Source organism: Strigops habroptila, chromosome 5 (assembly GCF_004027225.2).
Source record: "Strigops habroptila isolate Jane chromosome 5, bStrHab1.2.pri, whole genome shotgun sequence".
Lineage (NCBI taxonomy): Eukaryota > Metazoa > Chordata > Aves > Psittaciformes > Psittacidae > Strigops > Strigops habroptila.
The window spans coordinates 29,504,725-29,648,903 of NC_044281.2; the positions used below are offsets into that span (position 1 = coordinate 29,504,725).

Consider the following 144,179-nt stretch of genomic DNA (forward strand, 5'->3'; position numbering starts at 1 on the left):
ATAAGCATTACTTAGCAACAACTAAAACGTTGGTATGTTATCAGCATTGTTCTTGGACTAAAGCTGAAACACAGCACTGCACCAGCTACTAGGAAGAAAATGAATGCTATCCCAGCTGAAACCAGGGCACTCACTAAAAGCTTCTTAAGGCTTTATTGAAGTGTTTTGATTTATGAAGCTAAATCCTTGAACTTTAGCCAGTCTCTTCAGGTGCAGTCTCTTTTGGTTTTGCATGTAACAGACATTCTGATGCTAGGATGACACTGAGGCAGAATGAGCAAAGCTTCTGCATTGATCTTTGACATTTCTTGTCTTGCCAGTTGTGAGTTTTCATTTCTTCAAGATATGTATCAGGTATCTAGATATTTTTAGTGGGTTCTTGTTGGTGCTTATTACATCACTGCTTAGAGCAGACATCGTCTATGGTATTTGGTTGTCATTTTTTAAGAGAAAACAATGTTTGCTTTCCTGTTATGCGCCATGGAGTACATGAGTTGGCATCTGCTATCTTATGGATCCACCAAAATAGAGTGAAATGCTACTTCCTTTGTTTGTTGTCTCCCTATTAAGCTTCAAAATCTTGCTCAGGCCAGGATTTCTTATGTTCTTGTGGCTGATTTCCACGGAAGGGATTGCTGGTTCCATTGGGGTCCCATGGCAAACTCAGAACCCAGAGTTTAAGCTAAGTACTAGTATCCTAGTCCTTAAACCACGACACCTGTCTCTCCTTGTTCCCCTAAGCTGGAAAGAGACTTACCATTTTCTGCAAGTGCTTGCAGGACCTCAAAGATAATTTCCAACCTCTCATGGTTCTCTGCTCTTCTCAGTTGTTTCACCAGCTGTTCAGCAACCTTTGTCCTGGTTAGAGCTTCCTTGGCTGTATCTGTGTATATGATAAAGTCAGGATTTTGAATGCTGCTTTATCTGATGAAATGTTAAAAGCATATCTCCCTATAATCTGCCAATTTACCACATGAAGTTATGCCATCTATACTTTTTTCTGGGTCAAAAGCTGTCCATTAATTCTGAATTGTTTTTAATGTATAATATCAGCAATTGCTGGTACTCCAGGAAGAGTAGTTAATTCTGCAATACAGATACTGTAGCCAGTCCCTGATTAGGTATCAGTAGTATTTAAAAAACCAAAATCCCAAACAAACGAAAACCGCAAACCACCACTCCAGTCCCAGATACCCCCCAAAACCCAACAAACCCAAACAAAAACCCAAAACAAACCAAATAAAAATACCCCACAAAATCCCCCAGAACAACTCCCAAACCTGTGGGCATTCTGCATTTACATGGAAAGACGGTGGCAATATGAAGGTTATATTTTGCTCCAAGATAAAAATACATTTACTTACCAAGGTCTGCAAGATTGCATAAGGCCAGTAGATCAACATGGACAAGTGGTTCGCTCTCTGCGTAATCGGTTAATACTCGGACTAGTGGTGTGATTACTCCTACCTTCACCAGCTCTTCCTGAAGTTCCCCTGGTAATAAGAATAGAAGTTATAGGTGATTAAATAGGGACCAATTAAATCAGTAAAAAGGGACCAAGTGAGATGCTTTGCAGCAAGATATTCTGGTTCTTTCTCACACTGTCAGAATTTGTGCAGCTTTTGTACTGGGGGTTCAGGCTAATGCATGTGTATGGGAAATGCAGGTTCAGGACAGAGTTTTGCTGGAGCTCGTGGTGCTACTTTGACTAGAGGAATTAAGCCACTGTAAAAGATATATAAAGACAGTTGCATGAGCATCTCTACTACTAGTGCAGCTTCTAAAGCAAGTTTTGATGGACTGTATCTCTTGGTACATGTCTGAAAATTAAGTAGGGCACAGACAGTTGGCTTATTTCTCTCAAAGGATGGGAATCTCAGCTTTATTATCCTATAGCTTCTTTTGTTCTGAAGGTTAGGGAGATGGAAGGGACTGGAAACCCAAGATAAAGCATAGCCTAATGACAAGTCTCTTTTCAGGGATCAACAGTGTTCTGACTCATATAGCAAACGTCTACATTTTCATGTTAGAATAGTGGGTTTGGTTTTTGGTTTTTTTATTTCTTAAAAAAATATTTTTGTAAAACAGGACACTTTACCAATACTTGGGCTGTTATACTACTGAAAGACAGACTGCTTTAAAGTTGATCTTAGGGAATCATCCTCTTCCAGTTTTTTGAATGCTGGTTTCCCAGCTTGCAGGGAATCTTGGGAGTGCTGGAATTCAAGTTATCTTTGGATTTTTCTGTAGGCCGAGTAAGTTTCTCAAGCAGTTGTAAATTTGTGTTACTGAGGGAAATACTGATAACTGTTTTCTTTCTTTTTGTACCTTGTCTTGTAATGAACGATTGTTTAATATCTAAAATAATTTGAGAATGCTAAGAACTATGAAATACAATGTTGGACAGTGATGGTTGCTTAATGATGCTGTACAGTACAATGATGCTGCTTTGCAGCAGTGTCTTGCTGAGAGCTAGATTGCAACTTGGATGATAGCATATGTAACAGATACCAGAAAGTGTCTGGGTGCTATTGTGGTATATACGCTTGTAATTCAATCAGGGAATCACTGAAGTTAATTTTTCTGTGGATGTATTTATTGCTGTGTTAGGAATAGAAATTATTAAAGCATGTATCTTAGAGTCATCTTGTCAAATCTGTTCTGGGCCTGTGTTCTGGCAGAAGTAAAGCACATTAATAGTATGGCCATGTGCTACAGTAGTGCTGGTGTACAGTAGTTGCATGAGCCTTACATGTAATCATATGGGGAGGATTTTTATTGTCATTCCTTGGCAAATACATGTTAATTTGCAGGGGGCTAATAGAATCTATGCCAGGTACCTATCATGCTTGGATTTCCTAGAAACAGTGCAGGAAAGCAAACCCATACCTTTCTGGATAAAGCTATGCAGGTCCACACTAGAAAGATAAGAGAAGGTATGTTGAAGGCAGAGGGAAATGGATAGAAGGTGCTGGGGTGAAAAGTTCCGTATTACCTCCAGTATATAATAAATACTTCTGGTCATTCTGGGAATTAAAAGTGAAAAAAAATCTTAAGCTGTTTGGGCTAGTAAATGAAAAGGGTTTAATTCATGAGACCAGCAGGCAAGCTAGCGTACTGGCTTTATGGAAAAATCTGGAGCACAGATATCTTGGAGAATACCATTCCTTGCATAGATAAATATAGATAAATATCTCTGTATTTTTTTTATGATTATTTTGTAGAGTGTGTTTTTTCTGACACATTTTTTAACCAAATGCTTTGCTTTATAGATGCTGTTATTACTTTGGAAGAAGGCAAAGCCATTCAGGATTTGGGCCCAAGGCAGTTCTGCAAAATTAAGATACGTATGAGTCTCTGCTACTCTTGTGGTTGCAGAGCAGTTCTGACAAAGAATGCGTCACCTTGAAGTCAAAAATATAGGGGAAACCCAGAGTTCTGGAGGTGTTTGAGATGCATTCAGCCTGGTGTCTGTGAGCTGTGTGAATTGTATACCTAAATGGAGGCTCAAGTACCTCATGTGCTCAGGTCTCAAAATTATTATGAACTGCAGGTTACAATGCCTGATAAAATAGTGCCTTACCGCAAGGGAAAATGGGATTCTCTCAAGTCAGTACTTACTATTATCATAACAAATGTGGCCAATAGCCCTCCCAGCATGAAGCAACATTTCTTGGTCTGTGCTTTCCAGCAAAGGTATCAAAGTTGGAACCAAATCTGCTTCAATACATGGTTTCTTCATTTCCTCTGTATAGGTAAAGGAGAGGGACTCGTGGTTTTTTGCCATGTTGAAATAAAATAATTGTAATTGCAAGACCTAATTGTAATTGCAAAAGACCTTTTGTAATTGCAAAAGCTAATAGCTATGTAACAAAACTCAAGAGGGGAAACGTACAGCTAATGTGCTGTAATACACCTTGTAGTAAGACTTGAGTACAACATACCATTCTTGGCTATTTCTGAAAGCACCTGGGCTGCTTTCACTGCACATCGTGGATTGCCCTTCAGGATTTTTGCCAAACTTACAAAGATCCCACTCTCTCTGAGTAGGCTGAAGGATCTCTGCTCTGTAATGATAAGAGTGTTAACAATACCTGCAGTAGGTTTGTAACTGGTTTATTTACATGTTGCTTTGTTTTGTAGAGTTCTTAGTGGACATCTGTGGGATACAAGGTTCTGATTTAGCAAGGTACTTAAAGGCTGTCTCAGTCTAAATGTATGGGATCAGTCATCTGCTTGAATTGCAGCAAGTGTAGTTCCAGCTGATAATTCTGCTTCACGCAGAATTGAAGCACAGGAGGCAAAGTAAAGAGGAAAGCAGTTTCATCATCTTTGACTATAAAAGGATGCTTGCATAATGCATGGGAGGTCAGGGATTAAGATTCTATTCCTGAGGTATGGCTTAGAAATTAAGTTTGTAGGTAGGCACAACATCTTTTATTAGACTAGTAATTAGAACAGTCGATTCCCTTAGGTTTTTTTCATCAAAGCTATGGGTACTTGTTCTTAAGGTAGTAAATTGTCATCTGCCAGGAGTTTCAGATAATTGCAGGCCTGTGTTATTTCAGGAGAATGGGCAGAGACCTTAAAGACTTTCTTAGAAGGGGTCTAGGAGCTACTTTTGAAATTCCTGATCTGATAGGGTCACCCCAGTTTAATCCTAGGAGTTTGTAATAAATAGAATATTAAATTTAGAATTTGTCTGCAGCTTCAGGTGTTTTAGTGACCAGTAGCTTTTCTGGTCACAGGTAGATTTGCAAGTATGCAAAGAGAAAGGAAAACAACAAAATAGGCTGAGGACAGCTGTAATTCTAGCAGCAATCAGTTCTTGCAATACACGTTATCACAATAGATGAAAACCTTCAGTGAATGCTTTTGGATTGTGCAAATGGTTAAATAGCAATCTGGAGTGATACTTAGCTATCTTCAGTAAGAGCCAGGAGAATCCCATTCAGACTTTCAAGGATCTGATCTTCAGCTTCTGTGTCATCTCCACAGAGCTCAAGGTACTCCAGGTGTTGACTCAGGGTTTCTAAACAGAATGGGATAGAAAACTGTGGTGAGCCAGTATGGAAAATATTTTGAGCTCTTTCTGGTGTTTCTTTTTAGTGACAATGGCTGCCCATAAGATCATCTTCTGAAGGGTCCAGATCTAAATATGCTCATTAAATAACTAATTTTATCCAAGAGCATGAGGGCAAAGGCTTGGTCCACTTCTCAGACAGCACATAGCTCTTGTGCAGGCATAAACATGCAGAGATAAATTCTACCTGGAATAAATGGCAGTCAATACTGGCAGTATTAACACAATACAGTAACTGGCAGTTTGAGGTGACAAGGGAAGAGGAATAATTGGAAAACCCAAATCAAGCCTGCCATTTCTAAATACCCCTTTATCATAAAGATAGTGTTTGCAGTTCAACTAGCTGTATATCTACTCTGATGGTGACAAGCAGCAGGCACTGAAAGAGTGCAAGAGTGAAACAGATACAGTAACATACTTCTCCCTTAGTTTCTGGCAACATTGGCCTTTAGAAACATACCTAGTATTTATATCAATATATTTAATACATTTTGATGGACTTTTATTCCATAAATATAATTATCTATTTAAGATAATTCATACTTTTTATCTCCACAGCACACTGTGACATTAAGTTCCACAGTTTCACTGTTTTAAGATTTTAAAGCTAAGTAAGATACTTAGCTTTAAAATAACTGGCAAAAAGCTCAAAACTAATTGCCTTTGAGTTTCTGTAGCAAGCGAAAGGAATGATTCTATACAATTTGTCCTTCCCATGCTTGTCATGATTAGGTGGATTTTTATCATATCTCTCCTTTATAATTCTTCTGCCAATTCATTTAATATTTTCTTTACAGAAGCTTTCATAACTTTGCTTCAAACTTTTTCCAGGTAAGGATCTAGAATTTAGAAGTCTCTTCAAGCTACAAGTAGGCTGGGGTTAAGACAGAGATTGGACTGTTTTGTTTTCTACTCTTTTAATCCTTTGTGGATTAATCCTTTGTCTATTTGAGAATGTGTTTCATGTAGCTATTCAAAATTACTCAATCTTTTCTGGGCAGGTGGAATTCATTTAGATCCTACCAGTATTCATAAGTAGGCCATCATCTCCCCATATATGTTCTGCATTTACAGACACTGAACGTGATGTGTCTCTTTATCCCAAGTTGTACGTGCTGATAAGATTTTTCTGCAAATCTCTTCAGTCAGTTTTAATTTTGAGTACTTCAAAGAATCAAAAAACCTCTTTACCATTCTTCTATTTCTAGATAATTTATGAATATATTAAATGCACAGGCTCTGGCAAAGGTAACCTCTAATAATTATGCCTCTTTATTGTAAAAGCAGTCTTTATTCTGCCCTTCAGACTTTATCAGATAACCTTCTCTCATATCACAAGATACCTTAGGTGACAAACCTTGTCGAAAGGTTTGTGGAAATGAAAATGCATTGTTAACAGTATCTTCTTTATTCACTACCTTGCCAGCTCCTTAAAAATATGGTTAAAGAGAGGGGTTGGGCATTACTTGGCTCCACAGAAGTCACATAGACTCTCTTCTCTTTTATTGCTTTTATGTTTAGTAATTCTGTGCTTTATTATAATCTTACAATTGCCCTCTGCAGAGATCAGATTTCCATATGTCAGTTTCCTGCATTCTTTGCAACTGCTTTTGTAAACTCATGCCACTCTTACTGCTTTCGACCCTATTAATCCTGCCTTTGATTCAAATGGCATTCTGCATGTCACAGTTAATGTGATTTGATGATTCATTTTTTTAATTCCTTATAAACTCTGGGGAGTAACATCCAGTCCTGACAATTGGTTGCTGTTTATTTTATTGATTTGTTCTAAATCTGTTGGCCTTTCAATCTGAAAGTTCCTCCATCTGCTTCCTGAAAACAAAAAAAGCTGAAGTGATTGAAATGAATATGAGAAATAATGATAGAAAACTGATGGCTGAAGTAAACTTATAGTAGAATATAATGATAGGTGTTACAAAAACTGTAGTAAAATAGCACTTCTATTTCACAAACTATTTTGTTGAAAAAGATGAGTTATGAGTCCTGGCTTAGAAATTCTTCAGCAAAGGACTAATAAGTCATTTATTTTTGTTTGATGGATTCACTATTTTCTCTTTCTTTAATGTGTCCATTAGTTAATGTTTCATTCTGTGGGGGGGTTATTTATTTTTTAAAATTTGAATCCATGAGTTTGTGCATATAGGAATTTACTTCAGAGGAACCTGAAGTGTCTTGAAATGTTTTGAAGAGAGGATGATTTAAAGGTTGGGGAAGTAGGACAGTTAACAGCCTTTAATTATGTTCTTCGAGAAGAAAAATTCTTTGGCTTAGAAAATTAAAAGCAGTTAAGAGCAGTGACTTGGTTTTGTGCTTTAAATGAAATGCCATCTATAGAAAAATGGCTAGATTCATCAGGTTAAAAATCTATATGGAGAAACTTCAATATGTTTTATTCTGAGTAAGAGACTGAGGCTTGTATGTATTGATGCCTCCTGGAAAGGCTTTGCAGTTGAAAGTAGCTATGTGTCTTTTTGTGGCCTCAAAATCGTGCTAAAGGCAGCAGAGGCGTAAAATTCAACATTTGGTTGTTTTTTAATAGATTGCTTTGGATTTGTTGCCTTTTTTTATTAAACAGAGATAGATATACAGCAAGGATGATTTCCTTTGATCCAATTAGAAACATTAACATTAATCACCAGTTTCCATTTCTGTCTAGTTTTCCTGTCACAACTTGGTGTATGAATGTTTTCATATGAATGAAGTACATGTAGAATGCAATTCTCTTACCCATAAAAATAAAAAAATCACCTGAACAACCTGACAGTTGAATCAGCTTTGATCTTGAACTAGATCTGGAGGGAGTGGGCAGAAGGCTACAACTGCTAATAGAGCAACATGAAATAAATTAGAAGCTTGTGAGCATGAATTATCTACTAAACTCTGACTTCATCCTTATCAAGACCGCAAATGTGTTGGCATGAAGTGATGCATTTAACTGCTTTTACTTTATATCCTCTCATTAGAGCAATAGCAATATTTGCATATACATTTCTGATAGGATATATGGAAAGGTGAAAAGGTGACCAGACCTCTGAAGTTGGAGGAGGTTGCTTTACAAATAGCAGGGAAGTGTCTGTATTACTGGTTGCTCATTAGATGGGTATAGTGGTAATTAGAAATCCAGATGTTTCATTGTTTCTCCAAGGAATAGATCAGTAGAATAACACCATATGCATGATGACAAAGTCCTTGTTAAATATCCCTCTGGTTACAGTCTGTAGCGTTGTGAAATGAGTACTATAAGCAGCAGAATTGACCAAGTATATGACTGAAGAGCTGTTTAAGTCTTGCAGAAGAGGGGGTATTTAGCAGTCTTAAAATACTGAACCTTTTTATTCAGATACTCAGAATTCTATCATGTTATATGTGATTTATAAAAACCTGATTAATTTAACCACATGGGACTGATTCCTCAATACTCATTGTGTTTAAGTCCATGCTTCTGAAGTGGAATTGAAGCAGACGCTGTAAGACAGTTATTTTTCATGGAGAGGCAGTAACGCACATACAGATTGAGAGGCATACGTAGTTCCAACAGTTTGGAAGTAAAATTGGCCAGAAAAGGGTATATCTGTTTTGTCGAAAATTCTAGGTGGTTGCCATTTTGTTACCTCCCATGCTGGAACAGAATGTTGACATGGTGGAACTTCAGGCAAAACAGAACAATTTGTTTCACTCCTTTTGCAAATGTTCTTTTCCCCTGGCGGGCCCTGCCTGGCGTGCTGCCTGGCTGGCTGGTAGGTGAGCTGGGAAGGAGCCAGCCAGGCCAGCCAGCTGGTCAGGCAGTGGGAAGTGCCTGCCCGCCTGGCTTCTGAGCGATGGTTTTAGCAGAATAAACATGTTCTCGAGGAACACTTTTTTGTTCTCTTGAATCAGCATTTTCATCAGAATATTGTTTATCAGCTTTAGTATTTCAGTGTAGAAGCAGGGAAAATGTACTCAGGCGCTGGGCTGGAAAGCTTTGATTTTACTTTCTCACTGATTACCTGAAGGGTCTGAATTTAGAAATCTCTGGAGATTGAAGTACAAAAAGCTTCTTTCCTGAGCTGAAGGGCTAGGTTATTAATTTGCACATAAATCTGTGTATAAGCTATTCAGAGGAATAGGAACCGGACTTTTGCTGTAGGAGCTGGGTTTTGATCTTCCTAATGAAAGCAGAAAAAATAACGCAGAAAATATGTCACACCCATGGAGACTTCATCTGGCTTTTGCAGTGAGGAAAGAGCCATGAGGTGTGAGCTTTTTGGATCCCCGGGACCATTTCTGTGTCAATTCCTAGTGCAAGTTTTGACCTATAAAGTCCTCAGGGAGTGAGAAAGAAGGAATTCTACACATCTCTGTTTTTCAGTAGCTGCTTATGCCCCACCGAAACCAGCAATTCCTTAACTGTTGTTTGTGGGGTTTTGGTGTTGGGTTTTTTATTTTGTTTGGGGTTGGGGTTTTTTTTTGTTTGTTTGTTTTATTGGTTTGGTTTTTTTTTTTTTTTTTGTTTGGTTTTGTGGGGTTTTTTGTTGGTTTTTTGGTTTTTTTGGGGCGAGGGGGTGTCACCCCTCATTTTGTACCCTTTCACATGTGTTTTTTCTCTGGAGCAAATGAAGACCCTATCTTGCAAATGCTACATTTTGGAACCTGAGCAGTTTGAACTCAGTATGGCTCAACTTGTTTGCAGGATTGAAACAACTTAGTCCAGTTGAATGCCTAGTGTTGCATGCCTACTGCTACTTCATCCTTCAGTAATTTCACATACTAAATTTATTCTTCTGCCGTTTACCTTTAGTATACTTTAGAAGATGTATAAGAAGGACTTTTTATTAAAGCTGGAAAATAAGTTAATATGTTTTTCCAGAGCATAAAAATATGGTTATTGTTTACAATAGAAGGTCCATTTAGCTTAGTGTCATGTCTCTGGTAATAGATGACTAAAGAATAGCAAAAGAAGACAGTACATATCCTCACCCTGGAATACTTTCTCAACTTTCAGTAATCAGCTCCTTAGGGATTTTCTTTGCTGGAATTTTCATTTTCTTCAACTGCACTTAAAGTCATGAAAATATGTATTTTGAACTTGTTTGTAGTTTAGCTTTTAGAAGATAAAGTGGTGATGAGTTCTACAAACTAATTTTGGATTGAGAGAGAAAGCTCATTCTTATTTTCTTTTGTTGAAGTCATTAGATAATGACTATTATATAATGGTTAGATAAAGGCTTTCTCTTGGCTCTGATTTTCTGAAAAGGGAATACAAGGCTCAGTTAAGTGGCTGCCTGCAAAATCATGTAGCTGTAAACCTCTGTTACTGGCAGGTTTTTTTTTTTTTTTAATGCACTTCCATGAAATAAAAATCACTTCCTGGTCCACGGCACCTCCCGTGTAAACCTATGGTAACAAATGTGCATGCATGCAGAGTAGAAGAATTAGTACAGCAGTAGAAGCAAAGCTCCAGGTCTCCTCATCTAGGAATGTGATATTATATTTACTTCATAGTGAAACATGAAGGTGTCAATTGTACATGGAGAAATCTAGAAAGGCTGGTAAGTGTATATGTGGTAAGAGCAAATAAAGGTCAAATACTTATGTTCCTGCTGACTGTGAATGGTGTAGCTATGTGATTATAGCAATTTTGGTGTAACCATGGAAGCAAAAGCTGCTTCTTTTGACTTTGGTGGCCCTACAAGGGAAGGGAGGAGAAAGGTGCAATTCAATTTGAGGATTTTTTTAATTTCTCCGGCAGTGAATTACTGTATTTCATCTTTAGAAACTGTTTTGGGACTGGGCTGACTTATATTCTTTCTGATAGAACTATCTTATCTTGGTGCATGAAGTAAAGCATTGCAGGAATAGATCCTCCATCTCTTCAACCTTTCAAACCCATGGCAAGAAAATAGTCCTATAAATCAGATAAGCTATTATCTATGTCTCCATGAAAAGCCACGACCATGTTGAAAAATATGTTTTGTGTCTTTGTCTCTGCACTCAAGGGTGATGAGATGTAGGAGAAAAATCATTAGATAAAAAGGAGCTGGACAAAGAATTTAAAACCCATATCCTAAGGGTGACAGAGATATAATTATGAACAACTCCTCAGCTGATTTTTTTTTTTTTTTTTTTTTTAAACTCTAGAAAATGTTTTAGATTACTCATTGTTCAGAGCAGCCCCACAGAGAAGGACTTGGGGGTGCTGGTTGATGAGAAGCTTAGCATGAGCTGGCTTCCGTGTGCGCTTGCAGCCCAGAAGGCCAACCGTATCCTGGGCTGCATCAAAAGAAGCGTGACCAGCAGGTCAAAGGAGGTGATCCTGCCCCTCTACTCTGCTCTTGTGAGACCTCACTTGGAGTATTGTGTACAGTTCTGGTGTCCTCAACATAAAAAGGACATGGAGCTGCTGGAGTGAGTCCAGAGGAGGGCCACAAGGATAAGAGGGCTGGAGCACCTCCCGTATGAAGACAGGCTGAGAAAGTTGGGGCTGTTCAACCTGGAGAAGAGAAGGCTGCGTGGAGACCTCATAGCAGCCTTCCAGTATCTGAAGGGGGCCTATAAGGATGCTGGGGAGGGACTCTTCCTTAGGGACTGTAGTGGTAGGACAAGGGGTAATGGCTTCACACTTAAACGGGGGAAGTTTAGATTAGATATAAGGAAGAAGTTCTTTGCAGTGAGGATGGTGAAGCACTGGAATGGGTTGCCCAGGGAGGTTGTGGATGCTCCGTCCCTGGCGGTGTTCAAGGCCAGGTTGGACAGAGCCTTGGGCCACATGGTTTAGGGCGAGGTGTCCCTGCCCATGGCAGGGGGGTTGGAACTAGATTCTATGTAAAGAATTCACAGTGAAAGTAAATCTTAAGGATTATTCTGAGGGTTTGTTTTGTTTTGTTTTTTTAGGTTTTTTTTTTTTTATTTGGTTTTTTTTTTGGTTTTTTTTTTTTTTTTTTTTTTTTTTTTTTTTTAACTTTTTCTACATGGAGGTTGCTTCAACCTGGGAAGTCCTGCAGTTAACGATCATGTTGGCATGTATAGCCTTTATATCTTTCTTGCCCCTGCATCCCTTGGCAACTCTCTTCAAGGGGGTAAGGAGTAGGAATGGATGTCTAGCATAGGTTATCCTAGGAGGCTGGACCCATGTCATTCTCAAGGAATTGAAATCTCTCCTGCCCACTCGCAATGTAGAAATATTTTCCCCAGTATTCTCTTCTCCTGGTCTAGACTATTTGTAAATACTTTCAATGTTAATGGCCAAATATGTACAGTTTCTAGGCATGTTTTAAAAACACCTGTTGCCAAGAACTGAAAAATAGAAGAAAGCTTGCTGTGGTGTTCACAAAAACTAGCCTTTGCCCATTGCTTTTGCAGCTTTTCTGCTTTGCATTGGCCCATCCTGAACTCTTTAGAGCATTTTTAGTGCATGTGATACTCTAGGATGCACTTTTGAACATTTTACTATTCAAAGAACATGACAGTGGGTTTCGAATGAGGTTTTTACTGTTTAGCCTGAGCTGCAGGTTGAAAGGGTGATGAAAGCAAGAATTTAAGCCTGACTGGCTAGTATTTACATTAATGTTCTCTATTAATCACAAGGATTTGAGAAAACTTTCTATAATCAATGTCTAAAATTATCTTAATTGTCATAGATCAGCCAGGACAGCCACAAATGTTCTTTCTTCGATGTGACGTGTGGCATTCATTCCCCCTCTCCTTTGAGAAACCTGTGCATAGTTTTAACGTGAGCAAAACATAAGTGGGTGGAGAACTTGAAAATGTAAGCAGTTAAAAGAGATTTATAAATGTTACATTATTTGGTGGGAATTACACTGTTGAAGCTTAAGAGTTTCTCAGTGCAGTGACTGAAGTACAAAGCTGTAAGTGCATGAACAAAGGCTTTTTTCTTTCTTAACAGTAAGAGACTTGGCTATGCTTCACATGATTAAAAGATGATACTTTGCAGAAAACTAGTAAATTCAGGCTCAGAGGAAGAGGCCCTTGTAAAAGGTGATAGTGGTATTTCTTGTAACACAAATTGATGTGTTATCACTGGTGAGAAAAATGGCAATTGAGTGTGAAATGAAGATTGGGAGGAGAAAAAGAACTTTTATTTTCTGGCAAATTTATTCTTGGATAATTTAATTCCACCAAGGAGGGAATACAAGAAAGAGTGTGCGTAGGGAAAGGTAGGGTTAGAAAGCAGATCCTACTGGCTTGTGGCTGATGCTGTGCCCTGTAGAGTCAAGAAGAAAAATGGCTGTAGAACCCTGACTGAAAACAGATAAGAGGAAAAATATGATTATCCTAGGGTAACTTGAAACAGGTCATTGAGATAAGTCAGAAGAAAGCCAGCTGAGTTCAGTCAGGGAGAGCGTATGTGCTGAAGAGATGACCCATAGCATGGAAAGCTGCTTAATCGTATTCTGCTAAACTTACTAATTTTTTGAGGGCTGGACAATATGAATAAAACTCACTTTATTGTAAAGGAATCAATGTTACAAACTTGTGTACAAGTATGCATGTTTTTACGTGCCTGGTAATTCCTGTTACACTTAGTGCTTACGGAATAGGTCTGTTTGACACTCACCAGCTTTGTAGGCTAATGCTAAGGTTGAGCTCCCAGGTGCTCTAATTCTTTATGCAAGGTAAGGGGAACACCAGCTTTCAGGTTTAGAAGTCAGACTTGGGGCAATAACAACAAATGTACTACACTCAAAAGCAGTGAGTAATGCATGTAAAAATTACTTTCTTTCTCCATGAGAAGCAATTTGTGTTTAGGTCATATTCAGGTTTTTCTTTGTAGACAAGAGGTCAGAAAACTTGCTGGTTTAAATAAAAGTTCAGCTTCCATAGTTGTTTACTTCTAGGAGGTGTTGATTTCACCAAGTATTGTGAAACAGAAGTAAATCATCTGAGCTGGCAAAGCTACATGCTGACTACAACAATGTGAGCAGATAAGTAATCAGACAAATTGTGACAGCTGGGTATAAATTGACTGACTTCATTTATGGAAATGAATGAAATCCCTCTGTCTTGCTCACTGGAGATCTAGTTGTCTGAATTTGTTATGAGTGATGTTGGTCTCTAAAGGTACCTTTGATCACAAAGTTAATATACATCTTCAGTAGGTTATCTTTTATATGATGGGCTTACTATTTGCTTGCATTCTGTAGTTTTGCAGCACAAAGTGAATTAAGGGAACCCTTCCCTTTGGTCATTATGCGTGTATGGGAAGTAAGCCGTAGTCTCAGCCAAATAGTATTCAGTATTCATTTCCCTGGCTCCCTAAATTTAGCTTGAAGAGCTGTCAGTGGAGGAAAAACCAATTGGACTCCATAGCAGAGAAAACACTAATTTCCTTTGGCTGACAACTCCTGCAAGGGGTTTTTCAGCCAAGTAGGAGAACAGATGTAGAAAAATAAGCGTTTGTGCTGATATCAAAGCATCAGCCCAGTCCTCAACTATCCCTGCTGAACAGTCTGTTGGGAGTGTAGATGGAGTTAAAGACTATAAAGAGTGGCAATAAAGCTGGTGATGTCCAGACCCCAGCATGTAGTGTCATCAGAAAAGCTGTTGACAGGTGTTGGAGGTAGAGCACAGAATGGTGGGCTGGATAGCTAGGAAGATGTGCTAGCCTTGCCCTCAGCTGTCTGCTGCCTCTGCATTGAAGCAGAAAAGTCTCATTCCTGGCCATGGCAGTGCATGTTATCTGGTTCTCCGCAGGGGCTTGTTGCAAAGCCATCTGGTTGGCTGTAGATGTTTTGGTTGGTGTATATGTATGGAGCATGATGATGCACAACTGAAGCCAGAATGTGTGTCTGCAGTGAAGAGAGCATCATCATGTAGAATTTAGAGAACGGGATCAGCTGCACTGGGAAACCCAGTTGTGTTGTGTGGCGTGGCTGATGGAGCAAGGAGGTCTAACCAGGGAACCCAGTATCATGGAAGCTATGTGGACAGATGACAGGTAATTAAGCAGACACAACTATTGGGCTTTTGTGCCTGGACTCCACCTACATAGGCACAACACAAAGGTCCCACAGTCCAGACTAAAACTCCTGAACTTCAAGGGTTTAATTAATGATTGTTGTCTGTGCAAAGAAACTCATAGCCCTGAGCACTTGTCTGTTCCAGTTGTGTGTGATAAATACTGCGAGGTAGGTGTATTATGTAGATTTCGGGGGCTATAGTACAAAGCTATGTTACCAGATTTGAAAGGACATTCCTTCCTCCTTTGCTTCTCTGGTATAATGCTAAAAAAAGGAGAAAAAATGTATTTCTGTAATTCTTGAAAGGACAGAGCTTTTGTCTAAACTCATCCTGCACCTATCTTGACCTTGCTAAGTGCTTGTATGACTCCACCCAAGATCTGGAAAAAGCTGTTGAGAGAGGAGGCTCTTGTCTCTGCGCTATTGAGGAAGATGATGATGTCATATGATCAGTGCAGTTACTGAGGTTCCTTATTAATCTCAGAAGTTTCTGGAATAAAACAGACTGTAGTGGGAACTTGTGTAGATTCTGGCAATTATCTTCTGTGGGCACTGTGTGAAGGTTTTGTAGTGCTCAGTATTATAGTGTCAATCCAGCTTGAACCTGTTTTGTAACTTCATAGGGATGAGAAGATTCTTGGAAGATAGTCTCAAAATTGACTGCGTCATGGACATAGTAGGAATATGTTTTTTCTAATTAGTGTGGGGGGTGTTTGCTTATTTTTATGCGATATAAGATACCTCATACTGAAAAATGGATCATTTTGAGGTCTGTCACACATTTTAAAAATTGTGGCCATAGAAGATGTTTGTGCTTAATAAAGTAACGTGTTGCTGTAATGTATGACCTATATTTAGAACTCTGCTCCAAAACTTGGGTTGCTCAGCAGAATCTGCTTACTAGTACATCAATTTATCAATACCTACAAAGTGTTACTTTTGTGTTTGTTCCCAGTGGAATAAGAAGGATCAGATTTTAAAGGTATGTTGATAGGCACAGGTGTCAGTTTGAACAGTTGTGAAAAATCAAGTTGACTATGTTTGTTTGTTTTAACTTAATTATGTTAACCTTGCATTGCCTGTGCTGTATGGATAGGTTTGAGCTCTGCTGCACAAGTGGTTTGGTGTTGCCTGGGTATTGAAGAAGAGATGGTCAGGGAGGACTGGAGTGCAGCCTGGGTTTTGCAGAGGACTTGCTTCTGAGATTTCCCAATAGCTGTTCTCTGCTGCCAACGTGATTATATCAAACAGTATTTTTTGATATAGTCACCCTCTGTTTGAAAGGGAGCAGGCTTATACAGATTGACATCTTGAGAAAACCCTGGTTATATTAATGAAACTAATTCAAGAAAGCAATTAGCACGCATTCAGTTGTAAAGCATTTTAGACACAGTTAATGTTTAAAATAGCTCCAGAAGAATCATAGAATCATAGAATGTTTGGGTTGGAAGGAACCTTAAAGATCATCTAGTTCCAACCCCTTGCCATGGGCAGGGACACGTTCCACTAGACCAGGTTGTTCAAAGTCCCATCCAACCTGGCCTTGGACACTGCCAGGGATGGGGCAGCCACAACTTCTCTATTCCAGTGTCTCACCATCCTCACAATAAAGAATTTCTTCCCTATATCTGTAGGTAACATATCTGATCTAAATCTACCTTTTAAAGCCATTCCCCCTTGTCCTATCCCTACATGCCCTTGTAAACTCTTCTTCTCCAGCTTTCTTGTAGGCCCCATTTAGGCACTGGAAGCTGCTCTAAGGTCTTCCTGGAGCTTTTTCTTCTCCATGCTGAACAAGCCCAATTCTCTCAGCCTGTCTCCACAGGAGAGGTGCTCCAGCCCTCTGAGCATCTTCATGGCCCTCTGGACTCACTCCAACAGGTCCACATCCTTCTTATGTTGGGAGCCCCAGAGCTGAGTGCAGTACTCCAAGTGGGGTCTCATGAAAGCAGAGTAGAGAGGGAGAATCACCTCCCTTCTGCTTCTTTTGATGCAGCCCAGTTGGCTTTCTGGGCTGCAAGCATACATTGCTGGGTCATGTTGAGCTTCTTGTCAGCCAGCACCCCCAAGTCCTCCTCCTCAAAGCTGCTCTCAATCCAGTCTCCACCCAGCCTGTACTTGTGCTTGGGATTGCCCTGACCCAGGTGCAGGACCTTGCGCTTGACCTTCTTGAACTTCATGAGTTTCACACTGGCCCACCTCTCAAGTGTGTCAAGGTCCCTGTGGATGTCCCTTATGTCCTTCCCTCCAGCATGTCAACCACAGCACACAGCTCAGTGTCATCGACAAACTTGCTGAAGGCTCAGTCCCACTGTCCTTGTTGCCAACAAAGATGTTAAACAGCACTGGTCATAGTACCAGCCTATGAGGAACACCACTCATCACTGGTCTCCACTTAGACATCAAGGCAGTTGACCACAACTCTTTGAGTGTGACCATCCAACCATCTAGATAACATGAATAACTTAAATCTTGAATATCTTTTCCTGGGCTGAGTACTGTAATAAGGTTTTCATGCACAAACTTATGTTTACATAATGCTATACAAGCTTTCTTGAGAGTGCCTAGAACTATCAGGTTCAAAAGTCTTTGCAGGTTCTCTCACTTTTATTTATCTGGAAGAAATGCTTATGATCATTAAGAATTACCTGTCAGTTTTTTAATATAAAAATGCATATCAAAGTATATAGAAGTGGATTTGGAGAAAGGAAAAAAGGAAACATTTAATAAAAGGGAGAAAGAAGTATCTGTGAACAAGTCATACGATTATTTTGCTTTGGTGAGCTTGTGCATTTTGGTCTAAGTACTTTGTAACTAGTTTTCTTCTATTGTTGTACAGATAAGTTAAAGAATGATAAAATGGTTTTGATTAAATAGTTTTGGGGTGCTAGATGTTTCAACAAATGGGTTGAACAGTGCTGTTTCCAAATACTTACTTCTGGTATTTTTTACTGTCTTAGTAAATTATTCTCTAATTTGTAGCATGGGGTAATTTCTCTTAAATAGGTATTTACTTTTTCTTTCTGGAATTGGTGTCTTTGAAGATGAGGTCTTTCACTAAAGCTGAGCAGCATCTATCCCCCAATATTTTTAGACTAAACAGGACAGTAATTTAACACTCCAGTCTACAAAGGACCCTAGCAGAGTCCCCATGCCAGACTATAAACAGAAATATACTATATACTGTCACTCCACATTTTCTGGTCTGAGTCCTGAATGAAGTAGTTCTTCAGTACAGATTTTTTCTTTTAAATTGGCTCTTCATTAGGGGAAAAGCTCTCCCCAGAATTGGATTTTGGTATTAGGATAGTGAAAGGATAAGTCAGCTTTTTCTAAGTGGCATTGTATTTAATTTACTTAATTTAGTTGGTGGGGGGTGTGTGGGTTTTTTGTGTGCGTGTGTTGTTGGTTGGTTGGTTGGTTGTTGGGTTTTGTTTGTTTTGGTTTTGGAGGTTTTTTTGGTGGTGGGGTTTTTTTTTTTGTTTTGGGTGGTGTGGGGGTTTTGGGGTTTTTTTTAGCTTGTTGGTGACCTTGTGATGCAAACAAGTGTTTAGAAATAAGGAAAGATGGAAACACAGATAGTGAAGTGCTACTGGGCATGGGCCTTCAGCAGCTGTCCTTCCTCAAGTGTAAAGCACTTCTAGCTGAAATGAGGCTGAGAGACTTTGAGGAGGTTGCTCAAAAACATGCTACCTGGGTCTTTGTCTCCCCTTCTTCAGCCCATACAGGTTAGGATAGCTTTATTGACTTTGGTGCAAGAATCTAGACTTTGGTCTAGATTCTAATTCTACAGAACAAGAGTGACGGGATTTCCATTAGGTACTGGAAAGCAACAAGCTTTGTTGACTCCAATTTATGTAAGTACATCTGACGCAATGCTTTAAAAATCTATAAGAAAAAAAAAAGCTTGAATCAAAAGCAGCAGCTGTGGGATTTCCCTATGGTATTGATGTATTAAGGGTATGAGGCTGTCAAAGCAAATGGCAAGATGCTGGGGAATGCTGAGAACCGCACACACAAGGAATTTGTAATATTGTCCAGGCTGGCTTTTAATATTTGTAGTCGTAAGGAAGGTAACACAGCTTACATCTAAACATTGCCTGAATTCTTACATGATTTTGCATGAATAAGTGTTTCTTTTGAAAAGGAAAGTTTAAAAAAATCTGTACTTTAGAAGTGTATGGGTTTTTTTCTGTCACTTATTCTTCTCTTGTCAAGTTTCATACTTGGGGAGCAGAAACAGTGCTGTGTGAATAAATGCATGCTTTAAAAAGCACTAGGAAAAGTGGAAATTGAAACCTTGGAGCAACAGTCAGCAAATGCTGCAAAAGAGTAAGATTTCTGAACAGGAAAGTAGGACAGGTACACATAAACGATGTAGGATTAGGAGAAGCAGTCCGCCACATTCAGTTATTTCCATCTGAATCTCAATAGGAAGTCAGGCCTACAGAAATAATTCTGTACAGATAGAGATGGTTTAGCCAGAAGCGATACCTGTGTAGTACTGGTTTAGTCCACCTACGTTTTTGTGTCTGTCTCTCTCACTGTTTAAAGTACTTTTAAATTAAATTTTGACCTGCTTTGTTACCAGTGTCCCAAAACTACTGAGATGTTTAAATTCACTTGAGTAATTATTTAATTGACTAAGAAGATAATTAAATTAGAATTGTCATACTCCAGTTGTCATACTCCACTTAGAGACAGACTGTTTCACCTTTAAACACATTGAGTAATACTAAGATTAGTTCCACTGATGTCATGAGGTCTAATTGTGGAATGAATTACCGTCATGTGAATGAAGGTGGAGGGCTGAACTGTTTGATCCAGTTACCTGATACCTTTGAATGATGCGGAGAATAATAGAAATTGAATTCTCAAAGGTGTGTTTTAAAACCAGTATGAATGTTATTCTTTTCATAAGGACCGAGTGCTAAGCTAACGGAAGCTAAGGGCCTATGCCCCAGCTTTACCTAGGAGAAGAATTGAGTCAGACACGCATTCAAAGGCCAGATCACTTAAATGCAGCTCTAGTCTTTTCAGTAGCACTTGACAAAGTGAAATAAGTATGCAGAGGCATGTGTGAGCAGGTTTGCTTTGATGCATGTTGTACTGTCAATAGAGAATGATGAATTTTAGTTCCCTTCAAAATACTGAAATTCATAAGAATTTATAGTTTTCCAATGTTTTAAGTTCACTTTTCATTGCTATTCTTAATTTGCTAATGTTCTTTAAACAAACCTTAATTTTCATGTGACTTTAAGTGTTAAGTATTGTTTGAAATAGGACACACAAGAATTTCAGGTCACCTATAGTACTGCATTTATCATAGAACTACACTTCTATATTTAAATGATACTAAATTAGTTTTCTATTTCTATCACAGACATTTTCAATTCCTATTTGAGAGAAAATTAATCGCATATTAGAGATCATATCTATAGTTAACAAGAGCTTTACTTACCCATAAAAGCTGTAGCTCTCCAGAATGGGGACAATAAAGAATAGCTGATCTGTACTGTGTGCCTTTGTCCTTTCCAGCTAGCTAGCTGTGAATAAGGGGGGATATTTTATAGCTTTCAAGCTGATGAGCAACCCCCAGCACGCTCACTCTCTTTTCACCTTTTTCTGTGACCCTGCTTTTCAAATGCATCTAATACTCTATAATTACTTAATCCTCTGCTGCTGCTTGTGTTTCCAGTTCTTAGATGTCATTAACAGAAATGGAAACACAGTAATTATCACGCTGGGAGAGAACCTTTCAAATCTTCAGAATAATTTATGTTGCATTTTCCTCTACTGTCATTCAGAAGCATGATTATTGAATCTAATAAGGGACAGATTTCCAAGAGAGGCCAAATCCCTCACTGGCATCTAGGTACACCAGCCAGGTTTAGAAAGTGTTTGGCTCCTAGAATTTACTTCTCGCCAAACTATATCAATGCCTGAATCTTACCTGGTGGGTGCTAAGCGCTTGAGAAAGCCTGATCCAAACTCGTCTCATCCTGCTTCACAGTCACCTTTCAAGTTTGTGTGGATGAAACATACGGGAGTATTCTCTTATTTTCTGTAAAGATAACATTAGAGCCTCAAGCTGCCATCCCTGGCTTACAATTTCTGATCAAGTAGAATGTTACTTAAAATACTACTTTTTTTTTTTTTTGGGGAATTGTTGTAAAAAAAAAAAAAAAAAAAAAAAAAAAAATCTTCCAAGCAGCAGTTTTACAATGTACTTCTGTTGTTGTTGCCTTTTTCAGCCCCCTTTATTGCAGAGTTGAGCCTCTGACAAATAAGAGCCAGTCACAGGATGGCTTATGAACTATGTGCTATTCAGGATGCATTACAACCCCCTAGTGTTGCTGCATTATGAGTTAGAGGAAATGCGGTCTACCAATTAATACTATTTAAGGATTGTTCCCGTAAGCAGATTGAGCTTCCCAGTGTGGTGCTGCCTGATGATGGTTGTGTATGGTGATATTTATGGTGGTAGCAGTGGGCTCCAAGTGTAGCATTCTAAAACCTTGCCACACTGTGGATCTATAATAGCTGTGGTGGTTATAACACTGGAGGGAGTTTAAATCACTGACTCAAAGATAAAAATGATCTGATAATGAGTTTGGAGCCTGAGGATCAAATCTTAAGGAGGGTGGGACATTTTACTGACTCTCTTGCTAGATAAATTAAAAGCTCATCTATTTTGCTGGACTTATGGAGAGGGAAGGTGAACTGAATGCTTTATGGATTTTTTCCTTTCAATCATAATGACACATTTTGCCAAGTTTCAAATGAATTGGAAAATAAAAGTTGTAAAGATTGTTGCATCTTGTAATGGGAAAAATTGCTTATGTTCTACAGAAAATGGAAAAATATAACATGTATGTTTGGCTGCTTAAAAGAGGCCATGATCAGTCGTGGATTAAGCTGCATGTCACAAAATGGTGACACCTGCCTGCCACTTCAGGGATTGACAAGATTAATTGGTTCTTGACCACTTTTGGGAATCAAAGGTGCTGCTGTGTTCATTGAGGTTAGAGTGCAAACTGAGTCTTAAACCGGATTGCCACATGCTGTCAGCATGAGCAAAGGTTGTGGCATTTCTGAAATGCAAGTAAGAGGGTAGCACTTTATGAGCAGACGTGGTAAACTGTGGAGCCCCAAAAGAGACAAAATACAAAGTACACAGGGGATAAGTAGGTGGTGTGCAGTGCAGTAGTAGGTATGCCAGAAGCATTCAACCTCCATAGGGGCCAGTTCCAGTGTCTTTTGAAGTCAATGGGGTATTTTTCAAAGGAATACTAGATCAGGTTCATGGATATGTAGAAAATGGTAATCATGAAAAGAAAACAACAAACCCAGCTTTCCTTTTGTAAAAGACTGAAGACAACGAAGGAAATGAAATGAAGTATATAGTAAATGGATGAAAACAATAAAAAATCACATCAGATAAACTCATCTTCAGTGTCGTTCATCATGTTGGTGCAGTGAATAGTAATGGAAAAACAGAGGTTCATAATATTGCACAAAGCACTGACAAGCAGCTAGGTATGGAAATACTGTGCCAAATGAACTGTGATTTTATATGCAAACTGATCAGTTACAAAGATTATGGCAAAATAAGGCAGTATGGGAATCCAAATTTATGGAACAGCACTGTCAAGCTAAAATGGTCTTTCTGTTTGCATATAATCCTGCAAACCAGTTGTAAGAGGCACTGCAGAAGGCTTTTACCAACATCAGGTGCTGATGGTGCTAGGTGCTGTTCAAATGCACAGTGAGCAATTTTTTGTGCTGGAAAAGCTTACAACCAAACTGCAAAATCAGAAAATACCTTGTCAGTAACCTGTTGGAGGGCCAGCGGCAGAGGCGGTGAGGGGACCCCATAGTGTTCCTCGAGTGAGGGAGACCCAAGCTCTGCTTTGGTGAAGCATTAGCAGGTCAGCACTGCTGAGAGGGGCAATGTGCTTGGGTTGGAGACTGACCGTGGGCCTGTACGGCTTCTGAAATAAAGCTTGGTCATGAGGGGCTTTGCCTATGGGACCTGAGGTATGTTTCTGCCTCCTCTTCTAGGCATGTCCCAGGACAGACAGACATGGAGAAACTATTTTCGCAGCATATGTCAATGAGAAAGCTTCCTTTCAGCAAAATAAATTATCTAGAATAAATGGAGGAACGTTTCCTTCTTTCTTAGTTGATGGATTGCTTTAAGTTCAATTAATCTGATATTCTGTATTGTGATATATCTCTCATCTGAAGATTAATCTACTGCTTAAATTTTTTACAAGGTGGAACATGATTTATTTGATTGTGGCTTCAAGTAAACTGGCCTCTCTTCAGAAAAAATAAGTGGACAGTGCATACTTGTGGTGTTCTGAGCACTAAAATACAAGAAAAATACTTATTGGAAAGGACTCTTTACACTGTGGAATAGACAGTGCTCCTATATATGGTATTGTTTTTCTTTACTGCCTTTGAATGCTAGTGAAAAGATATTTTAGTCTGGTTTGCAGGTCTAGTAGATACATTTATTTTTGGAAAATCGTAAGATTTTTAGAGAAGGAGCTATCATCAGCTTACTCGCTGAGCATGAAACTTCTCTAACTGTGATGAAAATAAACCTAGCACAACAGAAGGGAAAGTGGAGGAGTTAAGAGCAGAGGGTGAGCAGAGCAGAGTATTGCTGGGGCCTGTGCTCGTGCTTCAGCAAACTTTTTTTGGAAAGAATTGGAAATAAGCTGGTCTACAACATCCTGTTAAGATCCACAGCGAGTCCCATTTTTTTCATGGTGCTGTATCCTCACACAAGGAGTAGTGCACAACACCACAGTGCTTTGAGAGATGTGGCTGCAGTTCTCCCAGCATGCTGCAGTGCTGCTTTAGCTATGTAGAGAATATTAAAGATTTATTACTCTCTGCAATTCAGATTACCCTGAAGTACTTTGATGGGGAATCCATACTAGCAAATACCATCACTGGGCTTAGAGGTACACTTTTGATTTATTATGAAAATAATATTATATTTTTATCTCTAAAAACAAAAAATAACTACAGTTACCAAAGTTCTATCCATGATTTCCTGAAAAGAAGCACACACGTCTGCTGTGCTCTGGATTTACTATACATGCTCCTATACGCGTCAGTGACCTGAACATGCTGTTTTTCTTGGATTTCTTGATGTTTTAAAATTGTCTTGTAACTTCATCCCTGAGTGGGCTTCAGATATCCCCAAATCCAGGACAAATTGTTATTATGTATCTCAAGCAATCTGGTCCTATTGCATGTGCCGGAGACCCAATTTGTGCATATTTAGGGGCCATGTTTGGAGTTCTGGCAAATTTGGTTGGGGTCGTTTATGGATGTACCTAATGGTCATGTTCTGAAATTAAGTACAATATTTCCTGGTGGCAAGAACGCATTTATCAATGAGAGAGTACACGAATTGCTGCTGTCACTGCTACCTCTTTTCAAGCAGTAATATACCCTCAATATTATGAGAGGAATTTGGACACTAACAGCTTGCCTACCCATTAAAAAGTCATGGCTTTATGGCATTGATGCAGTGGGCCATCTGAATACTCATTTCATTTTCAGACTGACTTAGATTGGTAATCCTAGTTAATTAAAAGCAGCAACTCTTTTAGCTAATAATGTGTTAAGTGTGAAAATCTGGATTTACTGCTCAAGTCAGTCTTTGTTTCCTGTCCCATCTTTACTATTTGAATAGTAGTAGTACTAGTTCAGGGACAGCAGGGTTGCCCTTATTGCTGCATTCATTAAATACCTAGATCCTTCAAGCCTATTCATTTGGCAGTAGTTTTGCCTTTGCTCTCCCTTGCTGAAATTTTTACGTATGCCTTTTTGTTTTCTGTTTTGTGTGTTGCTGATATGATAAACACATACACCCACAAAGTTTTATGCTTTTTAGTACATAAAAAGCATTTTTAGAGTAAAAATATCAAATGAAAATGGAAAAGCAGTAGATACCTGTCAGCCTGAAGATCTTCAACTGAGGAAAAAACTACCACAATTATCCTGCCTTTCCCTTAACTCGCATTTCAAAGAAACTTATCTGGAGTTTTTCTGTGATGAACAGACACCTAAAGGAATTGGAGTCTGTGATTCTTGGCGATCAGAAAGAAACTCCCCGTTTTAAGAAAAGGCAGATTAAAAATACCAGTTGTTTCAGTCCTCATTTTTAAGAGATGCTTCTGGAAGGGAAAGGCATTACTAACAATGATAGTTTATGGTCCTGGCTGAATTTAACTTCAGTCAGGAAGCTTGCATATGAAGATTCAAGTTGGTGGTAACAATGCAATGCTCTGGTTTCTTATGTGAGTCACTCTTACTAGGCCCACGTACTAACATTTCTCAGGGTTGTCAAAACACTGTTCCTAGCCTTGTTTGGTGCTGTAGCATGAAAGAAATTCATGATTAGCTCTAACTCGTAAGCACCATTAGTCTCAAGATGATGGCCAAATTACTGTATGCTGAAGAGTAGCTCTATTCCATGCATACTAGATTAGGATTTACTGCCCTTCACTCTCATAACATTTTAAGGAGTGGTGTTGGTACAAAACTGTGGTTTCAGTTCAGAAGGTCATTCATACTCTTGAGTTTCACTTCTAATTTGTTAGTCTTGTACTTTACTGTGATACTATTTGTTGCTATTATATATGTTTAGTCTGGTGGCTTAGTACCAGGTCTGCTAGTGGAAGTCCTTAGACTGCTTGAAAGGCCATTGCATGGTCTCCCCACGTACAGAGCTGCTTCTGACCTGCTGTGTGTCAAGATTGATTTCTTTGCAGCTTTCATTTAAAGGGGTTAAAATGGGGTTAATACTTTCCTGATCTCCCTGGAACATTGAGGCCTTACTAATTAGGCAAAGAATAAACTGACTTGTAGTGAATTAGAAACCTATGTATTGCATTAAGGTAGTGAAACCTACACTATATTAATGTGCATGCTACTGAGCTCTGCTCAGTGGGGCAAGAGCTGTGGACTTGTGCGACCAAAGGACAAGTATAAATACTAACCAGTACAACTTTCTTTTACCTAGGAATCCTTTATTATCATGAATACAGGTCAGATTTCTATTCCTTGATTCAATGGCTGCAACATATAGCAAAAGTGAAATCCTAGGTTGTTGTTGGTTCACTGTGAGAGTTTATTCATATGAAAAAGAAAGGGGAAGAAAGTAGAGAGAAGGGATGTTAACTTTTCTACAGGTTACCTAGCTTTGTTGAGCCTGGGAGATGTCACGTCCTTCCACATAACTCACTTTTAAATCCTTTTTCCCTCAGGACATTGGTCAAGAAACTTTCTGAGAGAAAATTAATGAACTTTCTAATTCCTTCTCACAGACTAAGGAATGGCTAAAGGAATATCAGTGATGATCTGGAGGGTAACGGAGTAAATCCCTTGTTTAGGAGAACTGTTCTGTCACTATGCATTTGCAAAATGTCCTAGGTGTTGTGTGTACCAGGCAGATTTTAAATTAGCTATAGATTTTTCATTCTTTCCATCTGGTTCAGTAAAAAGATAATTTGCCTCCTAACATGTTACAATAGCAGCTGGCTAAACAACACCAACTTCGTTTCAGAAAAGTTTTTTGAGGTTTTGACATTTCGTGTTCTTCTACATTGGGAAGATTTTGGCTTCACTTTTATGATTTCCACCACCAGAGCTGTACTGGGGTGTCATCTCAGGAATTGAAACCTTGGGATTTCAATTAGAAGACTGTGCATACATATCCAGCTAGGCTGCTAAAGCTGGTTTGGGGATGGGCACTATGCGTCTCTGTTCTGCCTGCTATCTGCTGGGAGCAGATTTTCAATCAGAATTCATCCAGGTACATCAGAGAATTCAATATTAGGGCCAGTGCAATGAGAATGTCTCACTTTCATACTTAGACGTAGCCCCAACCACCCTTTCTTAGTGAAATGCTTATCGATAAGTCTCTGAAATATTTAGACTTTCACAGAACATACTTTAGTCAAAACCATTCTGGTAATCTCTAATTATTTCTATCCATGCATGACAGCATGCATAGCTGTACAAAGGGAAAGCTTCCTACAATTAGTACATTTATTGCTCAAGGAAAATGTTTAAAAGCAGGCATTAGATAGTTGTTTGTGCTTTATCTGTTAGGCTCAGAAAACATATATTTGACTCCAGAATTCAAACACCACTGTAATAAGTAACATCAGTGAAACATTCAGTATTTTCTATGCCACTTTTAATTACCTATTGTTACATAAATCCTGCTGTTCTTTTTCATTTTATAATGGAGATCAGAGGAACTTCTTCACTGCTGAGATTAATTTTTGGTGTCAATTCTTTTCTTAGGCCCTCTGAGTATTCGAGGGTTAGCTTCCTATAATTTTCATTAATACCAGGGTTTTGTTTTTTTACTGTTTCTCCTTCAGTTGTACATGCTGAGGCTCAAAAGACAGATTCAAAGCCTACTGAAAAAAATTTCTGTTCCCAGCTCTGCCTTGTGAGGCAGTGAATCTTGCAACATCAAGGGAATGGAGCAGACAGGTCCTACAGCTCAGCTGTATGAAAAGTGACCAGAGTCCTTTCTTAGATATTGGATGATCATTCCAGCTGACCTTTGGAGGAATTCTAGGAGATACAGAGAACCCATTCTTGTGGTATCTTCCGGACATGAGATAGTGAATTATTTGAGAGAAAATTGCCTATGCTTGCATAGATATCTGAAGAGCAATAAAGCAATTTAGTAGCTGCTTTGTTCAGGGAAAAGGGCTGGTGCATTATGCTTATGTTATTATAAAATTGCTTGGAAATGTAAAAAATTGCATTGTATTCATACAATTTTTTTTAGAAGAAAACAGGAAATAGTTGAAACTACCTGAACCTCAGACTTCGTAGGTCATAGAAGAGCCTGTAAAATGCATTGTAAATCCACAGAAAAGGTGGGGTGTTTTTTGCTGGTACAAATGAACTCAAAAAGAGAGAGGCAAAGGAAGGATATATGCAAGTATTTATGATCCTCAGAACTTCAGAGACTGTTGTTGGTTTTCTTCATCTCATTCCTGTTCAGTAATGACAACATATTATTAGACGTAAAGCTGTGAGATAAGGGTTTTTTTCTTTTACAGGGCAGTTGCATTTATAATTTTTTACAATACTTGTATGATAAAGGAGTGTATAAACACAAAATCTTATCTTTATATATGATTTTGGTTATTGAACATTTAGCAAAGACCACAAAATATCTTTGCTTACAGGAAGATCAGGTATAATTGATGGTACAAGCTATTTTGTTGAAATATAACAGTTGCAAAATACAATGATATATCAGTAACAGAGAACTGCCTTTGTATTCAACCTGCTGTGGAATTACAAAAAGAGAACTTGTTCATAGTGGAGAATAGGCCATATGTCTAGAAATTTATGAGTTTCTGGGAGGTAAACATCATCAAAGTCTGGATATTGGTTGCAATTTCAGAATTTCCACCTGTCCAGCACCTGTAGTCCTTAAGCCACAAAGGAATCCTTCCAGAAGAAGAGTTTTTGATTGCAGATCCAGATTACAGTATTAGTATTGTGGTTAAAATCTGGGACCTTGCTTTATTAAACCAGAGTGTAGTCTGCTTATTGTATTTTTAGTTTATAACACTGTTGGCTCTTCTTTTCTCCCTTTTTTTTTATTTTTTAAATGCAGCTCTGATTTAAAATGACTTCCTGTATCAGCCACCTCCATCTTCGTGCAGCTTGGTTTTTTTCTAAATAGGCTATTTAGTCCTTGTTCTACATACTGCATGTCTGTAGTATCACTCCTAGAGAATGCAAATATTGCCCGTCTTTCTCTACAATGGATTTTATTTGTTTTAATGCAGTATTTTTGTAATGGAACAGCAACAGCTAAAAACAATATGGTCTCTGACTACTGCTGTAGAATCGTGTGAAAAAAGGCTGAAGTAGAAAGGAAGAAAATGCAATAAATTACAGTCTGAAGCACACGGTCTTCAGTTTAGCTGAGCCAAACTCTTTGCATAGCCTTGGAGTCTGTGGGAAAGGCTGGGAGTGGACTTGGGCAGCTCAAATTCCTGTGTAGTCTAGAGAAGCCTCAAGCTTGTTATAGTGCTCTGCCTGCTTTTTCTTGACCGAAGGGACCTTGATATGTGCATCTTTTCTCTAAATAAGCCACCTGTCCTACAGCATCCTGCTGATGCCTTGTAGCTTGCCCTTCAGCTGAGATGTTTGCTTGGTTTCATCAGCTGCTGTACAGGTTGTATGGAGCAACACAACCTATGGAATGTCGAGTCCTTTGGAACCTAGCTAAGATGGCTGTATGGCCCCTATGGCTTCCAAAGAGCTATACTGGGGAGAAGAATTTGACCTGTATTTCCCTGTTCCCCTACATATCGCATAATAGTCCCTTGTACTTACTGGTCTTTTTTTCATTGGAGATGCGCTGTCTGATCCTATTTCTTCAGTTTCTTACAAAGCTTTTTAATATTACACACTCTAGCAAATCCCACCGATTTTACTGGAGTTGACTATAAACAGTAACAGTGTAACGGTATGAAGTTAAGTGCTTCCTCTGTCTATATTTTCATTAACAACTGGGCCAACAAAGGAAGGAGACTCTGCTAGTGACAAATTTGCAAGAAAATCCAATAAATTTTAGAGAGGGATAGAAAGCTTCTTGGTTTTCATTTTTATAATAGTTATGGTTATAAGGATTATTAATTTATATGATCAAAGTAAAGACTAAATGAAATTATCAGCACAAATACTGCATTACTCCAGTGCCTTCTGGCAGTTACCATGTTTTAGTGCTAGCTTGTTTGTGCTGTTTGGTGACAACTCCACTTGGGAGCAGTCTGTCTCATTCTTGGGTGAGTTTATAGATTCAGAGTAAATAAGCCAGAAAGGACTATTAGATCATCTTAATCATAACAGGCCACTGAAACTTCATTTGTTCATTTGAAACTAGCATTTGTTCTAAAGGCTGGATATAACAGATTTATGGCCTTTTTGAATTCCATAGGAGAAAATGGAGTGGCTTCATGATTGCTGGAGCACTCTAGCACTCAGAAGTGATGGTTTAGTTTACAAAGAACTGTTTGTGGTGCCAGGAGAGAAAAATTGAAAGCTTCATGCTAACCTTGGCCTTCATCTTCATACTAGTGTATGACTAGTTTCACTGTGAGACTAATAATTATCAGTATAATTTAATTAAAGAAGCTGTTTGTATCCATAAAATGTAACCCAGTGGATGACTCAGTTGAAACTCCCAATGGTATTAACATAAAAATTCTCTCCTCCAGTAGATAAATCATATTTCACCAGTCAAATCAGAGGGACCAGGTCTGCCTGCAGAGTTCAGACCCTGAGCCAGGTTGCAGTTTGTTATGCTAACTGTGAGAATTTAGAAATTATTAAATTCCCTGATGCCTCACTTTTCTTCCATGAACTGATCTGATCTATTTGCTTGCTTTCATGAGGAGTACATGATCTTTTCTACCTGGCAGGTTTGACTGGGAGATAGCAACACAGTCAAGGGCAATATAAGCCCAGCTTCAGTGGAAGGGCCAGCCTTGCAGCTAGTATAGGGAGCAGAATAGCTGATTAAAACTTCTGGAGCTCATGGCAGTGTGGATGGAGGAGACTTCTGAGCTACTTGGTTGTGCAGTTAGGGCAAGTGGTCTGTGAAAGAGAAGACAGGATCTATTAGCATGGCAACTACTTGTGTGGAATGTAATAAGTAAGCGTCGGTATGAAACACCAGATTCCTGAAAATATCACAGGAGCTGAACCAGTGATGTGCTAGCAAACTTCAAGGAGCTCTAGTTATTCTGCCTGTAATGGAAATAGATCTATAGGCAGCTGTGAGTAACTTTGAACTGGAGACTCTAACCATTACAGGCATGACTATACCCATGACTGGAGCACATTCGGTAACTGAAGGGCAGCAGTTAACTGAGCTCCACTCGGTTTCTGAGAACAGCTGACAGCAGTTTCTGTCATTCAATACTTTGCAGAGAATGGAAGAGATCTGAACTGATGATGATCCATACAGGTAGGAGTGAGAGAGTAGAAAAATGTGCAACAGTAGTAGTATACTGTCTCCTGCCTAGACAGCACACTTGGTTCCTGATGGTAAGATAAAGAGGCACTTGAAGAATTCTAAAATGAGCACATGAAAATAATCTTGTTTGGAAATTGGAGGTAATCTTATGTTTTGAAATCTCAGAATATCCCCTTGAGGGCATGTAGCTGACTTAAAATGACTTAGTAAAGGAAAGAAAGACCTGGAACAATAGCCACAACCTGCTTGAATTGATCATTACTCAAGAATGGCTAGAAAAGTTGGCCAACACGTGGTAGGTGTCTCTTTGCAGGAACTAGTTTATATAGTACAGTGGCAGTTTTCCCAACTCAAGAGGTTCTGTAGGAAGAAATCCCTCAGTCACCTGAGTACTTTAGTCATTTTGTGGCCACATTGTATAATGTATTTAATATAAAAAACTGTATTAGCTTTGCATATTTGGGTCATGGGAGATGTAGGGGGGCTCTTCTTCCTGTTGAGAGAGAGGAAAGTTGGGATAGCGCAGGCACAGTACAGTCCTCTGCAGTGAGAGGAGCAGGGACGAATTTACTTGAGCTGGTCCTCTTTCTCAGGAGGTACTGGCAGTGGATATAGGCTTAGTGCAGGAAGCAGCAGTAGAAATCTAAAATGCAGAAACTCAGAAGGAGAAAAAGAAGAAAAGCGTGAGGAACTGCACTGTGTGGGACCGTTGGAAAAGAATGAGGAGGCAACTACCATCACTGAGGATATGAGAAGAGAGAATGAGGAGAAATAACGCTGCTCTTACTTCTACTTCCTGAATCTGCCATAAGGGATTGATGGGGGCACATCCTTATTGTGAAACTTGGATCTTGTCATGATTTCGTAAATAGCTTTGAAGAATGTGTTTTCTCTCAGGTGAACAGAGCACAGACATGAATGCCAAAGCTGCTAAGGCTTGTATTTTGAAATGAGGCAATAGCTTTAATCCAGGTTTTGTGGTTTGAAACTGTGAAGATTATTAGAGTTTAAAAAAAAAAAAAAAATCAAGTAAGTTTTTCAGCAATGTCCTGAGTCGTTCTTTGTCCCACAGTATGTGACAGGAGTGGAGAAGGCCTTAAGAAGGCTATGAAGTAAAAGGGAGGGATTTTCAGGATACTTCAGTTACTGCTTTTTAAATCTTTTGAACAGCACCTCAGTGTCAAGACATGGAAAGAGCTGAGTATGATCTGTGGCAGAAAATTAGGGCTCTTTGGCCGCAGAGGCTTTGCCACTTCAGGAGGTGGGCAGCAAGTGAGGCTGAAAATGAAAGGGCTTTAAAGAACAATATGATGCCAAAAGTGTTTCTGGATTTTTTTTTACCTGACCCTTGGCGGGGGGGGCGGGGGGGGGAAGTCTGGCTTCTTACGGTGAGCGAAACAAAAAAAAAACCAAACACAAAACCAAACCAACAAATGAAACCAAACTCACAAAAAAACCCAAACAACCAGAAACAAACCCCATAACAGAAATCTTCAATTTTGAAGTTGTAATTCAGAATGGCAGCTAACTTTGTTTAGCTGGATTGTTGATCAGGTCTTGCAAACAAGAGTCCAGTAGTTGAAAGAAAATCAGTATAGTCTTCATGCAGATTGTGCACTGCCTGTGTAAATCTGTAGGATATTATTGCGAACAAAGATGATGAGAGTAAGAAATGGCTTAAATGGGCAAAATGCTATGCCCTGGAAGTCAATCACTTGCATGATGCCACTAAAGCAAGGCAGTTTGTGTATAAAGCTGATGAGTCATTTAAATGATTAAAAATTTTCCTATTGGTGGCCTTCAATTGCAAGTAATCAATTTAGCTGCCATAATATAGTGTCTAATATGATGTGAAGTTGATATGATATGACTGCTGCATTAAACATAACGCAGCTAAATTGTACCAGGGAGTATATTAAAGAAAATTAGCTCTCACATGATACATTTTGATGCACTTACAGTTAGATGGAAAAAGGTGAACTTACTGAGCATCTTCATAAGTTAATACATATCTGAGAGAAGAAAATCATGTAATTCAGAGCATGATATCTCTTGGGTAGCTTATTGTAATGAATTTCATTGAAAATGTACCAAACACTGGAATAATTTCATGTAGCAATTAGGTCATGGAATCCAAAGCTCTCTTGTGCTTTGCAGATACACAAAGTGAATAATTTATGTAAAGAAGAGTATTGAATTCCTGCTTGAAGATATATATCCTGTCATTTTGCAGGCAGCTGAGTCTTGGAAAAGGTGTATGCTGAGGGGCAGGGGAAGAGAAGACTATACCAGTATTCTTTAGGTAGCTGTCTGTATACTTGGAGTTTTGTCCTAGGTTAACAGTTCATTATAAAGATCAAGTAGAGGTAAATCAATAAAAAGGAAAGGTTTGTAGAGTCTTAAGAAAAGTCGATCACTATGGAGTTGAAAGGCAATCAGTTGTGCTTTGAAGAGCCATGGATGGCCTCCCTCAGCTACGGAGACTTCTGCTGAGAAACAGATGGACTGATGTATTTCGTACTTACACAGCACAAAGCTGAACTGCAGTGTGCAGTGTGAGCACATGCTGCGTTTAATACACTAAGGTAAAACATCAGGATCTGGCATGAGCAAGGAAATGTAAATAGGAGAGCGAGGGGCAGTGCATTTTGTGTATCTTTTTGAACTTGAAAAATATTCATTGGAGACTGTTGCCAGTGGGCCTTTTAATCTATGTTAAGGCTAGATCCCTACAGACACTTAGTGAGCTGTAATTGCTTAAGTAGAGCCTGCTGCCTGCCAACCAAGTACATCCCGTTCATGGCTGAGGATCTGACTTGAAGAGCTTGGCTACTGTTTTGTAAATAAGGTATACACCAATTGAATTAGACAGCACAACCCAAGTGAGTGGGTGGTGGAGTAGCAAGACCTCTGTTTTAGTTAACTGCAGTGTGAGTGTTTTGCCTTCTTTTTCTGCCCCTCCTCTGCGAAGTATCTTTTTACAGTGTTTGGCTTATGGGACACTAGTTGTTGCTTGCAAGCCTATATACCGTGTTTTCTCAGATGAACTTTCTCAAGGAAGCTTGACTTTTTTTCTCTTTGATTTATGTTACTAGCTTTCACTCTGAATTATTTTAATGGTGGATGTTTAATCCTCCATTTGAAAAATTATGATGGGACTTGCCAGCTCTTTGATGTATCTTGCTATTGTGAGTGTATTAATAGCAATAAACATCAAATACGTAATGTTCTAGTTTGGGTTGCATCCATGTTTGTTACTATGGAGGTATTAAAACAAGTCTAAACTTAAATTTGACAAACTCGCATTAATCTCAGATCTTTGTAAGGAGGGTCAGAATTTCAAATATCTGCTATCAACTTGAGGAAAAAATTGGAGTGCTACCCTTTCTACCCAGCTCCCCAAGTCTCTGATAAATGGTGCTGAACCATGAAGGCATTACAGCCTCCAGTGTAACAGTGTGTACAGCTGTAGCACAGAACACAAAAGGGCAGACATAAAGTAATCTTTCTGGGTAGGATTGCCATGCTGCCAAGCAAAAATGATCACTGATGTAACGTCTTCTGAAGGGCAAGTAGTGTTGCAGAGTACAGAATTAACCTTGGGAGAGTGAAGTAATGACAGATTGCTGTATTGTCTGCAGCCCTGGACTTCAAACACTACTTTCTCTGGGTTAGTTCTGTCCCTTTTCTTTCCCTACTGTCTGTGCTACCTGTATTTCGGATTGTCTAATTTCTTTGAGGGGCTGAGAAGTAACAGATTTGAATTTTGAAACCAAACCAAACCAAACCCAATCCAGCTATCTGATGAGATTCCTACCACTGTAAATGATGGTTGTACCATTAAAATCCCAAGTTAGCATCACTTCGCTTACAGCTATGTGACTGACAGTATGATAAGACATCTTTTCTCATTAATTGGTTTGTAGCTTTTCTGCTGCATTTCATTGCTTTAAGGTGAGGTTTAAATCTATTTAATTCCTATTTTGCTATACAGACCCCAAGTTTGGGGTTTTTTGTTTGTTTGCTTGTTTGTTGATGGGTTGTTTTGGGTTGGTTTTTTTGGGGTTTTTTTTTGGTTGGTTGTTTTTTGTGGGTTTTTTTGTTATGGCAGTACCTTGTAGAAATATCAGTATTGAACCAGTACAGAGATGATGACAAATATGCAAAGCCAGTCCAGGATCCAAAACGCTTCATAGTCTGATTTACTGATACTAGCCCTATATGAAAAACGAAGATCTGGAAAAACATACCCTTATTCTTGCTCTATGATGCATTGTAGTGGAACAGCAGCTTCAGGAAAATGATCATTCTGATCCAGTTGCAGATTGTGCTGTGGAGGAGCTCATTTTAGCCCTTAGAGGGAGCCACAGACTTGACTATGGAAATGGAGGGAAACCAGGCAGGTTTTAGTCTGTGATAGAGGAGGTGGGGAGGGGATGCTTCTCAATTATTTCTGGTTTTTTTCCTAGTTTTTAATTGACAGCAATATGCAAATTAAACACAAGGCTGGTTTGTTGTGGTGAGTTCCCTAATGTATTTGCTTTTCTACTGACAGATCTGTAGGTTTTAGAAGGCCTCAAACAAATGTTAATTTTACCTTTCCCTTTTCACACGGTCAGCTCCCTTCCGCACCATTCAGTTTCTACTGTTCTTCTTTTGATGCTGACACAGCAGGATTTCAAACATTCAGATATTGTACACTGCTTCTTAAACAATTAAAAATATAAAAAAGACACAAACTACAAAAGGATTGATTAAGGCTAGAGAGTTCACAGTCTGGAAAACTCCGGGAACTGAGGTCGTTTAGCCTGGAGAAAAGGAGGCCTGGGGAGACCTTATTGCTCTATGACTACCTGAAAAGAGGTTGTAGCGAGGTGGGTGTTGGTCTCTTCTACAAAGTAACAAGCTATAGGATGAGAGGAAATGGGCCTCAAATTGTGCCAGGGGAGGCATTACCCCCCTTTCTTTCCCTATAATCTGTGGTTTGTAGCAGAATATTTTAATGTAAGTGCCATAGCTAAAGCAGATTATATGGCTGTGTTGTAAAATCCAAATGAAAATGCTGTTCTGCTGGCTCAGCATTCATCGGCATTGCCACTGAGCTATTCAGTTCAAAGAATAAAGGATGTACATGCTTGGAGGAAAATGGATGAGGAGGTTTGCAGGCCTTGGCCAATTAAGCACTTCTCCATTTCTTAAAAATGAAATTAAAATGTTTCTCTTTTCTTCACCCTCCCTCCCCTTTCTCCAGCAGATGAATTCTAGTGGCAGTGCTAAGGACTGCTTAGCCAGGAAGATGCTATAACACAGAATGGGATAGTGTGTCTAGTCCCAGAAGATAATGTTAAAGATTAAAGGAAACTCCAAACTTATATTTTGAAACAGCTCTGAGCTCCTTTCAGAGACTGCTACTAATTAGAGCATCAAGTTGTGTGGCAGTTATCATGAGGTAATGACTGCCACCACAGAACTGCATTAATAGAAATCTTTTATTTTGTATATAGGCTGTTGAGATGTAATGCCTTTCTGTAATGATTTTAGCTTTGTTTTGACTGTTGATCTAGGGGTAGGCAAGACGGAAGAGAAATTAAGAGGTCATCATCCTTCTAAACTATTCACAATACTTCCCAGAAAAGCTGGGAAGATGCTGAATGGCCACAGTCAGGAAGCAGACATCCTTACTTCAAATTTCCCTGCTCTTCTGAGTAACCAGTTCATCCATACCTTAGGTTTGGTATTTCTTCAAGGTTGCCTTTTGAGTTTTGGACCTCATAGATTTTTCCAATTTTTCTGAGAAATCAGGAGAGTTCATGATAATTCAGACTATTAATTTGGAATATTTACAGAAAGGTGAAGTATAATGAGGATCGTTGTCTACTAGGATAAAAATCCTGTCTTGGATTTGCATAGGATACCGCTGGAAACATTTCATAACCAGACAACAGGTTCACTGAGATAGCCAAGAGAGAAGCAGCCCTTTTATCTTTCTAACAGGACCATGTCTTCAATGAAAACTTGTTTTCTTGTAGACAGACACTTGCTCCCCCTCTGATGGGGGTAGGTTTAGAATTGGATATTGTATTCTTGGTTATGCAAAGACCTCTTATTTTTTGTTTTTAAGTATGGTGAGTGTTTTCTTTGAATTTTTGATTGTCAGACATCTGTTGTATCAGGAATCTGTTAATTGTTACCTGAAGTTATTCTAGAGGTTGACATTCATAGGGGAATTGAGTGTCTAACTTCTTCTTGGTGAAGAGGGTGAGCAGGAAGCAAAGCTGCACAGATGCCTGTCTCTTGCTGGTCATCCTGACACCCATGTGTTATGGGAGTGGGCTGTGAAAACAGTCTACATTTAAAGATCACCAAAGGCCAGATGTGAGGAGAGTTTTAACTTCTAAAATGATGCCTCCCACAGGAATACAAGCAGTGTAGAAAGAGAATGTTTTTACACAAATATTCTTTCATTCTGAATAAAGGGTCACAGCTAGTTAGGAAGGCTCTTACATTTGGACCACCAGCTGAAGAAACTGGCTTCTCAAGGAGCTTTATCACAGTGGGTAGGAAAGCAAATGGAAAGGCTTGGAAATAAGCTGGGATGGAAAAAGAATGAGTGGGGGAATTTTTCTGCAGTCTGTCTTTCCCATGATGGTTATTACAAGGGGGCAGATGACTACATTTTGTGTAATCAGTTTTTTTATTCCTTGCAGTGCATGTTTGTGGTCATTCTGTCTGTATCAGAGAGGTCATTTAATTGTTTTCTAATAGTTCTTCAACAGTATTTCTTCAGAGAGGAGAAATGTGATTCTGAAAGGATTTGTGTCAGATGCAGAAGACAATTGAGGTACTAGAATGGTGGTCATTGTCTGAGTTACTTATTGCTCCTTAGCACTTCTAGTCTGGTAAGAGTATATGGAAGGTAGACATGCTATCAGGTTCTTTCATATCCTTGCAAGGTGCTCAGCTGGATGGGTTGGGTGTTGTGAGCTCCTGATGAAGCCAACAGGCTAGGCCTGGTTTGGGCCAAATATCCTGTTGGCCCAAAATATTCAAAGCTTGTATTTCTGGGAACACCGTCCTCTCTTAGTCTTTTCTGGTAAGTGGAACATTGGATGGTTTCTCAAGCATGCCTAGTATTTACTTACATAACTGAGGTTCTCTATACCTTTGGGAATCTGCAACTAAGTAATGTCTCTCCTTCATTCACTCCATTCCTGAACTGTTGTCAAATCAAATGTTAATTAGTAAGGAAAAGGAAGGGACTGGTTAAAACACTTAATTCTTCCCATTGTTCCTCTTGGATTTTCTGCCTCATAAAGAATCACAGTATCCTAGAATGGTTAGGGTTAGAAAGGACCTTGAGAAAGAAGCATAAGTCTTAAACAAAACTTAGCTATGTGTGAAAGCAAGGAGAGAGAATTGATGAAAAACTGCTACCCATGTGAGAGTTTGAGGACCAGATGTTTTGAGGCAGAGTATCTTGGTCAAGAAACTAACGGCAGACTTTATCATGTATCTTTCTACTTCTGTTTTATGTTGGCTTATGTCAGACAGAGTATTTCTTTATCTTCCTTATTTCTCCTTTGCATTTCCACAATGTTTTATTTTGGTGTTGCTGTGATCCAAAGAAGAAAAGCTACAACAGAGGAAGTTGGTCGGATTCATCACTGTGATTAGATGATAATGCTTTCACATGTGCCTTTAAAGAAAAAAAAATAAAAATATCCCACACAGATTAATTCCACTTGATCATTTGGTTACCATTCTCAAATATTTTTGGTGAATAATCTTCAGGCAGTGGGTGGTTTGTGAAGTATTCATTTCATCTGCTTGCTCTTGCTGTTTTTGTTGCATGATCGCTCATTGAACACTACCAGTAGTTGCCTGAAAATTCGTTTGTATGCTGTCTTGTATCTTGTATCTCCATCCTGATCTACTTCTGCAGCTAAATGCGGTTCAGAAATGGTTCTTCTTACTATGCTTAAATGCACATAATCCTTGATGAAGAGTTTGTTCTTTGCACTGTGATAGTTTCTGATTGGGATTTGATTTCTGTTCTGTGGAGTCAAGTAAAATAAAATAAGAAAGATGAAAAATGGGTAGAACAGCAAAACTGCTTGCCCTGAAGCCTTTGCAAAGGCAAGTCTTTTTCAATTAGTGCCAAAATGCGGAGCCACAGCTCTAATATAATTGAATAAAAGCAGAGAAAGAAAGGCCAGCCCCCCCAGGCTCTCCCCTTTCTATATCTGTCCAAGTGAAATAAAAGAAAGAAGCAGTAACAAAGTCTTTCTTACCCGAGGTTTTTTCTTGCCAAACTGTATTTCTTAAAGAATAAAAATAATAAATCATTTTATTTTAGGAGACAAAATCTGTACATGAGAGAGATCCTGAATTGCAGAGTAGCATGCATGTGAACTGAACTCTGTAAAGCCCAAACATAAGGGGTTCTGAAATTCTATTTCAGCTGAAGGCATCACTCAAGTATAATCTTTGGATTCATGCTTCTAGGTGATACAGTGTCTTCTTTTGAATTTTAGATCTGATGTAGTTTCTGCCTATATTAAGATGATATTCTTTTGCATACCTCAAAAGAATGTTACATGAATAGATGCATTAACAGTTTAATTTTTTTGAATATGAGGATCATGGAAGTCATAAAAGAGTTCAACAGATACCTATCTATAAAGCAGGTTTATTGGGAGTGCAGATCTGCTTCAGCTCTATATTCTTGCATAACATCAAGCAGTGGGATGCAAATGTAAATGTGATCTGTGTTTTGTTACAACTTTGGTTTTTGGTGTGTTGTGTTTTTGGTTTGGGGTTTTCTGGCTTTGTGGTTTGCTTTTGTTTTTTTGTGGGTTTGTTTCTTTTAGGTTTGTTTTTGTTTGTTTGTTTTGCTTGTGGGGTTTGTTTTTTTGTGTGTGTGTATTTTTTGTTTTTTTCATAATGAAGTGGCTGTTCTCTGTGGTGTCAAAATAATATTATTTTACTTCTAGAATTTGCTTGAAGAGCAACATTATAACTTTCTCCAGTCACACAGTTGAAAATAAATTAACAGCAGGACTGTCATAGTCTGCATGAACTGCTGAGAACTTACTCTTGTTTAATTAATATTAATTTACTATTTATAAAGTGATAACAAGATTCTTGTGGCTTTTGATACATCTACTTTTAATTTTAGAGACATTTTAATTAGTTTGCATGACAGTATTTGTCAACACCAGGTAAATAGGACCTCTAATATGACCTACTCTGTTGAGACTAGTTACCAGGCTAGGCTGGGAAATAATATGCAAACCTGTTTCTCCTCTCTTATCAGAAGAGATCAGTTCCCAAGGTGACATAGATATTGTTGGTGCAGGTGATACCTTTAACCATGACATCACTTTAAACCCCTGGGCAACACTTACACCCTTGGGAGTGAATTGCTGCTGAAGGGAAGCACTTGAGCTGAAAGTCTGAGGCTTTCTTTACATTGAATTTGCTTCTGCTCAAGGGAGCGCAGCTGATGGGTTCAGTCAAGAATCCCTTATTTTCACCAGCCTGCAGTCAGGAGCACTGAAGTGACTTTTTTTTTTTTTTCCTCTCTCCTGTCCTTTTAATTTTTTTTCCTTATCTTTGTCTGTTCCTCCCCCTTCCATTCACTTGACACCTGTCTCTACCTTTGGAGGATGTGGTAAGCAGAGAACTCTGTCCCTGTAAGAGACGAGGAGCAGAATATGCCTGCGCAAAGAGGGCAAGAATCAAACCTCTCCTGGGCGGGCAGGTGTGGGAGAGCTCCTTTGCTGCAGGCTGCTTTCTGGAGTGCCATCAGTGGAGGCTTGTCATTCTAGTGAGTGTAATTGGAAGCAGGTTTATCTTTTTTCTTTTTTTTTTTTTTTTTTGAGTCATCATGCTGCAGCAAATTTTGCGTGATATGTATATTGACCCTGAGCTCCTGGCAGAGCTGAATGAAGAGCAAAAGCAGATCTTGTTCTACAAAATGAGAGAAGAGCAGCTGAGGCGCTGGAAGGAGAGGGAAGAAAAAGCACGAATGGAGGAGGCCATGTTGAGAAAGACAGCAAGGCGCAACCAGAGTAAGATTTGTGACCTCCTTCTATACTTAAGAGCTGGGGATGGTGGGCATGCAACTGGCTATGGTGCAGCATGCTTCTGGAAGAAATTACGAGGAAGAGTAGCAGCTGTCCCCACAGGCAAAAAGACTGCCTGAGGCAGCAAAAACAGCATGTTCCTGCTCCTTGTTTCTCAAGGCTGGTTCTTTCTCCAGGGGAGTAGTTTAGTGTGGGAGTAAGTGAAATCGTCCTGAAGTGCTTCTTTCAGTCAGGAGTCACTATTCCTATTGTCTTAGTGGTAACAGGTGTACTATGACCATGTTTCTCCTCTAGTCCTAAGGCACTTTGCTTCAGCTACCATCCCCACCTCTCACCCTCAGCCAGGCAAAAGGCAGTCTTATCTGTGCCGTTGAGGTTTCTTGACTTGCCATTAAATGTAGCCAGGTGGCTGGAGTAGGAGATAAAATCACAAATTTGAGTTTGTTATTAAGGATTGTTTGTGAATAAGATGTGACATCAGAACATCCGTACCATATAAGACTAAATTTCCAACTGTACTAGTAAACAATCTCCAACAGATTATGTCTAGGGAAAGGATAATAGTAGGGCAAGCATGTAAAAACAAACAAACATGCAAACAAAAACAACAACCAAAAGCAAAAAAATCCACAAACAAACGAACAAAAAAACCCGAACAAAAAATAAAGATCTGTTTTCATGTAATATGTAGTTAAACTATGGAGCTCCTTCCATAGGCTGCTGTGGACACTAAATGTGTGTGACTTAAAGGAAGTAAGCAAAATCATGGAAGAAAACACCAAAAAAGAACTCCTCCAGGTGTCATTTCCAAGTGTCTGGTCTTGGATCCAAATTGTTTGGGATCAATGGAAATACTATCTCCTTGCTCTTTTCTCTGAACAAGTGGCTTCCAGCTCTTTGCTCATTCAGAGGATTGTTAGGCTGACGCAAGACAGAGAACATTTTCATCTTGGAAATGTTGTTATAGTAATTCCTTACCCAACGAGGAAATGTCACAGAGATATGTCAAACACTCCTTTCCCTGTGAAATGCCAAAGATCTTATCCTGTCCTTAAATATATTAAAACTTGAATATTCAAAATTTCTAATAATTTTGGGCAGCTGATTTTAAGAAAGCATTGTAGTAGCTCTGCAGTCAGTCTTTGAAGCGTTGCTCATCTTAACACACCCATGGTAGAAAGCTTGGAGAACCTCAGGGCAAATAGATTATTGGATTCAATTGTCAGACTTCTTCAAATGTTTAGAGCCCCTGAACCTTACAAAGTGCCCATGAGATAGTTATTAATTCAAAGGCTATTATTAAACATGTTTCAAAGCAAAACTAGTTTCCAAGACTCCCTTGAAGCATTTTGATCTTTATGAAATGACTCTAGAATAAGATACAATGGTAGCCTTAAAATAAAGGGGGAATGTTCAGAACACCCTAATCAACCCTAATAGGAGTTTGAAATATCCTCTCATAGATGGCAAGGTGTACATTGGAAAACCTTGTTCTGTTTAATTTCTTTTTTTCAATGTCAGTGTTCATACTGTGAATGGTGCTCTCCTAAGAGGGATAGTGTCAAAATAGCCTCTCTCCTCCAGCACAAAAACTTTGTTCATTTGATTGATTTGTAGCTGAGAAGAAATTAAAAATGCAGTTCAGCTCCACATACCAAAAGAACATTATATCTTTGAGATAATCTGTATTATGCTCATTCTTTGAGGAACGCAGATGCAGAAAAATCTAACTGGAAAAATATTTGTGATGATTTTTCACAGTGTCCACACCTAAATTTCCATATATAAATTATACATTAAACCTGTTCAGCTTCCTACTACAGGAGACCATTTTCTGGGTAATTAATTTTCTGATTTATAAAGAACAAGAGAAAGGAGAGCAGCAGACTAACCTATAGATTATATTTGCTCTGACAAAAGTATTCACAAATACACCTGGAGTTAAATTTCACAATAGACCATTTCCATTTTACCTTCTTAAATTGCCAATTTAAAGTATTGCTTAGTTTTGACTTTTGCCCACTGTTAGAAACTTTCTACTTCCTTCATAACTGTACTAAAGAACTGATTTTACCGATTTCTTGTAGAGAGAACGATTTGAATCAGATTTGCAATTTAGAAATTTGGTTCTGCTGAAAATGTATTTTGACTTCCATGAACTGATGTGGGCCAGTTACAAAAGAAAACTTCCATCTTTTAGGCATACTGGTCGTTAACTATACAGATTACAGATTTCTGCTGTACAGTTCCATAATATGCTGATAAATGGTCTCATAATGGATCTAGTTTCTTGTTAAAAAGATAAGATTTTCTGTGCAATATTCTTGCCTATATGACTCAAAGGGTAAGAGTAGATGACTGTAGTAATCCTTTCTTTTCTTAAATGTGATTCTTTCTTTTTTTTTTTTTTTTTTTTTTTTCCTTTCCTTAAAAGACTTTTGGCATCAACATTTTTTGGACCTTCAAGCTGCTTAGTTTTCAGTTTCCATAGATGTATAAGTGAATTTCCATTCTCCCTCTGCTACACAGCATAGAATATAGAGTATTTTTATTCCTGTTTAAAATTAATGGCTAACAGGAAAATTCAGGCTACTGCAATTACATGTTCTTTATTCCTTTGAAACTGAGAGATTTGAGCAGTTTCATCCACAAGGTTTTGGTTTTGACCCTCTACTGCATGGCACAGGTTTTATGTTCGGGCTATTTTGCTGAAGCCAAGTGTTACTCTTGCTTTATAGAGGTCTTTGTAGCCTGTCATATAGTAGAAAACAGAGGTGAAACTTTAATATCTCTAATATTGTGCCCAGTTTCTGAAATTTTCTATTTGACAGAAAATATACAAATATACAGTTGTATATATTTGTGAATACAACATAACATTTGTATAAAGTATTTTTTTTACTAATTGAATCAGAATTATCTTTATAGGACTACCTTTCAAGTCCTTCTGGTTTTGTCATAGTTTGAATAGCTACATATTAAAACTTTGCCCCACTTCTTTGGGATGGGATAGGATGAGATAGAACAAAAGGAATTAATGACAATGGGCACTTGATCTGGAGTCCTATTCTGCAATGGTTACAATTCTCCATCAGTTCAAGAGCTGACCTGCAATGGTACATGTGAACCTAGCAGCACAGCAAAAAGGGTGGATTTTTCAAAACAGCAACGATTGTGAATCAAATTCTGATTTTCTACATTGACTTGAGGATGAGGGGTTCTTGTGCAAGGTTTAGATGTGTCGTCTTACAGAAACCACAATTGCAGAATTGGGGAGGAAAAAACTATTAGAATTAGAATTTGAGCATTATTTAGGTCTTCTGAAAACTGCAGTGCTTAGTGTTTATTCAAGATTAAAAAAGTGTTTCGTAGCTTTAATTAAATCATGACTGCTGGCTTGTACTGAAATAGCTTGACAAGTGAATTGAATTCTTGGAGGTCTATCTCCATTTCACTTACAAATTACTCCTGGGCAGATCTTTCAGGAACATACTTTCATTGTAATAAAACAGGTTGCCTTTCCTTATTGTGCTAAAATCACTAAGGGAAGTCTCCTCAAAATTTCAGAATCCTTTTGGGATTTGCTGAAAGTTGACTGACGGGCAGCTTTGCAATTTACAAAGAAACATATCTATTTGATCAGGCAGGAGCCCTTTAACCTCTAGAGTTGAGTCGGGAGTAAGCGAAGGACCCTGCCAATTTGGATTTTGACTTGGATGCGGTATCCAGAGCTGTCAGCATACCCAAAATGAGATCTCAAAAACAATTGACCATTAAGTAGCTGAAGGACAGACATGTGGGAGGGAAGACAATGCTGAGCTGCTGCTGCTGCCTATTCTGACGTTTATTTATTGTGAACTGCAGCTCATGATGTTCAGACACAAGCATTTGTAAACACTCTTACTTACCTGTCCTTAACAAGAGTAGCTGGGAGAAAATTAGGTAGGCTTATCACAGCATGGCTAGAAAAGAATATTTTCATCTAAATCACATTTATGTTAGAAAATCATTAGAGAATAGTTGAAGCTATTTGATAGTGAGTATTTCACATATCACAAGCAGGTGGCTGGAAAATATATCGGTGTCACATGTGAAGGCCAGTGAGTGAGCATGTGTTTTGATATGTGTATGAACGGTGAGAGGCTGTAGCAGCAGTGACATTTTTTCTATGTTCTTGAACTCAGAAATGTATTCCCTGTTTATACTAAGGCCTCTCCACATCCTGGTAGTGCTTAGCTTTTATCTCTTATAAAGATGTGCTCCTGGCAGCATTTGTTCTCTTTGTATCACTGGATATGGGTTTAACCAGAAACATCAGACTTGAGTATTTCAGAAATTTCTGGCTGAATGTGGTCTCGAATTCTGTAGAGCTCTGTCTTTTGTTTCCAATTTAGGTACAATTGAAAAAGTAACAGGAGAACGTTAGAATAATTTTTATTAGGGGACTAAGCCAACTAATTTGAAGTAGTTGGAAAAGTTTTTTAATGTAACATTCACAACCTGTATAGCAGCTTGTGATATGATGCAGTTTTGTTAGTACCGTATACCTTGGCACCAGAATTCATCTGCTTGGAGCTTGTGCTCAGTGTGGCTGTGTACTGAGGTACGGTTAAAGAGCAGCTTCTAAACTGTCTTTTCACTTCTCCAAACCTGGGGCTGCAAAGAGACCTCCAGCTGCCATATGACCTAAATATGTACTAGATGGAACAAATCCATCCTGCCTTCCTAGGATTAGGATCCATAAATCTGTGCTTCTTACTCTTATATCCTGCCCTGCAGCTGACTTCTCTGTTTTGCAGAAAAGTGACAGCAGAATATTGTCAGCTACCTGGGCCTTATTACATTGGGTCGATCCTCAATGCTACTGTTGTCTGAAGCATCTGGCATCAGTTGCTTTCTGAGAGAGGCTGTTGGGTTAATTGAGCCACTGGCATGAAGAGCTTTCCTGTGTTTCTCTGTGCCATTGTGTTCCTCAGCCTGTCTGGCCACAGTGGTGTTAGATGGGCTTTCTTGTACATACAAGTGCTCTGGTAATGATATGAGGTTGTGGCTGTCTGCAAGCTCAGGAATACTTGATATGGAAAAAGAGCAGTACCGTGGCCAAGGGGAGAGTGGGATTCACCCTAGCTAATTCAATATTTCTTTGCTGATTTTGCTAATTTTTAGCATAAATGACTAAAATATTGAAGGACAGAGGCACTAGGTTTTGATAGCAGGATTTGGAAGACATGGGAAAACTCAATGAATTCAAGTCAGCGGTGGATTTAGCCAGACACTGGTGGTGGTTCAGTAACATTCAAGCGCACTTGTGTGCTGTGGTGCTAGAAAATCTGGCTGTAGTGATATAGTTCTCCCTGATTTTCTGGTCCTGTGTGCCTGATAAAAGGAGTCAGTGCAAACCTGCCACGCTGCATTAAGTAGCGGAGTCTGGTGCAGAAAGTGATCCATGGTTCTCTGTTTGTTCTGTGGCAGAGAACCCTTATCCTTCTGAGTTTCCAGCAGACCCTGAAGTAGCCATGCAGACTTGGTTTTTGTTTATTCTCCAGCAGTGGGAAAACCTGGATGCTTTGTGATAGCTCTGTGTGAGAAATCAAGCCCTGTATGTGATTTTACAACCTTTGACTTTGATCTGATGTGTACCTATGGTTTTATACTATGTACAGTGAAAGGGTCATCAAAAAGGACAGAAAAGAGACTACCTCTAGATTTTACATGGAGTTAAACAACATCTTTAAGATCAAATTCAGAATGTTATCTCCCAGTTGAAAGTGGGCAAATTACAAAATTTTGTGTTACAGCGTGCCTTGGCCAGGGAGCCGCAGAAATATCTGGCACATACTAGATAGGGCTTGCAGAAATGATACTTTATTTCTGTGTTGTTGGGATTTTTTCTTCTTTTTAGGTTTATAATATGCAAACCTGTATATAAATCTTGCATACATACATACTATGTGATAATACAAACCCATATACCTTTGAGTGTTGCGTACAATTATCTTTGCTTCATTTGTTAATTACCATAGTCTTATTTGAGTAACTGTTTCTTCCCTTACTGTTTGCTCTCTTCAGTCACTCTTCCTTTATTTGATCCTGCAGGGGTATATTGCAGCATAATTATTTCCATGGTAACAGGCTGTAATTCCATAAACAGAAGATTGAGTTCGTTATATGATCAGGAAGCAGCTGGAGAGCCGTGAAGGCTGATTTTTCAGCAATGCTGGGATCCTGCAACCCTTATTGATATATTCATGTAAACTGGCTGAATTTATTTCTCCCTCTGCAAATCCTTCTGTAAATAAAAAGGCACACAACACAGTGTTAAAATTGGAGGATTTGTAAACTGAAATGTTGGGGTATGCTATAGAAGTTCAGAATTTTTCCTTATTTTCTTGTTGTTTTAATAGTTTAAGTGACTGGGGTTTTTTTTTTTAACGTATTCTTGAAAAAGAGGTGTTCATGGTCCAATGAGTATTAGCAGGGGCAGATCACAGAATTAATTATAGCAGATCTTCAGTTTATTGTGGGATTATGTTATTTTCATTACTTTCATCGTCACTATCTAGTTATTCTATATGGGTTTTTTTAAGGATTTGTGGCAGTTAATGTTTGGAAAAGTGCATTCTGTCCTTTGAACAGTCTCTCCGAAACATCCACAGTAATTTCCTAGGTTTTCTGCTTGGAAAAAAGCGAAATTACATGTGTGTGTTTGTATAGAAAAATGAAATAAATGAAATACTTGTACTGGGGAGGCTCAGGGAACTAAGAACAGCCTAAAACTCACATTCTTATTTTCATCCTAATCTATGTGCTTCTAACACACCCTGCAACTAATGAAACTCTGAATGGAACCTCATCTACCCTGCAGGCTGTCAAAATTCAAGCTTCTGTTTTAAAAAAGCCATAAAAATAATTTGTTCAGAAAGCCAAGAGTAAAATCTCATGTAAAACACATTGTTCTGAGACCAACGTATGTCACATATCTAAACTCCAGAAGAACAAAAAACCTCCCAACCCTACAAACACACCAGACTTGACAATCTGTGGTTTATCTCTGAATGACAAAAGTAGGCTAGACTCATCAGCTGGATTTCAGCAGTGAGTGCTTTATGTAGCCTGTTTCAAAGGCAGAATAATTTTCAGCAGCCTTTTTCTAGTGCAGTGAGAAAAAAGGAATATTTTCTGCAGAGAGTCAAAGGATATTTGTGTGACTACAAAGCTTTCCAGCGGGTAAGGAAAGAGAGTCAATTTCTTTTGCAGAGATCTGTAGCTTCCAAGCAGGAGAACTATGGTGGGAAGCCCAAGCTCTGAGAAACAAGGCTGTTCATGGAAATAGCAGACTCTTTTGAGAAAGTTCCAGCAGACTTTGAATGCAGTTCCATATTTCTGCAATTATAAATCATTGATCTTCTAATTTTCTGAATTTACACTTGACACAGCCTGTAATATTCCCTATGATAGAAAGGCAGTCAGGGTTACTTGGTGTGCTCTGTCATTTTTCCAGACTAACTGGGCATACTGTGGCGTAGTGACAGCACATCTGGGAGACTTGACACCAAATCAGGCTTCTAATGGTCCTTGGAGTAGTTCCCTTGTAAACACTGGAGATGAATCACAAGTGGGAATTGTTGGGGATGCTGTAACCATTAAAGTGATGCCAAATAAGCTTGGAGGAAGGAAGCTGAATCCAGCAGTATTCCATTTGCTCTGATTACTGTTATTTTTAAAGCACTTTTAATTAGAAGCATGCGTGAAAATGAAGTCAGATATAACCCAAACCCACAAGAAACAACCCAAAAAACCAAACCCCATAAAGCCTCCAAACCTAGTCTGTGGTTCTACTCCTCTGTCCTGTTTAGCAGAGGCATTGTAAGGCCCAGTTCTCTTTTGTGTAACTCTGTTTGTTTTAAGCCTTGGTCACAATGTAGAAGTCTGAGCTGATTGGAATTGGAGCCTGATTTAGCCTGAGCATTGCATGCAGCCAGGATTCCCCCTTCCATGCACCTTCACATGCTGTTTTTCCTCTCTTTCCCAAGGTGGCTGGCAGTGTTTGTATTTTCTGACAGCATTCAGCCATGGCAGAAATGGTACCCTGCTTACACCAGGGACTTCCTAAGGGTAGCACAAGGGCCACAAGCAGCCTGTGGTGCTGTATACCACAACTTAAGGTTGCACTCCAGCACTGTGCGTATGAGATTAGTAGTGCTCCTGGTAGAGACTAGTAATTCTTACAGGCAAGAGCCTTGAGTTTACTATGGCTCTCCAGGGCATTGTTTTATACTTTCACTGCTGTTTTTTCATTCACTGCATAAATACAAACAAATAGAAAACATGATTTGGTCTTATTTTGATTGTGTGTGTCTATATGTGTAAATTTGTGTCGCTGTTGGTTCAGGCTGTGGGTCTCCTAAGAAAATTTTCACTGTGATCCCTTTGTGCTGCAAATTTGAGATACCTGGTTTTTCATTTGTCTGGAGTAAGGAGCAGTATACGGAAAACCGATTTACTGGTCTCAAATCAGTATAGATGTAGGTTTGGGGCAACTCTATGGGACATACTAATTCAGGGAAAAGCTACAGGTAAAAAGAACTGCAAGAATTAATGTTGCCTTCTTTGTGGTGCTACAGAGTTGTTTTAGAAAAAAATAAAAACAAAAACTTGTAGAATTCTACAGCAAATAAATTGTTGGTCTGAAGAGTAGAGATGGAAAAGAATTGGTGAATTATTCAGTATATTTTCCTGATAAAGTAGTGTTTGTTTTTAAAACATTTTCATTTCTACTCTCCAATCCAGACTCATTTTGATGTCCACTGCTTCCTAATGGTAATTATGTGCAGCCTGCCACAGTCTCTCCAGGAAAAGAAAAGTACTTTTGTGGTCAAGGCCAAGACTGGAGCTCAAGAGATTTGATTTTTATTTCCTGACTCTGCATCAGGCCTTATGACTGGGGTCAGAACACTGCTTCTGAACAGGAAATGTGAGGTTCCCATGTCTCTTTCTCACCTAGATTTCATATTTGTTTAAGCAGGACGTTTGAGATGCATCTTAAAGCAGAAATTAAAAATAATTTAGCGTCAGCCCGCAATGGTGGTAATTCTCTGCCTGTAAAGCAGAGAACACTAGTTTCCTAAAAATATTAAGGAAAATAATTTTCTGTACTTTCAGCCCAGATCTTGCAATTGGTTCTATAGTTTAAAAGTGCATGCCCAGAGTCATTAAATTAGAAGAGTTGATGCTGCCCCCTTTGAATTTGATTCTGCAGGCTGCAAAGACTTCTTGTATGGCAGAAATTCTTTTTTCGCAGTGCCAGCTTTTCTCCCTGAGCTGCTTATTTATTTTCCTTCACTCTCATTGCTGAATGTTGTTCTGTGCTAAGAAACTTCCAAGTTGTATGATCAGATTGTACTGTAAAGCCCCTCTCCAACTTCATGGGAGTGTAGGTTTAAGGGAAGATTTGCATGGGAGCCATTTCTTGAAGTGTAAAATAGGTGGTTGGATGTGAAAAAGACCTCCTCTTCCAAAGAAAAACCTGAATAAAGGCATATGTGCTCAGCTTGAATTGTTTTAAAATTTTACATGTGGAGGTCTGTCTGTTTAATGCTGAAACTTCAAATTGCTGGATTGCTTGATACTGCTATTATCTTTCAACTTGACCTATGGGTACATGTACAGGAGTATACTGCAGTCTAGCATCCAGTAGTTTGTGCTGAACCAACCATAAGTTATTGTAATGTTTTCAAAAGAGTTTATATATCTACTGTCTATAGCTTTAGAAGAGAGATCCATTGTTTTAAAAAGAAAGTGTATAATTTCTCAAGACATGTCTACAAATCAACTATTTGTTTCATGGGGCTGGGTAGTAACGGATAAGTTGTGCCTCTGAGAAGCATATTAATAACCCTTTGGCACAGAAAACCTAGAAAGAAGCAAAGATAAAACTTGTCTGCTTACCTAAAAAGTTATTTTTTATTCTCTTTCCATCTGGTAAGCTCATGAGCTTACCAAAAGTTGCCTTAGAACAGTAGAAATATTTGGTATCTACCAGTTATAAATTAACATGAGGCATGTTGTTTGCAATGTTTTATTTAAGCTACCAAATAAGGGGAAGCAACTGGGATATTCAAATTCCTCCCAGGAGAGAGGACATGGGCCACTTTTAGAACAAAAGTTGCCATTGGTTATGTGGGATCAGTACTCCTGGGAAATCATTCCATACTTCTCAGGATACTTTACCATGAAATGCAGTAGGTGAAAACCTTGCAGGCAAGTACTAATATGGCCAGTCAGTTCTTAGCAGACAGTGTTCAAATGTTGTATTGAAAATGTTGTGCTGACTCGAACACAGAAATGTAGAGAATAGTAACCGTAGTAAAATACATTCACATTTTTAACCTGAGACATAATCTGATAGACTGTGAAAGAGTAAATGCTTTTGAGAGTTATTGAAGGAAAACATTATTAGCTTAAATTTCCATTCTACCCCCCCTTCCCTTGAAGTCACTACCATTAGGCCAACACTGGGAATTCTTATAAATCACATTTTCAAATTTGATGTAGAATATTAGCTTTCATTGAGAGATTTGATATTTTCATTGCTTTCAGTTTGTATTGTCAACACTTACGAGTGTGGCTTGGCATTGGCACTGCCTGCTGTCAACAGCCCCGCTTCATTCCCTCCTGCAGTTTTCTCTCTTCAGTCTGGGATGTCAAAAACACTGTATTGATTGTGCATCGGGAAACTTAATCTGGTTAAATGGATACTGTCCTATTACAGAACAATAGGTAGTTGAAGGTAAGAATAGCTAAGCCGATGCTAATAGAGGATGATGTAGAAAGAGAGGAAGCAGAGACTGGCCATGCAAATAGGACCAGGTTTCTTTTAACTTTTATGGGAATATCAGAGAAAAACTACCTAGGAAAATGGCAGGTTGTCCACTTCTTCATGTTTTCAAATGAGACAAGATTCCTTTTAGAAGCTATGTGGTGACCATATTGAGGTTAGCAATTTGCTAACCTCAGTATTTCGGTAAGAGGGGGAAATCTAGTGGACTTCAATATACAGGAAGTGAGATGAACTGCTGAACCTTTACAGGCTTTTAGTCTACATTCTTTAAGATAAATCCACTGTCCATTGGCAGTGCTCTTTATGGTGAAATCTCCTTTTGCAAAGAACAGTTTCAACTAATTTGCAAGGAATAAAACATAAAAATGGATGCATAAGAGGTATTTATACCAGTTCCTTATGATGAACCTCTAAAGTGCATAAATCTATGAGTTATACATATAAAAGCAGAAACAAAGTCCAAGCCACACTGTCAGGTAACGTGTATGACTATTAAAATGTATTCAGATAGGATCTAACCTCGTGCCCTCTGTAGTCACCATGAATCATGTAGCTGGTTCTTGGACATGAAGGTTCACCAAATGTAGTCTATTTTGTAATGAGAACTCAGGATTTTTTTAGTGTTTTTAAAATCACTTTTTACTGTCAACACAGTAACCATAGATTTTTGCACGGTATCTTTCTTGAAAACTGAACCAGAAACTTCATCCCTTTCAATTGCTTACCTGAACAGAAAAGCCTCTGCAGTGCTGAGTGGTGTGCTCTGAGTATGCAGGCTTTCTGAAACTCCTCCTTCACACAGAAGGAGCAGGAAATTCCTGGATTTTTTGTAGGAGTTCCAAGGAAGTCTCTATATGCTCAACACTCAACATTCTCTGTGTGCTGAAGCATTTCTAGTCATACAATGTCACTGGTTATTGTTGTCCATCTCTTTTTTCATTCTCTTAATTCATCCCTTACTAAGTGAAGCAAGAAAATGTACTTATAACAATTAAAAAGGGATTATAATACCTAAATTCTGGGAAATGCATGTCAGAATTAATAATTTCTTATTTTTGTTGCACAGTGAGTCTTTCAAGGTTGTATGATCTGGAGTGGACAGGCCCTTTTTTCCCCCTTGCATCATAGATTGGTCAGATATGAGGATTTCATCCAAGTTCTGGTTTATTCTGAATTGTAAATTGCAAACTTAATGTTTCTAAATTGCAGATTTCCCATCTTCTATATTTACCTAATATTGTGAGCTAGTATTTATATTTTTGGTTTGTTCTTGGTGGCTGTTGCAGGTAATGGCAAACATGTGCAGTGGCTCCGTGGGAAGGATGGTGAGGTCTGGGTCTGGGTTATGGGAGAAGGCCCAGGTGACAAGCCGTATGAACAGATATCAGAGGAGCTAATAGCAGAGCGAGCCAGGCAACAAGCACAGAAGGAGGCAGAAGAACTATGGTGAGGATTTAAGAATCTGAATTCAGGGTCCAGTTGGCATATTGGGAGACATGGCCTTGTAGAAAGGCAGCAGGTAGTGGTGGGTAAAACTGGTAAGTATGTTTTGTGAACATTTGCTTTCACTTATTTCGGCAAGTTTTTCACATCACGTGAAAAATATAATTTTATTTTTATTGAATACTGAAAAACAAAAAAACCTTCTTTCACAAAAAAAGTGAAGCAAACGTTTTTCTTTTGGGGAATTTTGCTAAACCATTGACCAGTTTGTAAATAAATGAAAATGTAACAACCTGTTTTTGATATGATTAAATTAGAAATGTTTGCTTTATCACACATCTATGCCCACAATGGGGATTTGGTACATAAAATCCTTTCTGAAATTGGTTTTATTTGCATATTGCTTATATTAATTCTTATCCCCGCAGTTCAGAAACTGATTACATAAAGTGCCATGCTGGTATTTCCAGCAGGGCCTCTTCCAGCTTTGGGTGAGATTCAAAAGTGTTTTGGTGCTTGATGTTGTTAGGAAGTAGGCCACCTGCCTCCTGCACTTCCTTTTGTAATGCAACACTGAGAAGTGACAGTTTAAATATCAGATTATTCTATATTGTTCCTTTTAATATGAGATTCTTCTTGCTTATAGTGATTGCATATTTAAGCAGGGACTAAAAGCTGCAACCTGTGCTCTGCATTCCTTTTACATTGTCAGTACTAATAAAAAATCTAGTGTAAGAATTTGGCAGACATTTGTATTGATATTTGAGGGACAATAAATTCCCAATCACGCTTTGCTAGACTGACAGAAAAAAACCCTATTTTTTCAGCCAGGGAAGGGAAAATATAGGGTATGACTCAAAGACATCCAAGAAGTACTTCTCTAATTTAGATGGTGCTATTTTAATTAGTCATTTATCAAAAATTGAAAATGTCTGCTTTCTGGATAGTTTCCTCAAATCTAATTTGTGCTAGGTCTCTTGTTAAATATATTTTAATTCTTTCCTTGTATGTTTCCATGAAGTCTTATGCTAAGTATTTGTTGCAGCTAGTGAGCAAGTGTTTATCCTCAATTTAAAGAAAATCACCAGTGTCTTAAATGATTTTTATTTTCGAATCCTTTTCCAAAGGAGACAAAAGGAGGCTGAAATTACAAAGAAATTCCGGGATGCTATGGCTCAAGAAAAAGCCAGAATAGTGGCAGAAAAATGGAAAATAGAAATAGAAGATCGGAAGGCTGCCAAATTGGAGGAGGAAAAAATTCAGGAGGAACTGAAGGTTTGCATAGACTAACTTAGCATTTTTAATATTGTTTTTATATAGATTCAAAGTTCTTGTCACCTTCAGTGCATGTTTATTAATCAGCTTTAAAACCCAGAGTTGTAATTTTTCATCCTGGAATATACAAATAGCTACATGGTGTTCACTGGAACAGCTGGGTGAGTGATGCAAAAAAATTACATATCTCATTCAAAAGTGTCAGGACAATCAAACTGGTTATTCAGCTCAGACATTAACAGAATTGTTCAGTCAGCTGTGCAGAATGAATCATACTGGGGAAAAATGTACAATTGTGAAATGTCGCATTTTAAGTTAGTTTCCTTGGACATATTTTGTGTATTTTGGCTAAGTTGTTCATATATTTAAGTTGAAAATTCTGTCGCTACTTTATTCAAGGGGTGGATCCTTCTCCTACTCAACATATGGGAAAAGTCCAGTTGGCTTTGCTGGGAGTTCATTTGCCTGATTTTTATTGACTTCATAATGAAGTTTCTATGAGCAAAGTTATAGAATTTTACTGTTTGAAATAATATTTGTTTTCACATTCTCTTGTTGAAAAGAAGATGGCTTCTGTCTCCCTTTTCATATTACTTTATAAAGATAAAAAACTGTTTAAAAATGAAAAACTAGAATGTAATTGGTTTAGAGTGCAGAGAAATTGTCACAGTCTTCTGAGTCTCGGATGTGCGCTCTGGGACTGCACAAGATGGTGAGCCTGGGTTTCCATGGAGAAAGTCTGTAGCAAAATATGACTCCTAGGAGATCTGCATCCAGTAACTTCCATCTACATGCCTGCCTCTCCCCTGCTGATGGCTTGCTATGCCATTTTTCCCTTCCCGGGATGGTGATTAAAAGTGTAGAAAGTGTAGATAGACTCCCACCTTGTCCCTCTGTGAAGGGAGGAATGCTGAAAAACTCAGTATTAAATTTATGTGGTTTGATTACAAACTAGAGTCAGCATGTTACCTGTCATTCTGTGAACTGTGGGCTTGGAATTTGAAGGTGATTATAGTGATTATAGGGTAGCACAAAACAAGGGTGGTTCCTGCACAAAGTTGCTGATTTACCTTTGCACAATTAATTTGAATTCACAGGAGAGAACGGGGCCTTTGAAATTTGATGTCAGTAAGTAATGAAACTATACCTTTCAAGTGCTTTATTAATGTATGAATAATGAGCAGAGCAACTAATTAAATGCTCTTTTCTCTGCTTTCTGGAAAGCAAAGCCCTCTTGAACAAAGACTGATGCACTGTTCACTTACATCTCTGCCGTTGATTTACAGTGCACAACCTATGGGTTGAGATAAGAACAGTTTAATAACTAAAATAAAATACGGTATACTGTTACTACTACTAATAGTAACAAGGAGATATAAAACTAAAAGGGGGAAAGAAAACAAAAAAACTCCAGTAACAAACAGTGATGCCCAATACAATTGCTCACCACTCGCTGACTAATACCCATCCCAACTCAGGCACCGATTGGTCCCTTCTGGGTAACTCTCCCCAGTTTATATACTGGGCATGACGTGCTGTGGTATGGAATATCCCTTTGGCTAGTTTGGGCCAGGTGTCCTGGTTTTGCTTCCTCCTGGCTTCTTGTGCCCCTCCTCACTGGCAGAGCATGAGACTGAAAAGTCCTTGATCAGGGTAAGCACTACTTAGCAACAACTAAAACATCGGTGTGTTATCAGCATTGTTCTCGGACTAAGCCAAAACACAGCACTATGCCAACTGCTAGGAAGAAAAATAACTCTATCCCAGCTGAAACCAGGACACCAACATTTTTGGAAACAAGATATTATCCAATGGTTATTTTTCAAATGCCCCTTTATTGAGTGCGCTCCCAGCATTTGCTATATTAATACAACCTAGTCTAATTACATGTCCAGCCCTGGGTCTTCATTTATGTCTATAATTTGAGATCTGTTAGGAGGGAATAGGACTAACACAGCAGAGATCAACATACAGGATTGACCCATGGTACTATGATACCACAACTTTGCCGCTCAGAAAAGCTGCTGATCTATAACTTGGTCTTGAAAGAGCAGATTTTGTGCATAGGGCTGTAGAACTTCTTAAAAACAGTAAAGGCATTTCAAAGACAAGTGAATCTCACAGGCTAACATGGGGGAGTTAACTTCTTTGTCCACTGGCTTATTTAAGCTCACTTGGCTTTCCTTCTCCTTCGCATTTTACTCTTTTTATAACTACTCTTCTGCAGTGGAAGAAGTACATGAAATATTTACAAGCTGAATGAGCAGAAAGGTACCTAAACAGGAAAATGGGAAGATATGTTTCTGGCATCTACCTCCAACTACAAAAATTGAATAGATCTAAGGTGTTGGGAAAAAGATGAATTAGTAATATCTACTCATGTATGACTGCAGTCATTGAAATCATGAAAAAATGTAGCTTTCATGAATGATTCAGGGTGTGGAATGAGATGCAGATCAGTTAGCAAGCCCACTTTAACAGGTTTAAAATATTTAATGCACTGGTAATCATCCTTCTATGATGATGAACAGACCGCGTTTAAAGCAGTTTCCAAAATGGGGTATGAAAACTTCAGTCTCTGCTAATGCTTCATTCTCTTGAAGGATTTTGGCTTGGGAGATCTGGGAGATTGAAACTGTCCTTTCTGCTGATGTGTTTAATTTCTAAACATATTGTATCTCACACACTCCCTTTTAAAGCGATTTTATTTCTCTTGACCTATCATGGGACTTAGGGCTGTCTGCACTAGATAAATGGTATCTCACATATCAAAGTGAATGATGATCCCTGTTTCTTTTTCCAACACTATTAGAAAAGTATTGCTTTTCTTGGTGTTTCTTAAGCAGAAATGCCTTTAATTTATGATGCTAGAATATAAATGTTGACTGCTCTATTTTTGCAGTTTAAGGACAGCTCTTCTTTTATGCACCTATTGCAAAGGACAAATAGGAGAGCTGATTACTATCGTTAATCTTTTTGCTAATTTACAAAGGGTATGAGATCACAGGCATAATTTCCTACTGTTATCAGTTGCTGTCATTAAGAGTCCTGAACAATGTGCAGAGCTAGGGCAAATTCAAGGTATCAGTGTCAGCCAGCCAGGAGTGGGGGAGTATCTTTCAGCTACGTTTAGAAATACTCTCTCTCAGCTTGCTCTTCATGTGGTCTACATAAAGCAAGAGAATGTTAAAGGACTATCGGTATGATAAGATCAGACACCTGCCAAATTTACTAGTATAAGCACAGTTCACAGTAAAACTAGATTGCTTCTTAAAAATTCCTTGGGAGGTGAAATATGTGTTAACTGAAACTTGCATATGGCAACTTTTATGAGCATTGTTTTTCTTCATGCATCTAAAAATATTTAGTAAGAATTTCAATGAGAGTGGGCACTTAAGGAGAAATAATCCTTATTCTGTTGATAGGCAACAAGAGAGTAACAATGCATTATAATTTCCTCCCACAATTCATGTTTTTTTAATGCAAGCTCATAGGACATAGAGTGATTTGGGTTGGAAGGGACCTTAATGATCATCTAGTTTCAATGCCCCTGCCATGGGCAGGGACACCTTCCACTGGACCAGGTTGCTCAAAGCCCTGTCCAGCCTTGCCTCGAACACTTCCAAGGATGGGGCATCCACAGCTTCCTGGGGCAATCTGTGCCAGTGTCTCACCACCCTCACAGTAAAGAACTTCTTCCTTATACCTAGTCTAAATCTACTCTTTTTCAGTTTAAAGCCATTCCCCCTTGTCCTGCCACACATGCACTTGTAAAAAGTCCTCTCCAGATTTCTTGTAGGCCCCATTTAGGCACTGGAAGGCTTCTATAAAGTCTTTCTGGAGCCTTCTCTTCTCCAGGCTGAACAAACCCAAGTCTCTCAGCCTGTCTTCATATGAGAAGTGCTCCAGCCCTCTGAGCATCTTTGTGGCCCTCCTCTGGACTTTCTCCAACAGGTCCACATCCTTCTTGTGTTGGGGTCCCCAGAGCTGAGTGCAGTACTCCAGGTGGGGTCTCACAAGAGCAGAGTCCCATTGCTGGCTCATGTTGGGCTTCTTGTCAACCAACAACCCCAAGTCCTCCTCGGAGCTGCTCTCAATCCAGTCTCCATCCAGCCTGTAGCTGTGCTTGGGATTGCCCTGACCCAGGTGCAGGGCCTTGCACCAGGCCTTGTTGAACTTCATGAGGCTGGCATTGGCCCGCCTGTCAAGGTCCCTCTGGATGGCATCCCTTCCCTCCAGCATGTTGACTGCACCACACAGCTTGGTCTCATCAGCAAGCTTGCTGTATGGTGCACTCAATCCCACCGTCCATGTCCCTGAAAGATGTTAAACAGCACTGGTCTCAATACCAACCCCTGATGAATGCCACTCATCACTGGTCTCCACTTGGACGTCGTGCCGTTGAGCACAATGCATTGAGTACAACCATCCCACCAATTCCTTATCCACCAAGTGGTCCTTTCATCCAGATCCATGCCTTTCCAGTCTGGAGAGAAGGATGTTGTGTGGGACAGTGTCAAATGCCTTACACAAGTCCAGGTAGATGACATCTGTTGCTCTTCCCTTATTCACAATGCCATGGCCCCATTATAGAAGGTCACCAAATTTATCAGGCATGATTTGCTCTTAGTGAAGCCATGTTGGCTTTCACCAATCACCTCCTTTCTTTCTATGTGCCTTAGCATAGTATCTAGGAGGATCTGCTCCATGATCTTGCTGGGCACTAAGGTCAGACTGACTGACCTGTAGTTCTTTGGGTCTTTGTTTTTTTTCCTTTTTAAAAATGGGGGTTGTATTTCCCCTTTCCCAGTCAGTAAAGTCAGTTAAGTAAGTTCCTGACCTTCAGTTCCAGTTGGGATTTTAGTGGGTGAATTGAGCTTTTTTTAAGGTGTTGATCTAATATTTTCTATGTCCTGGCTGTTTCAGTTCTCATCAAGAAGACCGGTATAGAATCAGCCTTCAGAAAAGAACAGAATAATTTGTGCTTTAGTTCTGGAAATCTCTAATAAGGACAGCTTGTGCTTAATAGAAAGAACACACTTCAGTCCCATTGAGTTGGATGGGCTTTCAACAAATCTGAGTGCTTTACGGTGCCAAGAAGTGCTATGGACCTGATTCTTCAGACAATTGCTGCCAGGTGTAGAGTTTAGGAACACAGTAAAATATCATTGTCACCACTTACAGTACTGTGGGCTTCTTATGATATATACACTGAGCATTCAGTCCTGGTCTGAAAAACAACTCTTCTCTCCAAGTAAACATCAAGCACTTGAATGGGCCTGTTATCTTTAAGCGCAAATAGGCTGCAGGTTCAGCTCTGACAAGAAAACACTGAACTCTTTCCCAAGGACAGCATATTTAGAATCTAGCAATATGAGAACACCTTCTTGCTGGGGTTTGGCACCCTGTTCATTCTGAAAATGCCTCACTTAAGTTCATTCAATCACAAATACAATAATTCAGTGATACTGCATTTTATTTTCTTCTGTGCGACCACAGTTCAGAATTTCTTTTTTACTATGCAGTTGTCTCCAGAACTGTGTTGGAAGTGAGGCAGCTGTTAGTTGCTGCTGGGAATCAGGTCTTCAGGTTTTTCTATCCTACTTGTGAGGAACTGTGATATTAATGTAAAAAAAAAAATCTTTCCCCAGGTGGCATCAGTAATGATTGCACTTGCTGCAGCCACTGTCTTTATTCTGGACTGCTAATAAAAACTAGCAAAGCTCTGATATTTTCCATGGGTAATCCTCCACTAATGAGGATAGTTTGCATATAAAGAATTCAAGCTGTGAAGAGTCCCTAAGCTCCAGAGACAAACCTTTAGTAGATTGTTACTGGATCTATGCAAGTTACACAAGCAGGGTCTGCTCTATCATGTGCAATAAATCTTAGATCTCTCCCAACCAGGAACAGCCCTTAGCTTTGTTTTCTGTCTCGTCTAAAAGAGGGTCTTTGTGAACCAGAGTATATTGTCACCTTCTTATATGAGCCATGTGTGAATAGCATGTCCTGGAGCATATCCATGACTGAAATGTAACTCCTACATAAAGCATGAATGTACTTCATATGTTTGTCTCAGCGCAAATACATGTACCATGAAATGATGCAAACCCTTTTGAGGGTGCCTTTTGAGACACTGGTAGTAGAGAAGAAAATAATGTCTCTGCAACTGCTTCCTTTTCTGATGCAAGTAAGAGAATTTTCTCAGAAGAAGAATGGGAAGGAGTTAGACTTATTTCTGCTGCTACTCACTCAACGTTCTATTGGAAACTGTCAGGTGAGTCTGCGGAGAACTGATCTCTGAATTCAGCCTGCTGTGTCAACCTTGCTGAGAGCAGGCTGTCCTGGAGCCTGGGACCCAGGATTTCCACATTCTCTCTTTCAGAGCAGGAAGTCTTGAGGACTCAGATCTGAAGGTGAGCTCTGTTCTCAGCTCTGTGGCAGGTAGCCTGAATGTCTGCCCTGGCTCAGGGGTGGTTCATGCAGCTGTGATGCAGCTGACTAGCTGCAGCTGTCAGGGCTGCCAGAGACTCTTCCTGCCAGCCTGAAGCACTGAAGGAATCCCAGGAATCCTTTGCTTCAGAGAGGACTGTTGCAACAAATATGTCTTGTAGCTTTTGCACTGAGGAGGATGCCAGTCGTTCAGCTGCACAGCATCCTGTAAGACTCCTAGAGACATCCCAAGAGCCATGGCAGTCAGAAGCTCAGTTTTCCATTGTAAAAAATCAAGTGCTGTATCTTGGCTTTTTGTTAGTGCATTTTTTTAAGACTTTCTGCAGCAAAAACTAAGCACTGTCCTAATTTCCTCTCATCTGCATTGGACTGAAACATTAGAAGGTAACCATGGCTAACATCAAATATTATTTAGAGCTGGACGTAGTAAAACTATCAAATATTGAGAGGCAGACATTTGCAGTAACAAGTCTGTGGTAAATGTTCAACTGCCAGAGGCTAGATAGGATCATTTAGCATGTTCAAATTCTTCAATGGAGTTAAAGCTGGAGCGGATTATTGCTGCCTATTGAACTTTCATCATGATTTGTTGCAGCAGGTTGATATTTCTTGGCAATTTGTGGCTATGTACTGAATTGTCACCTTTCTAATTATTCTGGAAGAGCTGAAAGGGTCATGGCACAAAGTACAATCTCTCAACTGTCAGGCAGAAGGTAATGTTTTTACGTTATTGTTGCTGTTCACTCTCAGCACTGATGTGCAGGATTGTGTTCACTGGGAGAAGCAGATAAACTGGTTTCTCTGTTTTTCCAGTGGAGTAAGTGTGGCAAGTTCAGTTATTAATTTAAATACAAATGTATGGGGTTTACTCATACTTCACGAAAGGATGACTTTTCTTTCCTGTGCCATATTAACAAGGGTTGTTTCTCCTCACACACACATTAAGGAGTTGTACAATATACTTGCACATGTATCCATGCACTAATTTGAATAAATAGAATTTTACTTTTTTTTTTCTTTAATAAGGAAAATTATAAGAAATTTTTTGTGACTTCAGAATCAAGTGTCAGTGTTAAGTTTGATGATATTGTTGTCTCTTCTTTGACTTAAATCTCCCCCTCCCTTGAGTTTACCTTGGTATTTGAGAGGTTGAACAGAATACATCTTGATAACCCAGGAGTACTCTTGTGTCTCTCTATGTTCCCAAAAAGATAGCCTAGATGAATTGAATTTTTTTAGATAGTGAAGCTAAGTGAATAAGTATTCTTCTCATAAGAATAAAGAATAGCTCATTGCATACTTTTTCCAAGAAAGGAATAGAGCCATTTATTAGCAACTGAAATATGGAATCCCTAGTTCTATTAAAAAAGATAATTTATTTGGTTCTATTATTCTGAAGAAGCTACTGGGCTTTGAAATCAGTTTTTCCAAAAAGCATTGACTATTCAAAAATAATGAACTGCCCACTAAAGTAATCTTTTTAGGACTCAGGAGATAACAATGGGAGGATTATGTTAGAAATAATCAAAGATACTAGTATTAAAATTGACGGAAGAACAATACTAGGCTTTTCTTTCTTGGAAATAATAAGGGCAGACGGCAGCCTAATTTATTGTTCATCATGTGTGTTACGGAACTATTATTCATTACATTATTAATACCCAATATTTCAAGTTTTTTGATTTGTTGTGTTATCAAGAAGACAGATCCTCTGCTGCTGTGAACTGGTGGAGCTCAGCTCTGTTAAATGGAGAAATGTTGATTTATTTTACTTAAGGAAATGGAGAAGTGATTGAATTCTTTCAAAGGATAGAGATTTGTTCTGTTTTCCCACTCTGAAGATGGTGTTGCTTGTCACTGGTCGTCATTGCTTACTTCTTTTCAATCTTCTTGTCGTTCTTCCCTAAATGTGCCGTTGTGCGATCCATGACCAGAACAACCAGAGTCCTCTTTCCTTCTGTTGCTTCTGGCCCTCACTAAGCTTCTAGAGGTTGCAAACAGCAATATTGTTTGCTTTGGAAAGCAGTCTTCTGAAAAGAATTGGAGTTGTCTTCCTCTAATTCCAGATGTTTGGTTAACAACAGATAATGTCTGCAGAGCTAGAGAGAACGGGGGTGGGGGGAGGAGAGAAAAAAGCACCTTTCCTTCCCCATTGTGGACAATGTTTCCCAGACGGACATTTCAGACACCTGTTCAACTATTGTGAAAACGTGTATGAGTCTCTCTTAGGGGCACTAAACATTGTTTGGACATTCATATTACCATATGCGGGTTGCTTTTGGTATTTGAGCCCTGGCAGGTGTTAAGATAGACCAGACCACCTTCGAATAAGTTTTCCAATGTATTATAAAACACAAACTATTTACTGTAGGGAAAAGTTAATTTATATATATGTTTATTGAATTAAAATATAGCTTTTGGATAGTTCCCACCCTTTCAGCCTAAAAAGAGGCTGAATTATAACAAACATTTATACATGGTGTGAACTTTCATCTAAGTTGCATGTTTTTTGTTGTTGTTGTTGTTGTTTTGGTTCAGATTGGGGTTTTGTTTGGGTTTGGGTTTTTTTGCACTCAACTCTTGCTCGTCCCATTGCAATGAAACATTAAAATCCTGCTGAAATGGAGAAAAGTTAGGAAAGTGCAAAAATCTGGTGAAATCCTACTTCTGACCTTTAATGAAGAAAAGTTATTTAAGGAAGACAGAAATATCTCCTCCAGGTCTCCTAATGTAAAACATAGAGTTTCACTAGATTTTATTCAGCTGGATGTCAGTTGCTTCACCCTAGAAGTTTGATAAGATTAACATTTTGCACCAACTCACAATCTACTTTGGACTCCCCTTACTTACAGTTTAGGTCACGTAACTAGGTTAATAATTCAGGGCGATTTTACTCAGTGACTTATAACAAAATTCTTATCCATAAGTTTCTTACCCAAAAGGGTATAGTGTTGGTTCCATTATAAAATTAAATACAAAAATGTTCTTTTCATAATTCAAGTTATTTCAATAGTATGAATAAGACTTCATTAAGTTTGGTTTTGTTTTTTGGGGGGGTTCAATTGAACAATGAATTAAATCTGCTTCTCTGCTACCAAAGGAATTTGGGTAGCAGATTATTTGAAAACCGATATGGATTCTGTTTCTGCATGAATCAAGCTCTAGTATTATCAAAAGTATTTTGAAGGCCAGCTGTAGAGGCAATCTTTATCAGATTTTCATCTCCTTTATGGTCTTCTTGGAAGGGAACTTTTTTTGTATGTTACTTTTGGCTATATTTTGCAAAGCAACTGGTGTATGCTGAAAGATCTGGCTTTTTCTTCCAGTACGTAATGATCTTGCTATTTGGAAAAAGTTATTCTCCGTGTTGATTAGAATGACACATGGTGACAGTTGCTAAACTGAGAACACCGGTAAATCACTTACCAAATTCTACAGATTCTGTAGATAATGTGTATACTGCTTGAGTGATAGGGATATCTCCAATGTACATGTGGACTTAAAACAAGCATTGCTTGTGGATTGTAGGATAGCAGAGCCTTGGTGCCACACGATAAAACACGTTTTCCATATAGACTTCAGGTCTCAGGTACTTACATGTTCCTTATTCCTGTTAATACCTGTGCATCTCAAAACATATCTTCATCAGAAATTCCTAAGAGGTAGGAAACTTCTATTATGCCTGTTGTGATATGTGAGAAACCCAAAGTTAGAAGAGAGAGTGATTTGTCAAAGGGAATGTAGCTACCCTGTGGGAGGAAGAAACTGAAGCAGTGTCCTAACTTTTGGCATATTCTTCCTCACCTCTATTTTACTTCATTTTGCCTAGAAAAGAGAAGAAGAAGAAAGACAAAAAGGTGAAGAACAAATAAGGCAACAGGAAGAAATCCGAGCAAAAGAGTTGTATCTAAGCCTCAAGCAAGCTCAGCAGCATAGTCAACACAGCGATGATGACCAGGAGTGGGAAGAACAGTGTGAGTAAAATTACCTTCACAGAATTAATGTATTTCTGAAGGCAAATAAAAGGAGACTGGTAGAGTGGAAAACAGTGTTGCTGAAAATCTCTTCTACCTAGAGCAATGCAAAATGCTGTATTATTTTGCAGGAAAATACCAGCCTGAGCTCACGAGTAGAAGTTACTGTGAGTTTACCAATTTCACATTTCTTTCTGAATGAGAATCCGTGTCAATGTCTTATAGAAATTTTTTCATGTACAGTGACTGAGATCGTTAATTTTTTGTCTAATGTCATTAATTAACAATTTTGGCTTAATAATAATTCTGGACACAGTTATTTGACAGCTTGTCCTCAGCTGTCTCTGAAGAGGTAAAATCTGTCTTCATCTATATTTTAATTATTTCCATATGGCAGTGGAGTCAAGCTATGATATGAGCACTGACACTCACTATGTCGCAAAAAAATTGCAGTAAATAATAGATTGTTGCCCTGAAAAAAATCGTTATGATGATGATCTCACTATCAAAGGTGCTGTACCTTTTTAGACATCTTGAAATTCTTTATTAATATCGCCATTGTGATTAATTTTAAAAAAAGTTAGTGATTTTTGAAAGCCTTTAAGGAACAGAACAAATACAGTACTACATATATATGTATACATACAAACTGTAGCTAAGTAAAGGTCCACATTATGAGTAAATAAGACTTAATAGGTTATTGTGAATAAAACATACATCTATATCCATCTGGACGTCTGTTGTATAGGTGTCTTTAGAAGTAGGAAATTTGTTTGCAATGAGAATTGCGTATTTTTGTTGGGAGAAGAATATTTTTAATTTCCCACATCTATACTGATTTAATTACTCTGCAGAAAAAGGAAATGTAACGATGAGAAAGTTTTAGCTAATGGGAGGTTATTATGTTAGTTATATATAACACAAAGGTTCATCAACTAATACTAAAAATGGAGATATATGGAGCTGATAGTATGTGTTGCATGAAATACCTCATGAAGTAGAAGAAATATTGCTATAGTGTTACTTATTTCCTGACAGAAGTAAAGAAATGTTTCAAAATATGCATTGAGTTTATTTTATGGTTTTAGTCATCACTTTAGGAGTACCTGAGAACTGATTACTGGAGTCCTATTACCTGGAATTGATGTGATAGTGAATTATTTAGTACAACATGAATTAAATCTGTATAAGATGCACTGCTGCCATTTTCCAAGCTCATAGCAGGCTATGCTCATTTTTGATCAATAAAACCTCTGTATATAACACTGTCAATAAAGAGAAGGTAATTATTTCCTGGAGAATTGTCTAAATCCACGTGTATGTGTTTATTTGGAAATGAAAACTGTAGCTTTCTGTATTTTGCATGTTTAAAAGCAGAATGAGTTGGGGAAAAAGAGTAGCTCTTTAGTTTTGTAGAAAACTAGCATCAGCTGGCAACCTAGCACAGAGGATGATATGATGTGCTTTAGTATTTCTTTGGTGGTATATAGGGAAAGAAAACACATTTGCAACCATGTTATTAAAAAAAAAACCCCACCACCAAACAAACAAAAAAACCCAGCCTCCCTTTACACTGAAATTAGTAATAAAACAAAATACCTTGAACATTACTGTAACTAAATACTATAGCTTATTTTCTTAGTATTTCACTAAAGAAGTAACTGAGGTTTTGAATTATTGCCTCTGTTTTCTTAAGGAATGCTGGTTATATAGAGACAGAGATCAGAAATGCAATAGAGGAATTATGGAAGAAGGCAGAGAAGAAAGGAATAAGTTCTGAAAGGTTTTGACCATGATTTCCGTAGTGGCATTCTTGATCTGTCAAAATACGTTCGACTGCATCATATGCTGGAGGATATAATCTACCATCAGTTTTTTTTCTTGTATAACCTTTGGAGTATGCTGGATGCTCTGAAGGAATTCTGTCACCTTCAGTCTGTGTGCCTCAATACCTATAGACCTGTCTGCTTGTGGTCAAAAGGGTGACTGACTGCAGTAATTTCAAGCTATCTAGCCTGGTCACCAATAATACTGCTGCCGTGCCAAAACAAAAGCTCAGCACCTTCTAGCTTGTGGCACCACAGTTGGGTTTTGCAGCCTACTATAAATTCTGTGCTGCCAGAGTTTATGCTGTTATCAGTAATTGATTTAGCATTAAACTAAGTGCAGACTAATGACTAGAGTGTATCACATCCTTGTTTATCCTCTTATGCTTATCTCAGTGTCTCAATTTGTCCCAGTTGGTTTGACAGCTTAGAACTGTGTTCCATTAGCAAATGGGTGTGACGACTTAAGGTATGAAGATGCAGTGTTTAGTGCCTTATCTGAAACCAGTTCCTGGCTGGTTTAGACTGTGCCATCAGGCTGCACTGAGCTTCCTCAGGAATGTTAACATCTTCCATTTCCTTAACAGAAGCCAGAAACCTCAGTAGACAGGCAATAACAAATATTAGGAAGTGGGAACATCTGAAATTGCTATCGAACTATTCCCTCACGTTCACCAGATTTTTCACTTCTGATTTCAGTTCCAGATTTTCTTTTCCCCCTTTTTATGACAATCCTTTAATTTTGTCTTCAAATATTCCTTTGGGACACAGAGGAAATTTAGTGAAGTTAGGCAAAGCTATCCACTTGTCATCTTTTCTAAGCAATAAACAAATGTATGAATGTATAAGAGAATTACAAGCAGATGTAACATTAACATCTTTTGTCTCTACACACCTGCAGTGGAAACCATATTGCCCATTAGGAACAAGGCCAGGCTCCGTTGTGTCTTACCTCTGTTGTGTCTTACCTTCATATTCAACAGTGCTGGGGGTCAGTACTGCAGAGCAGCTATTGTGGAGAGCAAATGTAGCTATGATATTGATGACACTACTAATTTATTTAGTAGATGGAATTTAGAATGTGATGAGGATTCATCTCTCCTCATCACATTATCCCTCAGTTGTTTATTGCCAAGGCAATAAGCAAAGTGTTGCTAATATTAGTTCCTGTTGCTTGGTTCAGTTTGCTTCTGCTGTTTCTCTGATTGTGCCAAATAACAATAAAAGCCCATAGAACCACTGTGTTAACTGAAATACATCATTTTAGTGCTTTTTAATGTACTAAATGGCAAATGTAGAATAAATTTAGAAATCAGTACTAAAAGGAAAAAACAGTGTAGTAAGAGCAATTATACACTTAGATTTCATATAATAGATATATGTTGGGGTATTATAGATGGCAGTTGTGAGTTAATATGTGGAGCCAAGTATATTGTTTGGCAAATGAGAAGACGAATAGTGGAAAAGACTGATTCAAAGAGTCCACTGTTCAAAGTTGTTGGGTTTTGTTTTTTTTTTTTTTTTTTTTTTTTTTTTTTTTTTTTAAACTATGAAGTGGGAACTAAGGCTAAGCTTGGATAGAGGAGTGCATATATTCTGACTAGTTTGGGATCTTTCTACAGGCTGTTCTATTTTGTAGGTTTCTAGAGTACTCAGTAAACAATACTGTATATCACAGTCTCCAAGTGTGAGAGCAGTCTCTTTGTGAGAGCAGAAAAGGAATCTGCAAAACATAATAGGAAAAACTGCAGCATAAATATTCACCTGATCGAATATTGCAAAAGGCATTCTGTTAATACACTTAGAACCCCCTGCAAACTGCATCAAGCAACGAAGTGCTTAGATACACCATCTGACCAGCTTTACTCATTTCCAAACAAAAATTATTCCAGTAAAAATGTAAACAGAGTTGCGTGACTTGATCTATTCTTACGCCTTTCCCAAAGCACCCACTTTTGGTTGGAAGTAGGATACCAGGCTGATTCATTATATTTTCTTTTATATTGTTACATTTTTATGTTCTTCTACGAACTATGTCCATGAATTTATTTTTCTCTGAATTTTAAAGGAATTCATGTTTGTTTGGTGATCATTTTCCACAGATATTCAAATGAGTGAGTTTACTGGCAGGAGCATTTGATAAAGCGCTGAATTTTGAAGTCAGTAGTCCCCAGTTCAGCTATGCATTGACTAAGAAAGTGCTCGACCTTAAGTATGTGCTCACTGAACTTCAGTAGGTCACAAAGTGTGTTGTTGAATAGGGATGGGATTATTCACATGCTTTCAGATAAGCAGATTGCTGAACTGGAGCCGTATCACAGAGTATTTTTGGGAGGTTATTTTCCTATTAGGAAGAAGGAAAACACTATGTGATTTCTATGTGCACTCAATAAATTTAAAGATTGAATTTTACCTATCAAGTAGTCATTTTGAATTGCTTATAAACAAGCTTCTAAGAATTATTAACAAGGGTAAAGCTGAAACAAAATAATTTAAAAATGAGGATGCATATTCATAGCACATGGGTTTCTTTCTGCTTTCACATAGCTCTGACTGTAATTCACAGCTCTTCAAAAGCACAAAATAGATTGTACAAAATGGAGAGTTCCTATTCTTTCACAAATTGTGTGATCAAGTTCAGCTGTAGCAAAGCATGAATTAATCCTCATCTGTATGAAAGATTTGGTATTAGAACTTTGCCAGGACTGCTAATAGGGATTTGACAATCCTAAGAGAAAAATATAAAAGGAAATCTTGCTTTTTCATTCAAAAGACAACTTAGGTTAGCACAGAAGAATAACAGATTCTCTTAAGCTGTTCAAAGAAAACAAGGCAAACTCATCTATAGGATGATAAAAGATCTATAGGATGATAAAAGATCTATAGGATCATAAAAGTTATTGCATATGCAAGCTGTGTGGTTTCTTTTTTGTTGTTAGAGTATGTTCACACTGCAGGTCATGTAGACATGTCTAAGCTGGCCTTAAACTATTTTTTCTAGCAGTGATAACCATGTAATCATGACAGCACAGACCTGAGTCTTGATATTTTTACTACTTTTCCAGGAGGGTTTGATAACTCATTTTTGGCCTGCTCTACTGCAGCTACAATCATATTTTCACCTAAACAGCTCTCTATAAACCTCAACTGTGTAAACCTAAACTATATAAAGGCATTGATACACAATTACAGTGCCATCAGGGCTGAAGCATGCTTAATTTTGTAAGTGCTGAAGGAGGATGTACCTGTCATTGATATCACCAACAGCTGAAGAGAAAACTGGTAGTGGAAATGGAACAACGGGACTGGGCTGAACTGTAGATTTCCTGCAAACTTGACAAATCAATCAAATTCTTCATATCATGTTGATATTTAAAAGTTACAAACTATGCTACCTCTCCCCACTGTTTTGTGATAAGAAATACTAAAATTTGATAGTTTGGGAAAATGTAGTCCAGGTCACTAGCTTCTGATGGTAGAGATTGATTTATTAGCCAGTAAAAATACAGTAAGAATGTCTGTTGAAAAGAGTGTCTGTTGCTGAGGAAAGTGGGGCATGAAGATACCTTGCCTTTTTTACTACCAGGCAGCCTGTACGTCAATAGAAAAGAATCCCAGAAAGCTCCAGGCAGTTTGACCTTGATCTGTGACAACCAGTGACTGGTTTCTAAATGTCTTACCAAGTTGCCTTGCACTCATCTTCCTTGCTGTCTCATGTTGTTGCAAATGCAAAGTCCACATTTAAAGCAGCCATTACTGAGTGGCTTTAGAAGTGATAAATCACAGAATTTTTGTAACTAATATACTGGAGCCATTGAAGTAGCGTGTTTAGGTGACATTATCTACCCTTAAAAATAACAACCTGTAAGATAAATAGTGAAACCTGTTACTCATGTTTTCTGTGCTGTACAGTTGTTTGGTATTGTTTAGCTAAAACTACTCTGTATGTAGTTAAGCGAAACTGAAATCCTGCCACTTATATACACATGAAGCATCTATGACTCGTTTTTTATGCTATGTTGCTAAGCTTTTAGTTCTGTATATCTTGCTACCTATGATAATATATAACTCTAAGCTTAAAAGTCTTTTTCCATCATTTGAGGGTTTTATTTCATTTCGTTTTGCTTTGAGCACTTTTATTTCTTGATTCCATTAAACCTTTTCATAATTTGGACAAATCCATTTATACTTCTGCTTGCTTTAAATCAGGAATGTAAACCAGAGGCATGCAAACAGCCTAATGAAATGCATCTGTCTGGTTTTATATCATGCATTCCTAGTTACAGGTACAATCACAGCAGAATAAGAAATAGTCTGTGCACTTTATGAATTGGGTACGATCTAAGCCAGGATAGTCATGGCAGGATTGATAATTGCTACTGGAGGCAATAGCTTGCTGCTTTAATATTTGCTTCACTGGATATTAAAGGTTTGTTTTGCACTGGAATAATTTGCCTGCCTGAAGTTATTTCTATCTCAAAAAAAAAAAAAAAAAAAAAAAAAAAAAAAAATCATCAAAATGGGGCTTGAGGCACCAGAAAAGAGCTGATAGATGGTGAATATTTACAGTACAATCCTTGGTGCATTTAAGATAGATACGCCTTTTTGAAGACAGGATTTTTAGTACGTTAGTTTTAAAATGAAGAAGCTTTAGTGAAAGATGCCTGACTCGCAAGGGCCAGAGCAGCAGACTCATTTCAGGTTATGGAAATGTTTAACTCCCTGGTCAGTGCTATTGATAGATGTGTATTAAATCTTCCAGTACAGATTCTGTTTCTTTATATGCAATTTGAGAGGCTCAAGTGTGAGACAACCCCATCCATAGCATCAGCATGCCCTTTCCAATGGCTATTAACTTCTCCATTGTTACTGAAAATATTTTTAGACTGCAGTTTTCGAGATGGAGACTTCTGTGACTTTAAGTACTGTAACAAAGATAGCATAGGCCTTTCAGAAAGAAAGCAACAGTAACAACAAGAAGTGTGACCTACATGTTAGTTTTTATCTAACTGTAAATTTTGAGAATAGCTCCTACAATTCTAGTTATGTGCATAGTTGCAAAGAATTCTGTTAAACACAGGCTTAAGTTTAAGCAGTAGTTAGCATTCTTTCCTGAAACATAAAACTTGCTGCACTGCCAGTGGAAAAGATATCCTGAAGCAGAATTTCTCTTATTACAGCCAAAGCAAGTGTCAGATGTAATTGCACTACGTAGAGGCTCAGTCATTGCCAGCAGTCATCAGATCATTGATAGCTCAAGTCTGGCATGCTTTTTCTAATGGTGGGCCTGTATCTGAAGCGTCAGGGAAGTCATCCAGTTAGCCATCTCTTTGATAGTGCATTGTAATTTGAACGTTCTTAAAATCAGGTCATATAAGGAATAAAAGTAGTTCTATTAGGAGAGGTTGTTTGTATGTCTAAAGTCTCTTCTCCTCACCCTTCCTATTCATTTCACCCAGTGCGCCGCTCCAAAGCTGCAGATGAGGAAAGGAGCCACAAAGCACGCAGGGCTCGGGATGAATATCGACGACAATCCTTGCATGCCATCCAGAAGGGAAGAGTGGCTGGCCTGAGTAATTTGTTCCAGGGGACGAGCCTGAATAGCGATCAAGAGATAAAACTGAACAACAATAGTGCAAGTTCTTTGCAGCCTCTCTCTGCAGCATCCAGGTTGGTTTGTACACAAGTCACTTAGAGATAATTTTCTGTTGAATTGATCCTTCTCCAATCCCCACCATTTCAACAAGCTCTTCTTCAATTGTTGGAAATTCTCAGAGTCCTGCTCTAGACAAGAAAAAGAATGTTTAAAGAACATTCTTTAAATGTTCTAGAAAAAGAATGTTTAAAGAAAAATGAAAACAGATGAATGCTTAATGTAAACTAAATGCCATTTATTTTTCAGACAGATGTCTTAGAGTTCACACAGAGAGAGATGTTTCTTTCAAAAGTCAGTATTAAATTAGTGCGCAGGGCTGTGATATGGAGAAGTCAAATGGACAAATTCTTAGGCAAGTCCTAAGCCTAACACTGCCTGCTGCTTCACAGGTCTTTGAAAAATTTTATGGACAGCTGCCATACTCCTAAGTTTCAGGGAGTTCAAGTTTTTATTTCAGGAAAAATCAAGTATCTTTGATGTTTATTATTCTTTCATCTGACTATTTAGGGAGTGCTGTGAACTACAGAGGGGAAGAATCCGAACTGGCAGATGGGTGCTAGAAAGTTGACTAATCACTCTACTCTTTTCCTGGGTACTTCTTATACCAGTAGTTTGGCTTCATGTGATGATAAAAGCAATGTGAGCACTGGCAGGATGGTAGCATTAAATGCTAAAAAACCATAATAAAGTAATCCCAACAACCAATATCCAAGATCAGAAAGGAAAGAGTGCCATTACACTATTTTTTTTTCTTTACCAGTCATTGTAGCACCAGTGAGAATCATTTGGAAATGTATTTTGAGAAGTTCTTTGCTCTACTATGCTGAGACACAGAAACTCTCCTGTAACAGCAGCCAAAACTCCCAGTTTGAGGAGCAATCAGAATTTCACTATTGGAGAGAGCAGGATTTTAAAGTTACCATCAAATCAACTTGTCAAAGGAATTATCTTATTATTTGTCTAAACTTCTTAAAGTCTTCTTCAAATTGAAGTAGAAAAAGCACTAGTAAAAGTGGCAGATTTTGAAAAGTCAGTCCATAATTTTGACCTAAAGTTCTGAGTTTGTGAGGTGAGGTTATTTACTATAGAATTTGGTTGTGCTAGATGTGATCCTTTTCAAAAAGGGCATGAAAAAAAGCTGAAAAATATTCTGATCGTTCTCCAGCTCACACTCAGTACTATTTACCTGTTTCTAAGCCATGCTTATTTTACAAAAACCAGGCAATATTTGGTTTTGTTATCTTTTAAGGCTCCTCTTTGTTTGTCCATGACTTGATTTTGAAGGTATCAAGAAAAATAAAAGTTGCTTTAATAGTTAATATACATAAATGTATATAATTCAATTTCTCACACCTAATGCTGGTATGGTTGAGCAGGAACAGATGTGTATCTAAAATGTTACTTTGCCAGTGACCTGAGAGGTCAAGGAGGAGATGCACAATATGTCGTTATTTACCAGTAGTATGAGACAGGTTTTTTTGCCTCAAGGGAATGTGGGTTCAGTGTTATGTCTCTTAAGTTTTTCAGCATGAAGCATAGCTCCTTTAGTTTTTGCCTTGACTTTTCATTTAAGTCACTAGAAAATAGTATTCTTCTATTTTTACTTAAGATCTTTCTTTCTTATAATTTCTATATAGTGTAGAAAGGTTCCATTCACTTTTCTTCTTACTTGTCTGTTTTATTTTGCTGAGTGTTTTGTAAATATGTAAAAAATAGATTAATATTTCTATCGTCACTTGGTTTTACATACTGCTTATTCTCTGTATGACTCTTCTGTAATTACTTGCCTTTCAATGCAGTAACATCTGGGAGCGTCCTTCTAGACCCTTTTCCCAAGATGTCATCATTCGCTGGTTCAAAGAAGAGCAGATCCCTCGACGTGCTGGGTTTGAGAGGAACACCAACAGGATTGCTCAATGGTTTCATGGTAATACACTGATTCTTCATTTCTTTTAAAATAGAGCTGTAAGCATACACTCAGGAAATAAATCCTGCCAGCTTTCATCACAAAAAGGAACTTCTACTTGATATTGTGAAACATGGTGCCTGTTAAAACCAGATTTTTTGCATCATTCCTATTATTAGCATATGATTTTCCAGTTTTCTTTTTTCTGATTAAGTACACTAGTTTGTGATTCATATTGCCAAAGGTTGTTTTTTTTTCAGGAGTATTTTGGCCCAAATATATTTGCCGTTTAGTAGCAAGCATATCAGGACCAATGATGCAGACTGAGTTTTTTGTTTTCTTACAAAAGACATTTGGTGTGGTTTTTTTCTGAGAGACAAACTGATTAAAATTTCATATGTGGACATTTTCAAAAGTATTTTCAACCATGATCTTTCTGTGGCACCAGTGGTAAATGTTTTTCCTGCTTGTGAGAAATTCACATCCATATAAATTGGCATAAGTAATGATGAACATAATTCATGCCTTAAGTTAAGAAGGCATCTGGGCTTATGCAGTCTAATTTCTGTGGCTTTGGATTAATAGGTTAATCATGGCAAGAACTGAAGAATTGGTGATCTTTCTTTAGTTTCTCAGATCATGCTGCTCATATCTTAAGAAACTATGACTATCCAATGACATTTATGAAAGTGAGGAAAGTACCTCGTTTGTCCTTCTCCCACTCACAGAGCCTAACAAAGATAATTAAGGTAGATCCCGAACACAAAGCTCAGTGGGTTTTTTTGCAGAGATCCAATGAATGCTCCTTTGTACCTATTTGCTGATTAGCTGTTTTAGCTTCTGCAGCTCTGGTCAGATTCATCATAAGCCTTAATGAACAACTCAGGTGCCTTGTAACTCTTCTGGAGTGGTGGAAACTGAACATCAGGTTGTTACAGATGCAGTAAGCAATCATTTGTAGTGTTATGCACTATCTATGTTACATTTTGTAATGTAGACAAACTTTGGGGTAAGACAAATAAATGAAAAATCCAGAGCAAAAAACAAACCAAAACCCTTATCATTGAATTTGGCTCCAATCTGGTGAGGTAGGAAGGGGAAGGCAACCAAAAAAACTTTTGATCAGCCAAAAATCTTTTTTGTCTATTCTTTATTACTCATTCAATTAAAGATTTTGACTCCTATTGTACAAGCCTATTTAGGATCTTCTGTGTGGTGTTGTTTTGTATTGTATTCAGAGAACCAGGTCATTATAGATGTTTTTTGTGTATGAATAAAATACAGCAGACTATATCTGACTTGTATAAGAAATTGCCAATACAAATGAAAGCCATTCTGCAAAGCCCAGAATTACAGCTAACCACTCCACCCAATGTAGCAATTATAAAATCATCATTTGGTTACGTGGATGTTTCTGTGGCAAGAACTGCTGCCTAGTATTTAACATTTTCTAGTGTTATGATGACAGGTTCTTAAAACCTCAAGCATCTCTCAAAACAGGTATAATCAGGTCCTTCACATCCTTGAATAACTTCTACATTTAGTTATATTCCAGTTTTGGACCATAATATGGGAATATAATATTCTGCCCCACGTTAAAGGCTTTTTGAATGCAATACACTAAGAGATCTATTATAGCCATACCAAAAAAAGTAGATATTAATTTATTACAGAATTACATGGTTTTGCCAAGGTCAATAGACCTTTGATTACTTGCTTTGACTGTCAGGTGGTTCAGCTTCTTAGCTAAAGTTTAGCATTAGCTGATTCACTGTCTTCAAATTGTACTATGGACATATGATATCTTCTCATTACACAGAGATGAAGGTCTGAGACAGATGTGTTTAGCTAAAATAACAAAGTCCAAATAATAATGCAAAAATGTCTTTAATCTCATATATTTGGCATATTTCCCACATTAAGTCTTCAAACTGATGTGGATTCTGTTTTGAAATACATATTGTCTAGGGCATTTTCATGGTATGCGAAACAGAGTAACCTATGGCATACTTAATGTACCTGAAGTTTTCCTTTCATCTTCATTTGAAGAATCAGTACAAAATATTTCATTTGAAGTGGTAAAATCTGTAATAAAGAAAATTCTTTTTCAAATATGCACATTTTCTTCCTTACTCTCAAAATGTTACTTCTTAAACCAATATTAGCTTCAACTTTATCCATATTTGTCTCTTGAAATTATCATCAGTTATCTGAACGCCACTGAGAGATGTTTTTAGCTCATTTTGAATAGGCTTTACTGTTTTCTTGATTAAATAATTAACGTTAAAGATACAAACTGTAATGTTCAGCTGAATTTTAGGTGTAATGTTGGCTATGTTTGCGTAATAGATCCCGACCACCAACTGTATTGTTTACCCCTTCAATACAGGATGATTTTTTTAAGTTGGTCAAGAAGAACATTTTAAATATCTATTTTTAAGTGTTATTTATGACTTAAAACTGCCTTTATCCCCTTAGGAAATCATAAAATTAGATGATCTTTACTTCATTTGGATTGGGAAAGAATGAACCTTTTTTAAAATGGCTTATGCTCACTTAGTGGCTACAGTGCAACGGTGCTCAGTTGTCAAACTGCGAAAATAAAGGAGAATCGGAGGAAGCAATTAAGATGCCTCTGAGACTATCTTGGGATATAAGAAGATCAGTGTCTATCTTTTGTACAAAATCCGTTTCTTTTGTATTATCTAATAGTTGGCTTAGGTTTGATTGAAAAGAATTATGCCTTCATTTTTTGACTATGGAAACTAAGGAATAGGTCTAAATTTAGATAAATTCTGATTTCTTACCTGCTAATTGATGAATATGGGTAGATGAATCTAACTTACAAGGGCATCCTGTATTATATCACGATGTGTGAATTTTTTAAAAAAATCTGAATTCAGAACATTCTTTGCCAAGATCTCAGTTGCTGGTGTTTTGAAAGCTGGGAAGTAATTTCATATTTAGGATGCAAGGGCTAGAAAGGGAGATACTCTTTGTTTTGGCCAAGTTTAGCTTTGCATTGGAATTTTCTTTTCAAAGCTCTGTGCAATCCCTGCCAAGTAAAGGGAAAGTTACCAGCCCTCCCTATGTTTTAGGAGAGTTTTTCCAAACTCTATCACAGACATTAGCAAATTGTAGTTTTCAGTTTACTGCAGGCATAAAACAATGGCAATGGAATTCCATATAGCAACAAAACTGGAGGCCTCTTCCTCCCTGAAGTATTTCACAGAAAGATGCTGCTAGCTGGACAAGGTAATAGTTCCATTTGTTTGCTCTATCTTTCATTTGTCCTTTAACCTGTTTTACTTGAAATCTGTTTCAGCATTTTTCCATTCCCACTGGTTTGTCAGATGTTACTTTTGATATTTTGTTGGGTTTGTTTCTTTTTGGTGGTTTTGGTTTGTTTTTTTTTTTACTGCAGATGTTAGACTTTTAGCTCTCACATATTCTGTTCTGTATTTGGTTATTTTCTATCCAGAACATAGGACAGGGTTGCTGTCCTATGGGTGAAGTTATCTCTACGTATTTCAGTATTTAGTTGAGACCAATGGGTTATGGTTGTTGATGTTATTTATTCACAAGGGATCTGTTAGATGTATAGTGATTATAATACAGTATGACAAAATGAGGAATTTATTCATTGCCTGTCAGTGAGGTGGCTCTGCATATTTGCTATAAGCATCTACTGTAGCACTATCAGATCTCTACTTGCCTTCAGGTTGAAAGGAAAGTTCGGAGGCTGATATCATGCATCTGGAAACATGAGGTAGTTGCCCTAAAGGTTGTACCTTTAAACTGTAATTGCAGTAGCATGGTTCCTGTTGTGGAGAAAGGGAAATCAGAGTGTCAGTGCAGTTACTAGCTAAGGGAGTGGCAAACTGTGAAGAAGCTGATCAGAGCATGTTGAAGGATGGATTGAAAAATGTGGAAAGAAATAGAAGCTGAGTAATCCCTGAGGTCAGGGGATCCAGGAAAGACAATTTTTGGTTTAACAGGATTGTGTTGCAAATGTTTATAGATTGAGGTTTAATTTCAGGTGGTGAATATTGTTTTCAGCAAGAAACTTGTTTTCAAGATGTAAATCTAGCAGACCTAAATAGTGACAGTGGTTCTGCAAATCAGATGTTCTCAGTAAAGGATTGCAAACTTAGTATTTCTGAACATCTACTAATTTTGAGTCCTTGAACAGTAGTGACAACGCTAGGCATACAGGTATAGCTGAATAGTAGGAAATATACCTCTTAAAATATAGCTGGTATTGTAGTATTTTCTAAGGGACTCAGAAATGGCAGTGGTTTGGTTTGAAATACATCTAGGAGTGAATATAGTTTGCTGCTTTGAACATAAAACTGCAGTTTTTCTTCTGCTCTTGAAGAAAAACCTTCCAGTCATTCAATAAATGCATGTTAGGAAGATGTAAAGCAAGTGTTGTAAATCCAGCCGAAATACAACCTTCTTGATATTAATGATCTATTTTCTAATTCACTGCTTTCTCATTATCTAGCTTTTACTTCTATTCAAGAAACTGCACAAATAGATTCTCTGCTTAAGTAAACTGAGCCCCAGGGGTCTGCTTTTTTTCCCCTTCTACAATTGTTGTTGATGGGGTACTTTGTTGGGGAAAAAGATACAAGATCTTGTTAAAAACCTCCTGAATTAATTGAGGGCTTTTCCACTGTCCTCCACAGGTCTTGAAAGACTCATCCAAAAAATAGCTATATGCAAAGTTTGGTATCTAAAACATCCTGTGATTGGGAAACATCTGGAATGGAATCAGTGAATTCCTGACTCAAACGATAAAACCAGCTAAAATAAAAGTTGTCAATTACTATGTACCTGTTACCTTGCACACATTTGCAGGACAGTTCTGGGTCTCTAATTTATTCAAGTACATGAAGAAGGGGAAGTGTGAGATTAAGAGAGTTACAGAATATAAAGAAAATATTTTGAACAATTGTCTGGGAAAGATTAAAAAAATAAGACTTTCAAATTGATAGCTTTAGAAGAGACTATGTCTTACTCTCTTTATAACAAAGGTAGATTTCTCTGTTTTGTTCTTTGCCAGCCTGTTCTCAAGGAGAGGGCTGGCACAGTTGTCACCAGCAGTTTGAATATCTGAGGCTTTGTGGCTTGTGACTGCTGCAAGGATGTACCCAGGTTGATGCAGGAGATAGTTATTGCCACCTGCTTGATTTTGTATAAAACAAGTAATGCCACAGTCATTTAGCATTAATAATCATTCCTAATCTGTGTGGATTTCTCAAAAAAACATTGTTAGGAGTGAATGTTACCTTTGCTGGGATACTTAGGAAGAACAGATACGGAAAAAATTTGGATGCCAAATTATACCCTCATCACATAACCTTACATTAGAAAATGGATTGAGGCATACTTTTGGCTGTGATTGGGGAGGCATGTGCTGCTGTCACCCCTATTGTCCCTATTCTATGTTTAAACAGAGCACGTTGGTTTCCAAGGCTGTTTAGTCCTGTGCTTTTCATCACTGTTGAATTCAGGCACAGTGATGAATGATAACTGTATCACAGTGATTATGGCAGGATGAGTGAGAGCCCTCTGTTGTATTATATAAAGGGGTTGCTAAACACTGAAGAGGCAATTCAAGTTGGAAAATCTGTGTCTAGCATTTGAAGGACTGATGATAGGCTCACTCTGATTTTGCACCATAGTCTTTAAATAGTAATATTTCTGTAATTTTACTTTGAAATACTTATAAAGCAGTAATGTTTATAACCTACACATACAGGTTTTATTGGGGCATTATACATGAACTAGTTTGGCCTTGCAGTTTTGTATATATTCTCCATATGGGTAGATTTACATGTAGTTATTAGAGCCATGATCATCTCTTTATTTCCTGTGAGATGGAACACTATCTTTATATATTTCCATAACATATTCCTATCAAACACCTACTGGATGTTCTGATAGTATTTTTCAAAGACATTACAGTATATGGAATTAAGTCTTTAGATCTTATGGTAGATTTTGGTACGTAATTATGGATGTCTCAAGTCAGACCCAAAACACAACAAAACCCAAATACTTCCTCAGCTCTAATTCAGTTCTTAGCTTCTTCTTTAAGAAATGAAAGGTGTGATGCTGTTTTCTGAGAAGTAAGATGATCTTTCATATACTAAGTCATTCCACTTGGGTTATAATGATTATTTCAATCTGTCAGTTCTTTTGAAGGCTTTGGAATTGTTTTTCTAGTGCCATTACAAAAGTGGCACTAGAAATGTCTACACAAATAGGTTATTAGCAAACAAAAGTTTTGGACTCTTGGCTCCCCATGGAAGGGAGCAAAGTATCAAAGTGAGGTAACGTGAGCTGTAACACGCTGCAAGGAGAAAGGAAGCACAAAAGAACAGCAGGGAAATTGTAGAATGAAGCAATTGAATAATTAATGTAAATAGGCTAATTGCTATTGTGAAATGAGCTTTCTTATTTCTTTACAATACATTGTCCTTCTTCACTGCTTTTTAACTGGAAGCTATATCCTAAAGATTAGGCATGTTCTAAAGATAGAAGGCAGCAGTTTTTCTGAACAAGTATTGCAGACCCTAAAAAATGAGAGGTAATAAAGAGCGCATGACCACAAAGGGGAAACAAGTTTGATGAAGTGTTTCATGGATACAAACAGGTCAGGTGCAGTGCCCATATAGTTCACTGCTAGTCAAAGGTTATTAAAAAAAAAAAATAAATCCTTTCAAGTTCAAGTTTGTGCCAGATGATTCTTTGCATTTGTGAAGAATATGCACCATGTTTTTCATAGAATTTACTTCTAGGTGAATTTACTAATCCCTTAATGAAAAATTATTTTGCTATTGAAAATCAAATTGCTTTACATTCTGAAGGCTTCTTGCCCCCTTTGTTTAAAACACTTTGAAGATTTTCTTCTCCATGTGCTTCTATTAGAGCATGACATAGCGAGAAATTATGTTTTCATTTAGTAAGCCATCATGGTAGCTTAATATGTTTACCTGTAATTTTAGGTTACAGTTCTGTGTTCTGTCTCCTTATAGAAGTGGGCTGTGTGCGAGTGCATTTCTCTATTACTGCAGCTCCCTCAGTCCGGTTTTCTTTACCACATTACATAAAACAAAAGGGAGAGGTGTTCCTGAATGAAAAGCTCTGCTGTTAGCGTTTGGAAATGTAGCATCATTTATAAAAACCAAGTGATAGAAAAGCATGAGTTATTTGAAAGAAATTGCATGTAAGACTTAAAACTGACTCATTTTAAAGAAAATAAAGAACATTAGATTCAGGTAAAGATGCCCGACATCTAGAAATGTTGTTTATACTAAGACTGGAAGAAGTTATGATGACTCTTTATGACAACCAGAGTGAACACAGAAGGCCTTGTTCATCTGCTTACAGATGAGCTATGGTACTGTTTTATACATACTATAGTCTGTTCCGTACATGCTGGATAATGCTTTCTCCTTTCGGTGTCAATCATGTGTGTGTTAATGGTTAGTTTATTCATGCACAAGGTAAACTGAGATGTCAGTTGCTACCAGCACAAAACATTCAGCTCATACTGTGTATCTTTAAATGCTGTATCTGGATGTTTCCTGATCACCCCCTCTAGCATACCACAGGTGTCCTGTGTAGAACCTTGTTAGTTTTGGATGAATTGCTGATATCCTGCTTTTTCTTAGTCCATATCTAACTGTTTATCGCCATGCCTCCAGCTCTTGTTCCTTGCCTGCACACTTACAATAACATGCTTTCTATTTTGCAGGCTTCTGTATTCATCTTATGCTCAACTAAGTTATATTTATTGTCTGCAGTATTTTCTGTTTAAAACACAGCAAATAAATGCAGATCTAAGGCCAGAAAATTTTACTGGTTTCCCAGCAGATACCCTTCTTACTGGTCCTTCAGTCTTGCTACGCAAAATATTGAAACCGCAGTCCTATTGATCCAGCCTCAGGGCAAAAGACTACAAGTTATTACTTTGACAGCTCCTTTGAAATAATGCTGTTTTCCTGCTAAGCAAACACAACTCTCTCAAACAGGGTATCAGCAGGTATGGTCTGTAGTCATGCTGGGGGGAAGCATGTGACAGCACAAAATTACGTTGCTGGTTTCGCTTAACTTCAGTTCACCCAGTTAGGAGCAGATTGTGCCACTTAAGCTGCTTTCACCACAGGAGATAAACAGTAGGAGATGATATGAAAACAAAGAGAAGAGATTTCTCTGACTCTGTAGGTGACTAACCTGTATGTGAAACTTATCATGTGGTGCTGGCATGGAGACAGAATGAGGTGGAGTGTGGGAAACATACATTTGCCCTTCCCCTGCAAAAGATAAGGGAATGACAGCTCCCTTTTTTCCCTCTCGGATTGCAGAAAGATCAGTTCTTCCTTCTTCTGGCCTTTCAGTGAATGGGACTGTCAATCACGAACTCATGAATCTTTTTAAGAGGTAAAACTCCAAAATTGCTATGCAGATTAGCATGCTGGTAGGCATTGGCTCTGACTGGATCACACCCTATCTCTCTATCTGAGATCAGCAACTGTAATATAGTACACAAGAGTTCTTAATCCATGATAGGGAGGACTCAGATCTAAATTATATATAATTCCATGGAACATTCTGCTGCTGCTGTTAGCACTGCTTCTCACAATTAAACACAGCATGGATCTTTCATGCGTGCATGTGGCTATTGTAAATTCATTCCAGTATGCTTGATAAAAAGAATCTTTTGTACTTGAAGTCAACTGCAAACATTTATAGATATTTCAATCCAAGATACAAGAAAGTAATAGTATAGTCATGGGATAGAGCTCCCTCTCTTATTTTCTTTCTTAACTATGCTACCGTTTACAGGGTGGGGACAGAAGTTTTGAGAGCTAAGATGGTGGTGCAACAAATGAATCTGCACACTTGCTGTCTGTGTCCAGATCCTCTTATCATGTAAACTGGAATAGTTCCATTGATGAAATTTAGCTGAGTTCCAGACTTTGTATTAGAAATTAAGTAAAAAATTCCATTTGCTCCTGTTTGTGACTTTTTCAGAACCTCTGATGAAGTTAGTCCCTCCATTGAAGCCATTTCTGCTTACTAAGTGGTGGCTTCAAACATCTAATTCAGATTATCTTGCTGTGAGTTTCAACTAGCTGCTAGATCGCTTAGTTCCAGTGATGGTAGGAAACGAAGATACTTAGTGGCTGGTTTTTATTGTCTTAACTGAGAACTGGGTCAAACCCCAGAGGATATCCAGAACTGGATCAGTATAAGAGCTGCACGTGGTTACTATACTGCCGCTCATTAGGCGTGAAGTTTTTACTATCCCAATGTTACTCTCATTTGACTTTCAACAGTGCTTCAGTGTCTGGCTTGCTTTATTGAGTGATTAAAGGTAACTTTTTCCCCTGAGGAATAGTACACTAAACCAATATGCGAGAATGTTGCAAGCAGCTAGAAAGCACTGTAATTAACAAAGTTTGCGTAAAGTTCTCAAATCTAGCCAAGTGTCTGAGAAGAAAAATTAGTTATCAATATTATCCCAAGATTTATTTTTCTTTGAGCTGGATAAAGAAGTATCATTTCTTAAGTTCTTACAGAAAATATCACCATCAATCTGCTTTGTAGAAATCTATCTGGAACTTTCATTTTTATTCGACTATAGGAAAATACTCCAGATATAGCATGATTTAAATTTGTATCCCTTTTAGCAATACAAGTTCTAATGATATTCTAAAACATGTAGAAAGATTTCTTCTAAGCTCACTGATGTCATCTAGAAGATACTCAAGATTTCAGATTTGAGTGCAACTGTACCTAAAAAATGTATGTATTCTTAAACCTTACACAAATGGAATATATGTGAGGCAAAATAATTTTCCTTCACAAATTAAAAAAGCGTGAAAAGCAAAGAACACAGTATATTTTCTGCTTAGTTATCTGTTTGTAACACCAGCTGTAAAATTTGAATTCCAGGGCTCCATGTTAACACTGACTTTTATTTTTCTCCTTCTGTTGAGTGAGCTCTGCTGACACCGTGATTTACTATTACAGTTGTCATTTAGGTTCATGGAAAATGTATCTTGACAGCTTATTTGACACCTATGAGATTATAGTATTCTAGGTAAACTGTAAGATATATGTGCTTTTTAAAACCATCATGGGCATGTGAATGTATTTGTATACAAGTGAAGTTTTCCTACTTATTAGATCTGTTATTTTTATTATAAAAAAGGGGAAGGGTTGGTTGGTTATTTTTGAGTGTGTGACATATTTTTGTTAATAACCAAGGGTGGGAGGTTTTGATATTTAAAAACAAATGGAGAATACATTCAACTGCTTTTCTTCTAATTCACAATCAAGAACGTTATTGTTAAAGCGTCCTGAAAAGTTTTTATAGCAAACACCACAAATTGTTGTGGTGTTTGCAGAGCCAATTGCACTACGTAATTACCATTATCAGCTGATACCTACTCAGTGTATTCATGATAGTGTGTCAAGTCAGCTGTAAACTGTGGGGCAAATTTATAATAATAGTCTAGGTTCTTCCTGAAATTATGGTTTCATGCTAGGAATGTACAGCAACCCTTAGGACACATTCCATGGGAAGAGAGAAGCTGGAGCTAACTGCACCCTAATGCTGTTCTGGTCCCTCCCACCTGAATGAGCCTTGGGCTGCCTTTCTAGGAGTCCACTTCTAGAGCTGATGTAGAATGGACCCCATTCTACAGAAATGGACCCCAGAATCAGAAGGTCAACTCTTGTTGCTTACGGAGCTGAAGGTTGAACTAGAGGTTTAATGAGCCTTGTTGGGTGCAACGAAGAATGAAAATCTAACTTGCATATACTCAGATAAAAAGCACATTAAAATTAAAATAGCATAGGTATGTCAATACAAATCAGCATCAATACAAAAAGGCCAGTGGAAAACATCAGCAACTCTAGCAAATTAGCAGCTTGTCGGAGGCTGTAATGTGATATTCTGTTTGCTGCCATGAAACTCAATTAACTTCTGAGCATTTCAGTGTCCATTCATTGGGCAAATGCTCTTAGAGTGAGCCCACTGAATTAGTGAAGTTGGATTCATAATACATTCCCAGTGTACTGAATGACAAATCAATACTAGCATAAAGTAAAGCCATTTAAACTAGCAATATACCAGGAGGACTTCAGAAGAAGGCTCTGAACATTCTGAATGCTCAAAAACATGATCAACCTAGGTATCACCTCTCTGTTGTTAACCAGTAGAATTACAAAACCTTTGCCATACAGCTGTGCATTTTGTATTACACTATTCAAGAAGTTTGTTCATACAAATTCGACATTTGCATAAAACTTACGTAAGTATGCATGTACATGGAGAGATTTGGTTTTCAGTTTACATACAAGCAGATTTTGGATACCTGATAGTCCTTACTCATGTCAAAATCTTACTGCGATGTTTCACAGTTGTAATTGTGAAGCTTCCTTGTTTTCGGTAAATCTGCATATTAATTGCCTGTATTTATTCAGTAGCTATTTATTAAATATTATTTCTCTTGCAGACATGCATCATACAGAAAACTGTTTGGACCCATAGAAGTATCAGTGACATCTGCTAGCCTAAAGCCACTCCAGTTGTCTTCCTTTTTATACTACTTACATGATCACTGCTTTTCAGATATTCTTAAGATGTGTGTAGTTTCAGTACATCTCATTTATTTTTTAAGTTTTCTTCTAAATATGATTAGGGTACATTTACTGTTTGCCTGAAGCTTAATCTATAATTTTGGTTGCTTTATTGCACCCAAATAAAATATATCAACCCTCTAATAAAGACAGTAAGTTCAGTTTCTAAGTCTAAATTTGAAATGTTGGGCTTTAATTCACAAAAATAGTGGGAAACTTAAATATGAATTGAAGATATTCTTAAATGTGTTTTGGTTTGTAATGAAGAAATTATACTGCTTTTATACAAGACATACCGATGAGCTTTGTGGCAATGTGGAGAAGGAAAGAGTGCCTGAGAATTACTCCTTTCCCCCCACAGGAATGAGTTTGAGAATTGGGCACTGCTAATTTTCTCTGAGTTTTAACCATTAGAAATTGCAGGCTTTTTATAATTTAGCTCATGACTGAATGTGCTGTTTTTCTCTGCTGTATTTTTTGTATGATTTTTGGAGATACTGTGATGAAGGCAGGAGTACCCATAAAATGTGGTGATATAGATAGGGCTGTTTTGCTTTTGTTTGTCTTTTTTATAGTAAATTTCTGCATCATGCAGCCTCCAGTGCAATTGACTCATAATTTAAGAATCTTCTTCTTGTTCATTTTGCTGCTTCTCCCTTGGCTTGATGAAATTCGCTTGTAGCTTCCTATTATCTAAGTCATTTGTTACTTTTTTAGTAAATCCAGTGGCTATGCTTCACAGGTACTTACAGCTATGGCAATAATGGCACAGGAAAACTGTGTTAGGACTTAGTGTTGGTGTCTTACTTATTTCTTTTGAAATAAAATCATAACATATTACAGTTCTCAGTAATTTGTTACTATTATTATTAGAAAGCTTTTTGGCAGCCGGTTGTCCTAGTCCAGTCTGTGTGGACAAGAGCCTGATTTTTTAATGTTTTGTATTTTCTGTACTCAATTATATGATGCAAAAATTAGTATAACAGGTCACAAAACTATCCCAAAATAAGTGACTGTACAATATACAAGGCAAAAGCAAATCAGACCCTAACTGTTCTGCCAGAGTTTGTTGATTTGTTATATGATTTATTCAGTATAAATGAAAATCATAATCACAGCCTACACATTAATAATTTCACAGGCACTTAATTAAATCCTGTTTTCCTCTAGAAATGGTATATTCATGACAGATAATACAAATTGGGGGGTAACTACAGTGGGCTTTTTTAATGAACATGCATTATTGCTCTCTGTTCTATACGCCCTAAAATGTGGCCATGTTATGAGAGGAGGGGCTGGTTATGCAAAGGATCCAGTCTGCATTTGCAAACACAAATGGTTGGTTGCCTAAGCATCCATGTATTCACAATTCAGAAGCATCAAAAATGATTTATATCTCAGTACTGTAAGACTGTAAGTGAAACCATACATGATTGGTTTTAGCATATTTTGTTTTTCTTAACATCAAAATTATTTGAGGACAGAAAGAAACATCTTGCTCCTGAAGAAACATCAGAATACTAAAATGGGCTAGTGCTAAAATAAATACATTGTACACTTTTTAACATTTATTTTTTTAAATAGTGCTTATGGGATTGCGTGTTTTGTAAAGCATTCCACGCTCCAGTCAGAAATGCTTATTTTGGAGCTAATAAATTACGGATGCTGTTTTAAAGGATTGCATCGTTTATCCTTCTAGGTAGAAGTTTTGTGCTTGACTTGACTGTCTTGTTGAGATTAAACACCTGTTGATTTGCAAGTACAAGTATTTCTTACGGCACTGGTTTTTAAAGAAAATTGTGGTGGTTAAATGTTCATATATACACTTGAGTGAAGGGAGAAGCAGCAAGCTGATCAAAATCTGACATGTTTTTTTCAAAAGCACTCTCTGAGACTGGCAGTAGTTTTAATGCAATTTTTCATACTTGTCTTCCACTTGCAGGAAGTGGGAAATGGTAACATTTACCCTCACTAAGTGAGCAGGTGCGTAAAGGTTTGAGTTCCAAATGCAGCTTGCATGGCAAATCAGAGAACTTGCACTCAGTTCTGATTCGAATGCCAGTGTTTTCAGCATTTAAAGAGTCCAGCAGTTGATGAGTTTGAACTGCAAGTAATTTCTAGTTTTACATGACTATTTCTTTAAATTCTTTTTTAAAGGAGCCCTTGATTCAAGAAAGAATTCCCTCCAACCTCACAAACTTTTCTCAGTTTCTGTCTGTTCAGAACTGTACCTCCCAAGTCTCCATCAGCAACTATCCATTAGCCAGTAATGGGCTCTTTGAAAACATGTCTCTGCAGGAATGTCATCCTAGCCAAGGCTGTCTAGTAGCTATTCTTGTCTTTGGTCCATATGTTCCCTCTGGAGTGTTATCTGGCAGCGTTGCCTCAGAATGGGTTGTACAAAGCCAGGAAAGGTCTAAAAAGAGACTACCTTTAAGTAATTCTTCTACTTCACCTTTTCACAGAAATCTAAAGCAAACAAAAATCTCACTGTGACCTTTATTTTGTATTGTGCAGTTGGTTTGGCAAAAGCTCAGTCTTCTGTGGTTTTTCATGTCCAAACTGCCCTTAGAAGTATTTAGGAGGAACAAGGACTTACGATGGCTGGAGTTATGAGAACATAAATAGATCCCAGGAGGGCTTTTGTGCTCTCATTCTCTTTCTGACAGATCAACTTTCTCATCTTGTTCTTTGATTTGGATCTCATTTGCATACCAGAAGATTTTCTCTCTCATTTTCAAATTCAGCAATATTTAAGGATTTAAATGAGAAGTAGCAAGGTGAGTAATGTAAAAAAGCAAAGTGGATAAGAAGTACTTGCAAGCAATGCCCACAAGCTAGAATTTCCCTTTCTTTTTTCTCTGTTGCTTGCAAGACCAAGACTGACTGAATACAAATATTTTGTCTGCCTGGAGAAAGGATGGTGAATACTGGCCACTAACCTTCTAAAAAAAGTTCCATGCTTTACAATTTTCCCACAAAACACGGTATCAGTGACTTTTGTACCAGAACAGATGTGTTTCTCTTTGCCTGGACCAGGATCGAAGCTTAAATCAGCTACTTTGCTCTACAGTGGTTTTTTTATTACACCACTGTACTATTTCTAGCCCTGTCAGGCTGCTCTGGTAGGGTATTTCTGTGTGCTTTACTGATTAAGTAAATTTTAATGCTTTGGAAGATCCAGTAAGGTTTTAATATCTACTTTGCATGTGTCACATAATGCACCTATCACAAGAGTTGATTGATAGTCTGTATAGTTGGCTATCTTTTTCACACATAAAAGAAATAAAAATTCAATCCCATCTGCCCTGTAAGAATGTGAATGCATCCTACAGGAATAATATTTGTAACAAAGTTCCCTATTTGGATTAGTGTACTGATATTTTCTCAAAGCGTGTTTGTTTCTTATTTGGAGTTTGCAGACATCCTCATGAATACGCTTACTTTCCATGCTATTTGCAGGAAATGTCAACTATCTATAACAGCATTTAGGATGCCTATATAGGCCTGGAAGTATTTACTGATTTAATTTTTTTTTAAACCAACCACTTTCTTATTATCCAGTCATCCTATCAGCAAAGTAAAAAACATCATTATCAAGAATATTGTACTGTTTATGTAAGGCATCCTATTTAGGTGCTTGGAACCTTCACGTTGACCTTCCATTGACTTTACTAGACCATAGAAGCTTCCAATTTTAGTCAGTGAAAACAATACAAAATGAAATATTCTTGCCCCTCAATTTCTGTCAATGTACTGATCATGCATGGTAAACTACACTCAGAGAATGTAGTCTGAGAAACCACTGAAAATGGAATGGTTAACTGTTCCGTTTTTTTAAATGCCCTTTTCAGAAGCTGTTCAGATGATAAGAGAAACCTCAGAAAAATTAAAGGGTAGTAGCAGAGGTTTATTGCAGGGATTTCAGGGCAGAAGAGTCCATCTTTATAGAAAAAAAATCAAGACATATATATCTGAGATAAAAGGTTAAAGGTCTTTTGTGCTACCTTTCTCCTCTAATACGTGACAATTAATAATGTACCAAGAGAAGAGAGAGTTTGAAATCTTTGTTTTCCTCCTGGCTAATGCAGTCTAGGCTGATCTCAAAGGAAGGAAAGAAAGAAACCAACACTATGCTTTGAGGAGGCATTAACAGAAAAATTTATAGCTCTATTATACTAGTGGTGTATTCAGACCTATCTTTTTGTGCTGCACTGCTCGTTAGTGAATATGGTGTAAATATTTTGACAGTGGGTATAAAGGGTTTTTACAGTACTTGATAGTTTGGATATAGAATGAACTTTAAAGGAGACAATTAAGGGGTATATTTTCTGCAGAGTGCATAGGGAATTAACTGTGAGCCACACTAACAACAATGGATGTAGCACATCTGAGTTTCTGTAAACCTGAAGAAAAATACTCATTATAACTGCATTACTCCTTTAGATGGCATTTTCAAAGATTCCCAGGGGAGTAAGGCACCCGTTTCCTTCAGAATTTCAGGAGGTTTTTAATTGCTTTAAGGAATCTCAGCGTTAGGAAATTAAGAAACCTTTTGAGGTCTGATTTTCGTTATTCTTAGAACTGCTTTATCCTGACAGAACAGAGAAATTAATACATATTATTAAAAGAAAAACAAAACCACAACAGAACCACCCCCCCCCAAAAAAAAAAAAAACAACAAAAAACCAAAAAAAACCAAAAAACCAAACCAAAACCCAAAACCAACAAAAACACCACCAGAGAGGCCTATATTTTTTTACATATGATGCTTTTCCTTGGTGATTTTTTCCTGTATATAGAGGCTCTAGATAGCGCTATGCACCACATAGGTCTTCAAGAAGAGCTTGTTTACAGCATGGTACATTATCAATACACCTCATCCTTGCCTGAAGGGATCTCTTACCATCAGAAAAACGTTATTCCTCTGGGCCTTTGTTTTCTATAAATTTCTGTTTGTAGCCCAGAGGATGCTTTCTACACTGAGCAAGGCCTGCTGGTGAGATAGCTGAAATTCACTGATGAGATTTTTCCCAATTTGCCATATATCTTAAATGTACCAGGATGGTCACAAAGGAGAGGAATGGTGAAGAATGGGTAATGGACTCCTGCTCACCTTTCAAAAGCATAGATCTATCTCTATCTTAGGTATGGAATGCTGCATGCTTTGCTCCTGAGCTTGCACAGAAGAAAAGGAGGTGATTGTGGAACAAAGAAAGGTTTATCCAGACTCCCTAACCAGTGTCACTTCACTTTGCCTGTGCAGCTCTGGGAGGAGGCCAGCCCTGTACTGACCACTGAGTACTCAGATAACCTTATCTGTGACATGGCCACTGTATTTCAAGTATGCATTTTACCTGTTGATTTCTAAATACATCCAAGCTTTTCCTCCCATTGCACTTATGTGCAGGCAGGAAGGTTTTAGTTTATTTACTCCTATTTTAGAGTCTGCTTTTTGTAACCTATTGCACAGTTTTTCTCTGTTATCAGCACAGAGGCCTATAGTCCCTTAGTAACATTTATGGATACTGTGCTACTTAATCAGACTTAAATCAGATTACCAACATGCAGCACAGCATGAAATATCTATGTTCTCACCAGCTGTAAGAAGGAAAAGCATTTCATAGGAATTCAGCACCCCTTGGTGCTGAATTCAGCTCTTGGGCTCTTGCCGTGACACTTTTGGCTGTGTTTTGGAAAAAACAAAACCCAACCACAAAACCTCAGTCATTGTGCTGTTAGTTTGTTGGGATTTTTTTTAAGCCTGGCTGTTTATTTTGATGCCTAAATGAGAACAGAACTCTTTTGAAGATCTAGTCCCATAGGAGTTTATCTTGCCTTAAAAGCAGATGGTGAATAGCTTCAACAGCTTTGTTTCTATTACCAGCCATCTTTGATTTACTCCTTTGCTTTGCTTTTCAGTCTTTAATGCTTCTATTCTGAAATAGCAGAGGCAGAGCTATTGTTATCTCTCTGTTATAGCTTTTCTCACACAATGCCATTGATCTCCTCTTTCACTACTTGTTTTGTTGCACTATCCAAAAAAGTATTGTGACTAAGAGGAAGGAGAGGATAAAACCTTTTTAATAGTGGCACACTGTAAAAGCCTACTCCTGCAAATATTTGTGCATGTATTCATTTGTGCATGCTACTCCTGCTGTAACACCTGGAGAAATAACAAGGTGTGACCTAGATATGTACATTATCCTTTAGCTACTGCAGTTGCAGATCAGTCCATAAAACACCATAACTGATAACAGTGATCTGTATATTATACGTGACATCGGTTGTCTCATAACATATTCAGACTAGACATCATAGTTTTGTGAATTAATTGTGTCCTTCCCATTGAAAAACCATAAGTATGTTCTCAGCTTAAGAGTCCACATATAGACTTGCACCTGTAGGAGAGAACTGAAAAAATCAGCCTGAGGAAACTATTGCTTTGAGTGATGTAGGGACTGCTTTTCCTTGAGAGCGTAAACTATAGCTGCTCTAGTTCTTGCACTGCAGGGAAGCAATCACTACATCTTCCCTTCTTTAATGCTTTTGATCTTTCTGAGTGGTTGAAGGAGCTGGATTTTTCACCTTCTCCTAGACCAGAGCTGGTTTCTAGTATCATGCATTCAAAGATTTGTTTCAAGCCTTTACTGTCTCACCTTATGGGATCATAAAAAGGTCAGATTTATTCTAAACTTTAGTTCCCCAGCTTCAGCTTTCATCTTAGTTTGTGTTTATTCCTCATGTATATCTTCCTTTGCTGTGGACTATGAAATCTATGACCCCCTCCATTAGGTTCATAGACCAGTGTTCTTACAAGCTGCTTTTGTACTTCCTGACAGTGATTTATGTTAATGCTGGCATGCTATCACAGGCTGTCAGCTCTTCTGAAACCACACTGGCTGCAGTTCGATTAATCCCTTCTGAATTTCTGTTTACATTTCTGATTATTTCTTTCAAAACTGATTGCCTTTAATTGTATTTTGGTCCCAAGTGGGTTGGGTCTTTAATTCCAACTACGTGATTTTTATTATTATAATGATGTAGGAAGAAAAACCTGTGATGTGTTTTCTTCTTCTCAAACTGGAATGTTTTTCTTTTAATTAAAAGTACCCAAGACCTAAAATCTGCTCAATCCAAATGTATTTCCAGGCTTTTATAGCCATTGTCTGAAATTTATTTAAGCTTTTTTGCAAGGTAATCCAACTTTTGATTCTCAAATTAAGTCTTAGAAAGAGGAAATTTATTTGGAAACTTTTTGAATATTTGCTTGTTTATTTTCCTTTGAAAAACATTTTATTCCAAAGGGTATAGTTATAGTAGTATGTCTGTCTAGCTTAGTTTTTCAATTCCAAAAGTTGGAAAGGATTGGCTGGTGCTTAGAAAACTGATCCTTCTAACCCTTGTTCCATTTTATAACTGTCTTTCAAATTACTACTTAGATCTGCCTGTGTAATTGGGCAAATACAGTCCTTTACATTATTTGTGAGTTATCTCCTAATTCCTCATAATTCCTTGTGTTTACTCATTTATTTATTATTTACACTTGCTCTAGGTGTAATGTGTTTGTATGACCTTTAGCATATGAATTACTCATGTAACGATTGTCAGGAATATTTATATTCACATGGGCTTTGATCTAATCCTGTTGAAAACAGAAGAGATGCTGGTATTGGCTTCTCTGTGTTTTGGATCCTATTTTTGATAGGTGACCTAAATCGCACACTTTCCTGGCTAGATGTCTTTAAGTTGTATAAAACAGGATGAGTCTCTCTCCTCTTCATCGATTACCTATGCATATTCATAATTGTTCAACAAATCGATTTTGTATGAAATGGAAGGCTTTTCATAATGGTCAAGAAAACACTTTTGGCATGAATGCTCTCATTACTATTTATTCATGCCAGTATTTGTGACACTTTTGCTCTGTAAATAAAGCCTGATGCACTAGAGTGTTTGAGATCAGGCTAATGAAAAAATATGAAAAGAGAAAACATCGACTAAGCAAATAGCTTCTATTGCAGGAGGGTAAATGAACACTTCTGGGCTGTGTTTGTACCTGCTGTCCCTCCAGTTTTAGTCGACCTCTTGGCATACATAAATGCACATATCCATACTAAAAATATAATGATCACTGAAGGCCAAATTCTCTATGTATTGACGTTGTTTTTACATGTGGCGCATTAGACCACAGGTAAATTACAACAATGGACATGATGTAACTTTATCTGTGTAATAAAAAAAAATAACTTTAGACTTCTAATACATAGTCCTGCCTTGTTGGCAAAGTTTATCAGCTTTTCTAGTTTGGGTTCATGCTTGTTATGGCATTCTCTTAGCAAATATTTATGTATTTCATCTCCTGAGTTTCTCTCAAGGCTGTATGTAGGATAATGCTGAGAGAAGAGTGGGAAGCTGAAGTGTCATCGCATAATATTTCAGAATAACATTTTCTGCTATTGAGGCTGCTGTAAACTTGGAAGGCAGCATCAAGATTTCTTAGCTGTGCCCACTAAATTCATAATGGACTCTCCAGTCCCCACGTGGGCTTAACAGACCCTAAATGTTAGGATGTTCTTTTTCCTTTTTTGAAGATTGGTAGCAGTAAAAAGAACATAATTACAACAAAATGTTAAGACTTGACTGTCATCCACAAATTGTCATTACAGACACTGTATTTAAAAATGAAGATGTTAATGAGGAACATGTCAGTTGATGATGAATGTCCTATGATTTGAAATAACTGTCTTCCAGAATGTTAATCTCTTGCTAAGAATCCAAAATGTTAATATGCATTAACATTTAAATTATTAACTTACTATCTTATTAACTTATGTTAATAAACATTGCAAAACTAGATTGTTTAAAATGGACAGGTACATGCATGCAACATGGTAGATGCATGTGGTGAATCTGGCCTAAAATTCAAGCCATCTGATGGGTTTCCATGCTTTCAAGAGGAGTTAGTTACACCTTTGATCCTCTCCCAGTCAAAACCCTACTGCCCTTTTACAGTTTGTTATAGACAACAGCAGTTTGTATACTCTGAGAGAAATTATTTGGCATGACAGGTAGAAGATGTAAGGGGGTTTCAGTGGGGTTGCTAACTGCTATCCAAATACTCTGTTGTGTATATGGCCACATGACAAGTTAAAATAATGGTACTGATGATAGATTGATTAATTGTGAGGTATTTATTTAAATGACTGGTTTGCAAAGTTGTGCTGACGTGAAAGGATTACTGCTTTTGTTTGACACAGCATTGCTTTACATCAAGTGAATATGTTGCTTCTTTTTCTTTCCCTTTTTTTTTTTTTTAAAGAGATTAGCAAGGATTAGCGAGAGGGGAAAATTAGCTTTCAAAGCATCAGTGGTTTCTTTTTGAGATAATATTTCCAATTAATATCCTAACAAGCACAAATAAGAGCATCAGTGATTCTAAACCTCTTACCAGAGCCTTGGGAAACCAAAGTTTCCTGACTTCAGTTCAAACAGTTTTAAATACTCATGTAGGGGTTTCACAGATGTGGTGTATTTCCCTACAACTGTCTCAGGAGTGAACAGTGCCACTCTTTTTCTAGTTGTCTTGAGAACAGCATAACGTTTTTTAAAGGGTGAAGGGCGACTTTCATTGCTGCAATCACCACACACTAAAGAATTGGACCAGAAAAAAAATCAAATAACTGGGAGGCAGAGAGAGGCAGGAGGTGGTGGGGAGAGATGGTTTCTCATGAGTTGTTAACAGAATCAGGAGAGAAAAAGGGAAGAAAGCAGCTGGCTGATAATTTATTACACCATTTTAGCAGAAAAGAGAATTAAAGCAGAAAAGAACTTAGCTGTGAGCAATGTAGCATTTCTCACCTACTCAATGATATAAAGTGCCCAGAACAAAAATAAGGTCTGGCAAAGAAGATCACATCACATGGAAGCCTGCAGTGCTTTAGTTCTACTGGTGGGAGTTGAAAGCAGGTGAACAGATTGTTTAGTGTTGAACTAATTGCTGCTAAATGAATTTTGTATTATATGCCTGATAGTGATGGTCATTCAAACACTAGAAATATCCTAAGAATAATGTTCACCATATAATACAAACCCTCTGTCGTGGTGAACCCAGGACACCCTCTTTTTTACAACTCTGTTTTTTTACAAACCCTTTATTTTTTAAGTGCTAAATTGTCTACGCCACCTCATTCCCTAGCAGGGCTGCATGACAGTTCTGACACTGCTTAGAGAAGGGGTAGTTGTAACAGCACCCAATTCCTATCCCGAAAGTTACCAGCATGGTTTCAGTCTAGAATTACAGTATAAATTTTGATTATTGGAATTAATGTAGCATTTGCTGGTAATGGAACTGTTTATCCTTTCCTGTATCATTAAATTCTCTGAGCTTGTTAGTGTGGCTCATCTACATGTATTTGTAGCAGAGATTTAACAAAGAAGTAGGCATCATAATCACTAATGAAACCTTTCATCGTATATTTAAATTAATGCAATTTGGAAGAAGAGTGGATTAACAAATAGTGTGATTTCAGAATCAATTTTTGTGTAATTCTTGTCACAGGGCACCTAGTATTGGGATCCGGTTGATACAGTTTCACATAATATGCTGTATCATATGGATTCATATTAGTACTATCTTTTCATTTGAACAGAGTTCAAGAATTTTTAACAATTAATCTTGGAATACTTCCTATAAAACTGTTTTTAGTTTTGCAAGGTGCAGCAATTGACACTATTGGCTGAGCCATTGCATGCTGTTTCTAAACAAAAGCATATGTTTGCATGATTGCTGCCTGTTTGCATTTCTGGTGCAAAAATGATGCAATATCCTCCAGAAAAGAGAACTTTACCGTATTCAGCAGAGTATATATGTGTATGTTTTATCTTAATAATTACTGAAGATACTTCAGGAGGGACGTTTGAGCCCCACTGAGATTGAGCCCTTGTCGTGTTCATCATTGCACCAAGTAAAACTGTAAAAGGAATTCATTGTCTCAAAGTAAGACAAAAACTGAAAGGAGGAGATGCTTTTCTTTGTTTCCTAACATCACACAGTGCTTGCTTTTAGGACCCAGATCTCCTCAATTCCTTCCTATGTCTCCTAGAAGCATAATTTTCTTTGTGAGCTTAATTAAAGCATCCCAAATTTTGGTCTTTCAGGTAGGTACTTCTTTGTACAAATTGGTAATCCCTGGGCTATGGTTATTATTATGCTATACCAGTGTGGCTTTTCAGTACCTGGACTCCATGGAACTCTCACTAGGACATGTGTAAGCTTCTATGGTAACAAGCAGTGTTATATTGTTTTGAGAAAGTTTAGCTTCACAGAGAGTAACTTTGGAGCCTGTACATATATTATTTATTGACATTTGTGCCATGTTCACATTCAGGATGCCCTAATTCAACACTTGTTCCTGATTAAAGTGAGCATCTGGTATTTCACAGGTAATTATGAGAGATGAGCTTACTGTCCTCTAGGCCTACCAGGCAACTTTGAACCAGGGTCTCTAGGTGGATGGACCCAGAATTGCTGGGTGCAATTCTGATCATACCTTTTACGTGGAGTGTGATCAGAATAGGGTTTATCTGTTATACCCTGTTTGCAGGCAGAAGTACCAGCAACTTCTGTGTTGCATCCAGGATTAGAAAGGAAAAGAGAGATGTAGATTCTTCCAACACAGAAGAATAAAATGAGAAAATTCTTGAAAGTTCTATTCCTGTTAAACTTTTTCTCTTGCTTACTCTGAAAGTCTGAATTTGTGATCCTTCTTTGGCCCTGACAAATATATTTGTCATACAGCAAAGGAATTAATTCACCTACAAAACAACCACTTGGTGTCCAGGATATGGGGAAAGACTGTCCCCTAGTTGAGTTTGTCCAGAGAGATAAGCTGGCTTATAGAGAAAATTACCACAGGATGATAGTTACATACTGCAAGGAGCCCCAACTAATTTTGTCTTCTCTTGTCCCAGAGCAAGGTGCATACTCATTGTTCATTATGAATTGTAAAGATGAGCTCACTTCTGGTCGACAAATACAATATTCAATCTTTTCTTTCTGTTGGTTTAGCTCATGGCTACAGTTTTTAGTTAGAGGAGACTATTACTCTGATATTAAGCCTGAAAGGTCCCAGAATGAAATGTTTCTTGTTTTCCTCTGTGACAATGTTCCCTAGAAATGCAAGCTTGTGAATAAGTATTCTAACATGCCCATCTCTGTTAGCAGCACTGTTAGTTGCAGGATTTTATTTCTTTGTGCTCCAATTTATTTATGTGCATCTATGGATGCATGTGTGTATGGATGTACAAAAGCAGACAAATGCTTTTTCTCCTGGCACTTGTTTTATGTTCTTTCTTTAGGACCTATAAAACAGTTGTAAGGCAACAAGTCAGACGTACTGCAATACAACTGCAAATATCAGCAGTGTATTGCAAATTCGAATTGCAATGCCAAACCATGCTAGTCTGCTAAATGATCACTTGTACAGAATTTGGTGTTCTGATAGGCCAGTTGCGTTTATGCACTTCCTTTGAAAAAGCAGTAAGGATGGGGAGAAGCAGTTCTTAATCAGATAATTGAAAAGCATATCCAACCAGACTCCATCAAAACCCTTTTAGCTGTCCTTCAGAAACAAATGGCATACTGTCTCCATAGCTCTAACTCCTCCTATAAACATTTAAATGTTGCGAAGTTACACCATTTGAACTTCACTTCTGCTCTGTATTTGTTGCATTTGATTTACTCTGACTGCTATCTGCATCACCTTAGTTTTTGTGCGGGTTGGTTTTTTTTTCTTGCCAGGTATTATCAGCCGCCAGGAGGCAGAAGAGTTGTTGATGAATAAATCTGAAGGAACATTCCTGGTGCGAGTCAGTGAGAAAATCTGGGGCTATGCGTTGTCTTATCGCCAGCAAAGCGGGTTCAAACACTTCCTTGTTGATGCTTCAGGGGATTTCTACAGCTTCTTGGGGGTAGATCCAAACCGACATGCAACACTGACGGATCTTATTGATTTTCACAAGGTAACGCTTGCTAGGTAGAGATCAATAGCTGAGTGGAATGGATTAATAATTTAAAGAGGAACCATGTAATTTGAAACCACATTGGAAACTAGTAACAACCATAGTGGGGGAAAGAATATATGTATATATTCTACAGTGAGCCTGGCATTTCTAGTAACATTTCTAGTTTGTGTCTTTGTTGCAATGAATCAGAAGGCTTTTCCCATTCAGTCAAATGCTTCAGCATGTATTTGTGTCCCCTTCTAAGCAGATTCTTATGCAATGTGCACTCTCCTGGGCTAAAAATGTGCTAATAAGGATTGACACAGCTAACACTTGGAGCCTCTTTGCTGTGCAAAATTGAATTGGAAGTACCATAGAAAGGTCTTTCGATGAAATTTCAGCATTTTTCCAAACTTTGATGTGAGGGCTTTAATGTGCAAAAGCAAAGGAGTGGGGCCCTGCGGTAAAGAAGGGAACATGGAGGGATTTTCTTTTAGGGATGTTGTAAAGGTCATTCTTTATCACCCAAAACAATCTTACAAGAGTAATTTACTACTCATCTTTGACTTTAGATGGGTTTGAATTATTTTGCCTCTAATTTGTGTTTCTTGTTGCCAGACTGTGACTCAGCTGTTTCTGATAGTGTAGATTGTTTTCATCATGTTGCATCTCTTCCAGATGCAGTTTTAATTCTGCTTTTTTCTTAGCCGCCCTCAGAATTTCTCTTCATCCTTTCTTTTCTAGGTTCCTTTCCCTTTTTATCCTTTTCTCACTCTCGTCTCAAACTAATTCTGTTGACTTTTTTCTCCTCTTTTTCTTCACAGCTTTTTTTCTTTTTTTCAGTATTCAGTCTCACAAACACTAAACAGCGGTTATTTTTCTTCCAGTTTTCCCTCTCTTTTAAATCTTTTTTTTATTTCAGCTAGTTTGCAACATCTCTTCAGCATTTCAGTGTCCCCTTACAGATCACTATGACATTATATTTCCACAAATTATATTTCCACATGTGAGGATATTAGGTGTCATATTTGACCAAAAAATACACCCTCCCCTAATTTGATGAAATTCTCTCTCAAAGGCTATGTTGAGAGAGAATTTTCTTCTTTTATCCCATTTTTTATTGCTGAGCATGACATTTTATGATACAGAATGTCTTTTTGTCCAGTTTGGGTCAAACAACTGGGCTGTGTCCCCTCCCAACTTCTCGCTTATTCCCAGCCTACTCCCTGCCAGCAGGGCCTGAGTGAAAAAAGAGAAAGCCTTGATGCTGTGCAAGCACTGATCAGCAATAGCCAGAACATTAGTGTGTTAACCAACACTGTTTTAGCCACAAGTTCAAAACACACCACCATACAGACTGATGTGGAGAAAGTTAACTCCATCCCAGGCAGACCCAGTACAACTCGAAAGAGTCCCTGCAGGGCCATGCAGGGAAAGAAAAGCACACATACAACAGCTCAAATGCAGACTATCAGGCACTGGCTGTAGAAGCTCTGGCTAAAGTAGTATCCCATGTGCTCCTGGGGAGGAGTGATGGTGAGAACCAATTCCAGCCCTCTCTGCTCCAGCTACATTCCTATATTTTCATCACAGCTCATCCTAGGCAATCACAGCACTAGAAATACACCTATTTGCAGACAGCAGTAGGGTATTTGTCAGAAGCAGAATGGCTTTTAGTTTCTAACATTTAAAGCAAACAAGTTTTCTTAGCTGTCCCCTGGCAATAGGTAATAGCTCCCTCTGTAGTAAGCCAGTTGGAGAAGCTGGTTCACCTTTAATGTCCCCACACAATTCTCTTTTAACTGTTTAAGTTAATAGCTATATTAAAACTGGTTTCTTTGGCAATCACTTCAGGAGGTATCTTATCCTGTCTCTTGCATGTTTTTCTTTGAAGCTTTTCTGCCTGCCCTTTCTGGTAAAGTACAGTGTCGAGTGTCCCAAAGCCTTTTGCTAACCAGCTACACACAATCTTTATGTAAATGGTTGCACTGCAGGCACATTTTTTTCTTGCAGCTATTGCTATTTTGTTTGGAAAAGTTGCTGCTTCCTCAGGACTATTTTTGGCAAAAGTATACTTCCCCACCCCAAAAGTTGCGTGGGCTTCGCTTTGAGGGTCCATTTCACTTTTGATCAAAATTAGCATGGCTGGCATAGCTGGCATAAATATTTTTTTAGTTGCTTATACTTACTCATCTAACACTGCTTCATTTTGATTTTAAAAAATTAAGAAGAGGTCACTTAAGCTGACAGATACAAGGGGGTGGTAACCATTAGCTGGAAGAAAATAAATTCATACAGAAGAGGGTGTGAGCGTGCATTTTCTCTTATTATTTGCATTTAAATACTGTGTGGAAAGCAGCAATAACATATCCAAGATCATTGTTAAATCTTTGTATTTGCTTCCTCGTAACCTTCTCTCAAGCATTTAATTTGAGTAGTAACTTTCTGAACTTATTCTCAGTCTGAGGTAGTATTTGGGAAGGAGCCATACCTGGGAGCCTATAAGTATTCTGAGGAAGTGAGACAGCAAATTTTTCAGTGAATTTCAATAGAAACTAGATAAGTTCTGAAAATGTTAGGCCCATATAGATCCATAAGTTGGATCTGAAGTTTCAGATGAAGGATTGCTATTGTAGTCAATATAATTCTGGATTCTGGCTCACTTTGGTGCATCCATAAGTCTTAAACTGCTACAAAAAATAAAAGCGAATTATCATTACCATAGGAATAAGAGCAAAGACCAAGTTCTCTACTTTTCCAGTAAGTTTTTCTTTTTTTTTTATCCACGTTGGTAATCAATTACTGGAATGACAGGCTTGCCATGTGGGTATTTAATGAGAATAGGTGCTATTTGTAAAGACTCTCTTTAGCCCAGCAAGGTTAGTATCTTTCACTTCTCTATAATCAGTCAGAAAGCTGTTACTGTTGTGTGTGAGCACTCAACGTTGAGCTCTTGCTCAGTCTGCGTAGGGAAGCTTCTTTCATCCCAATGGCTACGGAAGTAGTATGGTAGGACTGGCATATGTCTGTTAAATTAACCCTTGAGAACATCCTTTATAGGCATCTGTAGCAGTTTTTCTTAAATAGTGTAGCAACTTACAGGTAGTACAAACCACAGCCTTTCTTGTACACCAACTGCTTGATTTCACTGTTTGATACTATCACAAGTTACTACTGGCATAAGTATGAGATAAACAAAGCATGAAGAATATGAATAGTTGATAGGATCCCTTTGCTGGCCTGTACTTATTTTATGGAGCATTTATTCATAATTGGTTACCAATTACAGTGGAGTGATGGTCTTTATTGCTATCAGTTGCTTTTTTTTGGAAGACAGGGAACAGCTTAGACCTTTGATATTTTAATTGGTTTTGTCTTTCTAGGAAGAAATCATCACATCCTCAGGTGGAGAGCTACTGCTGGAGCCATGTGGACAGCAGAAGAATCCACCAGACTACAGCCCTTTATTTGAATAACTGATTCAGGACTAACAGGAATGCATTCCTCATAGCTGTAGCAATAGATAACTACAAAAAATAACTACTGAAAATTAGTTAACAATCTTCCAATGCCACTGGTCTTGTGGCCAAAATGCATCCTCATTAGAAGGCTCAAAATATTTGTTTTGCATCTGAATTATCATCTTTATTCATATTGCTGACATTTTAAATGTGAGAAGTTACTGGCAGATTACAAATGAGGACTATTCCCAGAAATTTTTCAAGGGGTCATGGCCAACTGCACTGAATGCTAAGTTCCTATCTTAATTTTCGTAATGTCTGAGATTGAAAAAAAAAAATGCAGAAAGAAGTATGACTGGGAACTACTCATAAAGTATTGAATGAAGTACCAATATTGGTGATTAGATTCTTTTTTCCAAAGCAGTCTTTGTCAGTATCTGTTGACAATCTCATTACTCGGCAGTGCACTTTTGATAAGAGAAGCAGTCTTAAAACATCCTTTTGAAATTTGTGATTGCTTAAGTGTTTAGATGTAGCTGGAAACTTGCCATTGTGCTTTTGAATTCAGACCTACAAAGTTCACCGCAGCAGAGACAGTATAAGGTCATTCACATTTTATTTACAATTTCATGCAGTGCAACAGCCTTGGAAAAAGTTTCCTGTACAGAAAGTGGTCAGTTTATTCTAAACTAATGAAACTTATTCTAATGAAAGCAGTTTGATTTGGAGTAACAACAACTCCTCTCATCACAGAAGTCAATATGCTCTCCTGAAATTTGTGCCTTAGCAGTTTTTGCACTCTGGCTGTCACAAGGTGTTGATGTAGTCCTGCGTTGTTTCACTGGTAAGCTAGATACTACTGAGGCAGCCAATTGACAAAATGGAAAAAGCTGCAAAACTGTTACTATTACCTTCCTGTGCTCCTTGCTCTGTTCCCATAAATGGCCATGTAGAAATTGCTGGGTATAGAAGTGTTCATTTTAGCTCCAAACATTCATTTTGCAGGGCAATATTCCAAATAACAGGGTTGTGACAGTTTTCTGTGCAACTGATTTGCTTCAAGAGTGAAGTGGGACATGAGGGACTTAGTCGTGAACCTATTGGTTAGTCTCATAGCCATGCCTTTAATAAGTAGTTTCTGAATACTTTTTCATATGTGATGTGTATTTTGAGATGTAAAGTGGACCAATCCATACGTGTTACTGTACTTTCACAGTTAATTTTTTCCTGGCAATCTCTGAACACATAGGAAAGGCACACTATGTGTATTTCTATATGCTACTGCTTTGGGCAGTCCCTGAATTCCTGTGTGGTTCTCTTTCAAATCCCACTGTAGACTTCCCTCCTGAAACCCAGGTAAATCCATCTCTCCTCACACAGTCATTTCTCTTGAATCACTGTTCCTTTCTATACTTTGTCTGACCTAGATGGTAAGCTCATCTGGGGAAAGACACTTGTCTTTTGTGGGATGCTTTATAAGCTTAGACATTTAAGGTGCTACAATAATAATAAATACCTGTGGTAATAATAGCAACAATTTTTAATAATTAATTCTACAGTTAACCCATATTAAAGTACAGATTTTTGCACATAAACTTCATTATTGTTCAGGAAAATTTTCTTTTGTTAACATTGCATTTTGTATGATTTAATCCATCAATGTTTGTGACCCATGAAAAGAAAGTTGTAATGAACTTTCCACAGAGACTTAGCTGGACAGTTTCTGTATTAATCACTAGGGACACTGGATCAGGAGGTTTTAAATAGTTTCTGTTAGCACCTCATAACAAAGCAAATCAGTACACAAGCAAATAAGCAATGCTTATTAGCTGAAACAGGTGTTCTTGGTGCACAGCACTCAAATAGGACAGCTGGGCTTTTCACAGGAGGTATGCTTACAGAGCTAGGATATTCTTTAGCAATGTGTCTGATACCTTGAGAAACTAAATGACTTGGCATCTAGATAAAGGGTCAATATACCGAAGTGATCTTGAAATTTTGTTAAAGTGTGATCCTTTGCAGGTCACCAGGGACTAGATTCTAGAAATGGAATGCGTCTCTGCAATTCTGAACATAGTAACACTTATGTAGGCCCCTTGTAGGATCTCTTGTCTCCATTAAATAAGAAGCCTTGTATGTGTGACCTGAGATCAGAATACACCTGGTACAGAGTATATACAGACGTTGAATCCAGCTGCAGAATGTGGACCTCAGCACAGAGTAATTCTTTTTGCTTCAAATATGGACTCTCTAAAATAATCACAAGGTTGCTTTTTTCCAGTAGAACATTCGGTAAGTGCAATCTACCTCCTTCAAAGAGCCTCAGGATTTACCAGCTGCTTCCTCTGAGAAACTGGCTCTGCACTTCCTCCCTCTTATATAGGCATCTCAAGAACCACCTCAGCCTCAGGTTATTCACAGCTGCACATGTTCTACCACCTACTTCACAGAAGAATGGAAAGAGACCATTTAAAGTTAAAAGAAGTCTATATATCTGTAGCCTTACCTCAGAGGCCAGAGAGCAGCAGCTGGCTGCATAGGACTGAGGGTCTAAAGGTGGTACTGAGTAATTAATGTGGTATTTAGACACCTAGATATCTTTGCAGACTGCTGTTCTGCCTTTAGGTACTGTAAAAAAAAATAAAAAAAGAGGACATAAAATGCTGCCTTCTCTTTGGGAAAGGTGCTAGGCATGCTAGAAAAGAAGACATGCAATTTCCAAAGGTTTTGGAAGATTACTGCATTGTACACAATTCTTGGAGTGTTTACAGACAGGATATTGAACAACTTGTTCCATAAGGAATTCACATTCAGAGACTGATAATAATACAACTATTTATTTCTAGTGACACACTTCCCAGCAACTGCTTGCATTTTGTTTAGCCGATAAGAAGGCTTGGAAATATTAGCTCTTGAGTTTCTCTCCTCTTGTGATGTAATTAACATCACAACAGCATCCTCATTTTCACTCCAGAGCACATTTCCTACTTTAAATTTTCTGAATGTTTCTGTCCAAATTCCATCTATTTCTCATTCTAGGTTTTACCTGGCTTTAAAACAAATCCCTTGTAAGTTCCCCTGCAAATGAAATTACTTGGAAAACTGCAATTTCATCTGAGAGTTTTATTATGCTAATAAATGTCAGAATTCTCCAGTAAAGGAATTGCTTTTTGTTTCCATAGCCCCACAGAAATAATGAAAAATAGCCAGCCAATTCATAGAGTTACAAGGAAAGAAAAACTCAACAATACATAACCACCAGCAGCAATAAAATACAGTGCAACTTAACTGAAGATAAATTTTTAAGGAAACAAAAGGAGATCATAGCAAGCAGAAGTTAAGAACAGAAGCTTTCCTTGGTAGAGACGTGCAGCTGCTGTCAATACACTTGAGAGCTGTGGGCGAAGTACAAGCGTGCAGATGTTTCCTAAGCCAGCAAATGCTTCTTGTTGCCTTACAGGAAATAAATGTACTATGAAAAGGTAACCAGATTGTAGAAAAACTAGAAGGGAAAGCAGTAAAGGAGTAAATATGGAAAATTAAGAAAATAAGAAAGGGAGAAATGTGCTTATCTCGTTGTTTTGAAGGCATTTTGGATTTTTGCTACTCTGGGAGGAAGGCTGGGCACCACTACCTCCCTTTCGCTCTGCTAGTCTCCAAGATTTCAGCTTTGAGCTAAATTTACCTTGGAGCTAGACTTTACACTCACAGTCTGTAAGGTTTGGGCTGGTCCATACTGCAGCCCTGAAAGCTGCATCTGCTTCACACTGTCTGCCTCTACATTTAGTGCTCTCTGAAGCTGTTCATCACTGTATACAAAATCTTTTTAGTGCTGCAGCTTCGTTGTCTGGAATGGCTAGCTTTATCCTACTACACGATGACCTTCAGGTGTTGCTTCCTGATCTGTTTTTGTACTGCTAGCTATTGTTGAGTTGTAAGAGGTGTATGTTATGGATTTTCATTATAAGATTTCCTGTCTATATTTCTTGTCAATGAGACCACCAGGAATACCTGAGAGGCCTATTATAGTATTCTGTTTCATAAGGAAAAATGCTACAGCAATAAAGGAAACTTTAGACTTTTAAAGTAATTGAACTTTTCTTCATCCCCGTTTCACAGCAATAAAATATGGCACACAAGGTCCCAAGCTTGTCTGCATGTATTTTTGAAAAAGCAGCTCTTGAGGATTTATTCTTGCTTCTTCCTGGATCCACAGATGCATCTGTTCTTTCTAATTTTGTTTTAATCTATTAGTGTAGATAGGCATCTCCAGTTTAATACTGCTGTCTTCTCTGAAAGAGAACTGTCATGGTTTAACCCCAGCTGGCAACTAAGTGCCATTCAGCGCTCGCTCACTAACCCTGGGTTGGGACTGGGGACAGAATTGGAAGAGCAAAAGTGAGAAAACTCATGGGTTGAGATAAAGACAGTTTAATTGGTAAAGCAAAAGCTGTGCACACGTGCAAAGTTAAACAAGGGATTCACTCACTGATTCCCGTCTGCAGGCAGATGTTCAGCCTTTCTCATGACAGCAGGAGCCATCACATGTAATGGTAACTTGGGAAGACAAACACACACCCTCACTCAAAACATCCCTCCCTTCTTCCCCCAGCTTTATATGTTGAGCATGATCTGCTCATATCTGGTCATATGGTCTGGGATACTACTTGGGTCATTTGGGGTCAGCTGTTCCAGGTGTATCCCTTCCCAACTCTTGTGCATCTGCAGCCTACTCACTGGTGGGGTAGGGTGAGAAGCAGAAAAGGCCTTGACTCGCTGTTAGCACTGCTCAGCAATAAGGAAAACATCCCTGTGTTAGCAGCATTGCACAACTCCAAAATATAGCCCTATACTAGTTACTGTATGGAAAATTATCTGTACCCAAACAAAACCAGCATAAGAACAAAAGCTAAGCAAAGAAATAGACAAGCAATCATGGATGAGATTTTCAAGGCTACTCAAAGAATGTAGATGCCAGCCTATTACCTATTATAATTACTGTAATGAAATAATTATATAGTATGAGTATTTATGGATTGTTTTTTATGAAAGAATAATACAACTATTAAGTACTAAATCCCTCCTGTGCTGAAAAAGTACTGAGCAAAAGAAGATAACTCCTGCCTCAAGAAACCCATACCTAAAACCTTTAGATATAACAGAGATTATTTTCAGACTTACTGAGTAGAAATTGTTTCTGAAGACCAGATTCAGACTGAGAATTTCCACTGGATTTAAATTACTTTGAATCAAATGAATGAAACCTATTTCTTTGCTGAGATGAGCCAACATTAATACACTGACTACAGTAAAACAATTCAGTTTTGAATAAACTAGGAATCTACTTCTGCTCATTCTTCCCCTGCGTCCCCACAGACCTGAATATAGAGCAATAATGGAGTTACACCACATTTCACTGCAGTCTAAATTCTTCTCCTTACATAATGTCACAACACAAACCTGGTCTCAGGTGAAATGTGGTAGTTCACAGTGGGAGAAATTTGTCTCTTCCTTTGTATGAATATATTTGTTTGCATAATTTACAGGTTGAAGTTTATTTTTCAATGGTTTTCAAGGACTGGCTTTCTTTTCTGTTTTGTTATGCCTTTGCTTTAAGATTCCTTTTTCTCTACAGTGCTAATGACCTCTGTGAAGTAATAATGCATCCCTGGATGGGCTATCAATTGCAGAATGAGGTGTTTACATTTGACCAGATGTTTGATTTGTGTTTCCTGAGATGAATCTTCCAGATACATACTGTCTAATGATAATGATGTGTAATTGATGTTTATAGCTAATTTCTTGCCCTGCAAGTGCTGTGTGAAACCTTCTCTTCAAATATTTGTTTACTGCTACCGATTAGTCCCGTAGCTTGCATATTTACATTATGACCCATAGCTAATGTGAATTTTCTGCTAGGCTGGAGCCTTCAATGAGTTTGTTTCTTCTGTCTTGGAATTTCTTCCAGTAGTTTTAAATGAAGGTAACATCGTTTTATGGTATCTTTATTAAACATCAGTAAGTGATTTTTCTTATGGAGGAGAAATAACTTCAAAAGAGATTGGACATCTAGTTTGGTCCTAATTGTGTTCATTTGATCTATGCGTAAAGGAAACACTTATCATGTGAATGTCTTCTTTAAAGTTTAGCTGCCATTACTTCCCTGTTCTCAGTTTTAGTGAGAACTGTATGTGGGAGAAGGTCATACACTCACGAGCAATGGAGAGAAAAGAGAGGAGGTAGGACTGTCTTATTCCGTGTAATTTTACATGTAAGAGCAGGCAAAGTCTTGAATAAAGTATTTCCTAGGATGCAGTGTTTTTCCTGCTTAGCATTCAGAGGATCTAAGCTGAGACCTATCATCACTACTTTTCCCTTACACAACAGCAACAGGAATTCATAGGTATTCATACCAGGTGTGAAAAGGGCCCAAATGGAGTGGAATGACACATTACAGTGCCCCAGGAATGGTACAACAGTGCAGATCAAGACCATGGTAAAGACATATTTTGTATATAGGTGTGTAGAGCTAGGAGTGATTGGAAATTCATGGTTGGTTGAAGTTAATTCTTTTAATTATACAATTGTCATTAATGGTCAATGCATGTGAAGATATGGCTAATCTTAACGTACTTCCTATTCCACAATTGCCTAAAAGGAAAATCAGGAATACTTGTCTTGGAACAGAGTTAATATGCATTACTGTATGATATTTTGGGCAGAGAACTTTAAATTGTATTATGCATGACTATCAGAATATGAGAATGTAGGAGCTAAACACTGTTTACCGCATAAAGCATAATTAACTTCTCAACAAAGAATAAAGCCTATCCCCAGTTATACTCCTCTCCTGTAGGAAATGCACTTAATATTGTAGACAGGAAAATGTCTTCTCATCTAGGAGTTTGAGCTTAATAATGGACTTAAATATTACACCAAATCATTTCAGAGCCGTATGCTGAACACTGCACTCCAGTTAGTAAGACTCCAGTTAGTAAGAGTTGCACTTCTACTTTTCTTGGTTCTCAGGCTCCTCTTGCTTTTGATAGCCTGATGCTAATGAGAAATATTGGTTTAGTAAGTCATTCATTCAAATCCAGCTGTATGGAAGATGTATTAAGGTATATGTTTCATTATAATTTTTACCATTAACATTTTCCCTTAGGGAATCCCAGAAAAAGTAGAAATATCTAAGAGTGATGACTAAACGCATACAGTTTTGGTCTGACTGCTAGACAGTATTTTGTAACCATTTATGTGCTGTACTCACAGCACATTGTTAATTTTGAATTTCAGTATGCTATGTGCTCCATTGGAACCTATCTATGTTTTTAAATAACAAAACAGTATAGAGCTGTGCATGTGAGCAAACTGTTCTGTGGAAGGAAAATGTTCACCAAATTCCAATGCTGAGTCCTACAACATCCACCGGAGTTCTCAAATTCTCAAAAAAATAGATTTTTTTGTAAGGATTGCCTGTGAGAATCACTTTTCACTTCCCCCAGAAAGAAGTTGAGGTACTCTAAAATCTTCCATTGACACTTTCCAATAGAGAAACGTTCTGTTATCAAAATGCAAACCCTCATGAAATTGTTTCAATTTCTTAGTGTAAAAAAGATTAGAAGTATCTGAAGGCATTTTTAATTGTAGAAAATATGAAAAGTATACCTAAATTTAACACACAACCCCCCTCCCACCCCTCATTTTTCATTCAGCCCTAAAAGAAAATATGCTGCACTGGGCTCCAAAGTCAATACAGATATGCAATGGTTTTGACATTTCATTAGGTATCCATTCTCTTCATTAATGCTAGTTTTCTTTTAAAGGAGAATGGAAATATCCAGGGAACAGTTATTCAAAATGTCAAGCCCATTAAATATCCGATTTGATGCCTGAAATAAATTTATGAAGGTTTAAGTAAGACCCCAAATAATGTTTTCTCCAGAAAAAATCAAGCTAGCAAGTGAGTTCAGAAAAAAAGGACTGATATATCTTGTTCTCAATTTTGGATATTTTGTGTTACATGCTTGGATCCTTACCATATGATTTCCATTTATGCATTACTAAAAAGTGTGAGTGATGAAAAATAATTAAATGGAATAAATAACATAATGGAAATGAAGTCTGCTATTCCAGTTTCTCTGAAAAAGGCTAATTCTATCAACCCTATGGTTACGTGAAAAACTAAGCCTATTCATCAACTTTTGCAGGAAGAAGGATCTAATTATCTAAGGTGTCATTGTGACTGACCACAACAGATATCTCCTCCTGGATGAAGGTCTCTGATTAAGAAATACAAAGTTCTGACTACACATTTGAATACCAAATAGAAACATTTGCAGTGAACCAGTTGCATGCAAATGCAAAACATCCCATAGAATAGCCATTGTTGTGTAGCAAAAATGAATAGCCTGGACTCCAGCTGTTCACCTTAGGTTGGACTAGAAACATTGACTTCATCCAGAGTTCCAGGTTAGTCTGGTATCAGCTCCTCTGTCAAACATCACTGGTTATTTGAGGAGACATGGGGTCAGGAGAAAATACGAAAACTTTGGAAACCTTGAAATATTTCCATGACAGGAAAAAAGGCAACTTCCTCTTCCCCACCCTAGATAAGAGCCAGTTTGCAAAGGAAAAAAAGGAGGCTTTGTGAAACTGTTTTCCTATTGATGAGTAGACATTTAGACAATTTGTTGAAGTCAATGAGAACTAAGTGAGGAATAAGGATTTCACAGTTGGGTCATTTTTTATTCATTCTGTTCTAAAGCACTGCACATACAGTTGTGAAGTGCTAACCCATCTGTTCTGGGAAGTTGTTCAAATCCAATGGACTAAAAATACTCTGTCTGCCAAGGAGACAGTCAAGGTGATTTGAAAAGGCTTGGATGCATTTACTTCAGGCCACAGTCTGCAGACAAATTAAGAGGCATCAAGGCTTTTTTTTTTTTTTTTTTTAATTTTTATTTTTTATTCTCCTCTCCTCCTCCCCCAGACCTATTAATAATGAACCAAATTCACAACAACCAAGGAGAAACCTGCCTCCTGGCTAATATTCTGTTTGTAATACTCTGTCTGCACCTGCCCACGGTGCTAAAGTTCATTTCAAGTTACACTTTAGTAATTGATGATCACTTGCCATACCCTTTTGTAAAGCTTTTTTATCAATGTCTTTGGTGGTTCATTTTGTATCAGCAGCAAATCGATAAATAGAGTGCTCGAGACTGAATTAATGTTGCTTTACCTGTTTCAATATCAAGTGAAGTTTTCAAAGACTAGAAGGATAATACTCAGATTTTTTTCTTTGATAGCTTTGTTTCTGTGCAGTGGTGGCATCCTTGTGATCAGCTGTAATAAAGATTAAATGCATTAATGAACTTAAACAGTTTAACATTAGAAATGTGCTGTGAGAAACAATGAAAAAATGTGGGGCTTGAAGCTGGTAGCTAGATCCTTGTAAATGTAAATGCTGCAGAGCTGCAGAGATGTAGCAGGGAACATACTAACTCTTACGCTACTAGCTGGGGAGTCAGGAAGGATCTGAAACAGCTTAAAACTCTCCAAGGTAATTCAGTAATTAACCATGCAGAGGGAAGTACAACGAGGCCATGAACTGAGTTCTCGTCTTTAAAACTGCAGGAGGAGCCTGTATTGTTGTCGGAATAATCCCACAGCACTGCAGGAATAATACCAACCATGGCACCCACCTCAGAACAGCTTGTGAAGTACAGACGTCTTGTCTGTCAACTCAACACAGAGGGGTACCGGGGCTGCCACTGCCTAAATCCTGCTAGTCTATGTCTATCATGAATGAAGAAACTTAGGGATCTTGAGAAGCTCCAACAACTCTTACATTGTCTTGGAGCCATCTGTACAGCAAAGCGATTAAACTATTTCTTTGCCTTGTAGAAATTATTTCTTTGTGGTCTTCAAAGCCATGTGAACTAATTACGTGGGATTTTCCATTATTTTTTGCTGCTATAGATGGCTAATAAGCATATAACAAAATGAAATTACTTCCACTCAAGCTTATAGACTCAAGCTCCAAATAGACTAGGAGGAAATATAAACGTTTTCCTGACAGTTTAGCTCAACCTGAGGCTGCCTGTTGTCTGCCTCGGGGCGCACCGGCACAGCGGGGTGGCGCTGCTGAGGGCAAGCAGACCACGGAGGCGATCGCAGCGCTGGGCACAGGCTCATAGACGGGAGGGACCTCACGTCCTCTAGTTAGGGACGTGAGGGCAGCATCAGCCTGTGGCATCATGCGGGAAAGACGGTCGTTCTGGAGAGTTCCTTAAAGTTAAACCTCCCCACATATCGGGGCTTTCGGTTATTTTTAGGTTCCCTCGCGTCTTTTTGAGAACAACTAGGTTTTGGGTCCCAAAGTTTATCTATTCATGGAGCGGCCCGGCCCCGCGCTGCTAACGGCCTTCCCTCAGGGGCCCAGCGCGACCCCGCCCCGCCCGCGCGCGGTCGCTGGCTTCCTCAGCTGAAAAGCGCGGGACGGGTCAAGGCTACGGCCCTCCTCTTCCTCCTTCCTTCCCTCCCTCCCTCCGTTCCTCCCTCCCTCCCTGCCGCCGGCTGGCCGGGAGGCCTCCAGCACGTGCGGTTTGTGAACTGTCGGTTCATTTCGGCCTTTCCAAAATGAAACCGTTAGACTTAACGCTTGAAATCTGGCATCATTTTAGCCATTCTGAAAACAAAACAAAGAACCCCTTTGCAAAGGAGAGAAAAGTTGGGATAAGTACCAAACAACGCTTGTTTTGCATTGGGTAAAAATTAATTGAATTGAGCTAAGTTCACTTGAATTGATTGGGATTGATTGCCACGCTTTCTTTGTGCCACCAGTTTTGACAGACTTCACTCTTTTTGTCTTCTTGCTCTCCTGGACCCCATTGTCTCGGTGAGGCAGCTGCATGGAGGAACTGTCCCATAGCCCAGCCTTGTCACCATGTGAGTTTGGAATGAGGGGTGCTTTGGCACTGTCAGGGTGGCTGAAGTTGCTCGTGGCTACAGAAGCTGTGGAGGAGGATGTGGGCTGGAGCTGTTGTGGCATAGTTTGCTCATAAGTGCTCCAAAGTGAAGGCTTGGAGGTTGAGGGCTTAATCTTGCAGCTTTACCAGAGGAAACTTTCAATAGTATTTTTCATCTGCCAAAAGCCTCCTATTTACTGAGCCCAAAATGTGGGCCTTATAAAATTTTTTTCCATGGGTTGATTTCTCTCAGCGGATAATTTACAGATTGCCAAGATAACACTGGCAGTAGGAAATACATGGCGGAATGCACAAGGATTCTATCTGCTGAAACAGACTTTCTCAGTTGTGCTACTTGTGGCTGGACAATAGAAATGGGAAGACCATAAGGAAGGAAGCTTCTATGTTGCCTCCAAAGACAACGGGAAGGAACCTTCTTCTCCAATAATATCAACCTGATGAAGGTGGACTGGAAGGTAAGATGTGTTTTTTGTTGTTGTTTGGCTTAACTTCCAAGAATTGCCACAGTGATGGTCCTGGAATGCAGGAAAGATATTGGCTGATTTTTGAAATTGGAAAACCCTCAGTGATTGCTAAGGAGGTTAGTGTTTACTGGCCCAATCTATTAATCTAGTCCAAAGTTCAAGTCTGATCTAGAAGGAATCTGAAGGAAAAAAGTTTCCAGCATGTTTGTATCTCCATGAGTCGCTAAAGCAAAATCAAATATTAGTTCAGCATTTATTAATATTCAAATATTAATTCAGTATTCAGAGGATAGTTACAAAATGTAAATGTTTTCCAATGTTTCCAGTGGGTTTTGGATCAAACCTTGAACGCAAAAGAAGATAAATCTGTCTTCTCACCTTCACAGTCACAGCTGGCACACATGTTATCAGGGCAGCTTGTGTTTCCATTAATGGAACTGTTTCTATTCAACGAAATAAAGTGTATCAGTGTCTGAAACTACAAATTTAAATCTTATCACTGACACCTTTCTCCATACAGCACTAAAACCAATTTTGGATACAGGAGAGGGAAAACTGTCTAAAGACTTGGAAATGTCAAAATAAGAAATTACTAAAATAGAATTGTTGTGGTAGAGAAAGTAGAGTGGCAAACAGCTAAGTTCTGGTTGATTTGACGTGCTTTGATACAGTTTATAAACTTTCAAAAACCAAGGCTATTTAGTACATACTAAAATAATGCTCAGTAATGTAATAAAGCTTGAGCATAATAAGAAATATTGTAAATAGCTACCAAGAATACATTGGTGCCTGTTTTTCCCAATGACATTATTCTGTTTTGATTTCTTTTTCTAAGATGATCTCAATATGCATCCTTTCACTACAGAAGAATAAGCTAGAGAATACCTAACTGAAGTTAACATTTTCTTAAATAGTTCAGATGAAATGTTGATGCTTATTTAATATTTTATGGTTTTTTTCCATGTTAATTTAATTTTCAACAAAATAAGGAATCCAACAGAAAATGAAATGTAAACAGATGATACTGTAATTGTAGTCAATTAGAAGCAGTATGTAAAAGATGAAGAATCTCCTCCCTTCATTCTGCACAGCACAACACAGGCTAAAAAGCCACCTCATGACATGAAAGAAAGGAAACTCCTTATAGCTCAGAATGGAAGAATTGTAGAATCACAGAATAACTTAAGGTTTTAGGGTGTCTTTGGAAGTCATGTTTGAACTAAAATTTTAGGATAGCTTCCCTGGATTTATGTTTGTTCAATGTTTGAAGTTCGTTCAATTTTGTTTTATTCTTTCAACATCTGGGATTATTTTATTTTTACCTCTAGAGGACCATAACTGACTAATTTATTGGTCTAACCAATACATTTTCGATCTGTCCTTGTGAATTTCTTTCAGATTGTTATCCTTGGAGCTCATCTTTCAGTAAAGGTTTTGCCATATGCTCTTTTATTTTACTGTAGATTACACCAGAGCTGCTGGAATTCATTATGTGTGAATATGGGCAGAAGTTTTACTGAAAGAGGCTGAAAAGTATTTTACAGAAGCCAGCCAGGAATTCTTGCCATGTTTGCAGTATTAAAACTCTTAATAAGTATGTAATAGAGATATAGAGGTGTTTGTGGTTGGTCTTGTTTGTTTGGGTTTTTTTATTGTTTAAAAAACTGTTTGATGGATACCAGAGGATTTGTTGAAGGCTTCATTTTAGTGTAGGCAGGTGGAGTTTCTTCTTTAAGCTGCATATTTTACAGTGACTGCTGTTGTTGCATGTCTGATAAAACACTGTTCCATATGAGTTCTGTAACAGCTACAGATATGGCTGAGAAACTGCCTAGGGTCTTAGGAGGTATATAAGAAAAAAAAAAAAAGGCAGCCCATTTCTAACCAGAGAATGCAAGGAAGCAATTTGTCACTATTGACAGCAGGGAAATGAATAAATATTACAATAGATTTATGTTTACCCAATGAATTTATATTAGCATCTGAGTGATGTCCTGTCTCAGGAAGGCTAGTAGACCAGTGTTACTAGCTTCCTTGATGGCGATCTTTCCTTTCAGGCGGTGAATTTGTGGTGTGAAATTGACATCTTGTTTATTGTTTTTCTTGTGTTCTTTTACTTCCTAAAGGAATATGCATGTTATTACTGTATTTTAACATATACTATGTTGAAAAAAAAAAAGTCTTAGTTGCATGTCCAGCTCTAGGCTCCAAAATTCACATTTTGGCACCACAATAGAAGTAGCCAAGCTGAAAAGTCTCAAACATTCTACATAACTTCATATGTACAATGTCTGTGCATCATACTGGAAAAATTACCATTTGTATAAATGTAAAATAATAAATTTGGAGCCTATGTTGAGGTACAGAAGGTACTGACAGTTCTTGTCTATCTATTTAGATACACATTATGGGAGTTCCTCATCAACAGTAATCATAAGGCTATAAAAGGAGCCATGTTTTCTGGGACAATAAACAGTTAATTGGAGCACAACTCAGCCTATGAACTGGTGCAGTGTTTCTACTTGATTATTCTTGTTGCTCAGTTTTCCAGGCCCAGGATCTTTTGCTTCTTTTCAGAGCTATAGGTATCTTCCACTTCTTGATTCTTCTCATGCTTTTTTTTCTTACAATCTAGTGTTTGCCAGTAAGTTGTAGTCACTTGAGTGCACCATTAAAGTGTGCTTGAAGAATTCCTTTGGAAACTGTGCTAGAATAGTTATTATAGAAAAGTTACTGTAGAAAAGTAGAGAAGAAAAACTCAGATAAACAATTTAGTTAAACAAAGGAAAGCCATTTCTGGCAAACTGAAGTAATTCTGGTTTTATACATAACAGTACCAGAGCTCTTTTGAAGTTTAAGAAAAGCTCAGTGCCCCCAGTTCCAGTCTTCCCTTAGGCTCTCCTAAATTCCTAGTTCTTACTAGTTTTGAACTGAGTGCTAAAGGAATGCTCTGTTAGTGCCTGCCTGATCCAGAACTCCTGAAAATCCATACAAGTCTGCTTTTATGTTCATTTTCCAACTTGTTAAATGTCTCATACAAGAAGATATGTAAAGAATGGAAAGTCTCAAAAGAAGACCTTTCTAGGAATAAATTTGGTGGGCCCCAAAGACCTGAATTCCATGAAACAATTTCAGATGAGTGTCTGAACTTGTGTTTTTCATATAAAAATGTTTGAGCTTTTTGAGAACAGCCAATCTCTTAATGAAAATGTCCTTATGTATTTTTTAATCTATCCTGCTACTTTGGATGGTAAGTCCTTTAATAACTCTTCAGACTATATCAAAATGCCATGCTGTGCCAAAAGCCTACTTATTTCCCTCTGGATCCTAGCTTGAAAATGAATGCTGTACAGTAGGAGATCATTTTGGATTATGGAACAACAACTCCAAATGTCAGTGGTAAATAGTCAGCAAATCCCTCATTATCAATAAAATGACCCTGATATTCAGTAAAAAGCCGTTCGTAATACTTCAAATCCATATCCTCGCAAACCTTTTATCTTGTAGCAATCCTACCACCACCAAGCAAAATACAGTTTAATGCAAGAGGGATCTGGGTTTTTTGCATGCCTAATGAACTTGAGTAAAGGTTTTAGAAACTCCTGCTGGACAAGGGACTTTGATTTTTATAGTGTTTTAAATGAAACTATTTAAAGATGATTTTAATTCACCATCTTTCATCACTGTAATAGATACAAAATCCTTTAGTATGTGTTCAGGTACCATTTATTTTCTGAATAAGAGTCTTATTTTTTATGAAACTGCTTTGCTCTAAATAGTAGCTTGAATGTTACTAAATCAGTCATGTTGAGGGTTTTGGTCTCTGACTTGTGCTTAGTTACCTTATTCATTTACACATACTCCTTAAAAGCTCTCTACCTTGTGTAAAGTGTAAAAACCACCTCTCTGGTGTTACTTGTGTGGAAATTGTAACTCGATAGGTCTAAAGCCAGTATTTCTGTCATGTAGGTCAGCTGTAAAATTGCCATTGACTTAATTGACAGAGTTTTAGACCCATAGGAGAAGCAAAGCAAGAAAGGAAGTCGGTGAAAAAAACGCTATGAGAAAATGTGGTGATATCAAGACGAAGTGTGAGCATAGTGGTAGGCATTGGTGTTGGACTGAAGAATGCAAACTTGTTTAACTGCGGTGTTGGGTTTTCAGCACCATGTTAGTGTACAGTTCATCAAAGTTCTGTAGGTTTTATGACTGGGAAGGTGATTTTGACTCTATGCGTTTGACTTACCTGCTGAGGTTTTCTGACTGGTGATTAGGTAGCTGTTATTGGGAATCCGATTAATGTAAGACAGCTCATCTTACATTAACTTCCATAAGTCATCAGCCTGAACTGAGCTGTCTGTGAATGAATGACTCACAAGGGCAAGTCTAGGTATCTGGTGCAAGCTGCTAGCTAGTCAATCATACGTGAAGTATTAGGAGAGCTCATAAAATACAACTCATAGAAGAAGAAGTTTACCAGGAGATAAGTGGATCTGTAATTTTTTTTGCCAAAAGAGTAACAATGAAAATGATCTTGTAAAATGCATCTCCTAACTACAACTTAGGTATTGTCGCTTACAAGTGAACACTCAGTAACATGCAGTAGGAGGTCTTCAAATAGAGGTGTTTTTGAAAGGAAAAGTCTCTCAAATTTTTGAATCAAAATTGTCTAGATTTGACTTCCAGAAATGATCCGGTCTGAGTAAAGCAGTGCCACAAGTGTGTGTCAAAGTTGGTCTCAAATACCAAAACATTTTAAAATCGGATTCATGAGTAGTAGTTAAGTTTCGATCACATACATTCTTTTTTATAACACATTCCATGCTCCTGATGAAAGCTAGTAGACTTCTGGTTGACTTCACTAAAGCCTGAACTGTCCGCACAGCTTTTCTTTGTCAGTCTTATAGTTCCTGAAAGTATTTTATAATTCTTTCTCCAGCTTCTTTTTCCTTTTCCTAAATTGTCAGTCGTGGTCCATACTTGAGCAGTAACGTTGGCAGTGTATTGCGTAGTTGAATCTCAAAGCACTTTCTGCTACAAGTACGGATTAGACGATTGCAGTGGCACGGCTCATTGAACACTTAAGCAGAGTTAGAAACAGCTAGGGCTGAACTTAAATAACTCCGTCCAAAGGGAGAGAGAGTGTGGAAGATGTAGAAAGCCAGAGCTTAAGGTGTAAAAATGGAGCTCTAAGGTTTGGTGATCATCAAAACAGCTTCTCTAAGGTAAACAAGTAAATACATGTCAAGCCATTCCCGTAGTCTATGCCTTGCGTATCATGACTCTAAAGAACGTAATCCTCAGCTTCAGTTCGTTCACTACATAGGGATTTAGATTATTTTCTTCCCTTGACATTACCTAGTCCTCTTGTCATACCAGAGAAAAATTCAGCCCCTTTCAGAAGACGAGCACACAGTCAGTGCAGATCTTATGTACTGTTTTGAACCTCCTGAGTGGCTGTGCAGGGGAACTTGGTATACTGGGAAGGCTGTGATGGCACCTTGCCATGAATACTCTGTTTCCACCACCTGTAGAACAAGACAGTTGGATGTGGGCTGGAGACAGAATTGGAAAGAGCATTTGCTATATGATGGGCTGCATTCCAGTGAAGGTCCACCACAGCAATAAGTTAATGATAGCACAACTTTAAGCCAAACACTAAGTACTTTAATACAAAATGTTAGGTGCCAAATGTTTGCTTTGCTAAGAGGGTTTTTTAATGTTACACAAACGTTAAAATCATTGAATTTGTAAATTAATTTATTAAAATCAAATTAAATTGTTGAGTTTGTAAAGGAAGAGAAGCGTAGTTAAAACCTAATCAAAATTGATGTAAAGAGAAGGGCTTTGAAGAACTAACTCCCTCTGAAGTTTGACATATCTAACTGCTTTCCTTTTCAGCCTAGTGCACAGAATCTGAAAATGAGCATATAATATAGTCTAAATATCCTTATTCACATGGATGTGAGCAAACTCTTTTTCTTTGCATATTCCTGCTGCAAGCAGACATGAATGTATTCCGCTGTGCTTAGGGATCTGAAGTCAGTGAGCATAGTGCTGAGTCAAACCAATAAATGCTGAACTGAGAGAGTGTGTATTAACTCAGCTCTGACACTGCATGAATCGTTAAGCCCAGCTCATCATTTTTGGTGCTCAGCTTGATGATCATATATAACTCATAATGCTGGAGTCAGGAAACTCCTAGTGGGCCAAAGGTGAAGAAGGAAGAAAGGGGAAAGAGGTTTTGCCAGAGTTGTTCAACTTTCTCTTCCCTTTTAAGTGCATCAGCATGCTACTGGATTTTGTTCAATGTGCATAATTCAACAGTGATAATTATTCTCAAGTCTCTGTTACTATATTTCATGTAAGCCACCTTCTAAACCCATTTTTGTGTATGATAGTATTTATTCAAATTTTCAAGAGGTTTAGTCACTCGGATAAGCTTGCAAGACAATCATCCTGCTTGCACAATCCCAGTGCTTTGGCTTGTTACCAGATCTTTAAAAACAGTATTTTACCGAACCAGGCTGCCACATCACTTTTTTTCTACATTTTTTCTCTGTATAATAGGAGACCTTTGAGTGACTGTAGCATCCCCTTGTAGCTGGCTTTGTTTTGTAAAATACATATATTGGAATAGAGTCTTATAAGATAGGGAACCCCTGCTTCAATATTCTGCTAAGATATGACAAAGGTGCATAACTCATCGAAATACATGGTGAGTGTAGTTTTGACAAGCAGGGAGTCAAGCAGGTTGCATTCTGGTTTTGTCTGGATGTTCACAATTAAAACCCTCTCAGGGTTTGGTAGACACAGCTACTTGAAATACTTCTGATCACATTAAAATTGGGACAGGCACAAAATGCTCTTTAGCTAGTGTGTCACTGGAGAAGGCGTGGTACTGAAATGCACGTGAATTAACTTTCTCATCACCCTTCTACCTGGGAGACAAGCAGACAGCACACTTTTAAAATAAATATTTTAATAGCATTTGGTTTGTATGTGGTGTTATGCTTTTGAAATTAAAGCCACAGAACAAGTCAAAACTTGACTTGTTTTGTAGAAACAGTGGCTGTTTATGAGGTAGGATGGTTATGTGTTCTTCCAAGAAATATAACAGACAGGGCTGATCATCTTGGCAGACAGCACTCTGCAGGTCATATATTCGTATCTCAGTGTACATTTCAAGGACAGTCTTGATTGAGAACATACTACAGCCCAACTTTTCAAATATGATGAGTGGTTTTGCATTGTCTTATTTTGTTAGTTAGAGACATTTTGTAAGGTTTCAGTGCTTTGCAGAAAAAATCCTTTCAAAGGAATTCAGGTGAAAAATTGAGGCATCTAAAATCATTAGTCATTTTTGAACAACCTTTTTTTCCTCGTTATTTGATAAAATGCTTCTCAACACTTCTTGATTTGAGCTTCTAAGAAAAATTAAGTGTCTGGAATATGGTTATCAACAATAATGCTCAATTCATGGTCTCCAGTGGTGGAGACCATATATTTTGATGGATAATTTTTACGTATGTTAAATATAGTACACAGATGCAATGCTGTAAGCCAGCCTAATCAAGAGGGAGAATAGAGTTTCTATCTGGCCCACCACCCTCTTTTTGAGAAGAAATGGAGATGTGTTGCCAAAACAGTAAATGCTGCTCCTGGTGCAATGATGGGTAGATAAGAGGTTGGTTGTGCAGGAACAGAAATGTGTTTGCCTACAAAGGAGAGGAATGCTAAGAAACACATCGTCTCTTTTGGCTGATTCACCCTTAAGTGGATATGGAGCAATTAGAGGTAACAGCTGCTAGAGCCCTGGTACTCAGGTGAGATGGAAGATGAGTGCCATTTTGCCCCACCAATCCATTGGTATCTCCATTGGCTGATGTAAATCTAGGACCTCTCCTCATTCTCTCTCCCTTTTGGTGGGAACACATGGGAAACTTCAGTGCAAGGTAGAAAGCCTCAAAGACTGAAAGGAAGTGAAAAGAAAAATCAATCTCTGCTGGCAAGTCCCTAAGCAGAAATTCATCTAGGAGTCAGGCTAAAGTTCTTCTCCCTTTTTCATGACTTGTTGCTACTGCTTCTTCTCTTCTACATTATCTCTGCAGAGAGTTGTCCTTTCAACAGTGTAAGCTTTCAAGGTCTCTAGGTAAGTGCTATTAGGAAAGCTACTTCTTTTTTTCGTGAAGACTGCGATGGACTAAAAATATGATTTTTCTTTTTGATATCTCAAAATTCATTTCAGTATTTGAAAGTTTAATTAAAAATGTGAAAGAAGATTACCCAGGGTTTCACAATTGTAATGACCATTGAAAACAGCCAACTCCATGAAGACCACTGAGAGCTGGCTTAAAACAAGAACTTGAGTTTTGGTCTATACCATCAGGTTGCTGTTTTAATAATTAGGAGGCTGTTGACTGTCTTTGATAAAAGTTCTTTCTCTTTTCCTCCCTTCCTTTACTTCTGTATTCAGAGAAACTGAATTTGTGTAATCAACTCATCTTTCTAATGTACCTTGTAGCCCTCTGGCTGTGCTACAAAGAGTGGATGAAGACAGTAAAACCACACAAACAATAGATTTATTTATTAAATCCAAAGCACAGCACTGTTCCAGCTGCAATAGATTTATTGTTTTTGTGGGTTTTTTTTTTTTTTTTTTTTTTTTTTTTTTTTTTTTGTTTTTGGTATGTTCTTTTGACTTTCTCTCTCCCACAACTTGATCAAGAGATTCCTAATTGAGAAAAACTGGGCTTATCAAGTTAATCAAGGGAGTAACTGGACGATGATTGGCAATGGAGGGTGACGTGACTCCTCATGTGATCAAGAGAAGGCAGGTATATGTTTGTGTGCTTATTTGCATATCTTAAGTCAATACTTGCAGTGACAGTTTAACCCCAGCCAGCAAGTAAGTACCATGCAGCCGCTTGATCACTCCGTGCTCCCCAGATCCTAGACTGGATGGAGGATGAAAGGATGGAGAGAAGAACTGGAAAAAGTTAAAACCTAGGGGTTTATATAAGAACAGTTTAATAACTGAAATAAATTCAAAGATAATAATAATTGTAACAATTGTAATGAAAAGGGGAGGTGGGGGAAACAGAGAGGGGAATAAAGGGAAAAAAAACAAGTGATGCCCACCCAATACAGTTGCTCACCATCCGCTGACAGATACCGAGCCTGACCTGAGCAGTGATCGGTCCCTTCTGGGTAACTCCCCCCAGCTTATATACTGGGCATGACATGCTGTAGTATGGAATACCCCTTTGGCTAGTTTGGGTCAGGTGTCCTGCCTCTGCTCCCTCCTGGCTTTTTGTGCCCCTCCTCACTGGCAGAGCATGAGACTGAAAAGTCTTTGATCAGGGTAACCGCTACTTAGCAACAGCTAAAACATGGGTTTGTTATCAGCATTGTTCTCAGACTAAAGCCAAAGCACAGCACTGCACCAGCTGCTAGGAAGAAAAATATCTCTATCCAAGCTGAATCCAGGACAAGACAGTAAGGTTGCTAAACAGCCCTGAATTTTGGGAATATGTTTGTAACACACCACAGCACTGCCAAGACATAATGGCTTGAATAGCATAGAATTATTAATCATATTTACTAATTAAGAATTAAGAAAATTGCGCTGTTCCCCCAAATATCATTAGAAAGAAATTATATGGTATTGACATTTCCATGAGAAATCAACATTAAAACCAACATTTTCCTCATAACACAGGTAATTAAATAGAGAAAAAACACTATCAACACCAGATTCTATGGGTTTCGGATACGCAATACCAATGGACATCGTGAATCAGGATTTAAAAAAGAACCTGTCTACTGTGAATACATTGCTCTTTTTTTTTTTTTTTCTTTTACAAGATTCACATACAAAACACCAGACAGATTTAAACTATTTGTTTTGAATAGCAGAAAATGGCTTAGCTGTTATACAAACTCTTTCAATGACTTAAAAATAAGCCTTAGAAGCAAGCAAATAAGCTTCTTATGGTCAAAATTTTTGTTCAGGAGTGGCATATGCATTAACCAAAGATTACTATTACCTGTCATTCTTACTGTAAAGCTGCATGAATGTGTACGGTGTTCACAGTTTAAATGTGCAAAGGAATTTGTCTGTATGCAGAATAGATCAATACAATTTGAGCACTTCATGGACCATCTGGGCTTTCAGTTATTTTAAGATGGAGAAACAACTGCTTGACATGTTAACTGCAAAACTGCAAATACCTGTATTGTACAGTATTTTTCAGTATTTAGTTTTGTGTCTTTTAGTGAAAGAATGCATACAAATCTTAGAAATGTAACATTAGAAAGAGACCTTTATGTAGCTGATCTCCTTTCAGTGAGATAGGAGTAATGACGTATGTTTTGTCCTTCATTGTCTAAGCAGTGACAGAAGTTCTGTGGCCACTCTAAACACAGAAAACACTCTGAATTAGAAAATTTCTTCCAGTGTCTATCTGAAATCTCTGCTGCAATCAAAGTTTGTTTCTCTTTTCCCTTCTCCCAGTGAGACTGGAGAACAATTTATATATAGCATTTTTACCAACCTTAACATTAGAGAACTGTTGGCATGTTACCTCTAAGATTTCTCTTCTCTAGACTAACCTTACTAGTTTTTTTTCAGCTTTTCCTTTTAATTCACATTTTAAAAACCTTTTATTACTCTTAATGTTCTCTTCAGGACTCAGACAATTTGCTTTCGTCTACCTTACGCAGAGTGGCCAAACTGCAGTCAGTGTTCTAGCTGGGCTCTTGCCAGGATGAAGAAAAGCAAAGAAATTTGCTCCCTTTCAGATTTGCAATATTCCTGTTAGTACAGTTCAGAATAAGTGTCCTGTATGGTTGACGTTTATTCAGGTTTAATCTTAACAACCAGACTCTTTCCTGATATAATGATAGTTTCCTTTCTTTGTATTTATGCTCTTTATTTCCCCTCCCTACTAATGGCAGTGGTTCTCACTAGTCCTAAAAGAATTTACCTTACTGACTTTAAACCATTTTTCTGGTCTAGCAGGGTTATTTTAGATTCTGAGCATCTCCTCCAAAATGTTTGTAAATTCTCCCAGTACAATGCCATGTGTGAATTTTATGTGTTTATTTCATTACTCAAATCATTTACAGATATTAAGGCTTGTGTAGTTAAGAAAAAAAAACAATCTCGGGACAGACCTCTTAGTCTGATAGTGACTGTTAGTCATTAGACATAAGCTGTTAGTTTTTGAGATTATTATTTTGCTTACCATTGTGCAAATGTTTCCACTTTATTATAATGTCACAAATACCTCACTAAAACTGAGCTGTGGCAAAACTACTGCTTAACTTTGTTCATTAAGCTAGCTACAAGGAAATTTAATTGCTCTAGTAAGATGCTTTTGATGAGACTGTACATCATGGAGGGAATTATTTTATCTGCTTACCAGTATTCTGAGAATGATTAGCAACTCTTCCAGGATCTTCCTGGATATCAGATAAGGCTGGGTGATCTGTGATTCTCAGGTACTCCTTTACTCTTTTAAAAATAGGTAATACTTTCCCCTTCTGCAATCTCAGTCATGCTTTTCCCTAAAAACCAGGATTGGTTTCTGATCCAGAGGCACAAGTGTATATATCCGTGTTTCTGGGGGAGTTCCTTACAGCTGTAATTTTATTCACTTTGCAAGCTTTGTTGCATTTCTCTCCTAGCTATCACTAGCTACATATGCATGCCTGTATGTATTCAGGCATTCCCCAAAATCTTTATATGAAGGAAATAACTTCAGAAAAAGCAGGATAGAGCCCACAGAACAATACAGCTTTTTCAAAAACTATCTTATTAGATCAATATTTTAAAAATACATATAAAGGAATGTCATTAGAGATGGAAGTTTACTTGTACCCCGTAAAATGGATGAGTTACTTGCTAAGGTTCCACATTATACATAGATGTAAGTGAATATGCAAGGTACAGAATGTTGGTCAGTTGTTTTCATTTCCACATCATAAGCTTAAGAAGGGAATGAACAGAAGTATCTCAGAAAAATGTGAGCTCTGACTATGACTGCCAGATAGCCAGAGCTCCTTCTCAGGGTAAGAGCATTCATAAAAAAATGGAAACTGTTAGCACAGAAAAGCCATAGTCCCAGCCTGAATTATCTAATTACAGTAATATAATGATTTTTACTCTTAAGTAAAGCTAAGACAGTTTGTGTGGTTTATATAAATTAATTTGGAACTGCAAACACAGCCCACAATCCCTCAACAATCAACAAACTGTTTGCCTGTTCCATGTTTCAGGGACGGGCGAGCAAGAGCACAGGGGTGTCTGTATTTCAATTAGATATCATGCATTTGATGTAGTCTGATTATAGGTCACAATCTAGTGGGTAAATTAAGATGGTTTTAGTGAAATACATGTTACAAGAAGTCTTCAATTTAATAAGATGGTAGAAAGTGATATCAAAATAATAAAGCATGAGTTAAGGAAGTTGCAAAAGCTAAGTTTGTAGTTTTATTTTAAATTACTAGAGCAACAACGCTGTTGCTTGGGTGATTATTTGCTAGTATTTATTTAAGAATGGAAAGAAGAATGCCTGTATTGTTGGAGCCTAGCCACTGTCAGTGGATATGTGCAAGCAGATAAAGTGAGAGCAAAGGCATAAGGAAACGTTCAGTATATTTAGCCTGCTGCAAGTATTTGGTGAAAATGATTCAGAGCATATCTAAGTCCTCAGAGGTGGTCAGGGAAAACTGTTAAGCATATGATGTTGATATATAAATCATATCTCTGAATTCCATGCGAGGAAAATTAGAAATAGAGGTCTTGCATAAGACCTCAAGGAAGCAGTGTAGTAGATTGAGATGGTAATCCTGGCTGAGTGGTGTCAAAGTGCTGTTCCTGATGTTTTCATGTGCTGACACAGGTCAACTCAAAGACCAGTTAAATATTAGAGTTTTTTTTTTAATGTGCTGAAATGATGAATACTAGTTAATTTTATGTCACAATGGCGAGAAAGTATGCCCTTAAGAAGCTCTGGCAAGATCCCTGTGGCTTTATTATTGTAGGTGAAATGTATCAGTTACAAGGGAATAAAGTAAATCTTTGTCAACATTTTTTTTTTTTTTTTTTCCTGAGATATTTCTGAGCACTGCTCGTTTTCAGTGAGAATCTTTGTGGGAGGATGAGACTGCTACAAGGTTAGACAAAACACTCTAAAAGCAGGATTTATTTTGAAACAATCTGAATGACTAATGAGATGGTCGATATACAGCTTGGAGCAAGGCATCTAGAAGTAGCCAATACTCTATTCTGAACTGAGAACTCAGTTGGAGTCTTGTGACAGAACAGAGTTTTGCAAATTCTCATAATGAAATATTAGACCTTCAGTGCAAGTTGTCCAGCTTCCGTAGAATCAGTTGAAATGTATCAGTATACACCAGCCAAGGATTTCTCCCATGGGCTTGTAACAAGAGAAGGATCGATACTAGGATAAACAAAATTGGCGTGCAAGGTTTCCTTTTCAGGAGCTACGGTTTGTCTGGGAATTAAACTTTAGCATTATAGGGGAGAAAAAGCCTTTTAGACATGAAAATAATTAATGAACATTAAGCAGCAATTAAAGCAAACTTAAAAGTGGGTAATCATGCCTTTCACCAGTAGTTCAGATATAATGTGATGTTATTTTTCTTTCAGAATGCTCAGTCAAAAGCATTCCTTTCTTGAATTAAGAAAGGAAAGCAAGATAATAATAGCTTCCTACTTTAATTGTAAATACGGATTTCTACATCAAAGGCTTAATTTCTGCTTTTAATACTAAGTAGAGAATGTTTGGAGAATTTAGTATTTTTTCCCAAGCCTATGTTTTCCAACTCCAGCATTCCAAAACTGATTCCACTCTCCTAATATGTGGTCTTTCATCACACTGTTAATTTTGAGAAAAGTCTTTCCAACATTTCAGAAATTCTTCAATAGAATAAATGGCTACAGCTACAATAACTGGTTCTTCTAGCCCATGGGGGTTCATGTTTCTGATAGCTGAGGAGCAAACATCTTTTTATGTGTTGAAAGAGAAGAACGACAGTCAAGCTGTGATATGTTTTATTGCCCGAGACTTCATCATGTTCATTAGGCCTTGAAATTAAAGTTTCTTGTAAAATTTAATGTGCTTCTGCTAAGATGTGTCTGGATAGATGCAAGAGCATAGTTGTGCTGAAGACAAAACACTTTCTTTTGGTAACATCAAATGTTACAAGCCATATGTTCAATTTTTAGGTTAAGTCAAAAGCTGCTGTTCTCTGAAACATTAACATGGCTTTAGGGATGGTCAATCAATATGATCATTAATTTTCACATGTTCACTAGAGGACCTTCTTCAAGCTGGAGATGTGAGACGGAAAACCTTCTTTGTAGCTCCTAGCAGGAACCTCATGACTACAATTTTACAGCATGACTTTTTTCTTCCTTGTCATAACAACATGGAGAATGACAGCTGAAAAGGTCTGGTGCTGTTTTTTAAGCAGTATTTCTGCCTGAATCAACCAAAATCTCAAGAGTCCTTTCATTAATTTCAGTGATTTGCAATCGGTGCATCTTAGAGGCTGATTTGATGGCCTAGCACTGTAAAAGGACTTCAGAAATTCTTCATGCTATTGTTGTAATTGCTGTTACTGTTAAGAACTTTCTTACTTGGTGATTTTTCATAACTATGAATTTTTACATTCACGTGTTGGAGACGTGCAAGTGGAATTATTAATTCTGTTTGTTCTCAGTCTGAAGTCTCTATTATTCTATAAGAGGAATACATTATCTAAGCCTCAAAATGAAACTGGTGTCTCTTCATAAAATTAGCTAGGGAAGAATGTTTAACCTAGAGAATGCTGTTAGTAGTTAATACAGAAAGGAAATGGTGTATGTACAACAGTCACAGAGTAATATAAAAATAGTTCCATGCTTTAGATTAGTCTAACTAGACTAGAATTTCTTTTTCTTGCACCTTGCTAAACATTCATTCAGTATGAGCCAAATGAGTAATCATTCAGAATGATACTTATAGACTAATAACATTCGAGAACCCTTTGGTTAATTTTTTGCTTGGTGAATTGAGAAACTGTAGAAATGCATCATGAAAATACTGAAAATAAGTAAATTATGCTGGCTTAGCTGACATTAAAGTGTGAGAATGAAACATTACTTAGAAGAATACCTTAAGGAGCTCCGTGTGTTTTTCTTAGATACTAGAGTCATTATGAGTGTTATCTTTCTAGGAAGTTCCTAGTCCCATGCAGCTGTTGATACTTGAAGTAGTTGTAGTGGAACTTGTTTATTTGCATTACCACATTCTTGGAGCACATGCTTACAAGCAACTGTTACGAAGTTCATGCTACAGTGGCATAGTTGCCACAATAGAGACATAGCTTCACCCTGCTTCTGCTGGGACTAGAACTTGAGTGGAGTAATCAAGCTATTTTCCCCTATTTCATCTGGCTCTAATACCCATGTTTGAGGGTCAAGACCCTTAATCAATTCTCTGGGAGTCCTGTGTATCTGATTTCATGCTGCCCTGAGCCTCTACATAGAGAATTCTTACAATCTTTCATCTACTGCTATTACCATCAAGAATTTAGGCAGCCAGCAAAGTGAGGTCAATAGAACTGAAAGCAAATTGGGAAAAATCTTGTGTATTTTTTTAGGTAATCACTGCTATACTTCAGTGGACATCTTGGAGGCACATAGATAAAAAACCCTGACTGAATAGCAGTCAGGCAATGCTGCATATTTAAGCAGCTCAACAAGAACAAAGTTACAGTCTTGGGAGGTGGGGGGAGGTGGGGGGGGGGAAGTAAAGCAAACAATTAACATATGTCTATTGCCAAAACAGGGAAGAAACCCTAAATCTTTATGGTAGTTTAAGATTTAGAAAGAAAAAAATCTTCCCAAAGAAGTCTGGCAAACTGATAAATGTTTGTGATGAGGTCAAGAATGAGGAAACTGAAAACAAAGGGAAAGTCCCAAATGTAGAGTCACCAAGAGCTTGCAAGATGAAACCTTGTACCATACAAGATGTCCCTGACAAATTGCAGCTTTTTCTCACATCCAGTTATGTGAAGGATAATCAATTTTGTAACATTGACTTTTGATCATTGCATACCTGCCTTTATAGGCATCACTGTTTGTAGTTGTGATTTCATACTGTTCCGAGTTCCTTTCTAGTATTTGCCAGTGTTCCATAATTTTCTGGCATGATATGGCATAGCGTAATACTGGTAGGGTGAATGTCTCCTTTACACGATGCCAAAGCTGTTGTACTATGACTTCGGTTTGCAGATTTGGGGAGAGTACAGGTCTGCCAAAATAATAGATTATATAGCTGTGGAAGTAGTGTTGATGGCTAATCATATAACAGAACTATGTTGACTAGGGTTTGTGGGGGGAATGTTGTGTGTTGAATATATGTGAAATTCCTAGTGGATGCATGTTCCTGGTCAGGTTCCTCAGAAGACCCTGATCTAGAAAGACTCTAAACTAGTAAGTGGGTTATTGCTGTTCTGTCCCCTTAGTGTGAGTGGATAAGTAGAAACACTGAATTTCAAATGAAGTCTTTATGACTACTTATCATGGTGCTCTTATCCTGGCTTGTTCAATGTCCACATGTGATAATGCTCTTAGCTACTATTGTTCATGCCTCTTCCCTAGTGCACACTGTGTAGGCCCCGGAGACACATTCTTCTTAATGAGTACTTCTGAGAACATTCTGGCTTCTTCCAGTCAAGTATTCATTTCATTTATCCACATGGGTTTAAAAATCTATGTTCTAGTGTAATAATATTCAGGACATTTTAATATGAGTGAGTCTTTCAGCATCCATTGTAATGGAACAAAAATGGCTTTAAAATTATTGATAAAATTTAGAGTAAAGCCAGTTCTTACTGAAGCTGATGACAAAATCCCAAGCACAGCAGTGAGGACAATGCTTGTGGTCTTAGATAAAATTTATTAGGGTGTTTTACAATCATACAGAATTCTATAGCAAGGACAAATGTTTCAGGTAGAGTCCTGAGGACAGGTAAAACAACATTTAGATAGAATCCTGTTCTCTATTTAAGTTCTGCAGGGAAACCTCATATTTTGGAAGCTCTTATTACCAAACAAAATGAATATTCTTACTGTCTTTAAAGGTCTGATCACTTTTCTTTGCACGTGATGGCTTCACTGATCAATGGATATTTAGTGTGTATGTGCTGTTCAGCCCTGAGAATAGGACATTAAATAGAACTTTAATGAGTCCCGTAAAGAGTTTTGGAGTGGATCTAGATTTTTTTGTAAAGTCCTTGTTTTGGCTGGAGTAGAGTTAATTTTCTTCCTGGTAGTTGGTACAGGGCTGTATTTTGGCTTTAGTCTGAGAATAGTGCTGATAACTAACTGCTGATAACTAAGTAAGTACCACACTAAGTGTGTGGTACTTAGTTGCTGGCTGGTTGTAAGCCGTGACAAGTATCTGGCTTTACATGTACACCAAAAAGAGCTGGACTTGCTGTTGTTTTCGAGAGTCTGATAATTCTGTCCCTTCATCCATCCAATTTAAATAGTACAGTGTTTTGTTGTTGTTGCCCATGAAATTAATATCTGATCAGAAACAGATCAGTGGCAAGTGTTATAGGTGGATATTAAAAAAGACTCCATTTGAAAGTTGGTTAGCCCTTATAACCATGATTTGTACCATCTTGGTCTGATTTGGGATGATAGTGAAGGACCACAGGCCAAAATAATGTTTTGGGAACACTTTATCTCATAGTTGCATTGGGCCTAGAATATGAAGAAGGGGGGGAGTGTGGGTGGGAATAGCCATCCCCTGGTAGGTGGTAGGGGCAGCTTTCTGAAAAGTACAGAATTTTGTCAAAAGGTGCATCTTTGCCCATATCCAACAGAAATGCCTAAGATTTGAGGTGATCTGACTGAAATCTAATTTAGTAAGCTCAGCCTTTGTCTGAGCTGTAATCAAAGGTTTGATTCCTCTGGCAAATTAGTTAGGTTCTATGGCTTGGTACTGTTTGTAGAGTGGGAATAATACTAACAGGTATTACACCTGTTGTGAAAGGGCAGCTGCTACTGAGTGCCTCTCTGAATGCCCAGCTATGCGTGGTCCTTCTGGCTGTTAGCATGATTGTACTGCTGTTCTGCGTTAGAACATCCATCTGCATTTCATGGCCATGTGGTTATATAAATAGCCCTGGCATCCATTGACTATGTTTTTTATGTTCTCTTGGAAATCTAAATATATTAAAGTTGTTAATAAGAACAGATGCTTCCATGATTCTGTTCATCAGGCTGCTTGCATGCCTTACCGATATGGAGAGCAAAAATTTCTCACCAATATGGAGAGCAAAAATTTCATACAGAGAAGCTTTTTATGCCTTCTGCCAGCACCATCCAGAGGCAGAAAAAAGTTATCTTGAAAAATGAGTGAGACTTTTCTTTGCAAAATTTTGCATAAATTGCTATCAGCAAAAAAATCCTTCCGAGACCAAAAGGCTTAAAAGATTCACTCTGCCATTGTTTTGGCAATTAATGAGGCCTGAAGTTTAAATGACATTGAACTCAAACAAATTCATATTGTCCCCTTTAGAAGTATAAGGAAAAACAAAGTCATGAATAAAAGAGATGATTTAGGAGTTATTTTATATGATTATGTCTTCAAGATTATTCCATCTGCCCTCACTGTTTTGGATGTGATTCCCTTTATCCTCTCCTCCATTTCTGGCTGAATAGTATTATGCAATTCTGAAGGTCTTATAGAGTGGATAAAAAAGCAAGTTTTGGCAAAATGATGAGGCCATAGATATATGTCAGGGAACTTTAACACGTAGCAGCCCACTTATGTGATGTATTAAATCTCAGGGAAATGTAGATCTCTGGGTGCTATCTTTACCTTTCCACCACACAATTTATAGGGTATAGAATTTACTAGTTTGCTATTTCTGCCTCTGGCTGTGGCATGGAACTGAATAGATGTGTTGGTTTATTATGTAAGATAACATTTTATAGGAATTGTTCCGCAGAAATTAGTGGTTACCTGCCTAACTGGTCACTTCAATGCATATATTCCATGTTTACTTGTACGTTCACATTTGTGTAAGCAAATTGGACTAAGCTGACAATGTCATCCTGATGAGAACTCTAAGAAAATTTCTTCATCATATGAAACTAAAGGGGAAGTTATATTTTGACAAGAACAGTAATCAAGATAGAATTAGTGCAGATTGAAATGTCTTGGAAAATTAGGTGCATGTGCCTGACAAATAGATTAATGTTTCTCCAAAATAGCATTGCATTTGCTTGCATATAGTGAGAGAATTCAGAAGACTCATGGCACAACAGGACTTTTTTCTCCTTTGAAATAATTTTCTTGTAATACAGGATATCTTATATGGCATACTAGAGAGAATAAAATTCAAAATACTTATGAAAATAGTTCTGCACATCAGATTTGGAAGCTTACACACACTGTGTGTTCCTGTGCGTACCCTGAAACTTGGAAGGAAGATGAGGATAATACCGTGAAGATCGTTGATAGTCTGCCTGTGATTTGATATGAATAGTCAACACGCTCTTGGCATCTGCTATTCAGACTGTAATTCATCACATTAGAAAAAGAGAAGTCTACTTTTTCCAGGAGAATTGTTAGTAAGTGGAGGGTGTGGCCAAGTCTAGTGCACCCTCCAATAGATAATTCACTTAGTAACTCATGGGCATCATCAATGTACATGACTGCCACTTAAGAACTTGAATATATATGGGAAAGAACCACTTTTTCTCTCTGAATGGTGGTGTAAACTATGACAGTTTAAAAGTGCCATAGTGAAGGAGGGGTTCAAGCAGTTTTGGTGAAGTGATTTTTGTAACACAGTATTTGAAAGCAAAAAAAACCACACAGAAACAGGGTGCTTTCTGCAGGTTTCTATGACGTGATAGATCCTGGCAGTTGGCTGAATTTACCAGTTTCATTTTCAAATATGTGGGTCAAGATGCCCTTCCTCATAGTTCTAGGAGCTGTGTACTGTGAACTGTTAGAGCTGCACTTTATTTTTCGCTTCAGAACATTTCCTGAGTTAGACTTGCTAACAGGGTATTCATGTAGGCTTCATTTCCACACTAGGAAGCACAGCTTACAAACTGTGAAACAGATCACCCTGTCTGTAGCCTTGTCATCCTTCTTTATGGTTCCATTACTTTGAAAGGAGATACGTGGTTTGTGGTTTTTCCCCCTTTTGTTTTACTCTTTACCATGAGAAGATGTTGCCGGGAACAAAAAGCAAAATTTCTGTGCTTCAGGATCCTGAATTATCCATCCATTCCGGGGCAATCTGTGTCAAGGGTAATGCTAAGTTTATGCATATAGGAACAGCAGGCTGTGTCTTACAAACAGTAGTCCATGTCTTTTGGAGATATGCAAGATTTCTGATGCATGGACTCTTTTCAGGTGCTTGAAAATATTCTCTGTTTCTGAGTGGCCATGCCACTAGGGTGAAATAAATCTAGCCCCAAAGAAGATATAGATCTTCCGCTCAGTATTTGCCCTTTGTGGATGCATGACCTTAACTATTAGAATTTCGTTTTGAAGTTTAATAGGAAGGCTGTGTTAACTGCTGAAGAAGATGTGCAGTGTTGACGTAAATTGAGATCTTTTGATGTGAAAACGTTAAGTGTTCACTTACAGAAGGAGATCTATAGTCTTTTCAATTTTGAGCTTGACAGTGGAAACTATGTTTTGTGTCTGTTTCCCTTCCTTACCTTCATGCACACTGACTGTATCCTCCTCTGAAATAATTTGTCTCGTAGCAGTAATGAAGGAAAAGAGCTCCTATTGCTTGTGCTGCTAGCATTTACTAATATATGATGACAAAAGCCTGATGAAGCTAAGGGAGGAGGCCATATTAAGAATAAAGATTGATTTTGAAGATAGATCCTTTAAACTCCGTGTTGTAATGTGAGGAAGACATGGATAGCATGTCACCTTCTAAACCTGCAGCTCATTTGCACCTCAGCTGAGACTGATTTCTAGACAACTGCTTAGATAGATGCTGTCCTCGTTTGTGTCTGTCCACCTTTAAAAGAGGATGAAATCCGGCCAGGGGAAGGGAACCTTATTGTGCTATGTCTATGCAAAGCAGAACTGTGAAAAGATCGGACCTTGCATGAGCAGTGTTGACGACATAAAATGAGACATACTGTCTGAACGAGCCACTGGCCACAGAGGGACAAATACCTTGAACTTAGTCTCAGCAGGTGGCACTATTGAGCTTATTATGTTAGCAGAGCTGGTGCCTCACTCGATTTCTCCCCCGTTTTTTTGTCGGGTTTTTTTTAATTATTTTAATATCATGGTGATCCATTCTGCATGTGCCTTAAACTGCAAGTGAGGACAGGGTGGTGGTGTACCACAACCAGTGCCGAGGGCAGCAAAAACACGGTTACAGGAACAAGGTTTCTCACGTTGTTCACGCTGGAAGTCCATTTCTTTCTGCTACCGGCAAAAAAACTGTTCTGATTCTGAGCAGAGCCTATTTGTATTATGTTTTTAATGACTAATTCTATTCCTTAGTTGAAAGAAATCATATGCATATTGATAGAATACATAATGGCACAGCAGAGTTAGTTTAAGATGGCTAAAGTCCTCTCAGGATCTTGCCCTGTGCTCCAGATGCAAAATACATACTGCCGGGGGGACCTACATGTTTTTTGTAAATGTTAGCCCCAGCCTTGTAAGTAACCTACTCCCAACACTTTCAATGTCATTCTGCAGAAGTGCTAATATATAAAATACTTTTAAGACAAGGCACATTGTGGTTACTGCAGTTACATTTTTTAACTTCCCTTCGCCTGTCAAACTTGTTTCCTCTAGTGGTTGAATGCTCACATTTCACCCCTGCTGGTTCACAAGCTATGAGATCTTAAGGTTGTCATTGATGTAAAGCTGAATATAATGAAGGTCTAATTTGCTAAAGTTCATTTGTATTATGGCAAGGTTTTGGTTTAAAGGAGCTAACTATTTCTGATCCGTTCTTGTCTGAATTAGCTGCTTCTATTTAAAAGAAGTATAAGCTAATTCAGATCTGTGTACTTTTTTTACTTGAAAAGCGGGGCCAATGACAGATGATGAATAAGAAGAATCAGAATAATTACCCCTGCAAACAGTTCCTCAATGTAATTTGTGGGAGATACTCTACATTAAGACTCAAGAGGAAAAAGAAAGAAGGAAAACAGTCACTTGAAAATGCTCACAACTAGAATGTTAGTATTCTTAGCAGGTAAATAATAACATCCTTCATACATCCTCATTTATGTGCATAACACTTCGCAAGTAAAATATAGGTTCCACAAAGCAATTAAATGTGTCTGTGTTTAGCCAGGTAGGTAACCAGGGGTTACCTACAATGGATTTATGTAGATAAATGGGTAAAATGTGCCCATGACACAACACAGATGTGTCTAAGTTATTCCTTTGCATAATGTCTTCTTTACCTCAGTCTTTAATAGTAAGACCAGTTGTTCTCTGTGTACCCAGCCCCCTGAGGTGGAAGACAGGGACAGGGAGCAGAATGAAACTCTGTAATCCAAGGGTGAATGGTCAGTGACCTGCTTTACCACTTAGACACATACAAGTCTGTGGGGCTGGATGGCATCCAGCCAGGGGTACTGAGGGACCCGGCAGAGGTGCTCACCGAGCCACTTTCAATCATTTACCAGCAGTCCTAGCTAATGGGGGAGGCTCCACTTGACTGGAAGTTAGCAAATGTGACACCCATCTACAAGAAGGATTGAAAGGAGGGTCTGGGGAACTACAGGCTGTCAGTCTGACCTCCGTGCCAGGAAGGTTATGGAGCAGATCATCTTGAGTGCCATCATGTGGCACGTACAAGACAACCAGGTGATCAGGCCCAGCCACAATGGGTTTGTGAAAGGCAGGTCCTGCTTGACCAACTTGATCTCTTTCTATGACAAGGTGACCCACTTAGTGGAAGAAGGCAAGGCTGTGGATGTTGTCTACCTAGACATTAGTAAAGCCTTTGACGCTGTTTCCCACAGCATTCTCCTGGAGAAACTGGCTGCTCATGGCTTGGAGGGGTGTACTCTTTGCTGGGTGAAAAAAACTGGCTGGCTGGCTGGCCAAGCCCAAAGAGTGGTGTTGAATGGAGTTAAATCCAGTTGGTGCGCAGTCACAAGTGGTGTTCCCCAGGGCTCAGTATTGAGGCCAGTTCTGTTCATTATCTTTGTCAGTGATCTGGATGAGGGGATCGAGTGCACTCTCAGTAAGTCTGCAGATGACACCAAGTTGCATGGCAGTGTTGATCTGCTGGAGGGTAGGAAAGCTCTGCAGAGGGATCTGGACAGGCTGGATCAATGGGCTGTGGCCAACGGTATGAGGTTCAACAGGCAAAGTGCCGCTACCTGAACTTGGGCCATAGCAACCGCATGCAACACTACAGGCTTAGGGAAGAGTGGCTGGAAAGCTGATTTGCAGAAAAGGACCTGGGGGTGTTGGTTGTCAGCCAGCTGAACATGAGCCAGCTTGTGCCCAGGTGGCCAGGAAGGCCAGTAGTATCCTGGCTTGTATCAGAAATAGTGTGCCAGCAGGGATAGGGAACTGGTTGTCCCTCTGTGCTGAACACTGGTGAGGCCACTGCTTGAGTACTGTGTTCAGTTTTAGCCCCCTCACTATCAGAAAGACACTGAGGTGCTGGAGTGTGTCCAACAAAGGGCAGTGAAGGTGGTGAAAGATCTAGAGTACAAGTCTTAGGAGAAGCAGTCAAGGGAACTGGGGTTGTTTAGTCAGCAGGAAAGGAGGCTTGGGAGACCTTATCACTCTCTACAGCTATGTGAAGTTGTAGCAAGGTGGGTGTTGGTCTCTTCTCCCAAGTAACTTCTCCCAAGTGATAGGACAAGAGGAAATGGTTTCAAGTTCCTCCAGGGGAGGTTCAGATTTGCTTGACTTTGTATGGGCAAGTAAGAAGTGAAAAGTGACTAAGAGGTGTGGTACATGCAGTTCTGACTGTGGTCTATCTTAGCTGCTTGAAAACATGGTCATGATATATATTAAAAATGTATTCTGCAGACCTGGAATAATGCTGGCTGCTTTTAGCAGGGGCCTTGATGTTTTGCTCAGAAACCATCTCTTGCCCTATCAGTTCCTGCTTAGGTTTTTCACTTTGTGAAAAAGAGAGTATGTTTCTTTACTCATCACTCCTGAGACACCAGCAGCTTTTCAGGCAGGTATTCCATCTAACTGGAGATTCGAAAGCTATAGGTGTTTTAGAGCAGGTGCTTCAGCAACATCTGATATGACTCATCATGGATGATTGCTTCAGCAACTAAGAGATGCTACTGGAGTATTAGAACTTATCCTCTCAAGACCAGTAAGAAATAATCAAACTGCAGAGATGGTGCCCAAAGGTATGAAACATGACATGTTTCAAAGATCTGTCTTCAAACCTTTGTTGCTCAAAGGATATGTGAAGCCTCTAGACAAAATTGTTTCCTAACACAGCATAGAATAACATCAGCACTCTCATAATGCACAGCTGTGTATCTTGTACCCTGTGGAGCTTAGTCTCTTCTCTGGAGAATTGCTTACATGACATTGCCATCTGGATGCATACAAATTATTTTGTTCTTAGTTTTACAAAAACATTAGCCTGGCTGCCAAGGGGAGGTCATTCAGGGTGTCTTTTATCAACATGTACATAAACACATGTTCCTTGCCCAGACAAGCTTACAGAGTATTGTTGCAAGGACACAAGAATTGTTTGACACAAACAATAGTGATGCTATAGATGTGTAAAGAATGTAGTAGTTTGCCTACTTTATTTTACTAGTGAAGACTGTTGCAGCCGTCTCGTAATTTTCTGTCGCTTGTTGCAAACTACATCTGTTCTATGGTAAGCCCTGTTTGCTGGAGGTGGTATGAAAATTTCTCAGTACGTTTTGGTTGTCCTGTGCTCTTATTTGTCCTATCCTGACCTGGCAACTGAAAGACATCTCCCTCATAAGCACAGTGCTTGATTTATTGCAGTTCCCCTTCGGTCAGGCTTCCAGCAGAGTAGCTGCTCTGGTTATGTTCTTCAGAATTCGAGAACATATTTGCTCTCTGGTCTTGAACAATCCTGAGCAGATTAGACCTCTCTCATCTTCTTTATATTGGCTGCCTGTAAATTAGCAAACAGACTTTAACAAGTCTGCACCTGGGTCAGGGCAATCCCAGCCACAGCTACAGGTTGGGCAGAGAAGTGATTCAGAGCAGCCCTGCAGAGGAGGACTTGGGAGTGTTGGTTGATGAGAAGCTGAACATGAGCCAGCTTCAGTGTGCACTCGCAGCCCAGAAAACCAACTGTGTCCTGGACTGCATCAAAAGTAGCGTGACAAGCAATTGAAGGAGATGATCCTGCCCCTCTACTCTGCTCTTGTGAGACCCCACTTGGAGTATTGTGTACAGTTCTGGTGTCCTCAACATAAAAAGGACATGGAGCTGTTGGAGCGAGTCCAGAGGAGGGCCACGGGATGATAAGGGGGCTGGAGCACCTCTCGTATGAAGACAGGCTGAGAAAATGGGGCTTCTCAGCCTGATGAGGAGAAGACTACGTGGAGAGCTCATAGCAGCCTTCCAAAATAACAGAAGGGGGCCTATAAGGATGCTGGGGAGGGACTCTTCATTAGGGACTGTAGCAATAGGACAAGGGGTAATGGGTTTAAACTTCAACAGGGGAAGTTCCCGTTAGATATAAAGAAGTTCTTTACAGTGAGGGTGGTGAGGCATTGGAACAGGTTACCCAAAGAAGTGGTAAGTGCTCCATCCCTGGCAGTGTTCAAGGCCAGGTTGGACAGAGCCTTGGGTGATGTGGTCTAGGGTGAGGTATCCCTGCCCATGGCAGGGGGGTTGGAACTAGATGATCTTAAGCTCCTTTCCAACCCTTACCTATTCTATGATTCTAAGTATAAACAAGGAATAATTAAAAAAAATTACATTGTCCAATTTTTTTTTTTTTTTTTTTTTGGCTTATATTTTGGGGGAGGGTGACTTATTTTGTCTTCTTTTAAGAAAAGTAGTTAGCAAAAAAATGTGTTAGGATGTGTTTGTATGTGCAATGAATGCCTCAGGAATTTGGCAGGTTGTGTGGGTATGATGAGATGTTCGTCAGCCTCTGTGAAGAAATTGTGTTTTCCTGTACAACCAATGGTCAGTGAAGAGAGAGTGTTTGCCGCCTTCAGATCGTTTGTTTTTTTTGGTTATTTTTCCCCAAGCAATTAAAATGTAATGATGATAGCAGTGCTGTGACATATGTGGGTTGAGATTTCAAATTCCTGTTGGAAGAAAGTCTCAAAACATCAAAGCACTTCACACTCTTTAGCTATGTCATCGTCAGAGCTGCTCTTGGGCAATATATCAGTCCAAATTTATACACAGAGAAACTGAGGCACAAATTGTAGATTATATATGCTAAATCTGGCTTCCAGAAAAGAAAAGCTTTACTACAGCTGTCTGAGTCAAGGTTTGGGAATGTGCCAGAGGGGGAATTTCTGTTGGACCTGTGGTTTGCCTGCAATTACACAGAATCATTAAAATTTTGCCTAGGAGTGATCTTTAGTGGTCATGAAGTCCAAATTTCTGCTCAAAATAGGAGTTTGGACAACAGAGGTTCAGGCTACTTGAGGCTTTTTCTATCTGAGTCTCATAAAACCTGAAAAGCTGGGAATTCCTCAGTCTCTCTGGTCACCTGTACAGTGCTGTGCTACCCTCCTATGAAAATGTTTTTCTTTTATGTCCAGCCTGTGCTTTCTGAAGTGCAATTTGCAAATGTATTCAAAAAAAAAAGAGAAAGGAGTGATGTCTGGCAGAGATAAGTGTTGGCCCTAGTACCACGGAGGACGATGTTCCGTAAAAACTGCCTCTTCTTTGGCTTCTGAAAAGGACACTTGAAGATCTATGAGTGTTGAAGCTTAGATGGTTCTTTTATTCTTCACTATCTGATGAAAAAGTAAATAGACATTTAGACTGTTTGGAGAATAAAAATTAAAAATAAATACCAGGCAAATATATGGAAAAACTGTTTCTCCATTGTCCAGTCACAAAACTGAGTCTGCCAAAACAATGAAGTTGTTGTGTCAGAATAATAAAAGGGCTATCCTACTTGATCATCCCTCACTTGTAAATAAGATGAATTTAGTATCATTGCTACTTACCTTTTCATGACCACGTAACTTGTAAAATGTCAGAGAATGAGTCCACTCCAGACTGTATTTATTGTGCCATCAACCATCTAAAGACCTTGAAGGGAATAAAAAATTGGCAGGTTCAGACATGACATTACTTATTTATGTATTCAGCAGCTCAGTGAAGAATGCTCGTTAATAGAGCAGCTGCAAAACTATTTGATTGAAAAACCGCAGGTAAGATGTGGAAATGACCCTCATACATACTACATACCACACAGACTGTCCGTGCTACTGAAGAAGGGGGCAAGTAGTGGATCTGGGCAATTAGCTGCAGCAGTAGAATTAATACGACTGGCTAGGAAGTTTCAGAGAGAGGTGCTCCTAGAATAAGTACTCTTAGAAAAAGAGAGAATAAAGATGACTATTTCTCAGGTTGATGTCATGTTTCAGTCATTTTAACCTTTAACAGCACTGTGCATGAAGTATTTTTCCCTCCTCGTTCCTCTGGTTCATGGTACTTAACTATTGAGGTCTACTTAAACATGAAATGATTCCACCTTGAGCGCGAATTAAGGCTTAAATTCTTGAAACTTTGACACCAGCATGTGACAGGTTATAAAATGGAGCTAATCTATCCTGCTTTATTTGGAAAACACTAAGTGAGAGAGATGATGGATTTGGGGGACCTATTTGACCTTTTAGAGGCAGGAACACTGAAACATTCTTGCTATTCTAATTTTGTCAAAAGAGTATAGGACAAGAGAAATACGTACAAAAAGATAGCTGATGTTGTTTCTTCATCTCTTACAATTTTCTGGATGATTTCAACAGGCTTTGTAGAGCTAAGAATGGTGGTGACGTCTCTTAAACAAGCCACTATAACTGGAAGTATTCAAGACTCACTCTTAGCCTTGGTCTCTCCAAGTTATACTATGTGTGTTGGGTCAGAAAGAGGTAGTGAGCAAAAACGGTGCTCGTTATTTCTCCTTGTTCTACAGGGAAATAAATAAGCTATCAAAACCGTTTTCTTCACCCATGCGAATTCACCTGTTTACTGGCACAGCTTTCCTGCCAAGTGCGACCCAGTTTTCAGTTCTCTTCATAGAAACCCCTTAAATTCTGTTTTGGCCAGAGACTATGGAAAAAAAAAAAAAATAAATAATTGGTTGCCTAAGCAGAGGTTTAGGTAGCAAAGCTTTCTTTTGACAGCTTCATGACAGAGCACGTCCTTCATTCCTCCCTTCCTCCTCTTTCAATCCCTCCCTGGCTTATTAACATGTTGACTTTTATAAGACATGGCTGCCAGGAGTATTGTATGGTGCTAAAGAGAAGTTATGGGAGGATATTAAGAGCTCTCAACTTCTGCTTTTTGATCAATAATTACGTAAACTACATTGCATTATTCTGTCTCTGATCAGAAAAATAATTTGATCAGTTTATTAGGTGTAGATAGTGAATATTAATTCCATGAGCCTTTCTATCTTCTCTTAAAAGGTGAATTGTGTAAGAAATATAGATGTCAAGGTGGATAAACAAAAATGAGCTTTCAAGACAAAGCTATGGAAAGAGGTTTAAGGGGGTCCTTGGCTGTTTACAGTGGAGATTGTGAGAAGGGAAGGACTTTCATCTCTTTTTGCTATGGGTAGGAGTGATACTGAAATTCTGTGTGCAGTTCCAGTGCTCAGGTTCTTCAAAAGAATGTTGAAAATCTTCTGACAGTGCAAAAACAGAAGCAAAACCTCTATGTATATGAATTGGAGATTATTACTTCATAGAGAGACACAAAAGAGGTGAGCCAGATTAGTTGATCACCAGGGAAGATGGAGAGGTGGCATTTCTTACAATGTATGAGTATTTTCAAAATAAAATGTACTTTGTAGGAAAAGGCTGTTTAGTGGAGAATGACTTAATGAAATGGAATGTTGGGAAACTGAACCCTGAATGAAAATAAAGTAACTCTAAAATGCAGACTTCTAATTTTGAGATTATATTTTGCTGTCCTTCTGTTAGGACCCAATATATTTTGCTAACCATTTAATAACCCAGAATAGAGGGAAATATAGTATAGTCACCTTGGAAAAAGAGGGAGCATGCAAGAAGATAGGTCAGGGTTTTTGTATTCAGCTGTATAATTTATGTGTTGCATAATTGTAGGTGCTTGTTATGGGGCATCTACAGTTTCCATGAGTTTAATTTCATAGTTAACTTTTTTTTATATGATTGAGAAAATTATATTTTTCTATCTGACCTTCATCAGCAGTGACTTTTTGCAGTGACTTTGTACAACTGTTCTCATTTCAGCCTACATTGTAATTCAATAAAATTAAAATACTGGTGGGTTGAGATTTGGAGGGAATTATTACTGAATTCCTGTCTTGTTTGTCCATGGAAACTGAAGCAAGATTTTTCTGGATCTAAACTAGAGGATAATGAAGGACATTCCTTATCAATTTGAAGACAGTATGGGGTCATCAGATCTTACTATGTCACTGGATAGCATCTTGTGAAGAACAAAAATACACACTTACATAGCATTTTAACATGATAAAATAGTTCTGTTTGCATGACTATCTTCAATGACGACTGGTAGTGCATAATAAGTAACTAAATTATATCCAGAGAGTCTTACTGTTCTGTAATTGCTCCAATAGGGTGTTTTGTATGCTGTGATTGTTTTCTACTAAGCTTGTTTCACTTGGAAGACATTGAACCCCTTAGCCAACAAATTTTCACCCTGTACTGTGTTTCCTAGGCTGCACTATAGACAATACTTGTAAAAGAGTGGGGGTCAGGAAAGGGAAGCAGAGTGTAAAAGTGAATACTGAGAAG

General features: G+C 38.2%; 2 protein-coding genes across 2 annotated transcripts in view; one reads left to right on the forward strand and one right to left on the reverse strand.

Annotated features, from left to right (window-relative positions):
- Nucleotides 1-3,747, reverse strand: part of LOC115607890 (rap1 GTPase-GDP dissociation stimulator 1-like) — an 18,589-nt gene extending 14,842 nt beyond the window's left edge. Inside the window, exons 1-3 of the mRNA XM_030485675.2 lie at nucleotides 3,622-3,747; nucleotides 1,365-1,493; nucleotides 758-883 (exon numbers count right to left, since the gene is read on the reverse strand). Coding sequence (XP_030341535.1) covers nucleotides 758-883; nucleotides 1,365-1,493; nucleotides 3,622-3,742 — 376 coding nt within the window. The 5' untranslated portion in view covers nucleotides 3,743-3,747. The remainder of the gene's footprint in view (nucleotides 1-757; nucleotides 884-1,364; nucleotides 1,494-3,621) is intronic.
- A 36,279-nt stretch (nucleotides 3,748-40,026) lies between these two features.
- SH2D4B (SH2 domain containing 4B) lies at nucleotides 40,027-106,791 on the forward strand. The gene is made up of 8 exons (XM_030485680.1): nucleotides 40,027-41,187; nucleotides 53,329-53,488; nucleotides 54,613-54,760; nucleotides 65,043-65,187; nucleotides 72,473-72,683; nucleotides 74,469-74,596; nucleotides 99,042-99,262; nucleotides 102,628-106,791. The coding sequence occupies exons 1-8, from the start codon at nucleotides 41,004-41,006 to the stop codon at nucleotides 102,718-102,720; spliced, it is 1,290 nt and encodes a 429-aa protein (XP_030341540.1). The 5' UTR covers nucleotides 40,027-41,003; the 3' UTR covers nucleotides 102,721-106,791.
- Nucleotides 106,792-144,179: the final 37,388 nt, after the last annotated feature.

Excerpts from the sequence above, each read along its gene's own strand:
- SH2D4B (XM_030485680.1), top strand. The coding sequence starts at position 41,004 with ATGCTGCAGCAAATTTTGCGTGATATGTATATTGACCCTGAGCTCCTG. Across the intron at positions 54,761-65,042 it reads AAATTCAGGAGGAACTGAAG|AAAAGAGAAGAAGAAGAAAG; the intron begins GTTTGCATAGAC and ends CATTTTGCCTAG. Across the intron at positions 74,597-99,041 it reads GATTGCTCAATGGTTTCATG|GTATTATCAGCCGCCAGGAG; the intron begins GTAATACACTGA and ends TTTTCTTGCCAG.